Source organism: Bos grunniens, chromosome 19 (assembly GCF_055505025.1).
Source record: "Bos grunniens cultivar Pamir isolate PY7600 chromosome 19, Bosgru_T2T1.0, whole genome shotgun sequence".
NCBI classification, from domain to species: domain Eukaryota; kingdom Metazoa; phylum Chordata; class Mammalia; order Artiodactyla; family Bovidae; genus Bos; species Bos grunniens.
Genome location: NC_141183.1, coordinates 13,395,019 through 13,535,592, shown reverse-complemented (window position 1 = coordinate 13,535,592; position 140,574 = coordinate 13,395,019). Strand labels below are relative to the sequence as shown.

Genomic DNA, 140,574 nt, shown 5'->3' with positions numbered 1-140,574 from the left:
TATTAATTAATTTTTTAAAAAAATACTGAAGACTGTTAAAAATGTAGTACCCCAGCACAATAGAACAGGCTGTTTCCATGGGAGCCACTAGGACCATTAAGACATCTTTTCCATCCTCAGACAGAGACAGCTCTCTCTGAGTAAACCCTGAGGAGTGAGCCTGAAACCCAGACTGAAATGACCAGAATAGAGCTTCCCCTGTGGTGTGACCCATCAGTGATGCTGCCCTACACTAGAATAGGCACTTTCAGAACAAGAGACAAGCTTTCCCTCTCATCAGCCCCACTTCAAAATTCTACCTGGAAGATGTGAAGTCAGAAAATAATCCAAAGAAAAAAGCTGTTCCTTTCAAAATCAGAAACACTCTTGAGACTGGGGGCGGGGGAATGAAAGCAGGAGGACACATCAATTAGCCCACTGGGCCCAGATGCCTGAAACCCCGGGCCCCACACCAGCCTCCAGATACCCCAGGCTGCATGGTCACTGCTCAGTCTACCAACCTCCATTTGGCCACCTGGGGCTTCAGGAAGGTCAGGCCCAGCCGCTGCACGAGCTTCACCCCAAGCTTCCGGAGCAAGGTCTGGTTGCTGTCGGGGAGCCTGCAGCTGTCCAGGCACTGGAGAACGGTGGCAGCTGCGAACACAGAACATCCTGCTCAGTTTGCTGGAAAGGTTTGTGTGATCTCCCAAACCCACCAACCCCACCTGACATGCTCAACATCAAAACCAGACACTTCCCGGGCCCCTCCTCCAAGTCAGCGTGAAGGCCCACATCAACGCTGCGCCCCTTGAGCTCTGCTTCATTAAGACCTCGTCACCTCATGTCACTTAAGCACACTGGAGTCGGACCTGCTCCACCAGGCATTCAGAGGTGGGACGCAGAGGAGCCCAGGGAGCGAGGAGCACCTTGAGCAGAGAGGCTGGGTGAGCGCATGGCGCTGGAGCACACGCTAAGGGCCACGAGGACCATGCAGACAGACTTGGGTGTGAGGCTCTAAGAACAGGGAGGGATCTCCACAACCAGGGGAGCGGTGTGATCGGGTCCCCCTGCCACTAAGGCTGTTCAGGGCAATAAGGAGAGCGTCAGAGAAGGCGGAGGCGAGGAGAGCACACGAGACCATGTTTCGCGTTAAGACAAGAGCAGGGCAGTTTTCAAGCCAAGTTGTGATGGCATCTGGGTAACTCCCCAAAAGACCCAAACGTCATACAGTGACCAGCCTGGGTACAACTGATGGTAACTCAAGACAGACTCGGGGTCTGCATGTGCAAGTCTGTTGAGGACAAACGTGTGATGATGCTGAGTGTCGACTGCTCACGTTCTCAGGTGTGACCATGACATCAAGATGATGTTTCTTAAAAGAGTGAACAGATGCCAGTGGGATGACAGGGTGTCTCGGGCAGGGGGGACGGTGTGTGAGGGGGCGCATGGATGAAACAGGATGCCCATGCATCAAAAACCTGACGCTTGTGATAGAAACACGAGAGTCCACTATACCAGTGTCTCTTCCGTTGTGTATATGAAATGTCCCATGATGAAATGTCAAGATATAAACAGACTCTACTACCCAAATCTGATCCATGCATCTTCTAAGGCACAGACTAAGAAATTTCTCATTTCAGGTAGTAAGCCTTCCTGCAGCAAGAATGACTATATAGGTTTTCTTAAGTTGAAGTTTAATCTAAAATTAAGAGAATGCGACGAAAAGGGCAAATGATGTAGCCATGGTGCCAGCAAGAATGCAGCTGGGCTCCCAAGAAGCGAGCTGAAGACCTCAGGGCTAGGTCTACATTCCAAGTCCCCAGGATAGAGACCTGTCAGTCAGGAACCCAGACCTCCTCCCGTACAAGGCCTGAGGCCAAAGAGTTAGATTATTCACGCATACACACTCTCTCTTACACACACACACATACACACACAGAAGACAAAAAAAATTTGTGACAACAAAAAAATACAGCAAGTCACAAATTTTTGTGCCTATGAATAATCTTAGTGAGACACATTTGATCAGAATTTGGGCAAACTCATGTCACAAACACATCCTCACTTACAAATAAATCTTACCGTAGGGTAAACAGTCTTCACGTTTTCCATGTTTAAATATTTGTGCCTAAAAAAAAACAAACAAAAAAAAACTATTAAAATATTACAAAAACCTTTACAAATTTAAAACATAAATTATCAAAACAACTCTTTGCAATCTTTCAAAATTTTTATCCTGAACACTCGCCATGAAGTAACAAGATTTGCTATACAGGAAAGAAATTACGAGACTGAAAATCTTCCGAGTGGGCAGCATAAACCAGGGACGCAGCCTGAGGCGGGCTCACTGACGCACGCCCGTGTTGGAGTAAGCGCGCCGGCCTGTACGGAGAGGAAAGAACGGCACCAGGTTTCCAGGACCGGCGTGTAACTGAAGGTACCAAAGGATAAGAACCACAGGTTGAATTATCCCACACAAAGGTAAGGCTCCCACAAACTCATCCGCAATCCGAGTCAACAAAGGAGAAAGGGCCCCTCCTGCACCGCACACACGTGGGGCCAGCAGGCCGTCAAAACATCAAACCCTGAAGTCCTCAACCTGAAATTTTACCCTCTGCTTTCAAGTCTGCAAAGTCAGTGTTAGTCACTCAGTCGTGTCCTACTCTCTGCGGCCCCACGGACTGTAGCCCGCCAAGCTCCTCTGTCCATGGAATTCTCCAGGCAAGAACATTGGAATGGGTTGCCATTTCCCTTCTCCAGGGGATCATCCCAAGCCAGGGATCAAACCCAGGTCTCCTGCATTGCAGACGGATTCTTTACCGTCTCAGCCACCAGGGAAGCAAGTCTGCAAGACTTGTGGTAATTCACACAGGTACCCAAGCCCTTAAACGAAGAGCTCTAAAGCTGAGCACCTTTAAGAAAACAGCTAAGGAACTTGTCCTCCTTCAGGAATAGCATTTAACTGGCACAGAAGACCACTGCTTAGACCATCTGAAGGTACATGGGCCTGACTTCCCTGGACCCTGTCCCCCAACACCAGGTCCTGCCAGCCAATGAGCTACACTGAGTTGAGATGAAGAGGGTGAACACCATCCCAGACACTTAGTCAGTGGCGTTTCATGTGGAGACTAACCACCCGGGAGCCCTGGACGCGCCAAGGCAGGCACACAGAACAGGCCACAGGGGCTCAGACCCACAGGCCCAAGACATCCCAGTACTCAAAGCACCAAGCAACCTCCCAGCCAGCAGCCCACAGCTCCACCACCATGTCCCAGCACGTGGGACAACACCCTGGCCGCGCCAGCCCTGCTCTGCACCTCTGCTGCGAAGCCCCTCGGCAGAAGTCACGCTCTGCTCTGCACTTTCTGCCCTTCTCTCCCCATCAATGCAACCCCAAAACCATGAGCCAGCCATCAGACTGGGACGTTCAGGGCACTTCGCTCCTCCATGACACACACTATAAATGGAGAAGGACCCCCGGACACCCACAGGTCACATCTGAAATATACCCATTTCAGGACTGGTAAACCACTCTCCAAACACCTGAAATCTCTGCCTTTACAATCTGGATTTATGACAAGGGGGAAAGTCACCCAGATCCCCGAGCTTCTTCCTGGTGAACTTTGGAAGCAGTCAGGGAGGTGGCTCCGTGGAAAGGAAGGAGGAAACCATCCGGCAGCCGGATGAGTCTCAACAGGATGGGAAGCCCCCAGGCGAGCCGCCCACGGCCCCGGGCATAGCACTCCTCACCCTGCTCCAGCAGCAGCGGCCACAAGAGCCACCCTCTCAGTGCTGGCCGTCAGCCTCCCGCCCAGACTGCCAGGACAGGCCCAGTGGACTGGCTCAGAAGGACAGAGGCCCAGGCTGGTGGCTGTGGAGCTGATCTGGGACCAGGAGTAAGGAGAGGGCAGGCCGCGCCTCACAGCCACTGCCAGCCCTCACCTGCCTCGCATCCCTCCAGCTCTACCCTGGCCTCCCCAGCGACCCAGACAGTTCAGACCCCAACAATAAAGCTTACAGGACACACCACTGTTAGATACCGCTAACTTTAAAAAACTAAACGTCAGGGTTCATAACAATAACCTGGCCATGGTGGTCTCAGCTCTGAAGTGCCTCATACAAACCAAGACAGAGTACCTGGCCAAGGATGCGGCCTCACTGAGGGTCCGGTTTCTCCTCCAAGCAGAGCAGGGCTGGGGGGAAGGGGTGCGGGGTGCTCAGGGCTGGCCCAGCCCAGGTCATGGCGCCAGCGCACCACAGTCACACACCACCTCCCCTCTGTCCTCGGAGCACAAGGCCATCCACACGGCCACTGCCGTTGCACACAAAGAACCGGAGCCTCTAGGATACAGCCGACAACACAACAAGCACAAAGTTATGAAACCACTCAGGTCTCAATTGACTTTCAAAGTGATAGCAATTATACACTTCAAAACACAAATAAATGTCTTGGTATAAGAATAACTGCCGACACAAATCTTGCCGAAATTTTCTAAACCCATGAAGCACACCCTAGCGCGCCAACAGCTCTAGGAAGTGACGTAGAAAATACCACCAGGAAGACTGATGGTCTCAACTTCTGAAGCACCAGAACCACTGACGGCTCTGAACCCTGCCCCCGCAAGCTCTGCGCTGAGCCCAGGTGGCAAGAGCAGAGACCCCGCCACACAGGGCGGCGTGGCGGGCAGACACAGCCAGGTTAGCAGGCACGAATGCGTGCTGGGCACCACTGAACTCAAAGTACCCATGCTCTGTTCTCTTCCAGGGGATCCTACCATCAGAAGTACTACCACGTGGGCATGAAAAAGGACAAATCTGAGCCAGTTCTAGTGAGGTAGATGAACCTGTTAAAGTGAAGGAATTCAGAAAAACAAATCTCCTGTATTAATGCATTTATGTGGAATCTAGAAAAATGGTACTGAAGAACCTATTTGCAGGGAAGGGATGAAGACAGACATATAGACAACAGACCAGTGGACACAGTGGGGGAAGGCGAGTGCAGGACAGAATGGGGAAAGTAGCATCAACATGCATATCTACATACATGAGAAGGGCACGGCAGCCCACTCCAGCGTTCTTGCCTGGAGAATCCCACGGACAGAGGAGCCTGGTGGGCTACAGTCCATAGGATCACAAAGAGTTGGACGTGACTGAAGCAATTTAGTAGGCATGCATGCTACATATACATGTGGAGATACACACACACACACACACACACACACATATATCAACATATATACTGATACATATAAAACAGATAGCTGGTGAGAACACAGGGATCCCAGTCTGGCACTCTGTGATGACCTAGACAGGTTGGATGGAGAGAGGGGAGGGAGGTGATATATGTATTAATTATGGCTAATTTGCATTGCGCTAGGCAAAGAATCCAGTTCGATTCCTGGGTCAGGAAAATCCGCTGGAGAAGGGATAGGCTACCCACTCCAGTATTCTTGGGCTTTAGTTGTGGCTCAGCTGGTAAAGAATCCGCCTGCATACCGGGAGACCTGGGTTCGATCCCTGAGTTGGGAAGAGTTGGGAAGAGCCCCTGGATTCGGGAAAGGCTACCCACTCCAGTATTCTGGCCTGGAGAATTCCAGGACTGTATAGCTCATGGGGTTGCAAAGAGTCAGACATGACTGAGCAACTTTCACTTTCAGCAGAAATCAACACAATACTGAAAAGCAATTTTCCTCCAGTTAAAAAATAAGTTACAAAAAAAGAATTATTACTATGTGGGTAAAAACACTTTTGTTTTAAAAATTAGTCCTCAAAAACAGCGTGCTGATTATGTGGAACACCCACTGAAGTATTTAGAGGCAGTGGAGTGATTTAAAACAGTTCAACAACACAAGCGTGTGTGGTTGTGTATTTTAATATACACACACAGGTGCACACCAACACATAAAACACACATATATAAAGTCAGGAATTCAAGGACTTCACAAGAGTCCACAGAAACCAAAAGGATAACAAAGGAATTTTATAAACTTTATGACAACAAGTAAGACAACTCAAAGGAAAGCGACAAACTACGAGATTCCAAATTAGCAGAAATGACTTAAGAAACAGAAAATCTGAATGGACCTGGATCATGTAACAAAACAAACAAAAAAACTAATTAGTACTGCAGAATCTTTCCAGAAAGAAAACCCCAGGCCCACATGGCTTCATAACAAATTCTAGCAAACGTGTCATGTGTAACACGCGTGGAGAATCCTCAGCACATTAGGGGGTAGAGAACGAGGAGTCCCCTTTGAAAACTTCATTTTTATTCTATACTTGGTGACTAGATCAGCAGTTTAGGGGCTGTGTGTCTGTCCCGTAAGCTTCACTGTTGGGGTGTGAGCTGTCTGGGTCCTGTGCGAGGGCCTGGCCTGGCTTCCAGGGGAGGCCATGGTAGAGCTGGAGGGATGCGAGGCAGGTGAGGGACAGCAATGGGCTGTGCGGTGCGGCCTGCCCTCTCCTTACTCCTGGCCCCAGACCAGCTCCACGGCCGCCACCAGGCGGACTCTGTACACACGAAGGGAAGGGTCACAGGAGTTACGGATTCTCCTGTGAATGGACTCAGAAGGGCAAAAGGGGTGAACAGGAACAAGAATCACAGAGGGCCAGGGCTTTGGTTTTGTTGGTTGGTTTGCTTTTCCACAGGAAACGGGGCCGTCTTCACTGGCCTTCCCTCCCGAAAACACAGTCCAACCCAGCGTGCGCAGAGGATGGTGACCCTCAGCAAAGGGAGGAAGTGGCCCACAGAAACAGTCTGGTCTTTAGATGCTCAGGAGGAGCCATCAGCCAAGCCACTACATGGGGAGGGTACCCCACTTCTCATGGATGCGTAAGACACGGGCCAACTGAAGATCCCTGAGGCAATCACCCCACACAGAGACAAGGCCACAGAGCATGCACATCTGAGGCGGGATGACTGTTCCTGCTCTTCTAGAAACCAGCACACACAAGGTGCAAACAGACGCGTTTCTCAGTAATCGCTCTCAACCACCACACCTTCCAGTCACCACCCACCCAAGCCGGCTCTTCTGCCTGCTGTGCAACCAGCTTCCCTCCCCGGGGCATGTTCTCTAGCCGTAAATCACAGGCTGTCAGCTGCTGGAAGCAAGTCTGCCTGGCTGCCGAGCAGGAGATGCTGGTCTGAGGCCCCTGGAGGCACCACCGAGTCAAGGCCAAGAAAAGCAGCTCCACCCCAGGCTCCGGGAGAAAGGGGCCCACACCACAGGGCTCAGGGGTGCCACGAGTACCCGAGAACTGTCCTGCGAGCTGAGGAGCCCTGCGGGACACCTGGCTGCACGACGGCCCATTCCCCGTCCCCCAGGGAGACGTGACACCGCCAGCAGACGGCACAGGGCCAGGAAGGGCAGCCTCCCCTGTTCTGTGCTCCTGAGGCCCGTCTCCGGGCCGAGGAGGGCACCGGGCCCCGGTACCACTGTTCCTGATGTGCGCACACAAAGGGGACAACACGTGATCGGAAAGGACCGTTGGCACCAACACTTCAGTTCCAGGCCGGATGCCACTCAGAGCTTAACCCACGGTCCTTGTGGGAGCCACAGAGCCCAAGCAGGGCCAAACCTTCCAGGGAAGGCAACAAAGGCTAATTGCTGAGCACCCTTCAAGTAAACCCAAAGGCGCTGTACAGAGGGATTCTCTTAACTCACTCTCCAGGCCCCCTCCCACCAGGTCAGAGAAGAAACCTCACCACCACCCCTCTTCCACCACCCTCCACTCATCCACCCTCACACACACACACACACACACACCTGGAGGCTTGCAAAAATAAAAGTGGGGGGAACATGAAAGATGCCGTCATCTCCCTAAGAAATCAAAGTAAGCTGAAACTGGATGAGGGAGCACTAACAAATACAGAGGAGAACTGACCTGAAGGCCATGCCCAGCAGGCTACGCTGAGGAACAGGCCTGAGGGAGGGGAGCAGGCAAGCCAGCCCGCCCAGAGGCACCTCCAGCCTCAAGCAGCAGCGAGACTTCTGCTCCCTTGAGAGTGTGCCTGCTCTACGTCCTCAGGGCTATATACATTAAAGGGAAAAGAAAAAAACTTCCTTAACTATGGAAAAATTCTAATTGCTGAAGTTAAGTTTTCAATGGTTGGGAAAAACAGCTGACTATTATTGGCTAAAACCCAGAATGAAAAACTACAATTCTGATAAAACACATTTATTAATACATCTAGTAAACTTAAAAGGATTTTAAGTACATAAATATGTAAATAATAGTTAACAGTTATAAAGAAATGTTTAAACGATCAAAACAATCACGTCTAGCTTTATCTTCCCACTGTGAGTTCAATCTTTCCCTAACCTAACAGTGAAATCCCAACCATAAACACACACCTTCACAGGCAGGCAGATGGAGCCCCGGCCCAGCCCCTGACCGCGCCTTCCAGGGTCCCACCTAGAAGAGGAGGCCGCACAAGAGCTCAGAGGACACCGGACGACCATGCCCTCCTGTCTTCAGATGTCAACCTGCTTGTGATGATGCATTCTACCACCTTATTAGCCGCCAAGCTTTCTCAACCGCTCCAAACAGAACATGGAGAGGTCAGGATCCTAACAGCAAGCTGCATTTAGAGGTTCCCATTTAAATGACCCCTCCCCAAACCCGAGCACTTGGGCTGCCTCTGGCCTCACCACCCGGAGGGGCCATTTTTCCAGGCAGAGGCAGACGACTGGGAAGCCACTCAGGTGGCTCTCACCTGGCCCGGCCACCCTGACAAAGCCTGGACAGACACCACAAACCATGAGCAGCCACACAAAGGCACAGGCACAGGCAGGCTTTCCACCACCCCTAATACATGAATTTCAAACACCATGAAGCTAAAAAAGCTCAAAGCTCTGCTCTTAAAAGGATCAGAATCAATCTGAAGAGCAGTAAAGAGGCTGCTGCACCTCGACCTCCATACTGGGAAGGTAGACCCCGAGGATGGCAAAGACCAGAGGGACAGTCTTGGAGGCAGAGCCAGACCAGCGGACTTCCGATCCCTCCCAAACGGGCCTCACTAGGACCACTGACTTTACTGCTGAAGATTCTTCAGATGAAAACAGACTCTCAATTGACTGACGAGTATCAAAAATACTGACTGCGCAAACTATTTGCCTAACACATGGCATACAAAGGATACAAACACACGATCCCTATCCCAGAAACTGAGAAACAGTCAACACAGGGCTTGCACAGCTCCCAGAGCAGAGGTCAGAGGAGGGGGCTGTGCTCCCCAGAGAACAGTCCCAAGCAGAGCTGGCTAGGACGCAGGAAGGGGCAGGGGCCGAACTCTGGAGCCAAGCCCAGCAGGAAGACAGGACTACGTGCAGAAGTGAGACAAGAAGAGGGAGACACAAAGAGAAAGGGGAGAAGAGCCTCGCCTGGGACCAGATGGGCAGAGCTAAGCCTACTGAACCAAAGGGCTTTGACAGGGCAGGCCACGTGGGAGCAGAAACGAGCACGGGACGCAGAACACCCAGAGGCAGCGCGCCTGCCCGAGGGACCCTCAAGACAGGGCGGGCCACTGAGTGGAGGGCAGGCAGCAGCGGGCAGACACCCGCGCTCGAGGCGAGGACCTGGGTGGAGGATGGGGGGAGGCGGGGGGGCAGCGGCAAGCGTGGCCTGCCGAGCACTGGACCAGTAAAGGAGGGCTGGGCCGGGGAGACACCTCGCACCACGTCCCTGCCGTGGGGCTCAGCACTGGACTTGGCCTGGGAGGGCACAGACAGCGCCGGCCGGCACCCTCCTCTGCTGCGGGGCCGCACTCAGAACTAGGGTGGGAGGAGGGCAGAGCCACAGCACGACAGACACCGCCTTGAGCTGTGGAGCCTGAAGCACCAGAGGTGAGCAGAGCCAAAGCTCTGGGAGCGAGGACAGAAACCAGGGACGAAGGTCAGGGAGACTCAGGCACACACAGAGCACGCTGGAGGGCAGGGCAGCGTGGCCAGGCAGCCGGGTGGGTGGGGGCTTCGAGATGGGCACCGCCACCTGGGCGGAGGGACAACGGCAGTCTGCATCTGTCTCCCACAGGGCACAGCGCTCTGTGTCTGTCTCTCATCCAAGGGTCGGGGGGGCGCAGCAATGGCCGAGTTCCTTCCCCTGCAAGCGTGGGCCCAAGCTGGGCCGCCGGCGAGGGCACACCTGTCCTGCCGGACACGTCACCCCATCACACAGCAGGTGTACAAACCAGGCCGCCAGGGAACGGAGGCCAGCCTCACACCGTGCGTGTTCTAACAAGACCCGTGCTCTGGGCCGCCCGCCGCGCACAGAACAATGAGTCACGTGAGACGAAAGCGGACTCGGAGTTGGCTGCTCCACATCTCAGACACACGAGGAAACTGAAGGTGCCTTATTTCTGCTGAATCTGACAACAGCACACGAACTTTTCATAAATGTGCACACCCTGAAAATGGCCACATTCAAAGGGTTCTTACCCCATGTTCCTCCACCCAGAACCTTGCTCCAGGCAAGTGCTGTGACTGAAAAACCCCAGCAGGTTCGTCTGTCCTCTGACCAAACACCTTAAATGAAACCACTGGGTGCTATTTCCAAAGAACCCTGAACAGACAGGCACCACGTCCGCGTGACAAAGGTTCTGGGTGAGCCCGCACCTTCTCTTCACTTCCCTGGTTTCTCGTGTCGTCTGTGACTGTTTCACCCTTTAACAAGGTGTACCTCTGACAGTGACAGAACGGACAGAAGCAGCCTCACTGTGAAGGGGGGACACACCCCAGACTTTGGCAAAGAGGACAGCGCACCCCTGTCCAGTGCCAGGGTAGGGGTCACGGAGCGGCAGGGCGGGGCGCACAGAGAGCCACCGGTCGGTCTGTGAACCTCCAACCTGCAGGGCCAGAGCAAGGACGGCACAGCTGCCAGTGTGAGCAGAGCGCACCAAGTCCAAATGGCCACCAGCCTCCATTTTTAATACTATGTTTCCTTTCCTTGAATTTCCTAGATTTCCACTAATCCTAATGCTTAAGGAGGGCCTAAATCAAAGGCTGTTTCAAAGAGCTAGAATTAAGGGGCCTTCCAATGACATGAAGCCGCCAGACACGTCTCCCTCCCACAAGAGTTAAAAAAAAAAAAAAAAATCACCGCTGCAAGAGAAATATGCTTCAAGGGAAATAAAAATCAAGGCCCAGTTTCGACGGTACTTGTTACGAGTCCACCTGTTTCGCCTAACCCACACTAATGAGCAGGTGGATAGAGTGCAGCCAAGTGCATCAGAGGCGGCAGATGGAATCCTGCGGCGCAGCACACCTGCAGGATTCGTCATGCACAGCGGACGCCGAGCCTCCCCGTTCAGGTCTGACGAGCTCATGGCGAAACCGCTCCTGCCCGGAGAGCTCAGCACCAACACTGCTTCCTCCTGTCCGGGCGGGCGGCGGCAGCAGCCGCAATTAGACCAGATTTCTCCTTCAAAAGAAAGGAAAGGAAAGAAGGCACATGACTCCAGAGAGACCCTAGGGCTTTTTTTTTTTCTCCAGAGGAACCACCGGGCTTCTGAGGCTGCAGAAGAGATGGGCCTGCCCCCGGGAGCACGGCAGGGTCACCTCCCCTGGCAGGACTGTCGAAGCAGGCAATACCCTCGCCGAGGGCACATCTCCCCAGAGAGCACCAGGGCGTGGCTGCCAACGCACCTCGGCCTGCAGGGCTTCCTCCTCTGGGCCAAAACAGGGGCGGGGACGTGGGGTTCAACTTTGCTAAGGCTTTGAGAAAATCACTTTACTCTTCAGGAGGAAGACACAACAGGCCTTCACTCCTCCTGAGTGTAAAACGGGGAGGCCTCCCGGTATAAAGCCCTTCCCCACTTGAGGCCAGTGAGGGCCGGCAGGAGGGCGGCAGCAGGCTCGCCAACACCTGTGCCCCACGTAGGAAGGAGCAGCAGAACTTGGGAACAACCCAGAAACAAGCAGTGAGAGGATCAAAACTGTTCAAAAAAAAAATAAAGGACCTCTGGGCCCAGCCACAGCAGAAACTGGGAAGTGACCCCACGACCCTCTCAAGCCAAGAGGCCCCAGCATCCCGAGGACTTGAGTTGGAGGAGGCCACAGGACCGCTCGCTAGTGGCCTGAGCCAAAAGCCCACCGCCACCAATTCTGGGCGAGGGCCACAGAGGCCCTGCCAGCTGCAGGCCCCGGGGGTGGTCACCACTGGCTTCAGCCCCCCAGTGGAGGCGCCCACAGCCCAGGTGCCCTGATATGAGTGCAACAATGGCCTCAGGAGGGGTGGCTTCCAGGCCAGGGAGCACTGCCAGGAGACCCCAGGAGCCTGTCAAGGACGCAGATTCCAGACTGGGCAGAAGAGGTCTAAAGCAGGACAAAAGTGAGTGAGTCAGGAAGCGGCACCCATGTCCGGACGGGCCTACCCTGAAGGCCCAAGTGGACTGGCAGGCTCAGCGGCGTTCGTCAGACCCTTGTTTCTCTATGACCTAAGACTTCTCGATGTGACTCACGCCAAAAAACTAAGAATCCACTTACACTCAAACCTTCAAATAAACCATCTCAGCCCTATTCACCCCATTCTTCACCAGGACTCGATGCCCTGCACACGCCCACCCAGGAACCCTGCAGCGAAAGCCTGGTGACCAGGACCACTCCCTCCCCTCTACTCCATGCTCAGCACCGTTCTTGGCCAGCCTCCCCCAGCACCGACCCCCAACAAAGCAATAAAGTCCTCCTGAAGCACCTCCCCACACACGCGGCTGGAATGAGAGTTGCCTGCAGCCACAGGCTGATACCCATGTTTTGTCAGTATGACAGGTGGGTATGCCATAAAAAGTTTCTAGAAGACCTCAGAAACACAGGAAGTATATTTAAATTGTTACACTTAAAAAAAAAATCTACTGCTACTATTGTAGCAAGGAAGTTGAAAATATATGCTCAAACAAAATCTGACACACACATTTTCAGATCAGCCTTATTCAGAGTATCTCAGAATTCTGAGTAACTACAAGGGAGTATTAAGAAGGAAGGAAGCACGGACAGGCTGCGACACAGAAGTCCTGTGGGAACACGACACCAAAGAAGCCAGATTCAAAAGGCCACACCGTACACGACTCCGCTTGTGTGAAACGTCCTCGAAAAGCAAATCCAGAGAGACGGAAAGTAGATCACTAGCTGCCAGGAACTGGGGGTGCCCGGGGCCACAGAGGAGGAGGTGCTGCTCATGTGTGGGGGGTTTCCTTTTGGGGTGATCAGAGTATTCTGGAACTAGACAATGGTGACAGTTGTTATCTTGTGCATGTACAAAATAACCACTGAACTTTAAAAGGTGTATTATGCAAACTGTATCTCAACTTATTAAAAACCTCTGTAATAACACATCACGTTTATTTACAGAATAAAAGGCCACAAGGAGAAACAGACATCACCTCAACAGACCACAGGAACTCAGGACAGGTTTTGTTTTTCAAGGTTTTTGGTTTTGTTTTTTTTTTAATGTCTTAGATAGTCTCATCATTTAAATGACAGTCCTTCCTGAAGATACTGTGAATGAAAAGACACAGATGAGAGAACATTCTAGGAGTGGAGGAGGCAGGGCCGAGTGCTGTCCTCTGCTTCTCCCACCTCCTGTCCCTCCGCCCCGGGCCATCACACCATCAGCCCCGCTTTCCCCAGGCCCTCTCGCCTCCTACACCCCGTCAGAACCTGCCACTGCCAAAGAGAGAAGATGGGACGACACCCAAGAAGATGACATCACACTGAGTCACGGCCCAAATGCCCCCATTTAAACACAGCCCGAAACACCCTGCTCTCCTCTAAGCGGGCCCTGGGCCCGCCAGCTTCAGAGACAAGGACAAAGTTGCCCACTGCAAGGACCACAGGGTCCAGGGAAGGGAGCCATGACCCCAGAGCTTCAGGTGCGGCAGCCTCCCCTCCCCCGAAGAATTTAAACTAACCTTTCCTCCCCGTCTACACTAGAAAAAGTACCACCAGACAAGCAAAGGCAGCCAGGAAAGGGTGCGGGTCCGGTCTGCACTTGGTGCAAACACCCAGAGCATCTAAACAAGAACAAATTCCAGATCACCTGCCTTGTTTCCTTTATGCTGGTTCTAACCATTTTCCTCTGTAACTTGTCTAAGCAGCAGGAAGCCCGAGGAGGACACTCCCCTGCCCGCCCACTGGCTCTGGCTCTGCTCTGCGGGCACCAGTGCCCCCTGGTGGCGACGCACAGCATCACCAGTCCATCCCCTTCACCTGGGCAGAAAGTCGATCGCCAACAGCACAGGGCCAGCCCTGGGTCACAGGGCCCAATGCAAAGCAGCAGAGGAGAGAAACCGAGTTGATCATCTTGTCGGGATTCAACGTCTCCTGTGTTCCAGCCACTTCACAATGAAACCAAGGTATTAAATAGGGCTTGTCCCTGCCTTTCCCACAACCCCACAGACTGACTGCTGAAGCCCCACTGGGGCAGTGTTCATTTTACCAGGGCCTGCAGCGTCCCGTCCATGGCAATGACCCCCTCGATGGTCTGGAAGGAGGAGCGGGCCAAAGTGCACAGGCTCCAGTCCAGGAAACTCGCCATCTTCTTCTGCTTGACGTCAGGCCGCGTAACAAACCTGCCAGAAGGGAACAGACAGGTAATGACAACTCAAACCTGGCCCCAGCTGACAAGAGCCCACCCTTTCCTGGCCTACCACCGCTCTCCAATGAAGACCCTGGCCCTCGGGTGGCGATTCCCACCACCACCTCTCGGGAGTCTCACACAGTCCCTCTCCTCCCAGCTCCCACCTCCTGAGCCCTCGCTCACCCCGAGGCCCCATGGACCACAGGCCCACCTTCACCCAAGCCCAGCAACGCCCACTCCTTGGCCCACTCAGGACCCCTTCCCCATGGGGCTCCGCGCTGCCACCTGCGATCTCCGCTCCGCACCTCCCTCAGGACGCATTCCCCGTCCTCTCTGCCTGCTGCACAGCCCCATGCAGAGCGCCGGCCGTGTCCACGGCCCCACCGTTCCCATCGCAGGTGCGTGCTCAGCGCTGCCCTCCCCACGTGCTGGCACTTGCCCACCCTCTTGCATGCTGGTCTGGGCCGGCAGCCACCCTCGGGCTCCCACACTGAAGCTTGGGCCCCCTTCGCTCCTCTCCAACCAGCGCACACGCCCTTCCCCCAGCTCTAAGACTGAGGCTGAGCCCCCGTCCTCCAGGGGAACCTGCAGTCTGGGGGCAGAAACACAGGAAGCAGGCAAACAAGAAGGAAAGAGCTGAGGGGAGGACAGGAGGCCCAGGGACAGCATCAGGGAGGTGACCTGTGAGGACTGCTCGCTCTGCCAGGGGCTAAGTGCCTGGGCACCAATACCACGGAAACACGCAAGGTCACACTCGCCCCAGGAGCAGCATTTGGCAAGCCCAGCACCGTCCTTTGCACCCTGCAGGAGCCTCTCATCCTGACTAGAAGCCCCCCAGCCGCACCCCATAAGCCCCTCTTCTCTCAGCCACCACCACCCAGCGCTAGAATTCTATTGCAGCCACGTGGAAGGTCTCTCGGTCAAAAAAAACAAAGCTGCCATTACTGTCTTCCGCCACCCCCAACAGGGAGCACACCCAGAGACAAGGTCACCAAGGAGTTACCAAACTTCAGGATGCTGGTTACCAAGGAAAATTTACATGCCACACCCTCAAGACATCTTGTTTCAGTGGGTCTGGGAAGAAGGGCCAAAAATTTCACAAAATCTGCACTTCGGGGGATCACCTAAAATGGATAATTGGTGATATATACCCATCTCAATGTCCTTGCTGCTGCTGCTGCTAAGTCACCTCAGTCGTGTCCGACTCTGTGTGACCCCATAGATGGCAGCCCACCAGGCTGCCCCGTCCCTGGGATTCTCCAGGCAAGAACACTGGAGTGGGTTGCCATGTCCTTCTCCAATGCAGGAAAGTGAAAAGTGAAAGTGAAGTCACTCAGTCGTGTCCGACTCTTAGCGGCCCCATGGACTGCAGCCTACCAGGCTCCTCCGTCCATGGGATTTTCCAGGCAAGAGTACTGGAGTGGGGTGCCATTGCCTTCTCTGCTCAATGTCCTTGGCCCTGTTTAAAGCCCTTTGATGAGGGGGAGGGTGCGGATAGGATGAGGGCCACACATAGCGATCTGATCCTCAGCCTGACTTCTGATCAGCCCATAGGCTGAAGACAACAGCCAGCCGCCAAGCACCACACTACGTGGGCAGGCGCAGAATCTGCAGTGAGGCAGCCCTCGGGACAGGCAAGGGGACAGGCACAGAGTGGCCCACAGGGCCGACAGGCAGCCTGGCTGGAACCCGAAGCCCTACTGAGAGACACAAGTCACAGCGCCGGCCACTAGGGGTCACACTCCCTGCTTCCTCCCCCCGCTGGCCTGCGGAGTCGGCAGGAGCCCGATGCTCTGCGTGCATCCTGCAGTGGCTGACTTCCGTTCCCAGGCGAAATCATACAAGGCGAGTTGCCAAATCACAGTAGAACACCCAGGGCTCCTTTGAAAGACTTAAGCAGGATTTTTTTCTTCTTACTAAAAATGTAACAGCAGCAGAGGTCCTGAAGTACAGATAAGCAAAAATGGAAAACATCTACACCACAGATGTAACGCCCAGAAGAAGACCCTTCTGCACACACTGAAAGATCTCTGAATCCTATGCTTCCTTACTTTTTAGGAAAACTTACATCACAAATTACGTCCACTGTCAATGTGGAGCCCAGAAAACACATGAGGGTGTTCAGAGACCCCCCCTTTTCCTTCTCTCAGAAAGGTAAGCGCCAGAGAGTGAGCAGCAAAACCTTCTAACAGGACCAGACCTACCAGGTGGGACGGACACACCGCTCATTGGTGCTGTTACCACACGGCACCTGGCCTGAGAGTGAAACAGCACAGGCGAAGTGATGAACCCTATTTTGTGTATTTTAAATTAATTGTGTATTTTTGTGTATTTTTAAATTAATAAAGGAAAAGTGAAATGTTTGTAAAATGGTGAATTTAGTTACAAGAGGGGGAAAACATCTGTTATATAACCTATGACAAAAGAAATTCCAAATGGATTACTAATTCTATATGAAACAATAAAAAGGTAGAAAAATATCAGTCAGTCCAGTTGCTCAGTCATGTCCGACTCTCTGTGACCCCAAGGACTGCAGCACACCAGGCTTCCCTGTCCATCACCAACTCCCTGAGCTTGCTCAAACTCATGTCCATCGAGTCAGTGATGCCTCCAACCATCTCATCCTGTCGTCGCCTTCTCCTGCCTTCAACCTTACCCAGCATCAGGGTCTTTTCAAATGAGTCAGTTCTTCGCATCAGGTGGCCAAAATATTGGAACTTCACCATCAGTCCTTCCAGTGAATATTCAGGACTGATCTCCTTTACCATTGACCGGTTTGATCTCCTTGCAGTCCAAGGGACTCTCAAGAGTCTTCTCCAATACCACAGTTCAAAAGCATCAATTCTTTGGCACTCAGCTTCCTTTATGGTCCAACTCTCACATCCATACATGATTACTGGAAGAGAAAACCATAGCTTTGACTAGACGGACCTCTGTCGGTAAAGTAACGTCTCTACTTTTAACATGCTGTCTAGGTTAGTCATAGCTTTTCTTCCAAGAAGCAAGCATCTTTTAATTTCATGGCTGCAGTCTGCAGTGATTTTGGAGCCCAAGAAAATAAAGTCTCTCACTGTTTCCCCATCAGATGCCATGATCTTAGTTCTCTGAATGCTGAGTTTTAAGCCAGCTTTTTCACTCTCCTCTTTCACTTTCATCAAGAGGCTCTTTAGTTCCTCTTCGCTTTCTGCCATAAGGGTGGTGTCATATGCATATTGATTATTGCAGGTTATTGATATTTCTCCTGGCAATCTTGATTTCAGCTTGAGCTTCATCCAGCCTGGCATTGCTCATGATGTACTCTGTATATAAGTTAAATAAGGAGCGTGACAATATACAGCCTTGACATACTCCTTTCTCAATCTGGAACCAGTCTGTTGCTCCATGTCCGGTTCTGTCGCTTCTTGACCCGCACACAGGTTTCTCAGGAGGCAGGTCAGATGATCTGGTATTCCCATCTCTTCTAAGAATTTTCTACAGTTTGTTGTGATCCACACAGCCAAAGGCTTTAGTGTAGTCAATGAAACAGAAGTAGATGTTTTTCCGGAATACTCTTGATTTTTCTATGATCTAACGGATGTTGGTAATTTGATCTCCAGTTCCTCTGCCTTTTCTAAGTCCAGCTTGAACATCCGGAAGTTCTCGGTACACATACTGTTGAAGCCTGGCTTGGAGAATTTTGAGCCTTACTTTGCTAGCGTGTGAGATGAGTGCAATTGTGCAGTAATTTCAGCATTCTTTGGCACTGCCTTTGGGACTGGAATGAAAACTGCCCTTTTCCAGTCCTGTGGCCACTGCTGAGTTTTCCAAATTTGCTGGCATGTTGAGTGCAGCACTTTCACAGCATCATCTTTTAGGATTTGAAATAGCTCAGCCAGGATTCCATCACCTCTGCTACCTTTGTTCGTAGTGATGCTTCCTAAGGTCCACCTGACTTCGCATTCCAGGATATCTGGCTCTAGGTGAGTGATCACACCGTTGTGGTTATCTGGGTCATAAAGATCATTTCTGTATAGTTCTTCTGTGTATTCTTGCCACCTCTTCTTAGTATCTTTTGTTTCTGTTAGGTCCATACCATTTCTGTCCTTTATTGTGCCTATCTTTGCAATGAAATGCTCCCTTGGTATCTCTAATTTTCTTAAAGAGATCTCTAGTCTTTCCCATTCTATTGTTTTCCTCTATTTCTTTGCACTGATCACTGAGGAAGGCTTTCTTATCTCTCCTTGCTATTCTTTGGAACTCTGCATTCAGATGGACATATCTTTCCTTTTCTCCTTTGCCTTTCACTTTGGAATGCAGAGTTCCAAAGAATAGCAAGGGGAAATAAGAAAAATATGATTCTTTGTAAATTCTCTTATGACAGTAAACCTTTAAGCATAAAAGTAAAAAATAAATAAAGGAAAATAGCTACCACGTTGACATTAGAATTAAAAACTTCAGTCCAAAGAAGTAAAAGGCTACCATCCAGGCTTCCCAGGGGGCTCAGTGGTAAAGAATCTGCCTGCCAGTGCAGGAGTAGGTTCAATCCTTGGCACAGCCAAGACCCGACATGCCATGGAGCAGCTCAGCCTGTGCACCAGAACTACTGAGCCTGTGCTACAGAGCCCGGGGCCGCGACTGCTGAGCCCGGGTGCTGCAGCTACTGAGGCCCGAGCACCCAGAGCCTGTGCGCCACACGCTCTAGGGTAGGGTCACTGCAACAAGAAGCCCGCACGTGGCAACTAGAGAGCAGTCCCCGCTCACGACAGCTAGAGAAAGCCCACGCAGCAACACAGACCCAGCACAACCCTAAATAAACAATTAAAAAAAAAAGGTTATCAACCACCTGGAGAAAATATCACACCCTCCTTGAGCTAACATCCTTCACTGAGAAAGTGCACACTAGCAGAGAAAAAGCACCAAGAAACCCACAGATATTAGAAATCAGATTACAACACAGGACATAAGATGTTTGAAATAAGATTAATGTGTTGAAACTCACCAGCGATCAGTGAAATACAATCTAAACATTAGTAATAAATAAAACAATGCACAATCCAACTGGGAGAACAGGGTTGTGCTGAAGGCTGCCTGTGGTGCCAGAGATTTTGAAAACTTGCTCCCAAGAGTCACTGGTGTACAGATTCAACAATGTCCTTGTGTCCTGTGACTCAGAAGGCCACCTCTAGGGGACTATCCTAAAAAAAAAATCCCAAATATCAAAATAGGTTTACACCGAAAGCTAGTCATTACATCACTACTGATAAGAGGAAAACGTGAGGTCTTCCTGGTTAGGAAAACTCTAACCAGCTGGTTAGAGTTAAAAACAGTGGAATATAAAGGAGCCATTTAATCAGTGGTAATGTGAAATTAAGTGAAAAAACAAATGTTAATTCAAAGAGATTGTGCTACGCAAATTCCATACAGTGACAGCACAGAAAAACAAAACAAAACAAAAAAATACAACACATTATTGTGTATTATTATTATAAATGGGTGGGGTTTTCCCAATTTTCTATGTTCCAACTTTTCCACATGGAGCATACATTGATTTCACAGTTAGATAAAAGCATCTGCTTTTTAAAACTAATATAATCAGGAAGAATAAAGGCATATTTTTCCATTGATGCATTTCTATACAATCAGGAAGAATAAAGGCCTGTTTTTCCATTGACAAGTTTCTGTAAAGTAACACTCATATCCAAATGTCTTGGCATCAAAGTAACAAAGTTACAGAACTTGCAGGTTCTGGTTAATGAAGGGAAACAGATGCAGCTGCAGATGAACTGCACATGGTAAGGGGAAGCCTTCAAAGCTGATAGGGCAGACAGGCAGCTCCCTCATGAAACACCAGAGAACAGATGCCAGTGGGTCAAAGGCCACATGTGACCACTCTGCATACCCAGGGTCTCACTGTAACAGCTCACCAAAAAAACAGGCGAGTCAGAACCCACCTGTGAGGCATGTTACCTAGAGCAGCTCTAGACCTGAGGTCATCTGCCCTTTCCACAGCTAAAGGAAACTGGGTGACCTACAGCCTAGCTAAATCAGCCGGAGCTCTTTTAACGCGCTAGATAAAAACCTGGCCTCAACCTCTCGAACGCCAGCTTGTCCGACCACTAGATGGCGCAGGAGCAGCCAGTCAGCAGCGCATAGCCCACCAGGGGTCTCTGGCTACGGCCTTTCTGGAGGACACCTGCCACCGAGGGAAGAAGGGTTTAGGGTCTCAGCCCCCTCGCCCCACCGTGCAGTACTCCACCAGGTCAAGCTCAGCAGAATGCTACCAAATCAGTACTGCTGATAATAAAGACATTATGCTTCATTTAACAAATTTAGCAAACATTTGGGAAAAAGGAGACTTTCAACTTGATCAACCTTTCCAGTAGCTGCATTTAAAACCCCTAGAATGTTCATTCCTCTTCTAGGAATTCATCCCTAAGAATCAATCAGAAATCAAACAATCTCACAGAAAACGAGGTCAGACTTATGGCTACCAGAGAAAGGGGTCAGGGAGGGAACTGGAGAACAGCAGTCAAAAAGGTAAGAATTTCCAGCTATAAGGTGAATAAGTACTAGAGATGTAACACGAAACATGATAAATATAATTAACACTGATATATATCATATATGAAAGTTGTTGAGAGTAAAACCTGGGGGGGGGGGGCGCGGAGCGATAACAGGGGTAGAGAAAAAAAGGAGTTATTATGAGATTATATGAAATTATGTGTGTGAAACTTCTGAAAACTGGGAAGCACTACAGAATATGACAAATCTTTCATTCAATTAAAAAAAAGAGTAAATCCAAAGTCATCACAAGGAAAGAGTCATCACAGGAAAAAAAATTTTTTTCTGAATCTTTTATTTTGTATCTATATGAGATGATACCTGTTCACTAAGCCTACTCCGATAATCATTTTATGATCAGCTTCAGCAATACATGAACCGTGAACTTCCAGATGTTCAAGCTGGTTTTAGAAAAGGCAGAGGAATCAAAGATCAAATTGCCAACATCCGCTGGATCATCAAAAAAGCAAGAGAGTTCCAGAAAAACATCTATTTCTGCTTTATTGACTATGCCAAAGCCTCTGACTGTGTGGATCACAATAAACTGTGGAAAATTCTGAAAGAAATGGGAATACCAGACCACCGGACCTGCCTCTTGAGAAACCTATACGCAGGTCAGGCAGCAACAGTTAGAACTGGACATGGAACAACAGACTGGTTCCAAATAGGAAAAGGAGTACATCAAGGCTGTATATTGTCACCCTGTTTATTTAACTTATATGCAGAGTACATCATGAGAAACGTTGGGCTGGAAGAAGCACAAGCTGGAATCAAGATTGCCGGGAGAAATATCAATAACCTCAGATATGCAGATGACACCACCCTTATGGCAGAAAGTGAAGAGGAACTCAAAAGCCTCTTGATGAAAGTGAAAGAGGAGAGTGAAAAAGTTGGCTTAAAGCTCAATATTCAGAAAACTATGATCATGGCATCTGGTCCCATCACTTCATGGGAAATAGATGGGGAAACAGTGTCAGACTTTATTTTTTTGGGCTCCAAAATCACTGCAGATGGTGACTGCAGCCATGAAATTAAAAGACGCTTACTTCTTGGAAGGCAAGTTATGACCAACCTAGATAGCATATTGAAAAGCAGAGACATTACTTTGCCAACAAAGGTCCGTCTAGTCAAGGCTATAGTTTTTCCCGTGGTCATGTATGGATGTGAGAGTTGGACTGTGAAGAAAGCTGAGTGCAGAATTGATGCTTTTGAACTATGGTGTTGGAGAAGACTCTTGAGAGTCCCATGGACTGCAAGGAGATCCAACCAGTCCATTCTAAAGGAGATCAGTCCTGGGTGTTCTTTGGAAGGAATGATGCTAAAGCTGAAACTCCAGTACTTTGGCCACCTCATGTGAAGAGCTGACTCACTGGAAAAGACTCTGATGCTGGGAGGGATTGGGGACAGGAGGAGAAGGGGACAACAGAGAATGAGATGGCTGGATGGTATCATCGACTTGATGGACGTGAGTTTGAGTGAACTCTGGGAGTTGGTGATGGACAGGGAGGCCTGGCGTGCTGCAGTTCATGGGGTCGCAGAGTCAGACGTGACTGAGCGACTGAACTGAACTGATAAGTCAAATCTCCATGCTGTAAGCCTTAAACTTGTACAGTGCCATACGTCAATTATATCTCAACAAACCTGGAAGGAGAAAATAGAGCCAATCAAACGAGTACGAAGTTTAATGTTGAGTGTCTGAGGCTGTGCTAATTTTACTAACCAAAGGTCTACTCGTGCCGTGGGGCTGGAGAAAGAATACACCACACCTTCATCGCGTCTGGAAGACTGACCAAAGGTCTAGGCCGGCCTGCCGTGTGCAGCCACGTGCCAGGGACCAACACGCCCACCGGCAGCGGAGAACAGAGGACCCGGCGGTTACACCTCTGGGCATGACAGTACATGTGAGTCTTACTTTGCACTTTTTTTTATCTTCCAAAACACACATGATTACTTTCACAGTTAGAAAGAAACCCATGCTTTTTCATTCCTTGTCAAAACCATGAGAAAGCTCTGTCGGTGACTTTCTCCTCACCCAGGGGAGGTATATCAGACATGTTCAGCTGCTTCCTTCTTCACTCCTAAAATCAGCCTCCTGAATTCAGGCTCTGCCCAATGGCTTAGCAAGTACTTCCACAAATACTTCCTTCAATGTCCCTGCTGTTGCTGCTGAGTCGCTTCAGTCGTGTCTGACTCTGTGCGACCCCACAGATGGCAGCCCACTAGGCTCCCCTGTCCCTGGGATTCTCCAGGCAAGAACACTGGAGTGGGTTGCCATTTGAATGCCCCATAAATCAAGCACATCTCTTCCCACCTTGCACAAGATCACGGCTACACACCTAAGACAAGGTGACCCTGAAGTGTTGCCACAATCAAGACACCCAAAAGCTCTTACAGCCAGTTTTCAACTTTCATAAACATGGAGGAGGGATAAAAGTTAAATTTTTTAAATCATTTACAGTCTACACATACTTTAAATCACATCATACAAAAGAGTTATAAAAACTGCTTTCTTCCATTCTCATATTCCATGAAACAAGTTACTCAGTTTTCATACCCATCTTTGGCACCATTTTTTTTCTTGAGACTTCAGGCCCTGCTGCCTGGGTCGTCTTACTCAGCTCATCAGAAAAATCAATCTTTGCCTGCTTCAGGCACAGACTGTTTTTAGTTAACATGCCATGTTTGGGGATTTTTATCATTGTGATTGCACAATGATGCAATCACAGCCCATGATCTCCACAAACCACAGTGTAGTCTGCTCTCTAAGTGACTTCCAAAAGCTCTTTTAACTGACACCCCGCTAGAGGAGAGATATGGCCCCACAAAACTGCTACACCTGTTCAAAATCTGCACTCCCTTGATGGGCCCACGAGCCACTAACCTGGCATCAGGTAACCCTGAGTCCCTGACCAGCACTGAAGGTGGTCACATCAGGTTCAGGGTTCCTTTACCAGTGCTGGGTTCCCTCAGGGAATGCAGCAAAGTCCTCAGGACAGCAAAGATTCCCCAGGCCTCGCAACCGAGTGTCCTCTCTGATGACAACAGAGACACAGGTAACAGACGGCAAATCGTCTCAGAAAGCACTTACTTGGACACGAGGACAGCAGCTGCGTCTCGGGCCTTGTCGCTGACGACCAGGTAAGACTACAGGGAAGGGTAAAAGGACAGGCATAGTTACACACATAATATAAACAACAGGGACCCGCTCGGCCATCTGGTTCCTCACTCAGCAGATCCACTGCTCAGGGTGCAGGCTCAGCGGCAGAGGCCAGACACTCTGAAGCTGCATGAAGCACTCATGAACGTGAGCTCAGGGCTGCAGCTGCCACACATGTGCTCACCCTCAGGGAAGGGCCCAATCCCCACGCAGCGTGTGGCCACACTCCTTGAAATGTACATCTGCAAAAGTGACTGAAAAATGAAGCATGTGTGTTGCCACCCAGAGTGTGCACGGAACAGGCCTGGGCCCGCCAGCTCCATGGCATTCAAAACAGCCGGGAAGCCCTGCTCAAACACAGGAAGGCTGCAGTTCACTGCAGTGACTCCGACACCTCTCAGAGGTTTCCAATTCTCAACTGCTTCCCAAACAATATACTTAGAAGATCTTCCTTCTGAAGGACAACTCTCTAGAAACCGGGCCTCTCCTTGGGCAATCCCACTTAGGAGACAAGCACCCAGAGGGTAACCAAACTCAGCTAGAAACAAACCACCCATCTAGAAAAGACTATTAGTATTTTAGAAATAAGGATACAGTGGTGCACCTTTTCCCTTAACGACCGTGAGGGAGATGTCTACTTACTGACATGAGACATTCAGACCAAACTGCTCCAGGGAAAAGCAGGTCCCAGAGCAGAAGGACACCGCGGCCCTGTACACGCGGGCCACAGGAAGCAGTGTGAAGAATAGGCTGGGAGCCAAACCCCTGGGTTCAAATTTGGATCCACCATGTGTGAGAAAGAGAGCTGGCAAAGGCATTTATTTTTTATACATGTTGCCCCCTCAGTAAAATGAGGATGAACAACAGCGAACTGTCTCATTAAGCAAGATGAAAGAGTTAATGTATGAATAGCCTCTTAGAAGAACGTCTGGTGCAGAGCAGGCACCCAGAGCAGCTTAGTTTAAGTGTGGCAGGCGTCCTGCCCACCAGCGCCCACGCCCTGTGTAATCCCTCCCATGTGGGTTGGACACAATGACTTGCTTCTAACCAAGACAATTTGGCAGGAGGTAGGATGTCACTTCCATGATGACGTCACACGAACGTGTGACCTCTGCCTTGCTACAGACCCTGCCCCTTGCTGGTTTTCACAGAGTAAGCCACCACTGTTGTGGGGGGGGTGGTGGGCGGCTGCATGGCAAACAGCCAGCAAAGCACTGAAGCCCTCAGCCAACACCCTCAAGGTCTGACTCCTGCCAACAACCATGAGAGCTTGGAAGCAGACCTGTCCTAGGTGAGCTCAGCCCGCAGCCTGGGGAGACCCTGAAAGAGAGAGCCCAGCGAAGCCATGGCCAGATTTCCTGATTCACAGAAACTATAAGATGATGAACATGTGCTAAGTCATTCAAGTTCAGGGTAATATTTTCCACAGCAGAATATACAAAAACCTGTATCTACACACATAAGGCATGCATCAGGAGAACCTTGAAGAAAAAAAATAAAGTGTTATCGCTCAACACTAATAGTTGAGAGATTTCACTTTAATATTTTTCCTGCTTTTCTTTCTGATTTTCCTATGATGATCATGCATTATTTACATAGTGCTAAAAATTAAAAAGTTAGATTTTAAATGGACCTTTCTCTTATCACTGCCCCCTTTTATGCTATCATCAGAGTATTTGTATTATCTACAGAGAAATGAGATTTGCTGAAATAATACATCCTGATCCCTGTAAGAATTATCAGTTTCATGTTAAGTTATGAAATGGAATTCCACCTCACTGAAAAAGGGTAACAACAGCTGAAGAAATACCCAAACATCACAAGTGTACCTAATTAAGTCCCAGCGGCAGGATGGCACGAGAAAGGACACCGGTCAGCAGCTCACTACTGCAGGACCACACTCACCTCCGCTACCTGGAGGATACGGTCCATGGTGGATGCTCGCTCTTGCCCAGGCTGAGAGAGGTTTCCGTCGAGGCGGGAAAAATCAAACGGGATCAGGCAGGTCACAGAGAGCCATAGCAGCAGCATGTAGCGGGTCTCCCAGGTCTACGGGGCCGGGACAAAGCAACATGATTCCTGTGTGGAGGGCATCCACACAGTCCCACGGCCCCTCCCGCTCAGCGCCCACCCAGGACTCCAAACACACAATGCTCTGCCGCACGACCTCTGGCACGCAGCCTGGCTGCTACCTTGGCAGGCAAGAGAAACAGCAAAACGAACAAATAAAAATCATTAACATGTCAGTGTAACGGCTTCTTATCCCTGGCACCCTTCAGCATGCAATCAGCATTTCAAGAAAAATGGAAAACAGAGTCATAGATAAAAAAAACCAGAAGACTTAAGAGTAAAGAAACAAATTTTCAACTTCTTGTCACAGAGGAGTCAACAAAACAAGATTCCGCTTTGGCCCCAGACTCCCTATCAGAGGCATGAGAAACGGAGGAGAGCAGGCCACATACACGGCAAGACAATTTCCTGAGTTTGAAGTTAAAATCCATGTGCCCTTCTGAATGAATCCTGCGCCCGAGCGCACTCCGCAGCACACACAACTGCAAGGCTGGCCATTGGCAGCCATCTGGGAGCCTGAACTGTGGGAACATTCCCACTGCCTCCTAACTGATGACGGTCACTCTGTGCTCAGACCGCTGGCACACACCATGTGGCTTATGCTGAACACCTGCTCACCTTCCGTGTTTTCGTATGTGCCTGGCAGAGTTCCCACATGACCAGCCTCCTAGAAATCGTGGGTGCTGGCCCCTGTGATCTTCCTGTTGGGACACCTCATGTGTTCTCACAGCTTGGTGCTGTGGGAAATCGCAAGTGCCTTGGGTGACCCAGTGTAGAGAAGACTCTGGAAGCTCACGACTGATTTCCTCTGGACTTCACCCCATATGCCTTCTCCCTCTGCTGATTTTGTTGGAGTTAAGTCATAGCCATGAGGATAACTAGATGTCAATTCTTGTAGTGGTCCTAGGGAATCACTAAACTTGGAGTGGTCTTGGGGAGCCCCAACATAGTTCTATTTTAAGTAAAAAAAATTTTGGATAATAATATAGTTATCATCACACCGTATTCAGGTATAGTTTTCTTTATAAAGGGAATTTTGAAAAGAAAATAATTTAAAGCAACATACGTAAAAAGAGAAAATCAAAGGAACAAATGAAAAAGAGGGAATGAACAAAATAACACAAGATAAAATCGAAGGAAACAGGAAAGGAACCTGCCAGTGTAGAAGCAGGCAAACCAAGGAAACAGCGAGGACTAGGGGGAGGAAAGGGACACTTACTTCATGGTCTTTAGGATTCTGGTTTGTAAACATGTCTAAAACAGGCTGCACATCAGCCACTTCATGTGGAAATAAACGAAGAAATGTTTTATATCCTCGAACCTATCAAATAAAAAGATACTGAATCATACAACCAGAAAATACAAAAAGTAGCAAGATTACTTCTCTATTATCAAAAATCACCAACTATGCCACCCAATGATCAAAGAAAATTACATATTACAGTGATACAACTTAGTAAGACTAAACAATAAGAAAGCCACCTTTACTTCTTGAATCATTTCAGAAATGTGTTCTGTTCCAGTTTGACCAACCAATCTTGGCTCATCAGAAATACAGATATATTACAAACTAACAAGTTTTGCATCTACCTTGATTATGAGGAATAAGTCCTCAAGAACCCAAAAGGTCCCAAATTCATTAAGGCTTCCACGAAACATGGTGCTACACTTTCAGGAGACCCTGCACTCAACCAACCGAGGGCAAGGAGTGTGCACGCAGGCCTCTCTCCACCACACGGCAGGCCCCACAGAGGCAAAACCCCAGCCGGGAGGGCCGAGTCTCTCCCATGGTGCGTCTACAGGCCAGCACACACATCATCTGGGAGCCTGCAAGAATGCAGAGTATCAGGCCTCATCCCAGACCTACTTAACTCAAAATCTGCATCCCATGAGATCCCCAGAAAGCCATCTGCACATTCATGTCTGAGAAGCATTTCTGCTTCCAAGTTTGTTCGTCTTCTCCTCATAGGAATCTTTTCTCAGTTACTGACACATACTTACATGTATGTATGTGTACATATATCTTCTCCCTCCCTTTCTGGTTAGCTGATGCCTGATCAATTCAAGTGCAAGATGATGAAAACAATGCTGAAAAATGCTGTTGCAGCCAAAGGACCCCCTGGGTCGCTAACAACTGATCCCCAGCACATGGTAAAAAGAGAAATGATGAAACCCACAACTTTTGCGTGAGAACCATCTTTCCTGATAACATTTTGGAAGGTACCTCTGGACCAAGTTTATCAAGAAAGTGTTTGGTCAGCTACAACGTGCCATCTAAATATTACCTTGGAGATGATGTAAAGAAATTTAAAAGCCAGATGTACAAGGTCTGCTGGAGATGTCTTATTTTGCACAAATTCCAACAACAAGTTCAACATCCATTCTAGGGAAAAACAAACGTAAAACATTTGCTATTAAATTAAACATCAACGTGACATTAAAACAAAATGCCCAAAGAAAAAAGAGCTATTTAGAAATATCAGAATAGTTTAATATTAGTAAATCTCTATAATCCAAGTATCAACAGAGCAAAAGAAAAGGTTTCATCTTCAGTTTCTAAAAGGAGATTAGAGTTAATATAACATTGACTCCTGCTTTTAAAATGTAGGAAAAATATTATTTATTATTCAGTTCAGTCACTCAGTCGTGTCCGACTCTTTGCAACCCCATGAATCGCAGCACGCCAGGCCTCCCTGTCCCTCACCAATTCCCAGAGTTCACTCAGACTCACGTCCGTCGAGTCGGTGATGCCATCCAGCCATCTCATCCTCTGTCGTCCCCTTTTCCTCCTGCCCCCAATCCCTCCCAGCATCAGAGTCTTTTCCAATGAGTCAACTCTTCACGTGAGATGGCCAAAGTACTGGAGTTTCAGCTTTAGCATCTTTCTTCCAAAGAACACCCAGGACCGATCTCCTTTAGAATGAACTGGTTGAATCTCCTTGCAGTCCATGGGACTCTCAAGAGTCTTCTCCAACACCACAGTTCAAAACCATCAATTCTTCGGCACTCAGCTTTCTTCACAGTCCAACTCTCACATCCATACATGACCACTGGAAAAACCATAGCCTTGACTAGACAGACCTTTGTTGGCAAAGTAATGTCTCTGCTTTTCAATATGCTATCTAGGTTGGTCATAACTTTTCTTCCAAGGAGTAAGCGTCTTTTAATTTCATGGCTGCAGTCACCATCTGCAGTGATTTTGGAGCCCAAAAAAATAAAGTCTGACACTGTTTCCCCATCTATTTCCCATGAAGTGATGGGACCAGATGCCATGATCTTCGTTTTCTGAATGTTGAGCTTTAAGCCAACTTTTTCACTCTCCTCTTTCACTTTCATCAAGAGGCTTTTGAGTTCCTCTTCACTTTCTGCCATAAGGGTGGTGTCATCTGCATGTCTGAGGTTATTGATATTTCTCCCGGCAATCTTGATTCCAGCTTGTGCTTCTTCTAGCCCAGCATTTCTCATGATGTACTCTGCATATAAGCTAAATAAGCAGTGTGACAATATACAGCCTTGACGTACTCCTTTTCCTATTTGGAACCAGTCTGTTGTTCCATGTCCAGTTCTAACTGTTGCTTCCTGACCTGCATATAGGTTTCTCAAGAGGCAGGTCCGGTGGTCTGGTATTCCCATCTCTTTCAGAATACTGTCTCAAATCAATATCTAATACCATGCTTTACAGAGGACACGTCTACAACTACTATGTTTATAACAATCTGGTTCTAAACAACAAATAAGACAGACAAAAAGGATTAAAAGGATTTCCACTTCCAGTTATAAAGGAATAACTGATATGGAACTACCTTTCCACCAACAATTAGACAACCCAACAACTGTACTGGGTCGGCCAAAAAGTTCCTTTGGTTTTCAAGTCAAAATAAAAGACATATTTTCATTTTCACCAAGGATTTTATTGAATAACATATTCACCATTTTGTTCCACTACATTTTGCCATGTTTCAGGCAACTTCATAATTTCATCTTCCCAAAACTCTTTTATCTTTTTGAGCAAAGAACTGTTCCAGGTGCCTTTTACAGCCTTCCAGGGAATCTGAAATCTTTTCCATCAGGAGAATTCTGTAAAGACCTTTGAAATAGACAGAAATCCAAAGGTGCAATGTTGAGGCTTCCCTGGTGGCTCAGCAGTAAAGAATCTGACTGCCAATGCAGGAAACATAGGTTCGATCTCTGATCCAGGAAGATCCCACAATGCATGGAGTAGCTAAGCCCGTACACCACAACTACTGAGCCTGTGCTCTTGAGCGAGATCCGCAACTACTGAAACCCGTGTGCCCTAGAGCCCAAGCCCCACGAGAGAAGCCACTGAAATGAGAAGCCCACAGGCCGCAACTAAAGAAAAGCCTGCGCAGCAACAAAGACCCAGCACAAGTCAAAAATAAATTTTTTTTCCAAAAAAAAGGTGCAGTGTCTCTTGAATATGGCGGATGCATTAGAACATCCCAGCCAAGCTATAACGGTTTTTGCCAGATCATCAAAGAAACATGCAACCTTGTGTTATCCTGATGGAAGATTATGTGTTTTCTGCTAATTCCAGATGCTTTTCATCCAATGCTGCTTTCAGTAGGTCTAACTGGGAGCAGTACTTGTTAGAATTAATTGTCTGGTTTTCCAGAAGCAGCTCATTAAGAGAGGACTCCTTCCAATCCCACCATAAATACAGCATCACCTCCTTTGGTGTCGTTCATTCAGTTCACTTGCCCCATAATCTCTTTTGTTCCACATTACTGTGCAGTATCCACTTCATTGCCCATCACAATTTGTTTTTATTTTTTTTTTTTTTACACATATAGTCATCTTTATTAAAGTTCACGATTACATTAGAAGTTGATGGATTACTTTAAGACATGCTGATTCTCATGGGCACCTACTTTCCACTTTTAAGAGTGATAGATAAAGAGGTCAATATCTTAGTGTCATTACATCAAGTTTTCACCAGATAGGAAACCTGAAAAGGTCTTTTGAGCCTTTCAGGTCACTATACTCTAAGACCTGCCCATATGGTCTTTGGCATTTCTTATACATTTCAGAACACTAGAACTCATGGGTTTTAAGGTGCAGTTCCAAGGGGTTAAATATCGTACCTATACACTTCCAAATCTCCCAGGCTTATCTTCAATGAATGTATTACTCATTTTACTTGGTGTTTCAGAATGTAAAGAATCTACCTGCAATGCAGTAGGATCTAGGTTCAATCCCTGGGTCAGGAAGATCCCCATGGAGAAAGGAATGGGTTCCACTCCAGTAGTTTTGCCTGGAGTTAATTTTTACTTTACTAATTTCCCTGTCAAAGAAAGACTCCAAAGCATTGCTAACTGCGAAGTTGGTGAGGCTCCTCTTCTCTCCTCAAATCCAGTTGTATTGGAATCACAAACAAAACGCTCAAATCCAGTTGTATTTGGAATCCCAAACAAAATGCTGCAAAAGAGGGAAAACCTTAACCCAACTGCACAGCAAAACAGGTTAAAACAATTAAAAAAAATTCACTTCGGAGCAACCCAGATCCAGACAGATTGCTCTTCAGAGCTGTTTTCTGCATGGTTTTTCTCCTCAGTCATTGTCCACAGGACTCTGAGAAGACGTAGGAATATGCAGGCGCAGACTCAAGGCCCAGCTTCATCTCCAACGTTGTGGAAAGGGACTGTACATTACCGGGCAGAACCCTATGCTCCCGTACGCCACCTGGACAGAGCCCGGGGAGAGTGACCTCCCGGGGTATCCACGTTGGTCACAATTTGTTTTTAAAAACAGAACCCTTTCATTATGTTTCAGTAGAGCATCACATGCACAAATATGGTCAAGAAAAAAATTTTTCGCAACTTATGCGGGACCCAAACAAAGCAATAACATAACCAAGCTGGTGCAAATGATTTTTTTTTTAACATTGTAGATTATTTAATGATATAAGAAAATAAGTGCAAATGATTTTCAACACTTGATTTGGGTTATTTTGAGTACGTAGGCTATCTCCTGCATGGTATAACGTTGACTATTCTCAATTAATGTCTCAATTTGATTGCTATCAACTTCAACTGGTCTACCTAACCATGGAGCACTGTCCAGTAAGAGATCTCCAGCATGGGACTTTGCAAACCATTTCTGACAGATCAGTCACAGTCCCTTCTCCATACACTGCCCAAACCTTTTATTTCCACCGTGTACCTTTCTTGAAATAATAAAGCATAGTATGCCAAAAATGTTGTTTTTCTTCCATCTTCATTATTTAAATGGCTATATAAATACTCACCAATTTTGATAAAAATTTTTTTAATGGATGCTGGTAAGACAGCTGTCACAATATAATCTAACAAAACTGTTTCAAATGAAGTTAAAGACAACCAAGCACTACTAGAGCCCACTTAGGAAAAAACCAAATGAACTTTTTGGCCAACTCAGTATTTTCAGGTACTAGGACGACAGCGACTTGTAACCAACCAACTGGACTCTATAGCTGCCCAAGCTGTCCACTAGAAAATAATTTTTAGAATCCACTGCAGAGAAGGGGGACTCAAGCAGAGCAGCTGCTTTAGCTGAAATTTGCAGGGCAACATGCCAGAAGAAGCTAAGCAGAAAACGAGCTCTGTAAGTCTGAAAGGTCCCCTCAAACCTTTGGCTGAATCTTCACATGCACAGTGGTTAGAGTTCACTAGGCTGGGTAAGAACTGCCAGGAAGCTCTAAGGCAGAGTTCCCATAGCCCATACAGGGCTGACACTCAAACTCCATCGGGCCAGAGTGCAGAGTCCTTGTTGAACACCCAGAGCCACCAGCAGACATTGCAGAAAATTCTTTACTTAGACGCTTACTCCTTGGAAGGAAAGTTATGACCAACCTAGATAGCATATTCAAAAGCAGAGACATTACTTTGCCAACAAAGGTCCGTCTAGTCAAGGCTATGGTTTTTCCAGTGGTCATGTATGGATGTGAGAGTTGGACTGTGAAGAAAGCTGAGCACCAAAGAATTGATGCTTTTGAACTGTGGTGTTGGAGAAGACTCTTGAGAGTCCCTTGGACTGCAAGGAGATCCAACCAGTCCATCCTAAAGGAGATCAGTCCTGGGTGTTCTTTGGAGGCAATGATGCTGAAACTGAAACTCCAGTACTTTGGCCATCTCACGTGAAGAGTTGATTCACTGGAAAAGACTGATGCTGGGAGGGATTGGGGGTAGGAGGAGAAGGGGACGACAGAGGATGAGATGGCTGGATGGCATCACCGACTTGATGAACGTGAGTCTGAGTGAACCCCGGGAGTTGGTGAGGGACAGGGAGGCCTGGCGTGCTGCAATTCATGGGGTCACACAGAGTCGGACACGACTGAGCAACTGAACTGAACTGAAGACTGAACTGCACTGAAGACTAAATTAGAGAAAAATTAGGGAAAAAGCTATATCTGCCTTAACAAAGCTTAAAAAGGATTGAAAGGATATACATGATACACAACTAAACTGTCTGCCAAAATTCATTCTTTAAAGATAAAAACCTTAAAGCCACCCAACATAAAAATCACAATGTCAATCATCCACTCAAAAGTTACTAGACATCCAATAAAAAAGGACAAAATAATGCCATTTGCTGAAATATGGATGGACCTAGAGATTGTCATACTGAGTGAAGTCAGAGAAACAGAAATATATGATATCCCTTATATGCAGAATCTAAAAAGAAATGATACAAATGAAATTATTTACAAAATAGAAACAGACTCGCAAACTTAGAAAAGGAACTTATTGTTACCAGGGAGGAAAGGGTAGGGGCAAGGGATAGTTAGGGAGCTTGAGATATCCACATGTACACACTGCCATACTTAAGATGGATAACCAGGACTTTCCTGGTGGCCCAGTGGTTAAGAATCTGCCTTGCAAAGCAGGGGACGCGGGTTAAGACCTAAGGGGCTACAACTAAGACCTGACAAATAAATGGATAATCAAAAGGACCTACTGTACAACACAGGGAACTCTGTTCAATGTTATGTGGCAGCCTGGATGGGAGGGGAGACTGGGGGAGAATGGAGACACTACATAAATGGCTGCCTCGCGCTGCTGCACACCTGGAACTATCGCGACGTTGTTAACGGGCCACACCCCCAGAGTTTCCAAAATGACAACCTTCCACAGGTATTACGAGGTTACTGTGATGATTAAACTGAAGCATTAAAAACCATTTAGAACAAGGTAAATACATTAAGACTAAATGAGTATGAATGGGCAATTCACAAAGGGGAAAAATATTGTGCAATGGTAATAATATATGTTAAAAAAAAAAAATTTGTCCTCACTAGAAAACAACAAAATGCAAAATAAAAGCACATGATGCCTTTAACCCCTTTAATAGGTTAACTTTATGCTGGTAAAGATTTCAAATATTCAAATCTCATCTTGGCAGTGATATATATACTGTTAATGAAAACGTACGGTGAATTTGAAGTTAAGTATCGAAAGCCTGAACTGACTGATCAAACCAGTTAATGCTAAAGGAAATCAACCCTGAATAGTCATTAGAAGGACTGATGTTGAAGCTCCAATACTTTGGCCACCTGGTGTGAAGAGCTGACTCACTGGAAAAGACCCTGATCCTGGGAAAGACTGAAGGCAGGAAAAGGGGGCAAAGGGGATGAGATGGTTCGATGGCATCACCGACTCAATGGACATGAGTCTGAGCCAACTCCAGGAGACAGTGAAGGACAGGGAAGCCTGGTGTGCTTCAGTCCACCGGGGTCACGAAGAGCCGGACGGGACTGAACAACAACAAATCAGAAGCACAGCACTTCCACTTCCTGAAACTCTAAATTGTGCAGAGGTGTGTGGATGTCTAGGCTACTTGGAAGAGTACAAAACTGGACAAAACAGGAGTCCACACACATCTGCTTCCTCTTTCTAAGAGCCAGTAAAATAAAGGGACAGCTGCACAAAATGGAAAGTCCTGATCAACGGCAAGAATGGGGAGAGAGCAGATGTAAAGACTTCTGGGAAAAAGCCAGCTCCAAATTAAACAGGCAGAGGAGCCCACTTTATAGATGCCCAAATGCAGAACCAAGGAGAGCCTAAAGTCAGGAGGTACGGTGCAGCCCCAGGTGGGGAAGGGTCTGCAATCACTGTAGCCCCAGACTCACCAAGTCTTGGGACCAAGCTCCGAGCCAACCCTTAGGAAAATGAAGGGCTCTCCGGAGGAGACAGGAGTGCCCCAGATAAAGCCCTTCATTCTGGCATCTGGAACATCCTCAATGTGATAGAGAATTCTCAACCAGCTCAATGGCTCTAAGAGAAAATCTGTCCATCAACTCATCATACTGCCCCACAAGGAGCTGCCTATAAGAATCCTGTTCAGGAAAAACCCAGATGAAAATGCTCCAACTTACAAAACAGAAGCAGAGAAGCCGTTGTCTGCATCCATTTGGTCTGAACCAGCAAGACGAAGGGCTTCCCTGGTGGCTCAGAGGTTAAAGTGTCTGCCTGCAATGCGGGAGACCTGGGTTTGATCCCTGAGTAGGGAAGATCCCTTGAAGACGAAAAGATCAAATTACAAGGAAAAGCTGACCCCAGAGGAAAAAGGAGAACCTGGGGACCAGTAGATAGAAGCCAGGACTTGGCTCAGAGAGACTCAGACAGCACGGCCCTCACCATGAACAGAGGCTGGGAAAGCCGACGACTCTAGAGCTCCCCTGAGCAATGTCCCCTCCAAACTCCAGTAAATCAACAAAGAGAAATAAATCCACAAGGAAGAGAAGGAACAGCAGCCAAGATACTTCAGCATGATGCCCAGGCTGTAACTGAGCCACTCAGGGAAAGCACAGCAGCAGCTCCTGTGCCACAGCTTGAGGCCAGAGCCCTGAGGCGCCAGGGACAGCCCAGGACAGAATGGAGGCAGGGCTGAAAACAGGAGGAGTGGTCCAAGGTCTCCAGACCACAACCCTGTGCCAATCCAGGCAGAAAACTAAAGGCTTACTCAAGAGTGGAGAATACTATAGCCACTGGCCACATCTGGGTTTTGTTTTGTTTTGTTTTGTTTTTAACTTAAATCAATTTTAAAATTCAAAGAAGAAAACAAAAAATAAGATGAAATAAGATAAAATTCAGTTCCTCAGACATACGAGCCATATTTCAAGTGCTTAACAGCCACATGTATCTAGTGGTGATCTTACCACACAGACAGCATGAGTCTAGAACATTCCATCATCACACAAAGCTCTCCTGGACAGAGGTATCCCAAAGACAGTAGGCTAAAGGGCTTAGAGCTGGAAGCCAGCCTCGGTGCCTGACTCAAAAGGGAATTCTGGGTTAGGAAGCCCACTACAGGACCCTCCCCATGGGCCCATGGGACTCCCCTCCCCATGGGGGGCCGAGGGACACAGCAGCCAGGCATGTGCTCCCCAGGGAGGAAAACCTGACCAGTAAGACAACTGTGAAATACACCCAACCAAGGACAAGCACTCTTAGAAAGTAAAAATGACTGTAAAAATAATTCAAGAACATCTTCTATGTGCAAAAACAAAGATCTGAAAGTAGAACTATAAAGGAAAAAGCTTAGGGACCCACAGGATCACTCCTGGAAATTCAATACCCAGTTCACAGGCACACCAGAAGGCAGAGCAGAGAAGCGATCAAAAACACACCAGAAGCAAAGCCCCCTGTACCAAAAGATGCAAGTCTTTAGTGTAAAATTGTCCAGCTAATGCCTAACATAAGAAGAGAATGGAACTGTGGACACAGAGGGGGAAGGGGAGGGTGGGACGAATTTAGACAGGAGCACTGATACATATATGCTACCATGCGTAAAACAGACAGCTAGTGGCATGCTGCTGTATAACACAGGGAACCCAGCCCGGCACTCTGTGATGACCTAGAGAGGTGGGATGGGGGAGGCAAGGTGAGACGGAGGCTCAAGAGGAAAGCGATAATTCATGTTGGTGTACAGCAGAAACTAATACAGCTTTATAAAGCAATTATCCTCCAATTTTTAAAAAAATTTAATAAAAACACTTAAGAAAAAAAAAAAAAGGCCAAGAGTGAGTCACACCCTCCTAAAATATCAAGCTCCAGAAACTTTCCAAGGCAAAAAGGCTCCTGAGAAAGAAACTCAGACAGGGACTTGGCATAACTAGACGAGAGACAATGGACCCATGCCCTCCATCCCCACCCAGCCAAACAGGCATGAAACGCATTTATTCTGCCCAAGACAGCGGAGAGTTCAGAATGCTTACCTTCCACAAAACCTGCTGGTTACTTACAAAAGAAAAATCAACACACACAGCACCAGCCCACTTTTTAAAAAGCACCTGTGTGCACACTGAGGCTAACTGTTGGTGCCTCTCTGGTGACCTGAGATCTCCACAGCCCAGCGGGCAGGCAGCACTGATGATGCCACGTCACAGGTGAGGAAACTCAGGCATAGAGCAGCTCAGCAGCAGAGCTGGGATATAAATCCAGGCGGTCCAGCCCCAGGGCTGGTGACCCTAACCACCACCCCGTGTTTCCCTCAACGTAAGTTACTATCACTACCTTCCTCCTTCCCAAGTTCACTTCCAGGAGGAGGTGTTACTACTGTCGGCCCCACTAACAAGAACAACCTGGGCAGTTTATCCTGATAGTCTCAGCTGGTGCACGTGCACACACGCACACACACATATTCCAAGGCCTTTGTGATTATCTGTAAATGATCAAAACCTCAGCTTCTGTTCTTACCTAGGTGTGGGTCCAACAGGTGAGGCTGCTCCTGATATTTGTCCATTATTACTAAAAAGAAAAACGTGAGACTTAACATGAGCCCTGGAAACCCTCGAGTTGTCCCATGCGGACTTCCCAGGCAGCCCCCAAGAGCACAGGCCAGCTGGAGTGAGCCCCCCAGCCACCCGCCTCCTCAGGGCCACACTACCCCGGCCTCTGCTCTCTGTTTGCTCAATGCACCTTCCTCTCAGGTCCTCACTTCTTCCTTCCTTCACTGCCTGCTGAGAGCCAAGCTGAGTTCTCCCCTTCATTAGGACTCATACTTTCCATGTTCCCTCTGCCACACACATCAAGCCATGTGCCCTCCTAGCCCGCTCATACTCTGGCTTTCTTAATCCCAAACACTCTGGTTTCTACTCCTACCAGCAGCTAGAACCGTTCCTATCAGTTTCCACGCCCACCTGGCCTATGGCAGTTCTCATGAGCCACACACCTCCACATCTGACCACTCCCCATGAATGGGAAAGCCAGCTTTCACTGCTCCCTGGATTTTCACCTCACTCTCAGGACAGTTCTGTGCCTGAGGTATTTTCAGTGCTAACCCAAGCAGCCAGTCAGAGAAAAGGGCACAATCAAGCAACTAGCCCAAGTGGCAGAGTGGGATTTGAACCCAGGGAGGAGTTGCTCAAGTGAGTGGCACAAGTCCACCAAGGCAAAATCATGTAGAAATTTCTATAGCTACAAAGGTCCCCAAGGACGGTTTTACTGAATCACAAAACCCTAGTTATCTAACCACGGGATCTTAAGGAATCGTTTGTAAGTTATCCATTACAGACAACGGCAAGGGTCTGTCTAAACCTGGAGAACCTAGTCTGACTAAGCATCTTGCACTGCCCGGAGCAGCGCTACTGCACTGGGCTGCACGCACGGTCTTGGCAGAGCCACGGGGGCTGAGGAGAAGGCTCTGGGTGGGGGCCCCCGCCCGTTCCTGCATGTTGGGCCTCTCCTGCTCCCACTGCCGCGTTCACACAGCTGTCTCGGAGGAACTGCGCTTTGCGGTGGTCCCAGGACAGGGTGGGGACAAGGACTGGGAAATGACCCACCCAGGGGAGCTCCACCATCCCTACTCGTGACGGTGGAGGCCCACTGCCCTCCATCTCTTAGGCACGCCCGTGTCTGGGGCCGCAGGAAAGGAGACTTGCACACCCTGCACGCTGTTCCCCGCCTCTGGCCCGTGCGCACCCCGAAATCGCTCCAGGGCGCCCTCCCGGGCCGAGCGGTCAGCGAGCACCGCCGGCAGGTGGCCGAGCAGCTCCCGCGTCTCCGCGCTCTCGCCGAATGACTCGAGGGCGGCCCCGCAGGCCAGAGCCGCGTCCTCCCCCGCATCCTCCACCGGGTCCTCCGCAGGGTCCTCAGCGGCGCCCGCGGCCGGCTCCTCGCTCAGGGCCATCTTCCGCAGCCGGACTACGCCCGCGCGCGAGGTAAGGGCCGTGGGACTAGGGTGGTGGGACGCTGGGCACGGGATGCTCAAGAAGCCTGAAGCTGAGAAGGCGGCAATAACGCCAGCCCCGCCCCCACGAACTCCGACCTTGCACGCCAGCCCCCGCTACGGAACGCGCCGGCCACCAAAAGAGTGCGAGCGGAGGCCGTGCCGAGCCCGGGTGGGGCAGGGCCCAGGGGACAGGGGCGGGGCGGAGGCGGAGCACAAGACTCCAGCCCGGCCGCGCCTCCTTCCCCGCGCACGCGCGCTGAGTTTCCCCGTGACCGCCGACAGGTGTCGGGAATCTTTCTACCAGACAAAGCAGCCCACAGGTGCGCAGGCTGCAGTGGGAGATAAGAAGGGTTGACTGGGCGCTCGTAACGCCCCGAAATAATTGGTGATGTGGACGGCTTGGTCTTCAGAGACCCACACTTGGGTGGCCGCGGGGCCCGGCAGCCCCGCCCCTCCACGGTGACACCCCGCTCACCCTGGACACCCCGTGCACCTACCAGGGCACACCCGCTACCCAAGACTCCCGCCCGCCCCCCTCTTGTCGAGCAAAACTACCAACTGCAAAATGGAGCACGGGAGAGGGGCAGTGGCTCCAGTACTTGAGGGGTAAGGGGGCTTTCTCCCACCCGCCCACCTCAGTAAGGGTGGACTTGAACACAGCCCCAGAGCCACTGCTCAAGAGTTGGGCCCATTTCATGGTCCCCAATTCTACCTAAGCCAGAAACAGGAGCCCTGAGTCCACGGCGGGGACTGTGACACCAACTTCTGCCTAACCAAACCCCAGATCTGTGTGAATTTCTGTACAATTGTCATGAAAGTTTCCAAACTCCATGTTCCCCCTAGATTGGACTAGGTGATGAGCCTGGCAGAGAACTTGCGGGTGGTCTGGGCCCCCAGTAAACTAACCCAGCTGCGTGGAGGACAGAGACGCAGGTGAAACTAAGACACACACAGTTCCGTCCCTGACACCCCCACGGGCTTTATTTGTTCCTGAAACTGCCTTGGTGCGGCTGCCCTGGTCCCTTGGCAAGCAGCTGGGCAGGGGACACAGGCGGGCTGCTATTTGAGAAGCTTCCTCATGGTGCCCAGGGATGGGCTCCTGTACTGCCTACCGAAGTGGTTCCAGTGATTCAGGTAGTTAAAAAGCTGATAGAGCAGCAGCCGCCTGTCGAATCCTGGAGCCTTGGGGACCTTCTGGTGGTAGGCAGTGAAGAAGGGCCTGGGAAACCCCCCGAACATCAAGGCAATCGCCAGTTCAAACTCAGAATGGCCGTAGAAGGAGGCTGGGTCATAAATAATGGGCCCGCTGTCATCCTCTGCCACATTTCCCGACCATAGATCCCCGTGAAGAAGGGCAGGGACAATCTCCAGGCCACAAAACAAATCCGGAATCTTCACCTAAGAAAATAATTATGGTACATAGAGTTATCACAGGCCTGGGAGCCACAGTCTCCTCATCCAATACTTGGAAATAAGGTAAAGAGGACCTTGTGTTTACTCAGGGTCCAACTACCACTGCCTACTAAGCCCACAGATAAATATCCTCTGACTCCAGGGGAATGTAATTTTGTCTTGGTATTTACTGCTAATTTAGGTCTAAAAGCTCTACAACATTAGTGATTGTCATACAGTAGAGAACCTCGGAGGTTATAGTTTTACCGTTGTGTAGAATATGAATCTGAGTGAAGTTTTTTGTATGTAACTTAGCAAACTTTCTCTGCTGTTCTTTTATTTCATAGCACATATATATCTGTACCTCTTTTGTAGCCTGATTATTTCAGTAAGGAGTTCAATAAAATTTCTTTTATGCGTGCTCATGAGGGACTGATTTTCGAGTTCTGTTTTTAACATCTTGAGAGTTCTGTTTTGAAGCCAGTCACTCTGGGGCACCTGCTGTTCACACCTGCTCTAAAAGGTAAGTCATTTGTGCCTTGGTGGAAAGAACAGCATAAGAGTGGGCAAGAAAGTAGCAGTAAATGCCACCAATCACAAGTCAAACACCTACATTTCACACGAGCAAAGTTTGAGGTTAATATCTGATGACCCAGGAAGTGAGAGGTGCTCTCAGGGGCCACCCCCTTCTCAGTTTCCCCATCGAACCAATAGTCAGGACACTTATGTGTCCATGATTTGCCCAGCCCTGCTCCAGGCTCAGTGGTCCCCTCTCTGGCTCTGTTCTAGCAGAGGGGCCACACAAATGTGTTGGTAAGGCTCGTAAGAGGACAGCCCTTCTCCCAGAGGATAATTGCTGTGCCCACCTGTAGCTGTGACCAGAGTTCCCGTGCCTCTCGGTCAGCATAATCCTTCTCAATGAGGTCCAGCTGTGCTTGGAGCCGGTGCCGGGTGAAGAAGGTTGGCCAGTCATCCTGCCACTCGTTCACCTGAGTGACAAGGGAAAGGGAGGGGCTGGTGCTGCAGCTGGTGGTCATAGGACAGAGTTATGCACGGAAACGGCCTAAACCCTAGAGCAAATGCTAAAAGAGCACAACACATGTTATCATTGGCCAACAAGGGAGCCAAGATGAAAGCATTAAAAAATACTTAGTTAATTCAGAAGAGCATAAAGAGTAAAGGGGGAACAAAGAACAGATAAGACAAATTGAAAAAAAAAGAATGACAAGACGACAGATCCAAACTCAACCATATCAATAAGTACGTTAAACATGAATGGTCTGTAGACCCCAGTTAAATGACAGATCAACAGGTTGAAAAAATAAAGCAAGACCCAATTATAAGCTGTGAATAAGATACACACTTTATACATAAAAACGGAAACAGGTTAAAAGGATAGAAAAGATAAATTGTGCTAAAAGAAAGCTGGAGTGGCTATATTAATATCAAAGTAGATTTCAGAGCAAAGACACCGACTATAAAGTCATTTCACAATGGAAAGAGAGTCAACTAATGAGGAAGATATAATAAGCCTAAATATTTATGTCCCTAATATATAGCAAATCAGCACCTGAATAGATGCTCCACATCCTTAGTCATTAGAGAAAATAGAACTTCACTGAGATAGCACTTCACATTCACTAGGATGGCTACAATTATAGAAAAAGGAAAATACAAACTGTGTGAGGGTGCAGAGGGCCTGGAACTTTCTACACTAGTGGTGCGAATGCAAAATGATATAACCACTTTGGAATATATTTCGACAGTTTCTTAAAAAGTTAAATATCGGGCTTCTCTGGTGGCTCAGTGGTTAAAAAATAAATCCGCCGGCCAGTGCAGGAGACGTGGGTTTGATCCCTGATCCAGGAAGATCCCACATGGTGCAGAACAACTAAGCCCGTGGGCCAGCACACTGCAACCAGAGTAGCGCCTACAGCAATGAAGACCCAGCACAGCTCAAAATAAGAGAGAAATGTTTTTAAAAAGCAAAATATGAACCTACATATGACCTAGTCATTGGCTCCTAGGTATTAACCCAAAATAAATGGAAGCAAAAAGTGCATAGCAGCTTTATTTGTAAAAGCAAAACTTGGAAACAACTCAGATATCCATCAACCAGTGAACGGATAAACAGACTGTAGTTTATTGTACAAGGAATGGATTTTTGACATGTGTAACAACATGGATGAATACTGAAATGACTGCTGAGTAAAAGAAGCCAGACGAAAAGGAGCACACACCATATGATTTCATTTACATTAAATTACGCAAAATGCAAACCTGTCTATGGTGACAGAAAACAGATCGGTGGCTGCCGGGGCAGGGAAGGGCAGGAGGAAGACATTAAAAAAGGGCAGGAGGACACTTTTGGGGTGAACTTTTTGACACACTGACCTGACTGTGGTTAGTGGTTCACAGGTGTGTACACGTGTCAAAACTTACCAATCTGTACACTTTAAATAAGCGCAGTTTATTTTATGTCAACTATATACCTTAATAGAGTCGGGTTTTTTTTAAGATGCAAAGCTTATTTTATACAAAGGGTTACTTAATGAAATTCCTTAAGGGAAGAACTTTCCAGACAACATGCACCCCCGGTCAGCATCCTGTGCTGAGGGCTGTGGTTGCTGAACCCCTGGGTTCATCCCCTTGGTGCTAGGTGTACCTCAAGAGAAAACGGGAGTTCCCCTCCCCAAATGGCCTAAGGCATATGGGATGGCATGCCCTCCTGCCCCATCTCCTGCCTAGGCCCATGGTGTCCCAGCCTTGGTCTTCCTCCTAGATGACCAGGTCATAAAAGACACAGACTGTGTTTGGAGCTGGACACCGGCATGGCTAGCCCTCCACCTAGAAAGAGGGGCCATGATCCCCTCACCCACAGAAAGACATGAACTTCCCCTGAGCTACCAAAGGCAGGGCTACCTGGGTTCATGGCTGGTGGGAGGACCCAGGCTTCACCTGGACAGAGGACCAGCATGTGTGGTGGTCAGGGTCTGTGCTCTGAAGTCAGACAGGGCCACACTCGGGCCCCTCTGCTTACCAGCTGCACAACTAGACCCCGCCTGGCTTCTCTGCACACATCGTTTTCCCCATCTATAAAATGAGTCAGTGAAAACCTGCCTCCTGAGGTTGCTATGGAAACTAGGGAGCTGAGTTGGACATGGCAGCAAACAAACCGTGTCAGTACTCTGACCAAGCCAGTGGTCCCAAGGGGGCTCAGCTCAGGGTACCATCATTCAGGGTTGCCCCATCGATGGCTGAAGCCCCTTAGGGCCCACTCGGTTGTCCCAAGGAGCAGGAAGCTTCCTGAAACTTCAGGCTGGACCATCCAGGCTGTGTCCATTGGACGCCATGTTCTGTACCATCTTGTCACAGCACAAGGAGGTGGACCAGGGGTCCTCCCAGGTCTCCCACCCCTTCCTAGCCAGGCTAAAGCTAAACCAAGTTGGTTCATTGATCCTAGACTCCAATGGGGGTGCTCAGAGGCTGCCTGTGTCCCTAACAGGCCAGCTCCATCCTCACCAGCTTCACACATTGGGGTTCTATGTACAAGTTCATTCCTCAGTTCTTGAAAAATCAATGTGTGAGGTCAACCGAGCCTTTGTAGACTTGCATTCTTAAACTCGACATCTGAAGCAAGACAACAAGCCACATTTGGACACACTGGCCTGGAACCACTATTGTGCTGGTCACTAGCTCCATGTAACCCCCAGGGGAGCTGGCCTCAGCAGAGATTCATAGGGTCTTAGTAATCCTGGTAAACCATGGGGTACAGTTCTAGGTACCCCAGATCTGAGGGCTGGCCCTTGACTCAGACCCCAAAATCTGCCTCCAGCTTCATAAGGATTTTGCTCCTAGTGACTCTGCCCGGGAGAACAGCCCTCTGTTTACACTGTTCTTACCACATGCCCTCCTGTGACATGGCCTTTGCACCTGCTGTTTCCCCTACTTGGAATGCTCTTCCACCTGCCCCACAGCTCCTTGCCTCCTCTGAGCTCAGTGCAATGAACCTCAACATCAACTCTTCCAGCTCACACACTGCTTTCAGGAATCAGGTAGTCAGACTTCCTGGTGCCCAGGGGACTGGAACTCTGTTATACACAAGGGGTGGAATGAGCAGCACTGGAGCGCCAGGAGCTAAGTAGGCACGCCCTTGCCAGGCACTCACCTGCGGGATGAAGCCGCAGCAGGTCACTGTGTGGAAGCCGAACTTGGCCACATACCGGGGCCCAGCACCCTCAGCCCTCTGGCCTGTTAACAGAAAGAGCTGCTCATCTTTCTCTTAATGTCAGACCTCAGCCGAGCATCAGGACCACACTGCTAGGATATGGGTGGCTGAGGATGTACTCCAGGAACATCGTGGGGGCACACAGCCTGCCACATCATCCCAGATCCCTGAGCCCCACAACAATCCAGCCTTGGGACCCAAGCCTGCCCAGTTTCCAGGGATATGATATCATGGTCACCCAAGTGTGTGGCCCATGGTGACCCATGGTGTCCAAAGTCACCATGGGATGACGTGGTAGCAATTGGTCCACACAAGACCAGCCAGAACATGCCTGTCTCTAGCACATTGGACAACAGGACTGCGTATAAAGGAGTCATGAGCCAACTCTACTAACTTATCATCAAAACTCTTTTTTAACAATCTCATTTTTCACTCTGCAGTCTGAGCAGGTGGCATGAAACCCAACCCATTACTAAAATGTCCCCCCAAGCACCTACCCAGGGTAGACATACCCAGGTCAAGGGTTCACAACAGCATTCTGAACATACCCACTCTGTTCTCCTCCTCCCTCAGCTTCTCCCCGAGCTTCTGGTTGTAAAGGTGCAAATCTGCCATCTGGTCTCCAAGTTTTGATGCCTGACTGAGGATAGAAGAAAATGTAGCCAACTGAAATAAGAAACAACAACCAGGGAACATGTTCCCTTTTGAGAAATGTTTTAAATACCTTAAAAACAACTCTCTGTTCTTTAAAAAGTGAAAAATGAACTGCAGCAGGCAATGATCTTCTCCAAAAGATCAAAATAGTGTAAAATCACCCAAGAAGGGAATACCAGGAATTAAGGATCAAATACTAAAAAAGTTAAGGAAAAAAAAAAGCTCCAATTTTTGTAAAAACAAATGTAAATCACAAAAAAGAAAACGACAGTCACACATCATAGCTGTGACTGCTCCCTGCCGCTGGGATGTCATGTGCCTTTAGTCTTCTTTTCACGAGTTTGCCTCTTCCGCCATTTTCTAAACAATAAACATACATAACTTTGGAGCTCCCCAGATGGCGCTAGTGGTAAAGAACCCGCCTGCCACTGCAGGAGACATTAAGAGACTCAGGTTCCATCCCTGGGTGGGGAAGATCCCCTGGAGGAGGGCATGGCAACCCACTCCAGTATTGCCTGGAGAATCCCATGGACAGAGGAGCCTGGCAGGCTATATAGTCCATAGGGTCGCACAGAGTCAGACATGACTGAAGCGACTTAGCATGGCATAACTTTAATAATTAGATTTCAGATAATTACTAGATCGGACCTCACTGCCCATACTGAACAGGCACTGGTGTTCACTAAACACAGAGTAACAGATGGTTCAACGTGCTTATTTGGTGCAGCTTTGTGAAGCCAAACTGGCCTCAGACTGGCCCTGCATGGAAAGCAAGAGCTCCTGTCTCCATGAGGGAGGCAGGTGTGGCTCTCAGCCCTGCCTCTGCTCCAGCACTGAGTGATGTGGGCAGCTCAGCAAGAGGCTGTTCCCTCCGCCTCTCCTGTCTCCCTCTCTCTGTCCCTCTGTCCCCTCCCTCTGTCTCTCTCTCTCAAATACACACACACACACTACACACACGCACACTCTCTCTCACCTCCTCAGGCCCCTCATCTTCAGATGCTCCATCACAAAGGCAGCCCCACCTCCAGGCAGGTCAATCACCTTGATGGGCCGAGGCACCCGCACCAGGCCAGTGCTCCGAAGAGCCTCCAGGCTCGCCATCTCCCCCTCAAACATCTGCCGGGCCTGCGTCCAGAACATGGCTGTGAGCTCCGAAGCCAACAGTGGCTCTGCAGCCCGGCTGAAGCCAGGAATCACAAGTGCCCAGGACCTCCGGATGACGAAAACTGACTGGAGAGCAAGGCATTAGCCCCGCAGAGAGCGGGATGCAGGTGGCCCCCTTCGGATAGAAAGGAGCTACAAAGACGAGGTTGCACAGGGAGCTTGGGGTGGACAGGATGCTGATGTCTGCAGCAAGCGCCTGCCCTGAGAGGTGAGGAAGCACAGGCCATGGTAGGGGGGCGGGGTGCTGGGGGTGCTGGGAGCACCATGGAGATACCGTGGGGCCTGCTGGGGTACTGGGAATATCATGGGAATACTGTGAGGTGCTGGGAGGCCATGGAGTGTCGTGGTAGACCATGGGGGTGCTGGGGTGCCACAGGGTGCCATGGGGTACTGGTGGGCAACTTGGAGCGCAGGTTAGTGGAGGATCCAGGGTAGGGCCTGGGTCCCCTTCCAGGTTACCTGCCCCCACAATATCTGGGGCACTTACAGTAAATGAGGGGCAGCAGGGGGCAGCATGGCAATGTGACTGGGGCACACACTTGGGGCACGGGAAGCCAGGGGCTGGGGGGGTCAGCTGGGCCTAGACTTGGGTCCAGGGCCAGTCCCCAGAGGCAAGCACCCGGCAGGGCCTGGGGGCTTGGAAGGAGCCATCCACCCCAGCCAGGAAGAAGACAGTCATGCCCCAGGGAAGCAGAACAGCCCCTACCGGGACCCAGGGGTCTTCCTACTTCTAAAACATTTTGCACAAATATCCCAATTTTAAATTACGTGAACTCTCACTTCAGGTACAGTACTCGTGGGTTTGAAATGTGTTTGTTATATGATTTGTGACTATCTCTGGCTACAGAATTAACCCTTAGGAACAAGTCCAAAACATCTATGTCCACATAAGAAAAGAATTCCATCTTTTAATTCAAGTACCTGAGGGGAGAACCTGCAAGACGTCCTAACTGCCAACCTGCACCTAGAATCATGGAGTGGGGTGTCCAGCGACCCTTAGTCATGCTCCAGGGTGAGCTCCTAAACATAGAGGGGCAGCAAACACCTGGGCTTCAGCTTGCCTACATGCTAAGGGCTTCACCTGTCCCCTGTTCTCGTGTATTGACTGAGCACCTACTGTGTGCCAGCACCGAAGCTTTCAAGGGTGAATAGTGGTATCCCAGTCTGGAAGAGCTTTCAGGAGCCAGCTGTGAAGGTTCTAGGGCCAGTGTGAACCTGGAACCCAATAACACTTCCCGGTAGGTGGCACTGAGTTATTTGGGTTCTGAAACCAGCGCCAATGGAGCAGGGAACAGACAACACCAACCCACTGGCCATCCTGGACCGTGCTGCAGAGAGACTAGAGGCATCACCCTGGGATTTCCTCCCCTCCACAGCCCGCCCCTCCACCCACTGCTGCATCTCAAAGGGGCTTGGCCCTCGGGCCTCCCTGGAGTCCCCCACCAGAGTCAAGGGAACGCCATCCTTGGCATCCTCGGCACTTTCTGTGGGTGCACACACAGAAAGTCAGCCATACTGACTTTCTCCACCTGTGAATACATCTATGGAAATATACATGGAAAGTATATGTAACAGCAATATTTCAGGCTGGCGATGGAAATCAGGTCCAAACACAAGCAAGGCCTGTGAGTAGAAGAGCAGGGACCTGGCCCTTAAGGTCGGGCAAGGGTCCCTCCTGCCTCTTTCCATCTGCCCAGGAGGACCCAGCCGCTAAGGGGAATGCAGACTAGAGCTGGGTCCCAGGGGAGGGGCAGAAGCAGCTCAGGACCCCAAGCCTCACCTCCATGTTTGATGGGTAGGGAAATTAAAACAGACACCGAAAACGCCTGTGCATCCAGGCAAAAGGGAGTAAATTAACCCCGCAGCAGAGAGAACCGTGGAATCCTGCAGAAAACGCTTGAGCCCTCCTCCCGCAGCTGGTGCTAGCCCTGCAAGTCCGCAAGCTGACCCCGCGGCTATGACGCCAGGGTTGGCCCAGAACCAGACCACAGCGCCCCCTACCCCTGCGCCCCGGGCCCCCTCGCCCCACTCCTCCCCTCTCCCACTTCCCCCAGCCCTCCCCTCCCCGCAGCCCCTTCTGCTTCCAGCTCCGGAGGCGGACTCAGGCCGTGAGGGAGGAGTGGGGTGGGATGGGATGGGTGAGGGGCACGCACCAGAGTCCTGTGGTTAATCTTGACAAACACGGGGCCGGCATCTGTGTCGTAGGCGCGCCCCTCGCTGATGCCGCCGACCCCGGGGCTCCCGAAGGCGCGCAGGGTCGCGGTGCGCAGCTCGGCGCGCAGCAGCTGCTCCATAGAGGCGGGGGGCAGAATGGGGCCGGGGACCGCGCAGAAAGCGGGCCCGAGCTCAAGCTCACCGCTGACGCTGCCGAGGCAGCTGTCCGCCGCGGGGGAGGCTCACGCTCTGCGCGGCCTACCGGCTCCCAGCGGCTCCCAGCGCCCCGATGTCCTGCCTCCGGGTCCGCCTCCAGCGGGGAGGGGTGGGGTGTGAGGGCGGGGTGCTGTCAGGCCGGGCAAGCGTTCCTTGTCTCGCACCGGAGGGCCAAGCGCGGTGGTCCTAGCCCTGGGGGAGAAGGGCGGGGTTCTCTGATGGGGGACAGACTTGGGGGCGGTGCCCTCCCGTGTGTCCACAGTTCTTGAGCCTGGACCTGCTGGGGATTTGCCCAGGGCTCTGTAGGGCCTGACCTCCCCGCACTGAGGTTCCCTGAACCCTGCCGGGGCCTTGGCCCAGGCTCCTCCCACCCAGCCATACGCAGGACAGTCCAGGGGAGATTGCGGTCCCTGGGATGCAGGTCCCAGGCCTAGCTCGGTCTCACAGGCTCTGTAGAAGGCTGGGGGTCTCCACCATGTCATGCCAGGCCCCAGGCATGCCTGGTGACACCAGTTGCTGGCACTGGGCTTTCTCATTAGGGCACCTGGTGCCCATCAGAGATAGAGTGTGCCCTTGTGGTTCTGATACCCCACCAGAACCACGGGCAACTGACCCCACCCTGAGTGGGACTCCTGATTACAGAAGCCAGCTGCCCTGGGAAGGGAGCTTCAAAACACACATGCGCCCTATGCACATGTCTTTGCACACAGGCATGCATAAACGCATACACATGCCCTTGCACACACAGGCCCAAGAGCAGGTGGGCAGGAGATTGTGTGGCATCTGCAGGAAGGGCCTGACTTCCCCCTTGACAGTCCCCTTCCTCCCAGCTCTTCCTCTCATCCTGGTTAAGTCCAATCTCCTATCGCATCTTGAGAAGGAATCTGACAGCAGAGCTGAGCTCTGGCACTTCTGCAGATGTCTTTATTCTTGATGAGCAGTCCTGCTGGGTAAGGAACTCCGGGCTGTTCTTGCATCACTGAGATGGCTCTGCAACCTCACTTTCCAGCTCTTATGCCATTGAGAAGCTGGAAGCCATTTTGATTCTTATTCTCTGTGTGGACATTGTTCTGTCTCTCTGGAGGTCCTTCCGTCCTCTATCACCAGTACCTGACAATTCCTCAGGGAGGTGGCCAGGGTGAGTCTCCTCTGGGCAGGGCAGGTGAGCCCTTTCAGGATGGAAACTTAGGTCCTACACCCCTATGAGGTTGCCTTCAGCTTCTTCTGTTCTCTTTATGATTTCCATTGTTTTCTCTGTTCTTTTGGAATTCCAAATCTTTGGTCTAAACCCAGTCCCAAGGTTGCTGGGGTCAAGTGCCTGTGAGCTCTGCCCTCCAACACCCTCTTGCCCCCTTTTGGGGGAGACGCTGGACTTGACTGAGCCCCATTCTGGGCCGTGGCCACAGTTTGCCCAAGCAGGGTCTGAACATGCCAGGTGGCAGCCAGGCAGGGGCAAACCATCTTACTGGTCCCCAACCCAGGCACTGGGGCTACCCCCCAGGCCTCCCAGCTCCCATCTGAGCAGCCTGGGTCTGAAAGCAGACCCCTCAGCACAAAGACAGGTGTTTAGGAAACCACTCTGACACTGCAAACCAGCCCACCCTCCTTCCACACCTTTGGTTTATGGTCGGAAACTCAAATGGGAGATGTGACTCAGGCACATCCAAGCAGCCCCTGACTCACTTCAGCCAGTCTCCTTGTGCTACTGGTTCCCCGAAAACCAGAATGATGGCTGCAAAGGTGCAGAAGGCACCTCTCAGCCCCAGGTGTAGCCCAAACTTAAGGAGCTGCTGCAAGAGTCCTCAGGAAAGGTGTCTGGGGTGTGGATCATGGTGGTGGGCCGGGCCAAGATACTGGGGTCCCTAGGCAGAGGAGCGACTGTCCTGCTCATCCAGACCCTTACCATGAATACCAAGTCCAACGGCACTGAGGAGAACGGAGCCCACAACCGAATGTGTCCTGCCACTCCACGTGGGGGAAGGCTCGGGGCGGGGGGGTGTAATGCTATTTAGAAAAGCAGCACCAAGGAGGCAGCTGACAGCACCGGCCCTTGGGTGCTGTCATTCTGAACAGTCCATTCTGAAATCAGGCAGCTGGGACAGGGGTTGGGGTCCTGAGGCCTGGCTGCCAGCAGGGCCGGTGGACGCCGTCCAGGTATCGAGGCTAGACCACTATCCTGGCCTCCAATGAAGTGTTCTGGGTTCATGCCCCTCACCCAGACTCTGGGAAAGGGAGGGGAATTCTGATGTCACTTCAGAATTCAGAGATGGCTGTGATGAGGCGGCTGTTCCATGCCCTCCACAGTTCCCTACCACTCTGATCCCTGATCACTGTGTCTGAACAACTCTCAGTATATCCACATATTTCTGCCTAAGAGGAAACCCCAGCCAGGAGACTAGTTCTCACAAAAGGGACTTTTGGAAGCAATTTCCCTGGAAGACCAGGAATTCCCTGGCAGCCCAGTGGTTAGGACTCTGTGCTTCCCCTGACGGGGGCAGCTTCGATCCCTGTTCAGGGAACTAAAATACCACAAAGAGCATGGCGTGGCTTAAAAAAAATGTTTACTAGGAGACCATGAGGAGGAGGACAGAGCAAATTGCCCACTCACCCCACCCTGGGAGACAGGCTAGACAGGCTGAGCAGTGCTTACAGGCAAGGTACCCACCAAGGAGTTAATCTCCAATAACCCCTTGGGTATTGCTACCTGGGCCCACTGTATTTTTTTTAATATTTATTTATATATTTAATTTGACTGTACCAGGTCTTAGTTGCAGCATGGGGGTACCTTTGATCTTCACTGCAGTATTTGGGATCTAGTTCCCTGGCCAGCGATTCAACCCAGGTCCCCTGCTTTGGGAACACAGAGTCTTTGCCACTGGATCACCAAGGAAGTCCCTTTACTTTTTAATTTTTTTATATTATTTTTATATTCTACTGAAATATAGTTAATAGATGTTAATTTCTGCTGTACAGCAAAGTGATTCAGTTATACATTTATATATTTGTTTCATATTCTTTTCCATCATGGTTTATTATGGGATATTAAGATAGTTTCCTGTGCTATACAATAGGACCTTGTTGTTTACTTACTTTACAGATAGTTGCTTGAATCTGCTAATTCCAAACTCTTATCTCCTCCTATCCTTTTTCCTCTTTGGTAACCATAAATTTGTTTATGTCTGTTTCACAAGTAAGTTAATTTGTCCTATTTTCAATTTCACATGTAAGTGATATCACACAGTATTTTGTCTTTGTCTGATTTACTTAAGTATGATAATCTCTAGGTCCATCCATCCTGTTGCAAGGTCATTAGTTCATTCTTTTTCATGGCTGAGTAGTACTCCATTGTATACAGGTACCACATCTTTATTCATTCATCTGTTGATTGACATTTAGATTGCTTCCAGGTCTTGGCTATTGTAAAGAGTGCTACTACAAATATTGGGGTACATGTATCTTTTCAAATTAGTTTTCACCTTTTCCAGGTTTTTGCCCAGGCATGGGACTGCTAGATCACATGGTAATTCTATTTTTAGTTTTTTAAGAAACCTCCATACAGGTCTCCACAGTGACTGCACCAATTTACATTCCTACCAACAGTGTAGGAGGGTTCCTTTTTCTCCACATTCTCTTTAGCATTTGTTATTTGTAGACTTAATGATGGCCATTCTGTCTGGTGTGAGAAGGTACCTCACTGTTGTTTTGATTTGCATTTCTCTAACAATTAGCCAATAGCGAGCATCTTTTCATGTGCCTGTTGGCCATCTGTATGTCTTCTTTGGAGATATGTCTACTTGGGTCTTCTGCTGAACCCATTTTAGAAATGAAGGAGTCAAAGTTCAGGTAAAACTTAAGAGTCCCCTCTCACACTGGTCTCCTGGCCCCCAGCGCAGCTTGGTTTCCATTACACCAGAAGTGGAGGGTCTCCAGGCTTCTAAGACTGTCCACCAGGACGGTTCCTAACTCCTCCAATAGGACGTCATAGACATATAGTCCTGTGTGATGCAGGTTAAGCGTTTGCTAGATTCACGTCTGTTTGGAGCAAAGTGGCACTTTCTTCTGGCAGTTGGGTGCACTGTTCTCTGGAACAAACTGAACTTCTTTCTAAATGAGCATTTTCCTCCCTGATTTTGGCTGTAATACCCCAGATTCCCTCTGAATCCCAGACAGAATACATCCCATGTGAAAGTGAAAGTCACTCAGTCATGTCTGACTCTTTGCAACCGCATGGACTATACAGTCCATGAAATTCTCCAGGCCAGAATACTGGGGTGGGTAGCCTTTCCCTTCTCCAGGGGATTTTCCCAACCCAGGGATCGAACCCAGGTCTCCCACATTGCAGGCTCATTCTTTACCAGTTGAGCCACAAGGAAAGCCCAATACATCCCATAACATCATCCTATAACAGAATCCCAATTATTTACAAGTGTCTTTTTGACACCCTGAAGACGTGAGGCTCAGGACAGCAGTAGACAGGGCCCTCCATGGCCACCAACTTATCTGAGCTGGGGCTTTGCACAGCAAGACAGGACCTGTCAGAATCCCAGCTTTTTACAGTAGGGATACCCACCCAGGTCAGACTCTCTTCTACAAACATTCTCTCTCTGTTGTCTCAGCTCATACTCTGAGCAATAACTGAGAATGAGCCCAAGAATGATCTCAAAACCCAAGCCCTGAAGACACACACTTCACTCCCAAGAGACTTCCAGCCTTTGCCTCGAGTCTGTTCTGGAAGCCACCAGTTATATGATTTTATGATGTTTCAGAAGCAGAAAGTTAGAACTGAAGGAGGGGAAGGTGAAAGGATATGGGGACAAAGGGAAGTGGTAAATGAGACAAAGGGAAAAGTTGTAGGTGAAACCTTAATGATGGTGATGACATGCCATAAACTGGGGAGGGGGTCTCTCAGCACCCCACACCCAAGATGCTGTCAAGGGCATAAACTGGGCACACGGCTAGCTAAGGCCCCTTAACATAAACAAATGACCTGAAACATTTTTAGGCACACAGGGGGATGGTATGGACAATGAAGACTGATCATGAAGGCGGTAAAGGTCACTGGCATCCTCTGTTTAAGGTAGAAAAGCCCGTATTTCAGGTCCACTTTCATCAAAAGGATACAAAGTAAGTAACTTTGGGTAGAAAGCTAAACTTCTGTTATCTGAAGACTTCCTTCTGGAAAGCTGATGCCCTGATAGCAGCAGATAACCAGATGTTTTGATGTAATATTCCTATTTCAGTAAGAAGTAAGTGCCACTGTCCCAGAGCCAGCTCCTGCATGGGCACCTGGGGAAGCTCCTACCTCCCTTGGCCTCCTGAGGTGCTCGACCACCCCAAAGGGCACAGGCCTCTCCTCTTGTCTCAGTGACCAAGGAATCCAGGAGCTCCAGAGCTAGCCCCTGAGGGTCTAGTCATATTTCCCCCTTCCTTAAGGGGTCAGCAGGCCGCCCTGCAGGGACGCCAGCCACACACCTGCCCCTTGAACTCGTGCCTCTCAAAACCTCCCTCGCACCTCTCAAAACCTCCCCCACCCCAATCCATTTGAGCCACCCTTTCCTCAGATGCACAGAGGAGCCTTCAAGGAACAGAACACTCCACAAACAGTAACTCTGGAGAGGCCAGTGGCCTTTGGCCTGAGGTCTATATAATTTTGGCAACCCTTTATATAGGAATATTTACATACTTATGAATACAAAATGAGATGCCAAAATAGTTATTTTAGAATAAACTACCACAGCAAAGTGCAGTCTAAAAAGCTGACAGAAGGGACTTCCCTGGTGGTCCTGTGGTTAACACTCTACGCTTGCACTGCACGGGGACACAGGTCTGATCCCTGGTGAGAGAACCAAGATCCTGCATGCTGCACAGCAAAAAAAACCGCTGACAGATACTGGCACCATCACAAAAGCTGGGAAACACCACAGTATTGTCACCTGAGTGCCTGCCACAGCTCTGGGATATGCCCCAACATCCTGTCTTGACCACGCTGACTGGCTGCCCCTCTAAGATGCGGCACCCCAGCAAAGCTCTGGCCTTGGCTCTCATCCCTGGTCATATTGGGCTGACATGGCGGGGGAGCCACTGTGGGGCAGAAGCACCTGCTCCCTGCGGCACAGCCCCAAGATGACTCTCCTGGAAGGGGTCCACCATCCTCCTTGTCAGGGGGCCCGTGTCCTGTCCCTTCCCCAGGCTGCCTCCCCATCTTAGAACCTGGAGGGTGGAGTGTGGCCTGCAGGAAAGTCCACTGGAGCAGAAGGAATGCCTCCCTGTCACTAGTGACTCCCACAATGCCAGTTGGGGCTTCCACCCACTGGATGGTTTATGTGAAACAAGGGACATGAAATGGAACCCCTTCCTTTAAGATCCTCTAACTAAACAAACACACATCCACCAGTGTCTGCCTGCTAACCCTTCTGCTTCTCCCCAGTAGACCACAGAGAAGGAGGAGCACTGGGTTGCAGCTCCCAAAAGGTCTCCATCACAGAATGTTCTCTCTGAGGAAGACTCAAGTCTGGCTACTGCCAGAACCAAAACCATCTGGGAAACGACGTCTGTATAATGACAGGTGTGAACACAGCAGCACACATGCCATCACGATAAACCTGGTGGTGGGGGGGTAAACCTCCCACGGAGACAGTCATCAGGTTCCTCAAGGTCAGAGTGAAAGTCACTCAATTGTGTCCAACTCTTTGCAACTTCATGGTCTGTAGCCCACCAGGCTTCTCTGTCCATGGAATTCTCCAGGCCAAGAATAAGAATACTGGTAGCCACTCCCTTCTCCAGGGATCTTCCCAACCTAGGGATTGAACCTGGGTCTCCTGCAATGCAAGCAGATCCTATACCATCTGAGCCACCAGGGAAGCCACATCAAGGTCATAGTAAAGGTGCTAAAATTCTGGCAAACAATAGTCTAGGAATTACTACGTTTGAAACTTTTGACAACTACAAGCTCTTATAAGTCACAGTCTGGACAACTAGCACTCAAGTGAGAGGGACACATGGGGACTGCAGGGTGGTGGGAACTCACTGATGGACTCCCAGGCACAGCCCCACCCCCCCATCCACCTGGTGGGATTTCTCAGCTCAGGGCCGGGGCCCCAGGAGGAGAAAAGGAGCCAGGGATGCCTGCTGAGGGGTGGGAGGGGACAGGTTTCTCCCGAACATGCCTCCTGGCCCAGGCTGGGCCTGATCTGGGGCACCCGATCTTGCTTGGAAGTTTCACTGCAGGTGCCCTACTGGGCCAACCTCAGCCCCCGAGCACAGTGAGGAATGTCCTCCGACCAAAACACATTCTTCCCGTGTCATCTTCGGTCAATCAGACACCCTTTGTGCATGGAGAAATTTTATTTATGTATTTTCTCATGCCACTGCGCCAATACAGTGAAGAAACATCAATAAATGACACTAATTTTAAAAAGAGTAACAATTAAAATGATTTTTTAAAAGAGGTAACTGGGACTTCCCTGGTGGTCCAGTGGTTAAGAATCCTCCTTCCAATGCAGGGGAGGCAGGTTCGACCCCTGGTTGGGGAACCAAGACCCCACTTGCCAAGGGGCCACTGAGCCAGCATACACAATGAAAAGATCCTGAGTGCTGCAGCTGAGACTCAACGCAGCCAAAAAAAAGAAGTCACAATCCTCTCCCAAAAACCAAACTCTGAAGCCATTAGTTCCACTTCTGAATTCCACTGAGGAGCCCTGACCCAGAAACAAAAAACAGACGAGGGGCAAACATGGATATATCCCCTTGGACCTTCGTCATGAGAAACTGTCCCCTCTAACACCAGTGTCCTCCAAGGCCCAAGCCAGAACTAGTAGGCGCCACCCATCGGCTTCTTCCTTGAAATGAAATTTGAGAGTTACTTTCAACCTCCCTTTGCTGCTGCTAAGTCGCTTCAGTCGTGTCTGACTCTGTGCGACCACAGAGACAGCAGCCCACCAGGCTCCGCCGTCCCTGGGATTCTCCAGGAAAGAATACTGGAGTGGGTTGCCATTTCCTTCTCCAATGCAGGAAAGTGAAAAGTGAAAGTGAAGTCGCTCAGTCGTGTCCGACTCTTTTAGACCCCATGGACTGCAGCCCACCAGGCTCCTCCGTCAATGGGATTTGCCAGGCAAGAGTACTGGAGTGGGGTGCCATCGCCTTCTCCGCAACCTCCCTTTACCATTAAGCAAATCTCATAAGGTGACAACAACAGCAGTTAAACTGGTAGCAGCAAGTCCTCAGGCTACACCTGCCCTTATCTGGAAGCTCTGAGCTATTCTCTTACTGAGCAAAGCCAAGAAAAAAAAGTGTTTTTTTAAGAAACAACAGTTGTACTTATTGTCACATTACGAGAGTTTCCTGGCAAACAGCACCAATACACAGGAGAGAACGTAAATGAGGAAAATACAGTCTCACACATCACTGAAGCCATTTGAAGTTTATTCAAGTTTTTACGCAAAAGGATTTGTTAGCATCAGTGGCATTCGTGAACATTTCTCACCACTTCAAGACTGAAGGAGGGAAACCACCGCCGTAGTACCGGTTTCTACAGTGCCGATGAACGACAGCTCACAAGCTGTAGAAATGAGCAGTCCAGCGGCGGCACAGAGGAAAGGGGGTGTATTTGGTTTGGAACTGGTCATCAGGAGGTGCTCCCAGGACAATGCCTTCATGTCACAATCAAGTCTGACCCACCAAGAAGCATTACCCTGGATACCAGTCACTCCTGCAGAGATGGGGAGCTGGAGGGAAGATGCCCTTGGTGGCAGCGCCTGGCACTCTGGCCACCTCCCTTCTCTACCTTTGGGGCAGCTGCAGGTTATATGCAGCCCACCCTCCACTGGTCCCTTGGTTCACACCAATTTCTAGTGCAGCTGCATCCAGCTATGAAGTCTAACTTTAGGGTGAGAAAAGCTTTCTCCTGAGACGTCACATACTTTATATACGAGGCTGGGAAAATTGGTCTGAAGCTATTCCAGGGCAGGAGAGCCTGGCCACAGGGGTCCGGTTAGGATCGAGGGACCAGGACTCCGGCCTCCCCCCGCGCTCAGGTGACGAGATCCCTCATGATGCTGAGGGAGGACCCTCTGTACCCGGATCCAAAGTGATTCCAGTGGTTTAAGTAGTGGAAGAGCTGATACAGCTTCAGGCGCTTCTCAAAGCCTGGAGCCTTGGGGATTTTGCTGTGGTAGGCGGAGTAGAAGGCGCTACTGAAGCCCCCAAACATGCCAGCTATCGCCAGCTCATACTCCGAGTGGCCATAGAAGGAAGCAGGGTCAAAGATGATGGGCCCAGAGGAATCCTCCGCTACGTTTCCTCCCCAGAGGTCTCCGTGGAGCAGGGCTGGGATGATGTCCAGATCATGGAACAGGTCGGGGATCTTTAACTGCCAGGGTAAATGCAGCCTCAGCAAAGTGATCAATGCGTGTGGGAGGGACACATGGGCTTTTTTGAGTGTGGCTCCCGGTGCCTGGTTGGTACACAGACACACCCACCTCCTGTCCTGACCCACACCAAGGTGGCTGCGTTGGCCACAGCACCTGCAGGACATGATGGGCACAGGTTGGGGTTGGGAGGGAGGGCGCGGGGAGATGGACACTCACCTGCAGAGCAGCCCAGAGCTCACGGGCCTCCCTGTCACCAGACCTCTGCTCTACCAGGTCCATCTGGGGCTGAATGCGCTGCCGGGCATAGAAAGTGACCCAGTCCTGCTGCCAGTCGTTCACCTGTGTGGGTGACAGCAGAGCTCAGGGGAAGGTGCCAGAGCCAGGGTTGGGATGGCTGACCCCCAGAGACGCCATTACAGGGACAGGTGTGAAGCAGGGGAGCTGACCCGGCAGCCTGGGGTCTGGAGGACATGCAGGGACAGCAGGCACCTGGACAACCTCCCACAACACCTCAAGATCTGAACCAAGTGGACAGTGCCCTGTAGGTTACTCAGTGCGGCCCTCCCAGGGAGCTGCTTGCTTCTCCTCGGGGGGCATGGCCACCATCCTACCCACTTGCCCCAAGTGTGGCTCCCTGGGCTGAAACCCCCAGGGCAGCCAACCTCAAAATCATAAAACGCAAACTTACAGTTCCTTTCCATTGCACTACCTTTAGGAGTCTCCAATTTAAAATCAAACACTGTTTAACTTTCTATTTTCAGCCCCCTTGGTATCCAGCATCCTGTTAGTCCTTCCTGGCTCCTTTGACCTGACCTAGCATGTGAGGTGGAGAAGGCAATGGCACCCCACTCCAGTACTCTTGCCTGGCAAATCCCATGGACGGAGGGGCCTGGTGGGCTGCAGTCCATGGGGTCGCTAAGAGTCGGACACGACTGAGCGACTTCACTTTCACTTTTCACTTTCATGCATTGAAGAAGGAAATGGCAACCCACTCCAGTACTCTTGCCTGGAGAATCCCAGGGACAGGGGAGCCTGGTGGGCTGCTGTCTATGGGGTCGCACAGAGTCAGACATGACTGAAGCGACTTAGCAGCAGCAGCAGCAGCAGCAGCAACATGTGAGGTGGACACTCTCCATGTCGACCTCTTTCATTAGCAAAGAAAAAAAAAAGGAGCAAAGACCGTTTACCAAATTTCACCAAAAATGAGGTTGTTTCTAAATGGTTGACGCGACTAGGAAATACGGGCAAAGCGCTGGTGTCACTCACCTGGGGGAGGTACCCGCAGCACGTCACCACGTCAAACCCGAACTGGGCTACAAAGGGCCGTGCCACCAGCTCATCTCTTCTTCCTTGCGAGCAAAAGGAAACCAGAGAGATGACAATCCCCCTGCTCCCCTGGGGCCTGCTCTGGAAGTCCAGAGAAGCTCTGAGGCCTGACCTCAGCGTGCCCTTCTCCACTCCGGGTCCTCTTCCAGAGACAGACAAGGGTCCTGGCCTCCATGCACTATCAGGGCCCAGAACAGAGCTTGCCCCATCAGAGTCAACGATCCAGGACATCCACTGCTTCCCAGGAGAGGCATCAGAGGAGCGACAACAACCCTGTGTCCCAACAAGGAGGGAATCCACCCCATGACCCAACAGCAAAGAATGGCTTCCAGTGGCCACTTTAGCATCTGTCACTTATGGGAGATAAGCCGCTGTGCTTGTAAAAGGTCATCCTCTGCAGCTTCCCAAACTCAAAGCAAATCCTGAAGGCCTGAACTACATGTGGGTGGAGGTGACGAGGCTGTCTTTTCTAATTTATTTTTTGGCCACATGCCATGAGGGATCTTAGTTCCATTCAGGGATCGAATCTGTGCCCCTTGTAGTGGGAGAGTCTTAACCGCTGGATCTTCAGGGAATTCCCCTAGGACAGTACATTCTTGGTCATCTGTTCCTGCTGTGTCTGCTACTTTGCCTGGCGGAGAAACCATCTGGGCTACACATGAATTATCCAATGTCAAAGGATGAAAATCCTGGAAGACACCCTCAGTGCCACCACCACACTAGGCTCTCTAAAAAGGTCAGTCGTGAGGGCTCTCATTCTGAGCCTCATGTGTGACTGTTCCTAGAAGAAAAGGCATGGTATGGTAAGCCAGAGAAACTTGTATAGGCTTTCTTCTGGAGAGTGAGAGATCAAAGGAACTATAATATGATGGAGTTTCGAGTTCCAGAGATATTTCCTGTCTTTCAAATGCATTTTTGAAACAACACACTAGTTGTATTCACTGTTTACTGCACACCAAATATGCAGCCTTGGGTTTACACTCCTTTCCTGTGGCAGCAACACAGGTCTGCCCACACACAGCAGCAGCACAACTCTGCCCACACACCCATACTGGCCAGATGTCTTCCTCTGTCTGGTGGGGGGCTGTCCCCTCGGGCCCACAGCCGTACCTACTATGCCAGCCTCCTTCTGGAGAGTCTCTCCAAGCCTCTTGTTGTCTAGGTGTAGATCTGCCAGCTGGGTGCCAAGCTTTGCAGCATGACTGTGAAACCAAAAGGCAGGCACTAAACATGTGGCACAAATGGGGACCCACCTCTAACTGAAAGATCTCAAGCGACATGAAGCAGGTGAGGCAGTGAGAAGAGAGTCTCTTCTGGTGAAGCAAGGGGGAACAGAGGACCTCACAGGAGCATCCTCAAAAAAGGATCTCATCAGTCCTCTGTCAGCATCTCAGCACAGGATTCCTCTCCTGTTTGCCTTTGGCCCTCAGAGTACATGATGCTCATTCTGCAGGACCCAGGGATGTGTGGGGGTCACGGGTTTCTTCTATCACATCCTGCAGAACTGTAGCCCCAACTGCAAGCTTCCCACTCAGAGGAAGGACAAAGCCACCCAGGGATGAAGCTGCCAGGACGCACCTGCTCAGATGCCGCATGTCCAAATGCTCCATCACCAGCATGCTGCCACCTCCTGGGGCGTCAAGGACCTTGATGGGTTTGGGCACCTTCACTGTGCCTGTCCTTAGGATGGCAGTTAAACTTGCCACCTCGCCTTCAAACATCCTTCTGGCCTGCCAGAGAAATAACAAGGGAGGGGAGGAGGAGGGAGAGCAAGGTTCTGTGTGGACATGTTTTCTCCAGCACCACAACCAAGGCTCTCTGCAGACTCAACAGAAAGGACAGCTTTTTCGCCTTTCAGTACAGCAGATTATACCTTCTGAAGCTGCGTAGGAATTAAAGGGATTGTGCTTGCCAGTTTTGTGTATGTTTATGTTGTCGTTGGGCTTCCCAGGTGGCACAGTAGTAAAGAACGCATCTGCCAACGCAGGAGACAGATTTGATTCCTGGGTCATGAAGACCTCCGGGAGAAGGGTGTGGCAACCCATTCTAGCATTCTTGCCTGGAGAATCCCATGGACAGAGGAGCCTAGCGGGCTATGGTTGCAAAAGGGTTGGACACGACTGAGCACGTATGCCATCACTGATCCCCGTCTCTCCAGAGGGAGGAACCTACGCCTGGTGCGCAACTGGACTGTGCATGGGTCCTCCTCGCACAGGACCTCAACCATAATCCTGTCCCACTCGGCCCTCAGGCACAGGTGGCCCTCAACTGTATGTGCCACCAAGCTGGGGACACTTCTCACCTGAATGGACCATCAAATCCTATGGCATCTCCTAGCACCGGACACTACTTCATCACCATCGCCTTTCCCATTTCTAGTTCAAAAGTCCTTGCTCCTGCTTTTGGAAGGCAAATCTCACCCTGGAACACACTCCAAGCTGTCACCCCACTTCCTGAGTGACAGCCCCACAGGGTCTGGCTCTGCCCACTCCCCTGCACCCTCATCTGAGCCCCTACCCAGGCTCCACCCCCACACTTCTAGGCCGGCACACACATTTTGCTCCTGGATTACAGCCTCAGTTCCTCAGAGATCCCCAGCCGCCTCCAGCCTGTAGACCTCCAGATGCCATGTCACCTCTGCGTGGAACACCCCTCCCCATTCTTTTTGCTAAGTCAGCCCCTTCCTTGTCATGCTTCACATTTCAACTTAATAAAAATTTTTATTTCTCAGAGAAATCTTCCCTAACTTACCAGGTTAGGTAATTCCTCCTCTTTAAAGTATTTTTTTTTTTTTAGAGTAAAATTTCTACAGACATATAAGAAGAAAACTGCAAACTCAAAAGCATCCAACTCTAATTCTCCCAAAATCAGCACATCCACATGACAGCCGCCTGGCACTCCTTTCCGCCCAGACACTGCCGCCCCACCAGTGCATCTATCCATCTGTTTTGTTATCTACACAGAGGCAGACAGTCAGGCCTCTTCATTTCACACTGCATTTGTAATGCTGTTGCATCAAGAGAGTTTATTATCCTTGTTCTGTAGAGCAAAGGTTCTAAAATGTGTTCGTCCAATGAAGGACGCTGGGCTTCCAGTTTGGGTTCACTACAAACAGTGACCCAGGATATTCTTCTACTTCTATCCCTCATAGTTACTAATTCTGTGACCTTGGTTTCCTCATCTGTAAAATGGAGTTATTAACGGTACCAATTTCATAGGTTTGCTGCTGTAATTAACTGAGTTAGCAGCTAATAGTTAACACAGTCCATTCTAAACACTTTACAGATTATTAGTACACCACCTTGGGGAGCTAAGGTTGGTGAGAAGTAAGATAAGAACTGTGTCTTAAGGAGAATTTTCATAGCATTCTCTGAAGATGAAGGAACACACCTGGGCCCAGGATGTACTTTGTACTAAAGCACTGCTGTGCAGCATAAAGTAAGGAATCGAATTTTAAAAAATTTTTATTTAAAAAAAAAATGCAGGGAGAGGTGAAGAAGGGTCTGTGAACCCAGCTAGAGCCGAGGCTCCCTCACAGAAGTGTCTACTACCACACAGTCCTAAGTGTCTAACCCTAAAACCACTCCTCCAGAGTGGGACCAGGGCAAAGTAAGCATCAGTTGGGGTGCAGAGTTACAAAAGGTCCAGGACTTAGGAGAGGAACATGAGAGAAAACCAAATATACAAGCATGCAAAGGACAGATAAGCATAATGAGGAGGAAAAACTTAGACCAGGTCATTCGAGCAGAGAGTGAGAAGGAAAACAGAAGAGCAGCTGTGTAGTCTTCTCTTAGAAGAGTCCAGAAGACATTTCACCTCCTAAAATACAAAGCATAAAGAGAGTCCTATTTTCCACACAATCAGCAAATGTTTCTGCTATAGCCGGTACATCTGCATAACTCACACAAGTATCTATCCAAGCAAACTAGAAAGAGACCTGTTTGAAACTATCTACCAAAGGATTAGAAAGAACTTACGTGAAGACTAGCAAAAATAAAATAGACCCTGATGACAAAATAAAAAACAACAACTTGAAGAAATAGTAGCAGAAAGACAACGTTTAAAAAGCACTGCTGAGTGGTTCCATTTTAATTGCTGGAAACCATTTGCTTCCCTGTAATCCATACCAAGTTTTGAATTATTACAAATGCTAATGACAGTGAAAATACAGACATGAAAAGGACGGAGCCACATAATAGAAAAAGAACTCTGAGAAGGCCTGTGATAGAAAGGAAGGAAGGACGCCTCCACTACATTAGTACTGCTAGGGGGAAACCAATGGAAAAGAGCAACTTCAAGGACCGTTATTTGCCAAATTCCTATAGAAGGGATGTACAGGATGATATGGAGCTGATCTCTGTAGAACAAAGAGTTGAAAGCTGGTCTTGAGAGAACAGCATCTATCCAGAAAGAGATCATCCCACACTATGCAGGGTGGGATTCTCTGAAGGGCTAAGGGTGTGCAACACACAGGTCCCGGTACTGGGGTCAGTGCCTTCAGCCCTATTTGAAACAAGGTATTGCCAGTCCTGCTCCCTGCCTACTAGAGCCATCCGGGACCTCCCAGCTAACATTACAGGCACGACCCACCCAAAGTGTGCAAAGAAGGGACATCCCAGAATAAGTAAACTTCAGCAGGGAGGCTCACCTATTTTATACATGAACACTTGAGAAAACGTTCGGATATAAACAGAATGGAGGGGTGGCCCTAGGGATTGAATGTGGCCCCGGAAAATTCACAGGTTGAAACCTAACCCCCAATGTAATGGTGTTAGGAGGCGGTGCCTTGGGAAGTGACCAGGCCACAGGGGTGGAGCCCTCATGGGAAGATTAGAGCCCCTGTAAGAGATCCCAGAGAGCTCTCCTGGGCCCTCTGCCACATGGGGTCACGGGGAGAAGTGGCCTTCACACCAGGATAGGAGGCCTCACCACGTTCTTGGACGTCCAGCCTCCAAGACCAGACCCCGAAAAGTACATGTTCGGGTTTAAAGCGGCCCAGAGTGCGGGAGTGTTACACTAGCCCTGAGGACGAAAGCCTCATTACTGCCAATACTCAGAAAGGGTTTTGATCTCTGCAAGTTCAAATAAACCCCAAGACAAGGGGTTTCTGTTACCTGTCCTTATTCAAAACTCGCCAAACAATGGACTTTCAAGGCAGCGGCCACCTAGGTCGCGCAGGAAAACCATCCACAGCGTCCCAGTAGTGGCAGAGGCTCGCGCCGGACCGGCCTGGACACGCACCGACCTCCCGAGGGTTCGAGGGGCCGCAGAGCTGAGCCGCGGAGGCCCAAAAAGTCCAAGCCGGCCCGACGATGACATGGGTGACCGAGCGCCTCCTCAGCCAACGGCCCAGGCTTGGACACGGACCCCAACTCCAGACCGGCCTCCACCCGCGAGCCCGGACGAGGGCCTAGGAACACGGACCCTCGGCCCGGCCCCGCCCCCCAACCCGCACCCGCGGCGACCCTGACCTCCGGCTTGGAGTTCACTTTTACAAACACTCGCCCCTTGTCCGTGTCGTAACTCTGGCCCTGGCTAATGCATCCGCCACCCGAGTGACCCGTGGCCTTGACGGAATCGCAGCCCAGCTCCCGCTTCAGTAGCTCCTCCATGTTCCCCGCGCCGGGGCCGCCGACCCGCCTCAGGCCGCACGCAGGCGCCGCGACGCCACGGCGGCGCGCGGGGATTGGTTGAGGGGCGGGACCGGCCGGAGCGCGCGGGGATGGAGGGGCGGGGCGACCTGAGGTCTGGGCGGGGCCGTGTAGTGCTCCCGCAGCCCCGAGACCCTGGTGACTCTCCCTGCCAGGGGCCTCGCCGAGACCTTTCCCCTGACCTGACCTGTGACCTGCCCGTGACACTGCGTCCTGCTCCGGCCCCTCATCACCTCACCGGCTCCAGGTCTGAGCATCACCCCTCCCAGAGACTTTCTCGACCTGGACGCTTCTGTAACACCCTACAGAATGCTGTCGTTTGTTTGTTTGCAGGGCTTCCCAGGTGGCGCTAGGGGTAAAGAAGCCCCCCCACCCCCACCCCGCGCCCCCTGCCAATGCAGGAGACCTAAGAGACAGGAGTTCGATCCCTGGGTCTGGAAGATCCCTTGGAAAAGGGCACAGCAACCCACTCCAGTATTCTTGCCTGGAGAATCCCATGGACAGAGGAGCCTAGCGGGTTACAGTCCATGGGGTCACAAAGGGTGGGACGTGACTGAAGCGACATAGCTCCCACACATCCAATTATCTCCAGTCTCCCAACTAGCTTTTAATGATTTGAGGTTTGAGGGCTGAATTAAGTCTTTATTCCGTCGACTGAAAAAAACAAACAAACAAACACAGCCTAAAAGTTGAGAATTATGTTTTATTGGAGATATTACTGAGGACTTAAGCTGGGAAGCTAGCCTCTCAGGTGGTTATGAGGGACTATTCAGAAGAGGGAAGGAAAGGGCAAGGATGTATAGAAGTTTTTGCAAAAAAAACAAACAACCCCTACCAAAAAAAAAAGAAGTAGTCAAACATGGAAAGACTACTGCTAATTAAAGTAAACCAGACATCTCAAGTAAATGCTGCTGCTGCTGCTGCTAAGTCGCTTCAGTCGTGTCCGACTCTGTGAGACCCCAGAGAGGGCAGCCCACCAGGTTCCCCTCTCCCTGGGATTCTCCAGGCGAGAACACTGGAGTGGGTTGCTATTTCCTTCTCCAGTGCATGAAAGTGAAAAGTGAAAGTGAAGTTGCTCAGTCGTATCCGACTCCTAGTGACCCCAAGGACTGCAGCCCACCAGGCTCCTCTGTCGATGGGATTTTCCAGGCAAGAGTACTGAAGTGGGGTGCCATCGCCATGAATCTGGTGCTATTCTGTGTATGTGTGTGTGCTTAGTGGCTCAGTCATGTCTGACTCTTTTCGACCTTTTGGACTGGAGCCTGTCAGACTCCTCTGTCCATGGGATTTTTCAGGCAAGAAATACTGGAGTTGGTTTCCATTCCCCTCTCCAGGGAATCTTTCTGACCCAGGGATAGAACCTGTGCATTGCAGGCAGATTCTTGACCTGCTGAGCCATCAGGGTAGTCCTTTTCTATATATAGGAAAATGCAACAGTCTGAGCTTAGTGAAACCATTCCTTTGATACATACACCCTAACTATCTAGGGCCAGTATTCCATGTTCTCCATCCTGAATCTGCTCAGGTACACAGGTGTGGGGAGTGGGGTGGCTTTAGTGGCTAAGGGCTTGACGGCCTCAACATCTTTTGCTTACTGGTATGGCAGGTGGCATTCTTTGTCTACAGATCCATGTGTCAATCAGCAGTCTCCAGAGAAATCGAATCAACAGGGTGTGTGTGTGTATATAGAGAGGTTTATTTTAAGGAATGGCTGTGAGGGTTAATAAAGAGAAACCTGTTTAAAATGGAGTGGGAAGGCCAAGGGAAAGCTCTCACACAGTCCGCCCAGACCCAGCCTGAAGGTAAAGATGAGTCAGCAAGTGCCATTGCCTTGGGGCCACTCAGGGTCAAGAACAGGAAAAACTGTCAATTACAGACCCCAACAAGAAGAATCATCAACAGGCAAGAATCCTCAATTAACGCACCTCATCAGGAAAGGTGTTCTTTTTATCTCCTGCTGCTGCTGCTGAGTCGCTTCAGTCGTGTCCGACTCTGTGAGACCCCAGAGACGGCAGCCCACTAGGCTCCTCCATCCCTGGGATTCTCCAGGCAAGAACACTGGAGTGGGTTGCCATTTCCTTCTCCAATGCATGAACGTGAAAAGTGAAAGTGAAGTTGCTCAGTTGTGTCCGACTCTTCTCGACCCCGTGGACTGCAGCCCACCAGACTCCTCCGTCCATGGGATTTTCTAGGCAAGAGTACTGGAGTGGGGTGCCATCGCCTTCTCCTTGTATCTCCTACAAGAAATTAATTACCCAGTCTACTCAGCCAATGAAAACCAGTGATTACTCTCAACTCTCACTTTCTTCAGTAATGAAGTCGATCAGTCGTGTCTGACTCTTTCTGACTCCATGGACTGTAGCCTGCCAGGCTCCTTCGTCCATGGAATTTTCCAGGTAGGATATTGGAGTGGGTTGACTTTTGTTCAAAACAACCCCTCCAGCTTCCTCCTTTCTGTCTGTAAAATAACATTCCTCTCCTTTGTTTGTTGGCTTTGTCTGCAGCTTTTTCTTTTTTCTTTTTCAAATTGCAATGCTTTGCTGTTCCCGAATAAACCCATTTTGCTCCTATACCAACAAGATGTTTTCTTTTTTCGGTTAACAGGGCTCATACAACTGGGGAGGCAGCACTAATGTAGTAGTGTTAGTTGCTCCGTCCTGTTCTACTCTGCGACCCCACTGACTCCAGGCTCTTCTGTCCATGGGATTCTCCAGGCAAGAATACTGGAGTGGGTAACCATTCCCTCCTCCAGAGGATCTCCCTGACCCAGGGATCAAACCTGCATCTCCTGCACTGCAGGCAGATTCTTTACCATCTGAGCTACAGGGAAGTCCTTAATTGTGGAGAGACAAGATCAAAATCTGCAGAGTAGACTAGCAGGCTGGAGGCCGAGGGCAGAGTCCTGTTGGCAGAATTCCTTCTCCCTCATGAGAGGTCAGTGTTCTCAGCAGGCCTTCAGCTGAGTGGATGTGGTCCACCCACCCTGGAGTGGGTAACTGGCGTCACTCAAAGTCCACTGGTTTAAATGTTAATCTCATCTAAAAAACACCCTCACAGAAGCATCCAGAATAATGTTTGACATCAAATATCTGAGCACTGTGCCCCAGCCGAACTGACACATAAAACTGACCATCACATTCCCCATTGTTTCCCAGTGCTTACTTAGCATGGCGCACCAATGCCAGTCATGTTGTGGGCATTCACTGAGAATGTGCTAAAACAATAGAAGAATGAATAATAATTGAGGTTCTGAAGTTTGAAGAATTAAGGAAAAAGCAGATAGTTCAGCCCAACATTCCTGCTAAAAATAACTAGACATGCTGACTCAGACAGCTTCAGTACGTATACAAAGCACTGGAGAGATGACAAGATAGCAAGGAACATTCGCCCCTAATCTCTCTTCATACATACACTGGGGAGCTCTACCCTGAACCCGGGCTGCTGGCACCCTGACATCCAGCCTCCAGAACTATTCAAAAATACATTTCTGGACTTCTCTGGTGGTACAGTGGTTAAAAATCCACCTGCCAATGCAGGGGACACAGGTTCAATCCCTGGCCCGGAAAGATTTCACATGCTGCAGGCAACTAAAGCCAGGCACCTGAACTACTGAGCCTGTGCCCCACAGCCTGTGAGTCACAGCTACTGAGCCCAGAGTCACAAGTACTGAGTTTGCATGCTGCAACCACTGAAGCCCGAGTGCCTCGAGCCTGTGCTCTGAAATGAGAGAAATTTCCACAATGAGAAGCCTGTGCACCGCAACAAAGAGTCGTCCCCATTTACCGAAACTAGGGGAAGCCCACTCGCAGCAACGAAGACCAGGTGCAACCAAAAATAAAATAAATTAATTTTTAAAATGTAAGTAAATAATTTTTAAAAATGCGTTTCTGTTAAGTGCCCAATCTCAGATTCTATGAAGAACCCAAGGAAGTAAAATTTATGTTTAAAGGCAAAACAAGAAAACTGAGGCATAACATACTTCCTGCCCATATTGGGTCCTCTGTAATGTACATATGTATTATATGAATACATTAACTGTGCATGCTCAGTCGTGTCAACTCTTTGCAACCCCATGGACTGTAGCCTGCCAGGTTCCTCTGTTCATGGGATTTCCCAGGCAAAAATACTGGAGTGGGTTACAGTGCCCTCCTCCAGGGGATCTTTCCAACTCAGGGAGCGAACCCATGTCTCCTGCAGCTCCTGCATTGGCAGGCGGATACTGTGCCTCTGCGCCACCTGAGAAGCCCATACCAGACCTCCTCAAAGCTAGCCTGACTGTAAATATCATTTTTTTTTCTACTTCTGATGCCAGTAATGTAGCTCTTTGGAAGATTAATTTTTTCCTTCCTTAATTCTGTAAGGGATCATGGGTCTAATCTGTTGAATCTGTTCATTAGGCTTTAAATTTTTAATATTATGTTTTTATCTCTAAAAGCTCTTTTTGGTTTGTCAACAGCAACAAAAGATTAATCAACAGTCAATTTAAAGAGGAAATAGAGAATTCTAATTGCGCCGACCTGAGGACTATAATCTGAGTCCTGTTAGAAGTTGAAGGTGTAGTCCACATACACAAGCCCTAGCACTTGCCTGTACATGCAGATCTGGACTATATATATTTGGTGAAGTTTATGTCTCCTACACTTCTGGCAGATTCTTTACCATCTGAGCCATCAGAGAAGTCCCTGATAACACCATAGTCTTTCACAAAAGTCAGGACAGTGGTTGGAAGAGATGGTGTTGGTACCCCACGCACGCGCCTTCGACATTCACTGACATTCACCAGCCCAGGGATTCCAGGATCCGGCTCCTGGGACTGTGCAAGAGTTTTCTCTACCCCTGGTGCTGGCCCAGTCGGGTGCCCCCAGGAGCAGATATCTCTGAGGCTGCCCCACTGCTTAAGTTCCCCAGAGGGATGCATTCCAGTCAACTTAACATTCTTTTCTGGCCTCCTGCTTTCCCACTCCCACGAAGGCTTCCCAGGGTCACCCTCATGTAAGCTATTTGCACTTGTACCTTATCTGTTCCTGAGGGAGCCCACCTCTGAGACAGTGGTTGCAGTCATGCAGGAGGGAGGGTGTTGTACTGGGGAGGTTTGTGCGAAGTCTCTGGCACACCAGCCGTGCTGTATTTCTTGACCTGTGGCTGATTTACAATTCAAATATTTATAATTATTTATTAAGTGGTACACATGTGTTTTCATGCACTTTTACATATATATATATATAGTATTTCACAATTGAAATAATATTTATTTGTATTTAGTTATCAATATTTGGGGCTTCCCAGGTGGCACCAGTGATAAAGAACCCACCTGCCTATGCAGGAGACATAAAGAGGCGGAACAGGTTTGATCCCCGGGTCAGGAAGATCCCCTGGAGGAGGGCATGCAATCCACTCCAGTATTCTTGATTGGAGAATCCCTTGGACAGAGGAGTCTGGTAGGCTACAGCCCATAAGGTTTCGAAGAGTCAGACAAAACTGAAGCGACTTAGCACGCCCACAGGCATTACGATTTGACTGCGCTGAGTCTTAGTTACAGCATGCAAACACTTAGTTCCGGCATTCAAACTTTTAGTTGCAACATGTGGGATCTAGTTCTCTGACCAAGGATTAAACTCCGGCCCCCAGCACTGGGAGCTCAGGATCTTAGCCGCTGGACCACCAGGGAAGTCCTGTATTTCACAATTTAAAAAAGCAAAAATGAGCAGATGAAAATCTACAAACGGTAGCAGGTGAACTGCCACTTCAGAGGATAGTAAGGAGCATTTCAAAAATTTTGTAAAGGTTATGGAGTACCTGAATCACATCTGCCCAAGGTAGCACAGCAGCGTGCAGCGTCAAGGCCTGTTACAACCTGTCTTTATCTGTGGTCTAAGTCACTTTAACTTCATGCCATGAACAGGAAAGTTTTCATCAGAATTATGCCACCACTAATTGAGATTTTGCTGAGAAATTACTTTCAAGAGTGAGTTTTATCAAGTCTATTTAATTTCTGACTTCATTGAAATGGTTTATTTTTATAAACCATTTTATTTTTCAATTTTCATTTGGATGAAATTACTGTCATCACATCAATCAAACCCTTCAGTCCATTTTTTTTTTTTTTTTTTGGTCCATATAAGATTTTGCTGACTATGCACCTAATGTTACAAAGGTTCTCCCACCCAGGGCCATTGTATCTACTGAGTCTAATTTTCCTGAATCAAATATAAAGATGTAAATTCACTGTGTGCTTTTTAAGCCTATGTTATTTAAAAAACTCGTGTTGATATTTGAAGCAGAAATATTAATTACATATTAGATATAAGACTAATCATTTGTATGCGCTTACTCATCCATGAGAAAATGTCCCATGATTGCTCTGTGGTGGAAGATGGGACCATGGCCTTGCTAATCCAACCCTTCCATACATTTCCAGATACTCTTGCCTTTGAGTCAAACATCCTGCTTTGTGACATCCTGCCCTTGCAGTTTCTTGGTGTTCCTTCTCTCCAGCTTCTCCCTCTTCTCATCTCAGCACAGTCCCAACTGAAAGAGCAGAGTCGGTGTGACTCCTTCAAATGGCACTCTCTTCTCTGTGTCCTGAGGCTGTCCTCCAGAGGAGGGCTCCAGCCTCCCCTTCTTGGGACCCCGTCTGCTCCTCTGTCTGAGACCTGCCTTGTGCTTGTGTACATGGGCACGTGTGTACCCCAATCCAACTGTCCCGTCTCAATGGCAAGCCCCAACCTCACTCCTCCCATCCCAGGCACCTGCTGCGGAGCCAGGGGCAGCTGGCACTGGTGTGGCAGAGGTGGCTGGCATGGTGGGGGTGACTGGTGGCAACATATTTCTACCTCACCTCTCCCTGAGATGCCTGTGATGCACTGACACAGGATGAGTTGGGTGAGCTGCTGCTGTATCAAAAGTTAAAACCACAGTGGACCACAGTGTGCAGGAGCATGAAGGGTATCCAGTGGAGGCTCCATCAACACTCCACAGGGACTCGGCCGATGACACACCTAGGTGCTGGCTGTGTACCAGTCGCTTGCCCCAAACACTTGCCAAGTGTGAGGATCATAGACTTCTCACAAATAGGGAAGGGGAATTCCCTGGTGGTCCAGCAGTTAAAACTCTGCACTTTCTCTGCTGAGGGCCTGGGTTCAGTCCCTGGTGGAGGAACTAAGATCCCACAAGCCAACTGGCAAGGCCAAAAAAAAAAGAGAAAAAGAAGAAGCAGGGAAACTGAAGCCCACTAAGTAAGTGATCGTTCACCCAAGTTCACACAGCTGGGAAAATGGAGTCAGCATTTCACCGCAGGCAAGTCTTTGACTCCTTCCGACCTCAACGTCCACAAACCCACTCCCCAGAAGGGTCTCTGAATTGGAGACAATATGGGGACCAGACACCACTGATCCTTCTGCACCACCCACTTGCCAAGAGAGTGATCAGTCCTCAGGGGGGCTTCAATGGTCTGCATTAGCAGGAGCCCTCCCTGTCCTCCAGCTTGCACTTTCCCTGCAGGGGCCTGCCGTCCACCTCAAGGCTTCCACAGCCTGCGGGGCCTTGGTGCAGGAACTGGGGGTCCTCTCCTCTGAGGGCATCCTGCTTTGTCTGTCTCAGCACAATCCTAACTGAAAGAGCAGAGTCGGGGAGAGCGCCCTTGGATGACTCCTTCCCAGCCAGGGAATGAGCATGTCCCTGCTCTCACACCCACACCCCCCTCCTTCCTGGTGTCCAGCTCCCTTCCTGCAGCCCCCATGTGCCCTTGTCGGCCTCCACACAGAAGTCTCCACCAGATAGCCACAGAGACCTTCACTCTGGGGCTCAGCCGCGGACCTGGGGGCAGGGGCAGGCAGGACAGGGACGGGGGCTGTTGTCTAGGGAAGGTGGACGCCAGGACGTCCAGAACGCCACGACGACTTCCCCTCCTCCCCAGGCAGGGCTTACTTGCAACTGGAGAAGCTGTATTGCTCCAGCTGGCATAACTTCAGAATTACTGTAAAGGACAAACTGGCTTATATTTCAAGAGCTTCCACCCTGACCCCCAATTTCTTTTTTTTATAATGTTTTTTTTTTTTTTGGTTGCAGTGTGTCTTCCTTGCTTCGTACCAGCTTTCTCTAGTTGCGGCGAGCAGGGGTTACTCTTCACTGTGATGCTCAGACTTCTCATTTCAGTGACTTCTCTTGCTGCAGAGCACAGGCTCTAGGCACAGTAGTTACAGCACGTGGGCTCGGTAGTTGAGGTGTGCAGCTCTAGCGCACGTGGACTTCAGTAATTGCAGCACACAGACTCAGCAGTTGCAGGCCCTAGGACACCTGGGCTTCAGCAGTTGTGGCATGAGGGCTCAGAAGCTGCCGTGCATAGGCTTAGCTGCTCCGCAGCGCGTGGAATCTTTCCGGACCAGGGACCAAACTTGTGTCCCCTGCACTGGCAGGCTGATTCTTATCCACTGCACCACCAGGGAAGTGCCCCAATTTACTTCTTATCTGAATCTTCTCTCCTTGACAATGGAGGAGGGGTTTCCACGTCCTCCAGACACCAAGTCGAAGTGTAGGAGCTGGGGGCAGCTCTGGGCCAGAGAGCCAGGACTGGCTGCCTGGGAGGGGGCAGAGGGGAGCCAGGTGTCCCCTCCATGCCTCCACCAGGTAGGCCTGACGTTAACAGTCCTAAGAATGATGACGACGGGCCACTGTCTTGTGGAAGACGAGAGGGGCAGTGCAGAAGAAGCCTGGCTCAGAGGTGGCCAGAAAGGGACACAAGCCTTGGGGGGCTGGAGCACAGATGGCCCTGGATGTCCGGCAGGCGGTGGAAGGGCCAGTCGCGCAGGACAGGGGCGAGGCTGGAGTCTGGGAGGAGCTCTGAGTGGACGGGATAGGACATCAACGAGTGGGCGGAGTATGGCAGTGGGCGGGGCTTCGAACACGCCGTGGACTGACGATCTGACATGAAACCTATATAACACGGATTTTGTCTCTACAGCTCTGGTGCTTTCTGGGGGCATCCGTGAGGTTACAGTTTTGTCTAAAATAGGTTTTCTTTCCATGGCGTAAGAACAACTGGCACCATGGCTGCGAATTCTTGGTGAGTCATCACCAAATATACACCCAGTGTGAATCTGTGCTCAGCTGTTAGTTTCTATTTACTTCTCGACAGCAGGAGAAAGAAATAAGAAGAGTTAATTGGTGTGTGCAAGTGCCTGGCTTTGGGGAAAATATGGTTAGTCCTTTTTTAGTTCCTCGGTCTATTTTTATTTGAGCATCAGAGAAAGAAATTTGAGAAATGCTTTTCCATAGTCAAATGGCATAAGGTGGCATAAAAAGATTCCTTGCGTTATCACCTGACAATGGCAGACATGCCTTCTCTCCTCTGCCCTCCTGCTTCTAGGCCAGAGGCCACTGCACAGTGCCACACAGATGCAGTGCAACTTCATGATGATTTCAGTGCTTCAGAAATTATACCATTGTCTGGCAGTTCCTCAAGCACGCATGATAGTTTCTACATGGCCCAGCAATTCCACTCCTATGTATACACCTAAAAGAAATACAAACGCATTTTCCTGGAAAAGGAAATGGCAACCCATTCCAGTATTCTTGCCTAGGAAGTCCCATGGACAGAGGACCCTGGTGGGCTACAGTACATGAGTTCTGTAAGAGTTGGAGACAACTTAACAACAACAACAACAACGGAGAGACATAAAGAAAATTCTTGGACTGCAAGGAGATCCAACCAGTCCATTCTAAAGGAGATCAGCCCTGGGTGTTCTTTGGAAGGAATGATGCTAAAGCTGAAACTCCAGTACTTTGGCCACCTCATGCGAAGAGTTGACTCATTGGAAAAGACTCTGATGCTGGGAGGGATTGAGGGCAGGAGGAAAAGGGGACAACAGAAGATGAGATGGCTGGATGGCATCACCGACTCGATGAACGTGAGTTTGAGTGAACTCTGGGAGATGGTGATGAACAGAGAGGCCTGGCGTGCTGCAATTCATGGGGTCGCAAAGAGTCGGACACGACTGAGCGACTGAACTGAACTGAGGGGGAAGGGGAATAGAGCCTGAATGATTAATGGATAGGGAGTTCTCTTTCAGGATGATGAAAATGTTTCGGAACTAGGAAGAAGTGCTGGTTGCATAACATTGTCAATGTAGTAAACAGTCACTGAATTGTATACTTTGAAATGGTTAATTTTATATTTTGTGAATTTTTACATCAATAAAAATATATTTGTAAAGGAAAAAACCATACATCTGCACAGAAGTTTGTACAGAAATGTTCATAGAGGCATTATTTACAACAGCCAGAAGGTGGAAGCAACCCAAATATCCATTAGCTGAGGAATGGATGAACAAAATGTGGTCTATCTATACAATGGAATATTATTCAGCTTTAAAGAGGAAGGAAATTCTAACACATGCTACAACATTTATGAACATCGAAGACACCCTAAGTGAAATAATTTAGTCACAAAAGGATAACAGATAAATACTGTATGCTTCCATATGCAATCCCTAGAGTGGTCAAATTCATAGAGGCAGAAAATAGATTGGTGAGTGCCTGGGCCTGGGAAGAACAGAATGGGGAGATATTGCTTAATGATGACAGAGCTTCTGTTTTACAAGATGACAAAATTCTGGAAATGGATGGTGGTGTTGGTTGCATAACAATGTCAATGTGCTTAATGCCACTGAATTCTAACACTGAAAAATGGGTGAGATGGTATAATAAATTGCATGTTATGTATAATTTAGCACCCTTAAAAAAGGAAAACAGGACAAAACCAGGTCTCTGCTGCCACACTGATCAGCTCCAGCCATGGGAAGACCTAGGCAAGACCTCGGGCCTTGAAGGTTTCTCTGAGCCCGTTTCCCTGGTGTCAGCAGGAATGACACCCCCACTTCTCAAGGTTGCCGTGAGATTAATGTGGGCCAATCACAGACACTCTGAGACACCTTTACTGTCCAGCGGCCACAGGCCTGGACACTGGATTTTTTTAACTCTTTATCAGATTTGTTACAATATTGCTTTTGTTTTACGGTTTTGGTTTTTTGGCCCCAAGGCATGCAAGATCTTAGTTCTTCCACCAGAGATGGATCCCATGACCTCAGCAGTGAGAACAATGAGTCCTAATCACTAGACCAGGGAATTCTCAAGATCTTTAAAAATGTTTAACTTTTCTTGCAACTATTTAATCATCTTGAGTAGCCTAAAAAGGCAAGTTTACTTGTAAAACCAGACATGTCCTACCAAACACTTCTGAAGTTTAGGATCCGCCATCTGCTGAGTTTTTGAAACAATCTCTTTGTCTCTGACATCTCTAAATATATTTTCCTAAATGCCTTTGTGTGACGTGCGGAGATTTTAATGCAAAAATTGGACATGGCTTGTTGAAACCTTAGGAAGCACAAACGTGTGGGAGCTTTCACTTAAAAGCACAAGGTTGAGGGTGAAGTTTCGCACAAAAGAAGCTGCTTGTTTTCTTCCCCTGGCATTCTGAATCAAATAGATTTTCTCTGAAAAGAAATGTTCTTCAGGCTCTGGGGTTGAGAAGGGATATTTTCTGCGACTCAAGAGGGGAAGAAGTGGTGGGTTTGGCACAGGATGAAAATGTTCTCTTTCAGTAAACTGCATACTTTTTTCCTGGAGAAAAGCACTTTGGGGGCCTTTCTGCAGAGCATTGGGCTGGCCCACCTCTTGTAGGATCTAGGCTACAGTGTGTCCATGTTGCCTCCCCACCCCGACCCCCTGCCCTCCCACCCCTTCCCCACACCCCACTCCCTGGTGCCCAGAACAGGAGCAGGAGGATGGGTCTTCTCACTGCAGCCAAGGGTGCATGCTAATTCCCAGCTCCAGTTCCTTTGGATTCAGTGCTCAGAGTAACACAGGGGAGATGAGGGCGTGGGTGGGGTGGGGGGGGTGCAGGCTGCAGGTTGCTTCTGCATTCACTGCCCTGGGTCCTAGGTCTGCCTTTCCCATCTCTGCTCTGGATCTCATGACCCTGACGACCCAGAGCAGTCGGGGTGTAGGGACCACTTCTTTCAGGGTCTAATTGGCGTGAGACCAACTCCAGCCTTTCTGTAGCCAAGGCGCACACTCCTGCCCCCAGCATCCTTGCCTGGCTCAGGGAGCTTCTCACTGAGAAGATGGCATGTGAGCAAGAACTGTGCAGAGGGGCCATGGGAGAGCCCAGCATGGCCTTAAGTCCAAGTCCTCATGCAGCCCCTAGTGTTTGTGAGACGTGGAGTGGCTCCTTGGAGAGGGACACAAGGCTCTGTCCCTACACACAGTCCACGACACAGTGACGGGTGCCACAGATGGGACCCCAGGAAAGGGTGAGAGCGTCCCCTGACCTGGGCTTGGGGATCCAGCTTCTGAAAGGGCCCACCGTCCTGCTCCTATGGATGGGGAGACAGGGAAGATGCTGTTTTCAACTCACTCACTGAGCACTTTGGGCCTCACGTGGTGTCAGGAAGCTGCCCACTCCCCTATGTATAAACACGTTTTCAAATCCCCAACTTACGCAGTCGGTGGGAGAAGGAATGCCAAAACAGGAACATTCAGTTAGATACAAAGCTGATTAATGCCCTACAGGATGGTGAAAACTTAGCTGCCAGGCAGGAAAATAAGACTCTCTCGCTTTTCAGTGTCGTGCCAAGTCAGTGAGTCAAAGTTGACAGTGAGTCAAAGTTCATTCCCAGGAGAATCGGTGACTCTTGAGCAGTTCTCTGGAAATTGCTTGGCCTTTTCCCTGTACTGTGGATAGTTGGTGCTGTTTGTGGAGATGACGGACATGCAAACGGATGTTTTAATTAGACAGGATGAGCCCCAGTGCAGGTCAGGAGGGTGGAGGGAGGGTTCCTGGGAGGAGGTGTCACTGTGGACACTGATCTAGTGGGAAGGAGCAAGTGTGCATGAAGCAAAGGGCTGAAGTGGCATCAAGTGCTCCAGAAATACACTGGTGTCCCCAGCAAACCGTCGGAGACGCGCAGAACACAGAGCTGAGCCTATGGGCAGCCCCCTGAGCACTGTGGCCATAGCAGGCCAGGGAGCGCAGCTCTTCAGGGAGGGAAGATGTCAGATGTGTGGGTGGCACCATCAACCTTGAAGTGAAACTGCAGTGGGGGTGGAGGTGCGAGGGGATCAGGTGAGGGCCAGATTAAGGTCAGGTCAGGCCTGGGTGAAGATCAGGGAGGGATCAGACAAGGGTCAGGGGCAGACAATTGTTTCATGAGGGTCAGGTGATGCAGTTAAGCAAAATATGAGGGTGCATGGATGGGCAGGGTGGACCCTCACTTGCCCTGGAAGAAGATAAAGAACAATGATGCTCTGCCCCAAAGAAAAATGCTAGAACTAGATACTGGGCATGTTACTGAGGCTTATTTTAACTTCCAGCAACAGAACATCTATCTGGAGATGGCTAGGGCCATGGAACTATTCCAGTCACATGACAGGAAGTCCACAGCTGGTGGACCAGAGAAGAGGCTTCACGATGCCCTCATGGTCACTAGCTTCAGCTGGAAGTTGGCTCCCTGGTGTCCCTTTTTTTGAAGCCCGCAGCAGACACCCATCATGTTCCTTCACTAAAGTCACATGCTAGGCCACACCTCCACTGGTTAGAGCCAGGGGACAGACAGGCTCCGATCAGCAGTTTTCAAGTGTGGTCCATGGGCTCTTTCATGGTCATATAGGATTAGGGCCTACCTTGATGACCTCATCTTAACTTGATTATATCTCCAAAGACCCTATTTCCAAATAAGGTCACATTCACAGGTACCAGGGATAGGACTTCAATAGATCTTTTGGGGATAACCCTCATCATATAGTATATGGCAAACACGTGTCTCCAGTTTTCCACTATAGTATTACAGTCACGGCTGAGCAATATAGCTTTTAGCACTGATAAACAAGGCATGTTATCTAGAAACACAGAAAGAAGCTTGAAGCAGTTCATAAAATTGGGATGGCATGTCATGATGCCATCCTGGCCCTACTATGCCACCAGTGGGTCTTCAACATCTTGTGGTCACAGTATTAGTTCTATCTCCACTTGAAAGAGATCAAGTATTTGAAGGTTTTTTTTTTTTTTTTTTTCCTGATTTTTGGAGAAGGAAGACTCTGGCCTTTAAAAACTGGTTTTCTTAAGAACAGTTGGAGGCCTGATGCTATCTTAACAAAAATCAGCTGTAGGGGTTTTGTGGGGTTTTTTTACATTTTATTTTATTTTGATTGAAGTATAGTTGATTTACAATATTGCTTAATCTCTAACTGCAGTTTTATTTCAATGAATCCTTTAGAATTTCTGGAGCCCTGACCAGGGTGGTATGTTGTAGAAAAGCATAAATGAGTCAAGGATCCAGTAAAGGACCAGTTGGCCCTCCAGCCTCCTTGACCAACAGCGCAGTGGCCTCCCCACAACCTCCTAAGTGTGTCTTTACCACTTGATCTTCTAATTACCTCTTATCAATGGAGAAGCATCTGTAAATGATCCTGTCTGCCTTTCTGTTTTACTTACATTGTTCCCAGTCAGTGTCTGTGCTAGCAGGAGCCGGGGGCTTTACTTTAGCCTGACCTCTGGAGCAGTTCCAGGATGTCAGGAGATGTTCAGGGAGCCAATTTCAGCCTGGCCACAGGAAGGAATTTTCCAATGGTCAGAGGTAGATGGGACTGGAATCCTGGCCTTGAGTTGTCAGATGGGCAAGTGGCATACAGATTCCTCTATTTCTGCCTGGACTTTGGTTGAAATTTGCCGGGGTTGAGGGGGCAGAAGTCAGTGTCTAGCCATGGAATCATCCCCCAGGAGGCCTGGTTGGAGGGGGGGGGCTCTAGTGGCAGGAACCCTTCTCCTTTTGTGAAATAAACACCTCTGGTGGAGACATTCCAGGCACTGTTGGGTGGGCCTTATTTTATCCTAGAGCAGAAATATGGAAATCTATATGTGGATATAAGCCTTTTCTTAGGTGGTTACTTTTATTTGGGAAGTCCAGCAGAAGGAGGGATCCTGCTTAACTAGATAATTGTGAAGTGGCTCTCAGCCGACAGGGACCGTGGAGCTGAGAGTTGGAGACGGGAAGAAATTCTCCTGAGTTTTTTGGCTTGGTTTTTGCAAGAATAGGAGTGGGGACAGAATTCCACCTCCCGCATATTTTTCCAATGTCCACTTTCCATCTTTCAATCTTACTGTATTTTCTTTTTTATTAAAGTGGCTTCGCCAATACATAAACCAACCAATCAATCAATAAGCAGTAAGTTGTAAACTAGTGTTCCAAAGGAAACCTGTTTTTAGGTCCAAAGAAGTTCAAATGACAACAATAAAAATTTAAACAATTGGTTTTTAAATTCTCTCTCTCCTCTGCCCCCTCTCCCAAAGTGGGGGCTACAGCAGTTCCCTGCACACGCGCAGAGGCGCAGAGGGGTTTTTCCAACATTGGATGGAAGGATGGAGCAGGAGAGGCTGAGGCCGCCGGCCTCCCAGCCGCTGGAGTTCTTCAGCGAGCCTCAGGATGAAGCCCCAGGGTGGCGTCTCCAGAGATTGAGCGCCATCACGCCGGCACGCGCCGCTTAGCGCTGTCTGGATTCCGCGAGTAAAGGAACGCGCACCTCGTCAGACACCCAGCGCAGAAGACAGGCCCCCACCCGGCGCCCACTGCTCCCTAGATGCGGAAAGGAGCCCAGGAACTGGAGGGTCCTCACCTGGTCCTCTCTCCCAGCTGCACAGACACTTGCACGGACTCACACACCAGCACCTGAAGACGTACCCAGGCATAGGTGCGCAGACGCATGCACACACGCGCGCAGAGGCACGCGGATGCGCACAAACACGTGAACAGGCACTCACAAGCACGCGCACCCAGCACTCTGCGTGGTGCGGTGGAAGGACCTCTGGGAGCGACCGAGAGCCCGAGCTTGCCTGGGGCACGGGCCCTTGACATCAGGCCACTTCCCACGCGTCTGCGACCGGAACCGGCCCTTGCGACGACCCCACCCGGCCCAGTGAGGACTCTGGGTGGGTGCGAGGCGAGCCTTGGCACCCAGCCCAAGAGCCCACGCTGGAGTGTGATCACCCAGCCTCGCCCCCTGATCGCCCCGCCACGCCACGCCCCGCCCCGCCCCGCCCCGCCTCCCGCCCCAACCTTGGCCCCGCCCCGCCCCGCCCCGCCCCGCCCCGCCTCCCGTCTACCATTGGCAGCAGAGACCGTAGGTTCCCGGGAGGGGCGGATGGGAACGGCCTAGAGGAGGAGACGAAAACGAGATGGATGGGCAGCCAGCCAATGAGAGTGTACAGCCGCCCTAGCAACTGCGGTCGGCCAATGGCTGGGCGGAGCCCGAGTGCGCGCTGTCAGGCTGCTGGGACCGCGGGGCTCGCAGTGCTCCAGGGACCTCTGGACCCGCGCGGCGCTGGACTGCCAGGCCACCGCCTCTGCGCTGTCCCGTGGGCTGGGCATGGGCGCGGGCGCTGGCGCGGCACGATGAGCACCGGGGGCAGCCCGGTCCGCGCCTACGACTTTCTGCTCAAATTCCTGCTGGTGGGCGACAGCGACGTGGGCAAAGGCGAGATCCTGGCGAGCCTGCAGGACGGTGCGGCCGAGTCCCCGTATGGCCACCCCGCGGGTGAGCGCCGGGCCGGGATGGAGTCGGGGTGGAGCGCGCGGGGGCTGGGGAGGAGAGGGGCGCAGACCCGAGAGCTAGGCGGGGGCGGGGTGCAGGGGAGGAGAGGAGAGAAGAGGGGGTGGAGAGCGCGGGGGCTGCGAAGAGGGGTAGCTGGCCCGGCGAGGGTCGCCAAAGAGCCGAGCAAAAGAGGCCGGGGAGGTACGGGGTCCCGAAGGGGAGCGTTCCGCGGGCGGAGGGAATAGGGAGATGAGGGAGGGGAGCTGGGGCCGCGGAGCCTGGGAGGGAAAGCGAGGCCCCCGAGGCGAGGGGAGGAGGGGTGGAGCGCGCCGGGACTGTGAAAGAGAAGGGAACGCGGGACCTGGAAGGGGAGCACCGGGCTTAGGGCCGTCGAGTCTCTGCCTGAATCCCGCCCGCACGACGCGGGCAGCCCCGGCTGCACACCCCAAACCCTGGACATGGGGGACCCAGGGGACTAGTGGGAGTGAGGCTGGGACGCGCGCACTCTGAGCGTGAGGCGGGAGCGAGCGGCTGAATGGGGCGCTGGGGTCCTCCCGACCTGGGGGTGACTGCCAGACGGAGGAGAGCGTACGACCACACAGTCCGGGTTTGGGGAGGAAGGTTGGCGGGGCTGCTCCTGGGTGTCCTGCCGGGAGGTCGCACTTGGCACACGACGAGTCTGGAAAGGACGCCTGCGGATGCGATGCCGGCGCGAGGGGCTGGGAGCGTGGGATCCGAGCACAGCGCGGGCAGGCTCACAGGTGGTGGCTCTGCGCGTGGGTCGGATGGAAAGGGAGGGAGAGAAAGCACAGAGGACACATCTCGAGGCTTTAGGGTTCCCTGTATGTGGAGGTGCTCCTCCTCCTGGTGGACAGGCCTGAAAGGGCAAGGACCTAGGGAGCATGGTCTGGGGTGCAAGAAGGGAAGGACCGACAGAGAATGAGGGCCCCAGGGTGAGGGGAGACCAGAGCACCCGATGGCAGCCTACAGAGGGTCCAAGAAGTTTCTGGTCTGAGAGCAGCAGCCCCTGAAAGAGGGTGGACATTAGGAGGAAAAGAAGGGCCGCAGGGAGGAAAGCGGGCGGAACTTGGGCCAAGAGGCGGGAGGACCAGGTGTTCCCGCAGTGCCCGGGTCTTTACCCACCAAAGGCTGCTTGGCTGGTGCAGGCTGAGTGGCTGTGGAAGGAGAGCTGTGGATGTTCACCGTTGAGCTAACATCTCAGGGGCAGGAGCCACATTTCCAATACAGAGGCTGCTGCTTGCTGTCTGGTTCCTGGGTAGCTGAGGAAGGCAGCCTAGGGAATGGAATCTTAATGTTCAAGCCAGCCTGGGGGTGCTTCTTGTCCTGGTCAGCCAGGGTAGGACTGAGAAGACAATGGGCAGCACACTGAGTTGGGGAAGGTTTGAGATGGGGGCATGAGCTGATGGTGAAAACCTGGATCCATTCTCACACTGCAGTGCATGTAACAGTCACCCCCTGGTTCTAAGAAAAGGCAGATTCTGATTCTAGAACAGACTGTCCAAGATGATGTCATCAGCTACATGTAGTTCTTTACACTTAAAGCATGTTAGAGGGAAATACAACTAAAAGTGTGCGTGCTCAGTCACTTCTGTCGCATCCAGTTCTTTGCAACCCTATGGATGATAGCCTCCACCCATGGGATTCTCCAGGCAAGAATACTGGAGTGGGTTGCCGTGCTCTGCTCCAGGGGATCTTCCCAACCCAGAGATGGAACCCAGGTCTCCTGCATTGCAGGTGGATTCTTTACCACTGAGCCACTGGGGAAGCCCTAAAAGTGTGCATTAGCCACATTTGTAGTGCTGGACAGCCACTTGTGAGGCAGCAGACGTGCTGGACAGCGCAGTGCTGGGTTTAAGCTCTATGAGAGTGGGGAGCTGTGACTGTTTCCTCCTCAGCTGGGTCCTCTTGGTGTGCGGCTCAGTGAATGGATGGGCCGGAGGTGAAGTAACAAAACATTCAGCAAATACAGTGCTGTGTATGTTTGGGGGAATAGGCTGTGGGATGTTTCCTGTTCTGTAGTAGATGAACAACGTGGGGGCAAAAAGGAACGTGGACCAGCGTTTGCAGGAAGGTCCTTCTGGCTGGTGTGAATGGGGGCTTGGTGCTTCTGCTGTTACTTTCATTCTATGTGCTGAACCGAGACTTCTAACAACTAGATAGGGATTTCTCCTGAAGTTTTTTCCTTGACACAGAGGGAGGATTTAGGCTAAAAAGACATGTTCCACAAAAGGTCTTGTCAGCTTGGCTTGAGACACTGCAGAAAAGAACTGATATGATAGATGCGCCCTCTGTGGGTTTTTGATTTACTAAAAGATTCTTCTTGGATTAAGAAAAGAGACTATGGGGCTTCCCTGGTGGCTCAGTGGTATAGAATCTGCCTGCCAATGCAGGAGACACGGGTTCAATCCCTGATCTGGGAAGATCCCACATGATGAGGAGCAACTAATCCTGTGTGCCACAACTATTGAGCCTGTGCTCTAGAGCCCAGAAGCTGCAACTCTTGGGCCCAGGTGCTGCAGTTTCTGAAACCTGCATGCCCTAGAGTCCACACTGTGCAATAAGGGAAGCCACCAGAGTGAGAAGCCCGCACACCAAAACTAGAGAGTAGCCCCCACTTGCCACAACTAGAGAAAACCCACATAACACCAAAGATCCAGCATAGCCAAAAATAAATAGAACTATTCAAAACTGAAAAGAGATTATGAAAAATTGGCAGAAATTGGAATCATCATGATTATTATTTTAAAAACACATTTCACTCTGAAACAGTGTGGGTGCTTCTGGCAGAAAAGGCAAGGGCCTTTCAGCCTCACAACCCATCTCCCTCCACCCCTATCCCTGAGTTCAGAGCCTGTTTGTATGTTCAGGTGCCCAGGTTCCAAATACCCAATTCTGCATAGTAGCTACAGTGCCCACAATTGCTCAGTGTTAATTCAGTATTTCAGAGTACTCTGTGCTCACTGGTAATCTTTTATTTTGCTATCTCTCTGATTGCTAATTTCATTTCAGTCATTTTTTCAGGAAGGGCTCATGAGTGTTTCCTAAGCATTTTCATGTCACTGTCCTTTGCCTCTATCTTTGAACACTGTCTTGGCTGGGTGTAATAGTCTCAACTGCTGTTTTCTTTCCCTCAACCTTTATAAGCGCTGCTCCATCCTCTGCCATTGGATGTGGGGAAGCCTGAAGACAGCTGATTTTTTTTTCCCATACTGGTGATTTGCATTTTCTTCATGAATTTCTGACGGGTTCCTTCTTTTTGCTTCATTTCATGAGCTTAACCAGACCATGTCTCAGAGCTGAAAGCTTCATTTTGAATTCCTGGCACACTGAGTACTCTTTCAATTTGCAGATTTTTTTTTCTCAATTTTAGGGAAATTTATTTTATGTTCTCAAAACATCTTCTGGTGCATTTATTGGTGTTTCTACTTCAGTGACACCAGTTGTATTGGTTTCCTGTGGCTGCTGGGCTGATTGCCACAAATGTAGTGGCTTGAAATAACACAAATTCTCTTACAGTTCTGAGGGGTGGTAGTCAACCCAATCTCATCCGCTAAAGTCAAGATCAGCAGGCCTGCATTCCTTTCTGGAGGTCCTAGTGGCCAGTCTGTTTTCCTGCCTTTTCTGCATTCTAGAACCTGCCTTTGTCTCTTGGCCTGTAGGTCCTCCCCCACCTTCAGGGCCAGCAGTGGGAGCTGGGCGGGGGCCGGGGGTGGGGGCGTCTTTCTCGAATCTCATCATTCTGAGCTGGACTCTGCCTCCTGCTTCCTTTTTAAGAACGCTTGTGATCACACTGGGCTTCCCAGGTGGTGCTAAAGAACCCACCTGCCGATACAGGAGATGTAAGACATATGGGTTCAGTCCCTGGGTTGGGAAGGTCCCCTGGAGGAGGGCACGGCAACCCACCCTAGTATCCTTGCCTGGAGAATCCCATGGACAGAGGAGCCTGCGGGGCTACAATGTGTAGGGTCGCAAAGAGTCGGACATGACTGAAGAGACTTAGCACGCACGCATGTAATCACACTGGGGCCACTAGATGATCCAGAATAATCTCTGTATCTTAAGATCACCTCACTAGCAAAACTTAATTCCCCTTTGCCATGTAACCTAACATATCCACAAATTCTGTGAATTAGGACATGGACCTCTTTGATGGGCCATTATTCTGCCTGTTAGTAGCTCAGTTGTGTCCAACTCTTTATAACCCCATGGACTGTAGCCTGCCAGGCTCCACTGTCCATGGAATTCTTCAGGCAAGAATACCGGAGTAGCTTAGTTTCCCAACCAAGGATCAAACTCATGCCCTCAGCAGTGAAAGCATAGAGTCCTAAGCACAGGACCAGCAGAGAATTCTCTAATTTTTCCTTACTTTTAAAATTTTCCTCTTTTTCAATTTTTAAAAACTTCTTTACAAGTTCATTTAAAAAACTCTCCTTTGAACTATTTTACCAACTTCGTGGTTTTATTAGATTGTTCCATTGCATGAAGTAACTGGGATGAATTTCCGTCTGCTCCTGGGCTCACATTTCCTTACAAGTTGAGTTGTTTTCCATTCCTTTTTAAACTTTTATTGAAGTATGACACATACATATAGGAAAATGTACCTATTATCACTGCATAGCTCAGTGAATTTTCACAAAGCTAACAAGCCCATGCAACCAGCACCCTGGAAGCCCAACACCAACAGGTTCCTGGGCCCCCAACCCTTCCGCCAGCCACAACACCCCAAAATATGACCGCTGCCCGGGCTTCTGACATTGCGGGTCATTACTTTTTCATTCATTCTGTGTAAAAATTAGAGCTGTACTGTGACTGCTTCTCTTGCTCTCATTGTATAAGACTCTCCTGGGTCATATATGGTTGTGGATGGTTTATGATATCCCTGGTGTGAATGCACCGTGATCTATCTATCTACCCATCCTGCTGGGGTTGGCATTTCTGTGGTTTCCAGTTTCTGGTTGTTGTGATTAGTCCTGCTGTGAATGTGTCCACTGTGAGTCTTTGGAACACCAAAGACCTATTTCTGTCAGAATATACCTGGGACGGCTGAGTATTGTGGCACGCATATGTTTAACTTAAGAAGATACACTGAAAATATTTTCAATTTAGACTCTTGCTGCCAAGTTTGGGAGTTCTGTTTGCCCACATCCGTACCAACACTTGGTTCTTGTTCTTTTGCATTCTAGCCCTTCTGGAAAGTAGAGTGTAGCTTGAATTTGTACCTCTCTAATGACTGATGAGATTGAACACTTTTGTCCATTTTCCATTAGGCTGAATTTACTGGGCAGTGCGGGTGTTTGAAAAAATACATTCTGGCTGTGAGTTTCTTGTCAGAAATACGTATCGTGAGTTATCTACTCATGTGTTGATGTGTTGCCTTTAATCCCTTTAATAGTATTTCTAAGTACGGAAACCCTTCATTGTTACATAATCCAAATGATGGGTATTCATGGGGGGGACTCTGGGTGCTGAACAAGTCTCTGTCTGTCCCAGGCTGGGGGTGTCCTCTGAGGCTCCACTGTCTTTTCTCTGACATTGGTGGATGCTGTCCCACTGGACTGAGGAACGGTGTGGGGTGGAGGTCAAGACACATTCTTTTCCAGTTGGATACCCAGTAGAGACCCCCTTCCCCTCACACTGCTCTGTCACTTGTCACAGCCAGGGCACCAAACACCCCCCACCTGCAGGCTTTCTGCTTTGCAGGCGGGTCTGCTCCATGCTTGCAGGCGGGTCTGCTGTGTATCCCTGTGTCTGTCTCATACCGGGGCAGCTCCACCTGCATGTAGTCTGTGCTCTGACACAGTCTGGTGAGGCCTGGCTTCTCCACCAAGGACCTTCTGTTTGCCTCCTAGCCTACAGTTGGAGGGCGGGGGCCTCAGGTTCCTGACCCTGTCCTGCAACCCGAGTTCTGGGAGGAGCAGGAGGGTGCATGTGAGCTGTGGAGACCTCTCACTGGGTGGCCCATTGCCCAAGGAGCTGTCCTTCCTTCCCATGGCTGACATGCACACTCAGGGTCCTACCGGGCCCTTACTGGCCCTGGAGCCTCACTTCTGTCCAGTGGGTTGGTGCTCAGTCCTACCTCTTCACCCCTTGGAAGTCCTGCTCTGGGCAGAAATGGAAAGAAGGCCTCAACAGCTGGTATCCAGAAGGTGGCGAATCAAGGCTGTAGCTGGGCTCTGTCTTCTGCTCATCTTGGGTCCCCCCTGGGCTCAGGCTGGGGTGTTCCTGATGCCAGGTTCATACCCTTTCCTTCCCTGATTGCTGAGTTTCTACATTTTGTTCATTTCCTGAGTGATGGGAGTGGATCAAACTGACATCAAAAGCTACAATCTCTTGCCTTCCAGTTTTTTTCCTTCCCAACAGGAGACTCACTGTTTCTCTGACTACTTTCTTTTGACTCTTTCTCCAGCTTCCTTTTCCCAGCAGGAAGCTCCCATCTTTCTTTCTCCATTTCATCTTTGCCAAGAGCTAAAAATAACACTTCCCACTTATTGAGAGTGTAGAAGAACCATGGCGTGAAATAGGTTATTTGTCCTTTCTCTTTGCCTTTGACAGTCTTTCTGCCAGGAGATGCCCACTCTCTCCTGCTACCTTCTAGATGCTGCAGACAGCTTACAGGGACTCTGCCCGTCTCCCTAGGCAACCACTTTAGGATTCAAAACACGATTTATAAAGTCATCACTTTCCAGTTTGAACTGAGAATTGAGTCGTGTTTTATCCTCCTTCTTCATGGTCAAACTCCTTCATCTCCCTCAGTACCACTTGTGAGCACTCAGTAAACTTAATGCATTGGGTTTTTAAAATTATGTCATAAATACTTCCACGTATTTGAAAACAATAAAATTGTATTTGTATGAGATTTTCTTGTTAAAAGTCCTTGAGTAAGTCCTACCTCTCCTGTGTCTTTGTGGGATCTTCTCCCTGAAGTGGAGACAGCCCCTTTAGTCTGACCTCTAACCCCTGCAAGCCCCCAGTCCAGGGTGAACCTGACTTTAGGTAATGGGCAGGGAAGGGCTCAGAACTAGCCAGTCCAGGTTGTAAGAGACTCAGCTACCAGAGCGGGAGGCCCAGCCACCCCTCCCTGTGTCCTTTGCCACTGTCATGGGACGCCTGGTGGCTGCCAGGTGAGAGCAGCCAGGTAATCACAGCCTCCAGGTCCTGCCCGGGTCCTGCCAGCCACACCTGCTTACTCATGGCTGGCCCAGGAGCTCAGGGTCCACGTGGCGACTGTTAGGGGTGAAGAGAAGTAGCAAGTTGTATGGAAATGGCTGGCATGTTACCGAGTACTTGCAGGCTGTGGTGGGCTCACTTCACCTTAAGAGATTGCTTTGAACTTCTGTTTCACACTTTCCAGGCTTCTTTAGCTTAACTGGGGGCAAAAAGTGAATTGTATATAAATAAAAACAGAAGAGCTGCAACGCCCGGGGGGCTTGGACCTAAAAATATCAGTTATGTAGATTTTGTCAGATCCACAAAGAAGACAATTTAAAGGGGCTATGATGTAAGACAGCAGTTTCTGTGACATCTTCAGGGTTTACCTTCTTCAGAAGTGAGCTTGCCTCCTTGCAGGCCTCAACCAAATTCCCCACTCAACCTGGGTCACCCTCCCCCCTCCTCCTCTCTAGGAGCAGGGTGCCGGTCCACCCACCCATTTGCAGGGGCTCCAGGGGCTCCTAAAGCGCGTCTGACTGCAGCACACTGGCTTAAGATGCTACCAGCATTTCATCAGTTTGCTAATACAGATGACTTGTCTCTTTGGGTGGGTTGTTTTTTTTTTTTAAAGTTTAATTTTGGCTGCACTGGGTCTTCCTTGCCTCATAAGAGCTATACTAATTCCTTTCGTTTTCCATATAAAATTTAGCTTTGTCAATCTACCCCCCCAAAACATCCAACCAGGATTTTTGATTGAATCTATGAATCCATTTGGGGAGAGCTGCCAACTTAACTATACTGGGTCTATCAATCCGGTCCATGAACACGTTATTTCTCTCCACTTATTTATGCCACCTTCTCAGTCAGCTGGCTTTCATCGTATTCCGTGCCTCAACACCTTGTCTCTTGGATTCACTGACGGGTTGTGTGGCGAGCAGAGGGAGCTTAGACTCAGTAACATGACAACTGAGCCCTGCTGGTGGCCTGAGTCCAGGTCTAAGCAGTGCCCACATTAAGGGGTGACCTCAAGATGTGGCAGGGGCAGCCTTGCAGTTTGAAGGGCCTGGGACCCTCTGATGTGTCAGGGCTCTGGAAAGAAGGGGTAGTCATTGGGCCGTATTGAGTGATAGGGGAAACTCTGGATGACCCCTAATTTCATTCATGGTAGGTGATGTACTGGGTCCCATCAGTATCTGGTCTGTGGAGCTTGTCCTTGCTGCGGGATTTCACAAGGCCTGAATGCAGTAGCTTAGCACATAGATTGTTAGGGGAAAAGGTGGGCATGACAGTGGTCCTGTTCCTGCCAGGGAAGGCATGGGAGAGTTTAGCCCCCTAATGGGGAGCCCCCAAATGGGCAGCTCTTAGCTGGGGCAGCTAAGAGCTGGGAGCTGTGTGGATGAGCTGGGGTAGCCAGGCCATGAGGAGGCTGGAGACACTCGGGTCAAACTACTTTGCTATTTTTTTTTTGTCTTTTTGTCCACACTATGTGTAGGATCTTAGTTCCCTGACCAAGGATTGAACCCTCACCCTCTGAACTGGAAGTTTGGAGTCTTAACCACTGGAGTGCCAGGGAAGTCCCCACTTTGCTATCTCAAAGAGAAAAACCAGGAAGGAGAAATGTGCAAGGAACACATTTTCCTCCCTGGTGATTCAGACGGTAAAGAATCCGCCTGAAATGCGGGAGACCTGGGTTCAATCCCAGGGTTGGGAAGATCCCCTGGAGGAGGGCATGGCAACCCACTCCAGTATTCTTGCCTGGAGAAGCCCCATGGACAAAAGGAGCCTGGCGGGCTACAGTCCATGGGGTCACAAAGAGTCGGACACAACTGAGTGACTGAGCACAGACTCTGAAAAAGAGCGGGACTGGTGTGGACTTCGGTAGCTGCTCTCTGTGGGATTCTCATGTGATAAACACACTTCAGATCCCCATTTAAAAATGACACTTTTAGAACTACCTGGAAACGTGAGGTAGCACCACAGGGGCAGGCTCTGAGCCGTGGGTGAAGCTTGGGTCTGTGACTCTGCCCTGGGGTCTCGGTGCTTCTCCCATCCTGAGCCCCCTCAGTCCTGTAAGGCACCCCAACATTTCCCAACAAAGTGCCCTTCTAATCTGAAAAGCCAGGCAGGGTACATCTCGGGATAGGACATACGTATTTAAGGTGAAATTCACATAATATAAAAGTAGCCATGTTAAAGGACTTTTCCTGGTGGCTTAGCAGTAAAGAATCTGCCTGCCCTGGAGAAGGAAATGGCATCCCGCTCCAGTATTCTTGCCTGGAGAATCCCATGGACAGAGGAGCCTGGTGGGCTACAGCCCACGGGGTCACAAGAGTTGGACATGACTGAGCGACTAACACTTTCACTGCTGCTGTTGCTGCTGCTAAATCGCGTCAGTCCTGTCCGACTCTGTGCGACCCCATAGACCGGTAACTAATAAGAACCTGCTGTATCACACAGGAAACTCTACTCAATACTCTGTAATGACCGATATGGGAGAAGAACCTGAAAAATAGTGGATATATGTATATGTATACCTGATTCATCTTTCTGCACACCTGAAACTAACGCAACATTGTAAATCAACTATATCCAATAAAAAGTTGTTTAAAAAAAGAAGAAAAAAAAGAAAGAATCCTCCTGCAATGCAGGAGCCGCAGGAGACACGGGTTCCATCCCTAGGTCAAGAAGATCCTCTGGAGGAGGGCATGACAACCCACTCCAGTATTCTTGCCTGGAGAATCCCATGGACAGAGGAGCCTGGTGGGCTACAGGCTACAGGGTCACAAAGAGTTGGACACAACTGAAGTGACTTAGCATGCACACATGCAACCGTGTTAAAGTGAATCATTCAGTGGCATTTGAGACATTCACAACCCTGTAACTTTCTAATTTTAGAACATTTTCCTCGCCCCTGCAAGTAGAAACCTGGACCCTCCCACACCCCTGGCAGCCAGCACTCTGCTTTCAGATATTTTAATTCAACATAAGGCATGTTCTCAAAAGTCAGGTTCTCATGATGAATACGTTCATCAATGATACTTAGCCAGTATTTACATGGGTCCTCTAAGTCATAGAGATAGAATTCAGCAGGTGCAGGAGAAGCTGAAATAGATTATTTACACATCCGGTGGCCTCAAAGTGTAAGGAGTGGCTTGGCAGTTGACATTTGCTTTTTCTTTTAGGCTAAAATTATCTCTCTTCTTGTTCTGTTGTTCTGATTCACTCAGTGAACATTCCGACAGGCTTTGTTCAAGGACTTTTGTGTATTTTTATTTTATTTTGATGGACAGAGCTCTTGGTGAATGGGCTGAGTGCACTGAATGTGTGTTATACCTTCTGAGCCTAACATGGACACTACTGCTGTCAAAACTATGAACCAAAAAGCAAGAGAGTCAGAGAAGAGGAAGTGCAATAAATAGGCACAGAGTGAACACATAAACAGAGGAACATTAAAAAAAAAAAAAAAAACGGTTCAATAAATAAGTGTATGAAAAAAGAGACCCTTCTTACAATCAGGCTTTGAACCTGGCATGGATAGGTGTGACTTGGGGGCTTCTCTGAGGTGGGCACATCCTTGACGGAGGGTTTATCTTCTGGGGCCCAGAGGCCTGGGCAAGAATGGAGCTTGTGCTGATCTGAGGCCATGGCTGGTGGCAGGTCTCAGACATGAGCCATCCGGGAAACTGAAGCACAAGAAGAGGGAGGGAGAAAGATATGTATTCTAACACATATATACGGAATCCAGAAAACTGGTACTGAAGAATTTATTTACAGGGCAACAATGGAGAAACAGACATAGAGAATAGACGTATGGACATGGGGAGAGGGGAGGAGAGGGTGAGATGTATGGAGAGAGTAACATGGGAACTTACATCACCAAATGTAAAATAGGTAGCCAATGGGAATTTGCTGTATGGCTCAGGAAACTCAAACAGGGGCTCTGTATCAAGCTAGAGGGGTGGGATGGGGAGGGAGATGGGAGGGAGGTTCGAAAGGGAGAGGATATTTGTATACCTATGGCTGATTCATGTTGAGATTTGACAGAAAACAGCAAGATTCTGTAAAGGAACTATCCTTCCATAAAAAATAAATTAAATTTAAAAAAAAAAGAAGGAGGAAATTGCTGGTCATCAGGAATGGGATTTTCCCAGGTGCCACAGAGCTTCTCCCTGCAGGATCTTCACAGTCCTACATGGGAAACCTGTGGGGTCCCCGGTGGGCCAGCCCATCTCTGCTCCCACTTTCCACCCTACAGATCAAAGGGGAGGCATGTTTTCTCAAGCTTTATTTCCCATCCCCCCAACCCTCACCCACAACCTCCCCGGTTCTTCCCCGTCCCAAATTCTCAGCTACAGGGATAAACGAGGTGCCTACCATGGGAGTGAAGCACTCAGCTGCACAGATGGGTCTGTGCAGGAAGAAGGATGGGTCTCAGCACTAAAGGACATTAATACTGATGGAGACTACCTGGGTCTCCAAAGCACACATGACTGGGGGAGGGTGCCTGAGGGTCCCAGGCATCAGGGTTGGTGTGCCGAGCGCAGGTGAGCCGGCAGGGACTGGCCGTGATAAGAACTACCACCAGAGTCATCGTTCAGTTTGGGTCCCAAATATTAATAGTTAGATCATTATCGCTGATAATGATTTAAATAAATTTAAAATTTATTTATTTTTATTTATTTGGCTGCACCATGTCTTAGTTGCGACATGTGGGATCTAGTTCCGCAACCAGAGATGGGCCCCCTGCTCTGGGAGCATGGAGTCTTAGCCACTGGACCGCCAGTGAAGTCCCTAGATTTTCTTTCAAATACATGTTTGGTGTTCAGTCGCTAAGTCATGTCTGACTCTTTGTGACCCCACAAACCATAGCCCTCCAGGCTCCTCTGTCCATGGATTTTCCAGGCAAGAAAACTGGAGTGGGTTGCCATTTCCTACTCCAGAGTATTTTCCTGACCCAGGGATTGAACCTGTGTCTCTTGGGTCTCTTGCATTGGTAGGCAAATTCTCTACCACTAGCACCACCTGGAAAGGCCAAATACATTTTTACTATTAGCGAAACTCTGGGATGTAGAGGGCATTATGCTCTGCTTTGGGAAGATGTTAAAAGGTACTTCTGTACCTTTTCCAAGATTTGTGTGTTAAGTTTCCTCTGCCTCTCTCTCCAGTCACTGCTTCATGGGTTTTCTGTCAGAGCATTTTCTGGTGCAAAAAAAGAATCCTTTCAAAGAAGCTTAAGCAAAGAGGAGTTGTGTGGCCTCATGTAACTGACAGGCTGAGGGGTGCACCTAGTTTCAGGCTAGATCCCAAGGCTGAGCCATTCTGGACTCTCCACTATTCCTTCTCCTCAAAGCTGCTCTCTGCACATGCCCCATCCCTGCTTCTTCTGTGTTAGGTTAATTTCCACCTGGGGAGGAAGCTGGCCCCGGGCAACTCCAAACTATATGACTGTTGCAAGCTATGATGCCAATGTGGAGAAAACAGTGAAGACGCTCTCTCTCCTACCTGCTTGGCCAGTCACTCTCCAGGGTCATCAGCTCACTGGTTTTTATATCATGTCCACCGCTGAGAGTTGTTATCTGCAGGAGGGCTGGTCCAGTAGGAGCTTTGCAGCTGTGACCAGAGGCAAAATGTCAAAAGCGAGAAATCCAAAAAAACGACAAAGATCTTGGAAATTGCAAATGTGATGGCAGAAATAAAATTTCCAAAGAAAGCCAACGTCTTATTAATAAGACCCCAGAGGAGGAAAACATGTCAAGAAAGTTTTCCCAGGGACTTCTTTGGTAGTCCAGTGGTTAAGAATTCACCTTCTAATGCAAGGTGAATTGATCTAATGTTTGATCCCTAGTCTGGGACTAAGATCTCATGTACTGTGGGGAAGCTAGGCCTTTGTACCACACCTAGAGAGCCTGGGAGCCGCAGCTAAGGCACAGTGCAGCCAAATAACTAAATACGGGAAAAAAAAGTTTCCCCGAATTGAAAGATTTGCATCTCCAGATTGAAAGAGCTGTTGAGTGGTCAGCAAAACAAAGAAGACTAAAGATGCCCCATACTAAGGTTTGAAACTGCAAAACACCAGCACCAAGGAGAAGATCCCCTCATACCCTGCCAGAGGAAAGGTCAGATTGCGTTTCTGAAGGAAAATTATTTCTTACCTCAGCGGTGGGCCTATCTAAACTCAATGAAGAGTGAGGACAGCCTAGACACTTATTTATGCTGTGTCTAGGGCAGTCACTCTTCATTGAGTTTAGATGGGCCCACATCTAGAGATTTAGATGACTAGGGAGATCATAGGGAGGAGTTAGTGATAAATGCAGGGAAAACTAAGCGAGTAAACCAAAAGGCAATCTTTAACTCCAGAAGAAACAAACAAACAAACAAAAAATGGGGACTTCCCTGGAAATCCAGCTAAGAATCTGTCTTGCAATGTAGGGGACACAGGTTGGATCCCTGGCTGGGGAACTAAGATCCCACATGTCACATGGTGGACCCAGAACAAAAACAAATCATACATGAAGGACAAATAAACACAGTATACCACATGGTTCCATTCTGGACAGTGTTCACTTGGTCACATTGATGTAAAATTGAGTATTGATTTAGCTAAAACAGCAACATAACTAGTCTCTGTCCGTGTGTGCATGTATAAACGAGAGAGAGAGTGTGTGTTAGAGATAGAGGCGGGGGTACGTCAGCGAAAGAGAACTATATTTTCACCTTCTGTAATGGAAAATTGATTAATGCCTAAAACTGAAAAGTCAGGAAGTAGGAATATAAGGACGTTGTTTAGAAGTTTGGAGAGACACAGCAAAAGAAGGGACTAGTGAAGACTGGAATGGGGAGTGAATGGGATTCCCTGGCAGTCTAGTAGTTAGGACTTGGTGCTTTCACTGCCATGGGCCCATGGTTCAATCCCTGGTCAGGGAACTAAGATCCTACAAGCTGTGTAGTGAATCTAAATAAAGAAAGAAAATGGAGAGTGGAACACAGGTGTGGTACATTTTCCATACCAAGCCCTAGAGAATGAGGTGACCCCTGAAGCCATGTGCGTCCACAACTCATGAAAACAAAAACCAAATACAGTTTTAAAAACTCATTTTAATAGTATGCTTAAGAAGACCATCAGGAACAAATTCTTTCACATTTATGAAAACTTTTTTTTTATTGTGGACCTAAAATATCGGTACGCTAGGAGACTTTCTAAATCAAAGGAGCCAGCCCAGCTCATGCGGTAGATTAACTTCCTTTAGAATAAAAGTGAAACAGCCCTCTAGCCTGTGAGCAGCAAGCATCCTCTCTCATTGTCTGGAAACAGATGTGCCAAAGCCCATGTTATCTCCAGATGCAAAAATAGATACCCAAGTCTACTTATGTGTTGCTTCAGGCAGACAGTGCAAAACCTTTAAGCATTCCAAGGGAAAAACTAAATATTTGTGTGTGTGTGTATGCAAAAAAAGCATTAGTCCCTCAGTCGTATCCAACTCTTTGTGACCCCAAGGATTGTAATCTCTGTCCATGGGATTCTCCAGGCAAGAATACTGCAGTGGGTAGCCCTTCCCTTCTCCAGGAAATCTTCCTGACCCAGGAATCGAACCCAGGTCTCTCGCATTGCGGGCAGGTTCTTTACCGTCTGAGAAACCTCAAAGTTAACTTTTATGTATGATGGTGGTGGTTTAGTTGCTAAGTCATGTCTGACTTTTGTGACCCCATGGACTGTAGCCTACCAGACTCCTCTGTCCATGGGATTCCCATGGACAGAATACTGGAGTGGGTTGCCATTTCCTCCTCCAGGGGATCTTCTCCACCAGGGATCAAACCCATGTCTCCTGTATTGAAAGTGGAGCCTTTACCACTGAACCATAAATATATATTTCTATATTCTCTATATATAAATATGTATCAGTTCACACTCAGTCATGTCCAACTCTTTGCGACCCGATGGACTCCAGCACACCAGGCCTCCCTGTCCATCACCAACTCCTGGAGTTTACTCAAATTCATATTCATTGAGCCCCCATCCAATCATCACATCCTTTGTTGTCCCCTTCTCCTCCTGCCTTCTATCTTTCCCAACATTAGGGTCTTTTCACGTGAGTCAGTTCTTTGCATCAGGTAGCCAAAGTATTGGAGTTTCAGCTTCAACATCAGTCCTTCCAATAAACACTCAGGACTGATCTCCTTTAGGATGGACTGGTTGGATCTCCTTGCAATCCAAGGGACTCTCAAGAATCTTCTCCAACACCACAGTTCAAAAGCATCAATTCTTCAGCACTCAGGTTTCTTTACAGTCCAACTCTCACATTCACACATACTACTGGAAAAACCATAGCCTTGGCTAGACAGACATTTGTTGGTAAAGTAATGAATGTCTCTGCTTTTTAATATGCTGTCTAGGTTGGTCACAACTTCCAAGGAGTAAATGTCTTTTAATTTCATGGCTGCAATCACCATCTGCAGTGATTTTGGAGCCCCCCAAAATAAAGTCTCTCAATATTTCCACTATTTCCCCATCTACTTGGCATGAAGTGATGGGACCAGATGCCATGATCTTCGTTTTCTGAATGTTGAGCTTTAAGCCAACTTTTTCACTCTCCTCTTTCACTTTCATCAAGAGGCTCTTTAGTTCTTCTTCCCTTTCTGCCATAAAGGGGGTGTCATCTGCATATCTGAGGTTACTGATATTTCTCCCGGCAATCTTGATTCCAGCTTGTGCTTCATCCAGCCCAGCATTTCTCATGATGTACTCTGCATATAAGTTAAATAAGCAGGGTGACAGTATACAGACTTGACTTACTCCTTGTCCTATTTGGAACCAGTCTGTTGTTCCATGTTCAGTTCTAACTGCTGCTTCCTGACCTGCATACAGATTTCTCAAGAGGCCGGTCAGGGGGTCTGGTATTCCCATCTCTTTCAGAATTTTCCACAGTTTATTATGATCCACACAGTCAAAGGCTTTGGCATAGTCAATAAAGTAGAAATAGATGTTTTCCTGAAACTCTCTTCCTTTTTCGATGATCCAGTGGATGTTGGCAATTTGATCTCTGGTTCTTCTGCCTTTTCTAAAACCAGCCTGAACGCTGGAATTTCACAGTTCACGTATTATTAAAGCCTGGCTTGGAGAATTTTGAGCATTACTTTGCCACCATGTGAGATGAGTGCAATTGTGCGGTAGTTTGAGCATTCTTTGGCATTGCCTTTCTTTGGGATTGGAATGAAAACTGACCTTTTCCAGTCCTGTGGCCACTGCTGAGTTTTCCAAATTTTCTGGCATATTGAGTGCAGCACTTTCACAGCATCATTTTTCAGGATGTGAAATAGCTCAACTGGAATTCTATCACCTCCACTAGCTTTGTTCGTAATGATGCTTTCTAAGGCCCAGTTGACTTCACACTCCAGGATGCCTGGCTCTAGGTCAGTGATCACACCATCGTGATTATCTGGGTCGTGAAGATCTTTTTGGTACAGTTCTTCTGTGTATTCTTGCCACCTCTTCTTAATATCTTCAGCTTCTGTTAGGTCCATACCATTTCTGTCCTTTATTGTGCCCATCTTTGCATGAAATGCTCCCTTGGTATCTCTAATTTATGTATAGCTTATATAAAAATATATAATTATAATTGTATTTATTATGTATATATATATGCATTCATACCTATTTATTATGCACATATACACTCTATTTAGTAAATGTGTATATATTCTATTTATTTATTGTGTATGTGTGTGGGTGTCTCATGCTACATATGCCCCAGTGCTGACTATTGCAAAAGGAAGGACATAAGCATTTGAAGGGATTTAAAGGACTGTAAAGAGGTCCTTGGTAGTCACTACAAGATGTAATTTCAGGACTTCCCAGGTGGTCCAGTGTTTAAGAATTCTCCCGCCAATGCAAGGAACACAGGTTTGATCCCTAGTCTGGGAACTAAGCCTACACACCACAAATACTGAGACTTTGAACTCTAGAGCCTGTGCTCTGCAACAAGAGAAGCCACCACAATAAGCCCACTTGCCACAACTAGAGAAAGCCCAAGTGTAGCAGTGAAGAGTCAGTGCAGCCAAAAATAAATAAAATTAAATAAATAAAAATTTATTTTAAAAAGATGCAATTGCCCAGATCCAAAACTACTGACCTAAACACTGTCTGGAATCTATACTCTGTCCTAAACACTTGGATGATGTGTCCTCAGAATGTGAGGCTGAATATTCTGCCATCCCCACCAGACACGTGGCATTGCCCTTAACCTGCTTTAAGATAGGAGACAAGCCTTTTTTTGGTTGTGTCGGGTCTTCATTGCAGCCGGCGGGATCTTAATCGTGGGCTTGGGCTCAGTAGTCAGGACGCATGGGTTTAGTTGCTCGGCAACATGTAGGATCTATCCTGACCAGGAGTAGAACTCGAATCCCCTCCATTGCAATCTGGATTCTTAAGCACTAGACGTCCAGGGAAGTCCCTCCTAGGGGCTTCTGCATACAGATTAAAACAGGTACAATAGTTTAAGATGAGTCTTTTGAAATTTTGACAATTAGGAGCCTTTCCAATTCAAATGATCCAAGAAACTAGCCCCACAAATATTTTCTGTTGCTAATCCAATTTTAAGGCTTCCCAGGTAGCACTAGTGATAAAGAACCTGCCTTTATGCAAGAGACATAGAGATGCAGGTTTGATCCCTGGGTCGGGAAGATCCTCTAGAGGAGGGCATGGCAACCCACTCCAGTATTCTTGCCTGGAGAATCCCATGGTGGAGGAGCCTGGTAGGCTTCGGTCCATAGGGTTGCAGAGTCAGATATGACTGAAGCGACTTAGTACTCATGCATGCAATCCAACTTTAGAAAAAAGAGAAGCTCTTATCACTCTAGTTCCCAGGAGACCCTGCAGGCAGAGGTCCTGGAGACTGACTGACATAGTAAGAAATTATCCTCTGCTGGCTTCCTCTGAGTGTTCACACAAAAATCGGTTTTGGAATGCCAAAAAAAGAATCCCAACTTGGTCATTTCAGGGCAGGATTTCCTTTAATTCCCAATTAAGTAAGCACTTGCAAGCATCAGTTCTATATAAACCCAGCTTGTGTCCCCATCGGTGGCTGTCCATCCATGAGCTGTCTGGCCTCTGAAGCAGTTTCCCGTTATTGATTTGGTTGCTCAGAGATGAGATACGATCTGAACAACTTTCTGAGGACAGTGTGGTTGATGAGCTTTGTGCTGCTTCTGAGTCTAGCTCTCCAAGGAGTTACTCCCAGGATCGGCTCGACTTCTTTACTTTTCTTAGTTTCACCCTCTGACAGTCTAAAACCACCATGGGTGCTTGGAGTACTCGGTGATCAGCTTTTATCTCGTGTGTCCCCAGAACAGTGTTTACTTAATCCTCGTAATGGGATCTGGGATCTGCTGCAGCACTGCTGCAGGTCTGGAGGCTCGATCCTCGGACATCTCCGTTAGGTTCTCAGTCACCTGAGGACACCTTGTGGCGGGCAGGAGCTGGTGTCCCTTGTTCTTGGGGCTGAGCAGGCTGTCCTGTGTCACTGGCAAACTGTTTGGTCAGACCATGTATCGACTTTTTTTTTTTTTCTTCTTAATTGAAGCCAAATTTAACAAAACTCCAGCTGCCTATGTTTCTTTGGGCTTCCTGCCTAGACCTCCCTGGGACTCTACCAAGGAAATTCACCAGTGCCCCTTAAGACTCCAAGTCAAGTAAAGAAAACCTTAAATAAAAGTTGTAGGATCATCACTTAAACAGTGAGATCCGGATATCAGGAGAGCTCACCAGAACACCTGAGGAGTACTGAGGAGCCTGCGGGACTCAGAAGGCTGATACCGAGCGCCCATTCAGGGTAGACCCCCGGTGTCCTCTGGTGGGTGTCTCTGATATCCTGCCACTACACCATGAAAAATTAACCAATTAGTCTAAGAAAGAAAATGAAGGGTTTCCCTGGTGGCTCAGATGGTAACAAATCTGCCTGCAATGCAGGAGGCCCAGGTTCAACCCCTGGGTTGGGAAAATCCCCTGGGCTAGGAGATGTCAACCAACTTCATTATTCTTGTCTGGAGAATTCCACGAACAGAGAAGCCATGGGGTTGCAAAGAGTCGGATGTGACTGAGAAACTAACGTTTTTCAAGAAAGTAATGCAAAATTTTATTTGCACCAACCTGTGGATTATAACCTGGGAGACTGTCTTTCGGAAAGCTCTGAGGACTGCTCTGCCTGTCACAGGTCAAAGCACAGTTATAAATGTTTTTGAGACAAAGGGATATACATCAAAAGGCACGTTGACGGTTTACACAATCTAGGTCTGCTCATCCAAAGCAAATCTGGGTCATCATGATCCCTCACAACATTACGAAAGACGGTTATCTCCTGAGGAGTTATCAAGTGCTGACCAGGCCATCCTGATGGTTTACAAAATTAAGAAGGAATGTTCTCTCCTGTGGGCTTCCCCGGTGGCTCAGCAGTAAAGAATCCACCTGCAATGCAGGAGATGCAGGTTGGATCCCTCGGTCGGGACGATTCCCTGGAGGAGGGCATGGCAACCCACTCCAGTACTCTGGCCTGGAGAATCCCATGGACAGAGGAGCCTGGTGGGCTACACTCCATGGGGTCACAAGGAGTCGGACACAACTGAAGCAACTTAGCAGGCATGCACGTTGTCTCCTATGGAGGTGTGGTCAACGCAGATGTCCAATACATAAAGCGGAGGAGGGAGGCAGTCCATATGGGCAGAAAAACTATTTATGTCTAAGTTTTTCTTGTCTCGCCATAGAACAGGAACTTTATTTCATCACCCTTGTGCACATCGGTACATGTTTCATCTTTGCATAGTTGAGAAAATACTTCATAACTAATTTCATTTTCTACACACTTTTACCTTACATTCGCAGTGGGATAACTTGGAGGAAAGGAGCTCCACGTTCTAGCCCTGAGTCCAGCAGAGACAAGGGTGTGTGGCTGGGCTGCCCACAGTCTCTCAGCAAACCTGGGGCCAGCAGGCCATGTGTAGAGCCAGCTGCAGAATTGTTCTGGGGGCTCCTGCTGCCCACCGCTCAGGTAGTGGCAGGGGCCTGGGCACTGAGCTGGAGGCAATGGTGGTAAGGGAGGAGAGGAGGTTGGAGACCCTGCTTCAGATAGAAGGTAGGTGAGGCTGGTGGGCCAGGGTCCAAGTAGGGCCCAGTTCAGCTGCCCCGTGAGTGCTGGATCCCACCAGTGAGAAGTCCTTTCTTCCCCAGCATGAGATTATCTCTCTGATCTGCACATTTTACCTGAACAAGACTTTGTGGAAGTGCTTAGCACTTAAGCTGCCTCGACCCTCTTTCACAGGAATCGACTACAAGACCACCACCATCCTGCTGGACGGCCGGAGGGTGAAGCTGCAGCTCTGGTGAGTCAGGGGTCCCTCCTGACCCCTGAACATGGGGTGGGGGGAGCTGTCCTGGCCCTTGGGGACTCTGGTGGCACCCGAGGGAAGATCCACTGCTTCAGCCCCAGCCTGACCCAATAGGTCCCTTGGGAGCTGAGATCTGCATGGGCCTCGGAGTCAGTCCAGAGCATGTGGCCTTCTTCTGTCTTGCTAGTGCCGAGGGGCCATACACTGTGACCAAGCTCAACAGGGCGGAGGGTGGACAGCTCTGAATTGGGTCTCTTTCTTGGTCCCTACTCCAGCAGCCTTGGTTCTGATGCTCTGGTGTGATGCTCCTGACCCTCCAGCTCCAGGGGTGGGTGACGAGGGTTTTCCTGCTGTGACTGATCCCTGGTTGCCCCCACGCCATGTGGCTTTCCTGACCACCATCACTAGCTCCTGTGTCATCCCCTCTCTCGGGCCACCTGCATGGTTCCATTCTCCCGCCTGACCACGCCAGACCTCTCAAGGCCATAAGTGTCTCCAGAGGGCCCAGAGCCCCTTCTCCCACCCCCACCCACCCCTAACCAAGAGCAGTAAGCTCCCAAGGCTGACCCAGGAAGCCTCTCTCCATGATGTCCGCTCGATGCCCCTGTCCCTGCTGACTCTCAAATCTCTTTTCCCTTCCTTCCTCCCCAGAGACCTCCTGAGGGCTCCCCTCTCAATCCAAACTTGTCCTGGACTCAGAAGGCTATTGTAACAGCTGCTCCTGTTTCCTTGGCATCTGAAATGGAGCCCCTGTGCCTGGTTGGGGTGGTCGGTCCATCTCAGTAAATGCCCTGAGACGGGGTGGAGTCTGTCCCAAAGTGCTCTTCTTTTTTATCCTGATGAATGCATCCCAGGATCACTTCCTCATATTGAGGAATATAGGGATGTATCCACAGGGCTGGCTTCATGAGATCTTTTCTTACCAGATCTTAGTTCCCCAACCAGGGATTGAACCAGCACCCTTGGCAGTGAAATCGAGGAGTGCTAAGCACTGGATGTCAGGGAATTCCCATGATGTTTTTGAGCTAATTGGAAGTGGAGTGACCCCACCAAATCCTTTGGCCTATTTCTCCCTCAGTGTAGACTCACATTCCAAAGATAGCTTTATCTCCAAATTATACAACTTGTAAAAAACCTAAATTAGATTTATTGAAATGTCAGAATTATTATGTGGAAACCCATTACTCTGGAGAAGGGAAATGGCAACCCACTCCAGTATTCTTGCCTGGGAAATCCCATGGACAGCAAAGCCTAGTGGGCTATAGTCCATGAGGTCGCAAAGAGTCGGACACGACTGAGTGGCTAACACATCACACTTCAACCCATTACTACTTTCTCTAGTTGACTTTTCAAATAATTAGAAAAGAGAAAGCACCCAGAAGGACATCTCAAGGTCCGGATTTCTCCAGGGAAAATGTGCCCAACATTTCGTTGGGGGCTTGGACTTTCCTTTGGCATGGCCACTGACTGACAATGATACAATGTTCTGGCTCCCAAGTTCAAAAACCTTGTTGTCAGGAAGCAGTGATTTCTTCTTACAGGCCTCCAACATCTTTTCCAGGGACACGTCGGGTCAGGGAAGATTTTGTACCATATTCCGCTCTTACTCTCGGGGCGCACAGGTAACATCCCCTGAACTGGGAGGTCAAACTGACTTTAATAATGACTTTCGGAATGCTCTTTAATGGATACTTGGAGGACAAAGCAATTAGCTCACATATAAACTGATGCCAGAGTCTAAAGTTGTGCTGTGGACTGTTTGGTGACTCCCAAGCCTTCAGCATCGGGGGCGGGGTGGGGTGGGGTGGGGTGGTGGTTGCATGTTGCATTTGTATATACGTGTGCAGGAGTGGTGTGCGTTCACATGCATTTATGCATGTACATAGATAAACATGCAGGCATGTGGGTTGTGTGTGCACCACATTCACATGAGTGTGTGTCTGCACTGTGTGGGAACTCTGTCCAGGTGGGTGGGCTCTGCAGTGCCCCCACGTTCCATGTCCCTGGACCAGCTCGTGAATGTGGGGAACTGAGTTCCACTACCCAACACACCTTCACATTTGTGGGTTTCTCCATGAGCTTATGAAATTATCACTGGAAATGATCATATAGCTGCTACATTTGGCACATAAATTTTAAAAAATGTGTTTTGCGTTAAAATAAGTAGAATGACTGTTTAGCTCGTTGTGAGTGTGTGCCTGAGTGGCCTGCGTGCTGGCCAGTCTGTCCACAAGTGACCGTTGCCTCCCCAGGGTGTGATCCTGGTGTACGACATCGCAAACCGCTGGTCCTTTGATGGCATCGACCGGTGGATTAAGGAGATCAATGAGGTACAACAGGGGCAGGGCGCCCTCCTTGTGGGCGCACGGCGGGGATGGGCAGGGGGGCCAGGGCACAAGGCTCCAGCCACAGCGGGGAGGACATGTCACCTCCTAGCACAGGATGAGGCCCTGCACACAGTCAGGTGGGTTGACCAGTGGTGACTAGGCTGCTACCTGCTGGCACCCTGACCGGCCCAGCTGCCAACGGGGACATCCAGTGGTCAGTCCCACCCACCGTTGTGAGTGTCCTGGGGTGGCTGTAACAGCTCACCACAGACTGTGTGGCTGAACACAAAGGAAACTCATTCTGAGTTCTGGGTTCAGAGTCCAAAATCAAGGTGTTGGCTCCCTCTGCTTGAGAGGAGGATCCTTCCTGCCTCCTGCAGCTTCTGGTGTTGCTGACAGTCCCTGGTCTCTGATCTGTGGACGCCTCACTCCATCTCTGCTCTGCCGTCACGTGTCTCCTTCCCTGTGCGTCCTCTCCCCTTCTTATAAGGACACAGTAACGGGATGTCGGGTCCACCCCAAGACCTCATCTTAACTAATTCCATCTGCAAAGTCCCTATTTTCAAAAAAGGACATATTCTGAAGTTCCAGGTGGATATCACCCCAGGGCACCTGTCATTACAACAACAAAGCTTGCGCCTGACCCACTTTCCTTGCCTCTTTGTCTCCCTTTAGCACGCCCCAGGGGTCCCTAAGATCCTGGTGGGGAACCGCCTGCACCTGGCCTTCAAGCGGCAGGTCCCCACGGAGCAGGCCCAGGCCTACGCGGAGCGCCTGGGTGTGACGTTTTTCGAGGTCAGCCCGCTGTGCAATTTCAACATCACTGAGTCCTTTATGGAGCTGGCCAGGATCGTGCTGCTGCGGCACGGGATGGACCGGCTCTGGAGGCCGAGCAAGGGTAAGTGCTCCTCCAGGCTGCCCGGAAGCCCCTCCAGCGCTCAGCCTCACAGGACCTGGCCCCAGGTCGCTGTCTCCATTCTCATAAATCAGAGCTTCTGCCCCATGGCACTAGAGCCAGTTGGGATGGAGTGTCCTCTGGTGGGGGCGTCCCCTATGCTGTGGGTGAGCTGCATCCTTGGTCTCCCTGCCCCCATTTGTGAAAAGCACAAATGTCTCCAGACTTTGCCAAATGCCCTAGGGAGTCAAAATCGCCTCCAGTTGAGAAGTACTGTTCTGAAAGTTGTTAGGACCTTGATTCTAAAAGGAACCAAAACCCTGGGTTGTGTTTCTTCTGTCTGATCCTCCAGGGGTTGAGGAGTGCCCTGACCGCACCAAGGGTGAGACGCAGTCTCTGCTTCCAGAAGGCCCCTTGGGAGCCCTGCTCTATCTGAGCAGGGACTCTGACTCATAAAACAAACTATGTAGGTGAAATATAAGTGAGAGCATTTGCTTTTCTGGTGTGTTCTCCGGTATGTCTTTATAAAGCTGATAACACATTATTTTGGGTCAGCTACTCAGTTGGGAAGCACGTTTCCTGAAGCCCTTGGCCTCAAGCCCCAAAAGCTGGTTGCACAGGAGACCTCATTGGCCATTGCCGGGCAGGACTCATCTCTCAGACCCAGTGCAAGGGAGGATGGTGGTCTCAAGTTTGAAGGCAAAGTGGGTTTAAAGAGACGAAAGCAGGACCACCCATTTCTAATTGCCACCTGTAGGCACAGGGTGGGAGACTGGGCCTTGATGTCTTGCCCCAGAGTCCCAGAGCGGAGGGTGGACAGGTGTCCTGCTGCCCCGGTGCCGGCCCCACGCCAGGACAACGCAAGTGAACCGGGTTTTCTTTCCTTTCCCAAGTACTGAGCTTGCAGGACCTGTGCTGCCGGGCAGTGGTGTCCTGCACGCCTGCGCACCTGCTGGACAGGCTGCCGCTGCCCACGGCCCTCAGGAGCCACCTCAAGTCCTTCTCGATGGTCACCGGCCTGAGCGCCAGGATGGCGCACGGCCGTCCCTGCTCCCTCGCCTCCAGCTCCAGCCACAAGAGGACCAGCCTCCGAAAAGCCAAGGGCACCCACCTCCCCCAAAGCCCCCCCAGACGCTGCTCTAGGAACAACTGCAAAGTCTCTTGAGGAGGGTGCAAGGCAGAGGAGGGGCACAGACGGGAGGGGGAGGCCGCTCTGGATCTAGACGCCCGCCAGTGTCGTGGTGACCATGTGGCCCCGAGCAATGAAACCGAGGCTGGTACCCCGCTTACCAGATACTTCTGCATGGATGGGCATGGGGCTCTTATTTCAGACATGTGTTTATAAAGGGAAGAACTCTTGATAACATGGAATTTTGAATGTAACGTATCATGATTGCAGTGCAACTTTTTTCTTAAAATAACTACTTTTTATAAGAATGGTGATATGTTTGTGATGAGTATAAATTCTAGGGACTACAAAAAGTGGAAATGGAGAGAGAAATTAAGAGTTTTCGATGCTATGAGGGGTCTTTTTATAAACCTCCTTTTTAATGTCAAAGCACTAATTTATAAAACGCCATAGATAAGTTAGAGATTACGCACAGCCAATTTGTCCAGCTTGTGTATGAAACGGATCTGATCAAGTTTTTGCTACGTTATTTACTACATTTTAGGATAAGTGATTTATATGCATATTTTCTGTAAATCTACATTTTTTTGTACAAATGTTTTACGAGTTATGACACTAAAGGGAAGAAAATGCCAAAGATATTTCTAGTTACAGCAAGCACACCGCAGCATGGTCACACCACGTCCAGACTGGCAAGAGAATGTCACTCGGAGCCATTTTCAGCCAAGAGTGAAGCGAACACTGTTGTTTAAGAATCGACGTTTCTTGACAATAAAAAGTATACTCATTTCTTGGTAGACTCGTGGGCTGCTTCTTCCTGGTTTTGTGTACTTCCATCACCCTTGATCCCGTTTGCTTTATTGCCTATTTCAGTTACCACACCCTAACCCTAACCACAGTCAGTGCTAGTACCTGGCATTGGCAACAGGGCTGTGTCCCTGACCTGAACCACGGAGTGAAAGGATGCCTTTTCCTGAAAAGAACGCAGAGGCAGACAGTGGGGCCCAAAGGGGAAGCTGTCCAGCCTGTGTCTATACAGGAAGAGTGGGAGGTGCTCTGGCTCCAATGCATGGGGCATCACTGCCCAGCATGAGTGACGTCAAGATTGGAGCTGACTCTGCCAACACTCCTGGCAGGGCCTCCTTCCTGGTTCTATGGTTTGACTCTCTGTGGCAGATGGAAGATGCAACAATGGATTAAAAAAATAACTTTCAGAGAAGAGAAAATACCCAGATGTCCTTGGTTTCTGTTGGTGATTTATAGTTTTTGTTTGCTTTTGAGGCTGTACCACCTGGCATGTGGGATCTTGGTTCCCCAACCAAGGATTGAACCCACACCCCCAGCAGTGGAAGTATGGAGTCTTAACCACTGGACACCCAGGGAAGTCCCTGATTTATAGGTTTTTAGAAATTGAAAGAAAGTGACACCTTCAGAGATGGTGGAGGTGTGGCCCAGAGGGGAGGAATGAGCTTAGCTGCTGCTGGTCACCCAGCCCCCTGGGCATGAAGGGGACAAATGTCCACAGGGGAGCAGGTGAGGGCATAGCAGGTAAGCCTGGAGGGGACGGTCCCTCTGCAAGGGGCTTTGGGCCTGGGAGGGCTGTCACATCCTTCTCTCCGTTGGGCAGTGGCTGGAGAAAGGAGAGTGAAGGGCTGACCTGCTGACCCTGAAGCCAGACAGCTGAGGTGGGGTGTCACTTCCCTGACTGCGACCAGCAGAAATGAGGAGGAGTCCATCCTGAACACAAGCCCCTCTCCCCACCCTTGAAGGGTACACAGATATACAAGGGGTAGGTTCCCAAGGTGGAGGGGAGGAGGCTGGGGAGAGAGGCCTGGTCTCAAGGCTAAACCAGGCCCCTTCTGTCCCTTTTCATTGTTTAATTGAAGGACCCCTGGGGCCACCATAAGCTGGAAGAGGCAGAAGAGAGCCCTGCCCACCCCTGGATTCAGACTCTGGTCTCCAGAACTGTGAGAGGCAGATTTCTGTTGTTTTAAGCCCCCCAGTTTGTGGCAATCTGTTATAGCAGCTCCAGGGCTCACACAAGAAAATAAGTTATGCTTCATAGTAGAAAGTGCTATCAAAGTGGCATTCCTGTGAAATAAACCCTAATACAGTGGCGCTAGTGGTAAAGAACCTGCCTATGAATGCAGGAGACCTCGGTTTGATCCCTGGGTTGGGAAGATTTCCTGGAGGAGGGCATGGCAACCCACTCCAGTATTCTTGCTTAAAGAATCCCAATAGACAGAGGAGCCAGGTGGGTACAGTCCATAGGATCACAAAGAGTCGGAGATGACTGAAGGGACAGCTTCACTTGTGAAATGACAGCATGGCTCATGCGGTATAGAATGTATGAAGTACAAGTATGCATGTTTTGGTGGTGAGCACCCCGAAATCATAACTGAAATGTAAACTGAGCCCTGGAGAAACTGTTCTCAAACTTTACCATTTTCTCCTGTGGCTTCTCCCCTGGCCAAATCCACCCCCTAGTAGAAACAAGAACACCAAATTGTGTCCCAGCTGTTTGTAATTGTCTTTTCAAGCATCTAGATTCAAAATGTATTATGTACAATTATGTCTTCAATTGCCCTGTGAAAATTACTGCAATGCAGAATAATTTCCTAGACACGGAGTTTACAACTTTGATGAGAGATGATCCAGGCAAATATTGAATCTGCAAAAAATGTCAATTACGGGCTTGATAATATTTGTTTTGCCAAAGAGAAGGAGATAGAGATGCTTCCCTTTGCGGGAGAAGTGTGTCATCAAAGTAAATGTGGATTTGAAAAGCAAGCATGAAGCTGCATGTATTGGGGAACTGGAGGGAGGTAGCCGAGCTGTCATGGGGGGCAGGGGATATGCCCTAACACACCAGGAGGGTGGAACCCCATGTTCACTCCCTGCTCCCAATGTGCTCTCGGACCTCTCTTCCCGCGGGGCCCCAACTTCCACTGGGGGTGTCGTCAGCGTGCTCTTGGACCTCTCTTCCCATGGGGCCCCAACCTCCACCAGGGGTGTCGTCAATATGCTGACCTAGTGGTTGAAGCTGACAAAGCCTCAGAACAGGGCGGTTGTTATTGCAGATGCTCCTGCTGGCAGCAGGCAGATGGGTTGATGGTAGTAATGGGAGCCATCTCTCATATAGGCAGTGGGTGCCCAATAGGGATCCCTGCCCTGGGGAGGGTCGGGCTGGCCCTGCCCCTCCTCACCTCTGACCCTCGATCCCCAGCCTTTGCTCTCCAACCAGCCTAAACTCAACAGTCGGGGTCTGGCTCCATCTGTTCCAGCTTTGATGGATTATTTAGGTCGGTGCCCTCCTTCTTCGGATCTCTGAAATCTCACATATTGCTCTTCTCAAATAAGGCTGATTTCTGCCCATCAAGTTTTGGCTTTAAATCCTACTGTCCCTTCCCTACCTCAGTCTAGAAATCAAGTGTGGACTATTGCTTCTTTCACTCTACTTTCCCATGAGAACAGTGGAACCAGCCGAGGCACAGAGGCCTCTGAGTCACTGCGGAGAGGAAGACAGAGACAACGAGGAAGTTCCATAGTCCACTTTGGTCCGAAGGTAGTTGCTTCAACCTTTACCCTTCCTAGGCAAGGCAGCCCAGAGGTGCTGTCACTGCTGTCAATCAGAGATCATCAGGAACTCAGCTGACTCATCACAGTGAGAGAAAACACCTGTCTGCCCTGGCAGAAGCTGACTTCCTACTTCTACTGGAGAACAGTGCCTTGTGTAGCTCAAAGCCAGCCAGCATTGTCTCCTGGTTTCTTGATTCCTCGCCCCCACCCCAATTTTATCTTTGTTCCTTGGTCCACTTCAGAAATCAGGGGTAAGGATGGTAGCTTTTTGAAGGTTCTCTAGATTGTTTTCGGAGAAGGCAATGGCAACCCACTCCAGCACTCTTGCCTGGAAAATCCCATGGACGGAGGAGCCTGGTGGGCTGCAGTCCATGGGGTCGCGAAGAGTTGGACACGACTGAGCGACTTCCCTTTCACTTTTCACTTTCCTGCATTGGAGAAGGAAATGGCAACCCACTCCAGTGTTCTTGCCTGGAGAATCCCAGGGACGGTGAAGCCTGGTGGGCTGCTGTCTATGGGGTTGCACAGAGTTGGACAGGACTGAAGCAACTTAGCAGCAGCAGCAGCAGCTAGATTGTTTTACTAGTGAAACACTGTATCATATGAAACAACTTTATTTCCAAAGCCCTCTGCTTATTGTAATAGTTTCCTACTGCTCTTGTATTCTGAGTTTCCTGTGGCTGCTGTAACAAATTTACCAATAGTAGAAACATATTCTTCCACAGTTTTGGAGGCCACAAGTCTGAAATGGGTACCACTGGGCTGATGTGAAGGTGTGGGCAGGGCTGTGACCTCTCTGAAGGCTCTAGAAGGATCTTTCCTGCCTCTTCCAGCTTCTGTGACCTCGGGTATACCTTGGCTTGTGGCTGCATCATTCTGACCTCTGTGTCCGTCTTCACATGGCCTTCTTCCTAAGTGAATCAAACCTCTCTCTGCTTTCCTCTTCTAAGGACACATGTGATGGCTCTCAGCGCATATCCAGATAACCCAGGGTTATCTCCCCATCTCAGGTCCTTAATGGGGGAAGCTGATGGGCTGCCATCTATGGGGTCGCACAGAGTCAGACACGACTGAAGTGACTTAGCAGCAGCAGCCAAGATTCTTTTTCCAAAACAAGGTAATATTTGCAGGTTCCAGGGATGAGGACCTGATATCTTTGAGGGCCAGTCTTCAGCCTGCTACATGATGTACTGAATCACTGGCTGTGGTGATTTACAATATATATTTATTCTCTCACAGTTCTAGAGGTCAGAAGCCCTTAGTCTTAAGGAGCTAAGATCAAGGTGTGGGCATGGCTGGTTTCTCCTTCTGGAGGCTCCAGGAAATAATCAGTTCCAGGCCTCTTCCAGCTTCTAGAAGCTGCCATTGTTCCCTGGCTCATAGCCACACCACTCTAATCTCTGCCTCCAGGGTTCCAGGGTCACATTGACACCCTGTCTTCCTCTTACCAAGGGATGGCATTTAGAGCCCAATCCTCTCCCCATCTCAAATTCAGTAATCCCACCTGCAAAGTTGCTTCAGCCATACAAGGGGACACATTTACAACCTTGGGGTGGGGGGGTCTTTCAGCTGACCACACAGGCCCCTCCCCTCTTGCAGACGACAACCCTGCTCCAGGAGAAACCACCATCTCCAGTTCTGATGGTTCAGCAGGTAAAGAATCCACCCGCAATGCAGAAGAGATGGGAGATGCAGATTTGATCCCTGAGTAGGGAAGATCCCCTGAAGGAGGGCATGGCAACCCTCTCCAGTATTCTTGCCTGGGAAATCCCATGGATGGAGAAGCCTGGAGGCTACAGTCTATGGGGTCGCAGAGTCAGACTGAGCGACTAAGCACAACAGCACAGCCAGTTCTGTGCTGTTTTACTTGTCTGCATCCAGGTCGGTATGCATCCCTGAACAGCGGGTTCCTGAGTCTGCCTGCTTTGAGCTTTGTGCAGAGTGAACTGCACGTGGGTCTGCTTTTCAGTAACTTGCTTTCTTTGCTCAACATGTTGATAACTTACAGTGAATGATGTCGGATTTGTGATCTCGGAAGATTTAGCTTCGGGACCAGTGACCAGGCTTGATCACTCAAGAGCTTTTGTGTAGCAGAGTTTTATTAAAGGGACAGAGAAAGCTTCTGCCCGGGGGCTCTGCATGCTGCAGCTGCCCCCAGGCACCCCCCCTCCCCCTCCCCCTCCCCGCCACTGCCCGTGCCCCGGAGCCGAGCTCAGGAGCTAACCCGAGCCAACCGCCCAGAGCTAGCGTGGGGTCAGGGAGGCGGCGGCGCAGGGAGGGGCCAGACGCGCACGTGACCCGCGAGGGACGCGTTGGCGGCCCCGGCCTCCAGACCGGACTGGGGAGTGGCGGCCCAGGGCCCCGCCTCTACTTTCAGAGTCACCCTGGGGCTGCAGGTGAGGGCCCGGGCGGCGCGGACGACGGGGGCCCAGTGAGGCGCCAAGGGAACGTAAGGGTCAAGTATGACGGTTAGGAGCTACTGAAGCGCCTCAACCTGGAGGAGTGGATTCTGGAGCAGCTCACTCGCCTCTACGACTGCCAGGAAGAGATCCCGGAGCTGGAAATCGATGTGGATGAACTCCTGGACATGGAGAGCGATGATACCTGGGCTGCCAGGGTCAAGGAGCTGCTGGTTGACTGTTACAAACCCACTGAGCCTGCTGGACAAGATCCGGGGCATGCAGAAGCTGAGCACACCCCAGAAGAAGGGTCGTAGACCCAGCTGAACGGTGGCTCCACAGGACAGTCTCTGCCCGCGCCCCCCTCCCCGCCCCGACCTCGTAGCAACAGCAATACCAGGGGGCCCTGAGGCCAGGCCTGGTGCCACGAGCAGGGTTCCCCGTGCCCCTGGCCCAGGGGCCTCTTCCTTGCCCCCTCAGTTTCCCATTTTTGGGGTTTTTTTATTATTAAACTGATGGGACTTTTTGTGTTTTTATATTGACTGTGGCGTGGGCCCTTTAATAAAGCTAGGATACGCCTCTGGCGCAAAAAAAAAAAAAAAAAAAGAGCTTCTGACAGAGACATCAGAAGGGGGCCAGAGAGTCTTGCTGCTGCTGCTGCTAAAGTCGCTTCAGTCGTGTCCAACCCTGTGCGACCCCATAGACGGCAGCCCACCATGCTCTGCCCTCCCTGGGATTCTCAAGGCAAGAACACTGGAGTAGATTGCCATTTCCTTCTCCAATCCTGGTCTTATCAAGGCCTTATATACTTTAACCAGACCCACTCCAACAACATACATCTTAAATTAGCAAGATGAGAACTAACAATAGAAAGGTCTTACCAGACCCACTCCCACAACATACTTCTTAAGATAACAAGATTAGTCAGAAGGTTCTTGTTAAGGAGAAACATGTCCTCGAGCAAGATACTTTGTTATATTGACTAATACAAAGCAGTTTAGAAAAAAAACAAAAAGGCTGTCCTTTTCTCCTCCTTGAGACCCCTGGACCCCTTCCTCCTCTGGGACTCCAGACTTATCAACCTGCCTAGGAATTGACTCTCTTGATTAGATGTTCATCCACGTGGACATAAGGGGCTCTGGTGCTTGCTTCTTGCCTCTCTGGTGTTGCCTATCTGTTCATTAATGGGTAGATGGAGTGCTTGCTTCTTGCCTCTCTGGTGTTGCCTATCTGTCCATTAATGGGTAGATGGAGTGCTTGCTTCTTGCCTCTCTGGTGTTGCCTATCTGTCCATTAATGGGTAGATGGAGTGCTTGCTTCTTGCCTCTCTGGTGTTGCCTATCTGTCCATTAATGGGTAGATGGAGTGCTTGCTTCTTGCCTCTCTGGTGTTGCCTATCTGTCCATTAATGGGTAGATGGAGTGCTTGCTTCTTGCCTCTCTGGTGTTGCCTATCTGTCCATTAATGGGTAGATGGAGTGCTTGCTTCTTGCCTCTCTGGTGTTGCCTATCTGTCCATTAATGGGTAGATGGAGTGCTTGCTTCTTGCCTCTCTGGTGTTGCCTATCTGTCCATTAATGGGTAGATGGAGTGCTTGCTTCTTGCCTCTCTGGTGTTGCCTATCTGTCCATTAATGGGTAGATGGAGTGCTTGCTTCTTGCCTCTCTGGTGTTGCCTATCTGTCCATTAATGGGTAGATGGAGTGCTTGCTTCTTGCCTCTCTGGTGTTGCCTATCTGTCCATTAATGGGTAGATGGAGTGCTTGCTTCTTGCCTCTCTGGTGTTGCCTATCTGTCCATTAATGGGTAGATGGAGTGCTTGCTTCTTGCCTCTCTGGTGTTGCCTATCTGTCCATTAATGGGTAGATGGAGTGCTTGCTTCTTGCCTCTCTGGTGTTGCCTATCTGTCCATTAATGGGTAGACGGAGTGCTTGCTTCTTGCCTCTCTGGTGTTGCCTATCTGTCCATTAATGGGTAGACGGAGTGCTTGCTTCTTGCCTCTCTGGTGTTGCCTATCTGTCCATTAATGGGTAGATGGAGTGCTTGCTTCTTGCCTCTCTGGTGTTGCCTATCTGTCCATTAATGGGTAGATGGAGTGCTTGCTTCTTGCCTCTCTGGTGTTGCCTATCTGTCCATTAATGGGTAGACGGAGTGCAAGTCTTCCACTGATGGCTGAACTCCCTGGCCTTGCTCAGTATGTTTTATCTTTAAAAGAAACTCTTTAATAACCCCTCAGAAGACAGACAACTCACTGGATGCCCAGCCCCCAGTGGAGACATACTTGGTCACAGGGACACAGACAGCATTCCAAAAGCATTCTGAGAAATGTTTCTTCCTGGGGCCTACGCTGTTAAAACGTTAGAGGGTGTTTTTCCTCTTAACAAATAGAAAGCTGGGTTTTAATACAGAACAGATTGGTGCCTGTTGGGGGGGGGGGGGCTTTGTGTCCTGGGGAGCCCTGTGACTCTGTAGGAGGTTCTGCGTGTCCTGAAGGGGGCTTTGTGCCTTGGGGGTTCTGTGTCAGCTGTGTGTCTGTGGGTAGCTGTGGGTCCTGGGTTGGGGGGCAGTCTGTGTCCCTGTGGCGAGGTTCTCTCTATGGGGAGGTGGAGGGTGGGGGTGGGAGAGTCTAGACATTCGTTTACACTTGACTCTTGAACAACACAGGGGTTAGGGACACCCGCCTTTCACACAGCAAAGAAATCTGCGTCTAATTTATAGTCTTCCCTCTTATCCATGGTATCTACGGTTCTGCAGCTGCGGATCTAACCAACCAGGGTCGTGTAGGTAGGCCCGAGGCGTATACTCTTGAAAAGAAATCTGCGTGTTAAGTGGCCCCGCGTTGTTCAAGGGTCATTTGTACTTCCATTTCTTCACTTCCACCCATTTTGCTCTTTTCGCGAACATTTTACCAGCACACCTGTTAAAAACTCCACAAAGCATTGTTATTTATACTGAGATACTTATCCTTTTATCAATTAAAAATAAGAAAATCTCTTTTACCTTAATTTACATGATTTCTGGGGGGGCGGGCTTGAGTTAGTGTGAGAGTCTGGGTCCTGCCTGCTCCTGAGGTTTGAGGAGCACGGCTGGGGTACCCAGTCAGGTGGTTCCCACCCTTAGCACCGCGCTCGAGATGCGACCCCGCCTCTCAGGTCAGGCCCCGCCCCCAAGCCGAGTCGACCCGCCCTCTTCGGACGCGGCCCCGCCGCCCCGGAGACGTGACGCTCTCGGCGTTCCCCCCCGCCCCGGCAGGCCGTGGTTGGATTGCTCCGCGCTCCGCGGTTCCCTGGCTGCGCGCGCAGGCTGTGGGCCTTTCGCTTCCGGCCGCGGCAGCGTCGGCGCTGGCCAGACGGATCCCAGCGGTCGACCTCCCGGAGCGGCATGCGGCGCTGAGGCGCGGTGGATCCCGCGGCACCATGAACCTTCTGCCCTGCAACCCGCACGGCAACGGGCTGCTCTACGCCGGCTTCAACCAGGACCATGGTGAGGAGAGCCCGTCAGTGGCTCCGGCCCCCGCCTGCCGCCGTTTCCCCTCCGAGCGGGGTCCCGCCCTCAGCCCTGCGGCGGCGTCCTCACCGGGTTCAGGCCTCATCCCCTGCCCCTGGCGTTCCTCTCTCCTGCCCCTGAAGCCGTCCTCCTCTCCCAGGCCGCCCCTCTCCCCCCGGCCCAGTCCGCCTCCCCCCCGCCCTGACCCCCCCCCCCCCCCCATCCAGGTCGGACAGTGATGGGATTTTCTGGGGCGGCGTCGGTTCTTTCTTGCGGGTTTAGGGTCCCCAGCGGCCGGGACGGGGTCGCATCGAGGTGAGAATGCCCCTGCAGGCCCAGGACCTCGTCCGCGAAGGTCCTCACCTTTTCTGCTGATTGTCGTAGAATATGCCTCCGAACTCACACTGTTTTTCTTTTGTTGGGTGGCAACCGGACTCTTCAGCCCGGCTTTTCGTGAGATGGCCTTTTTCGCCTTTCTGAAATCCTGCGTGATGCGGGACTGCGCCCCGCTCTAGCCCAGGGAGGGGCATCGCGTCTGTTCTGAGGGTTCGCTTTGGAAGCCCGTTTGAAGAGGATCCAGAAGCAGGAACTGCAGGATCCGTGTCTGTGGAGCCAGTTTGGGGTAGAGTTACGTAGGCCGGGCGGGGGTCGCCCAGCTGTGTCAGCGCGTGGGCGCGTGGTGTGCTGGCTCCAAGGTTCTGACTGTAGGGCCCCGGGAGAGTGAAGTGTGTTCTGGGAACAGAGGCGAGGCCGGGATTTCCTACAGGGAGGAGCCTTGAAGGGCGGGAAGAGTTCTTGGAGGAATGGAGTTGGACGAGGGGAAAAATGTGGGATGCGGGCGGCTGGGCTGGGGACCGCAAGGGTTGTGGGGTCTGCTTTGGGGGCCAGAAGTTGGGCACCGGGCAGTGTGTGACTGAACACTTTGGGTTTTGATTTCCAGAGGAGGGCCAGTAGGTTTCTTAAAAGGTTCTGATAGTTGAAAACTCTAAGGAGTTAACCGTGGTGTAGCAACTTCTTAAGAAATGTGCTTTCAATGGAAAGAAGTGACTGATTGATATTAAGGGCAAGGAGAGGCAGTCCTAAAAAACAAACACGGAAACACAAAGCTTACTGACTCTGTGGCCTTTAAATCCAAGGTCTGTACCCACACGACTGAGCGACTAAGCACACACATTGGTCTTAGGGCCAATGAGGAATCCTTGTAGTAGACTTCGGTATAATAATTGAGGCTCACAATAAAGCTAGTTATTTTAGAAACCAGTGAAGTTTATAATTTTTTATAAAGGTTTCATCAAAGATTATTTAGAAAATACAGCTCTGGCTTTTAAATGGATATATTTCAGTTGTCTGAAAAATACACTCTCACTTTTGTAAAACCACCTCATTTGGTTGTAATAGTTAAAAGGAAAACTTACAGTGTTGCTGAAAAAAAAATGCATTTATACTTAACCTTCTGCTTACCCTTAGCTTAATTCCCTATAATTAAAATGTATTCCAGGTTATTGAGTTACATTTTGTTTTTATGTTGACTTTTCATTTTTACTCAGCATTTTTAGCACTCTCATTGAAACTTCAGCTTTAGAAACCTTTGCTCATAACTTTAAATTGTTCAAGCTTTTGACTTATCTTCTCCCAAAGATAAGTTAAGTTGTATTACAGTTTCGAGATTCTGAAGTGTTGAGCTGTGTGCCTTTCTATAATCTGGCTGGTGTTTTTCTTTCTCTTCCCGTGGGAAACAGAAGGTTTGAGTGGACACACTTCTGTAGACTAGCTTTAAGATAGCAAGGACGGGAAGGTTCATGCCAACTGTTGTGTGATAACCAACTAAAATCAGTTAATTTACTTCTCCCACCCTGCGAAATAGCAAAGATAATGCCTAGCCTTCTTAGAGAGTGGTTTCTAGTCTTGTGTTTGTAGGACCTTTTTTCTAGCTTTTTACTGAAGTGCATTACTCTTACAGAAAAGTGCATGTATCCTAAGTATTCAGCTTGGTGAATTTTCCAAACTGAACACACCTTCCGCAGCGCCCAGGTTAAGAAACCAAATATCTTGGCACCCTCTGCTCCTTCAGGCCGCTCGCCCAGTCTAACTTCAGCGACACGGATTAGTTTTGCCTGTCTCTGTACTATATTTTGTTTCTGGCTTTTTTATTCAGCATCGTGTTTGCAAGAGCTTTTTTCCCATGCTGTTGAGTGTAATTGTAGGTCGTCCTCACTGGTGCAGTATTTCTTCGTGTGACTACATCACAGGTGGTTGGTCCAGTCAACCTTTGGTAGGCCTTTGGGTAGGTTCCCGGTTTGGGGCCATTTTGAGCGTACGGGTGCTGCTGTGACCATTCTGTTACCTGTCCTTTAGTGAATGTGTGTTGTCATTTTTACACGGCTTGTATGCCTAGGAGTGGAATTGAGTGCAGTCCTGCAGACAGTTTTCTGCAGTGGTTGTCCTGGATTGCCCTCCATTCCCATGCCTCGGCACACCCGTTTTGGCCATTTTGGTGGATGTTTAGTAGATCTCATTGTGATGTATGTGTGAGACTGTATTTGCATTTCCCTGATTCTGTAGGTTTAGTAAGCATTTGGATATTCTCTTGTGAAATGTCCAAATCTTTTGCTAATTTTTCTATTGGGTTGTCTGCCTTTTTCTTATGGATTTATAGGATTGTGTATTTTATACAAGTCTTGTCAGAAATATGTGTGTTCTGGTGAAGACAAGTAAGATCAGTGCAGGCTTAAAATTTGTGGAAGGTGTAATAGTTGAGAAACAAAAGGAAAACTTTTGACTTTTGTATTTCCATATTTTCCAGAAAGCCAAGCTCTGATTCTTCTGTCCAGATTACATAATTCCAGTAACACAAAGAGGGAGTTACAACCCAGAATAAGAGATAATAAGTAACATTGCACTTTCCAGTCAGTGTCAGACTCCAGGCCCAGGTAAAGTTCATTTCAGAGCCTGAGAGTTAATTACAGAACAGATTCCAACTCCTGGGAAAGCTATTATGGTCCATGTAGTTTTATGCCTAACTTGGACAAAAAAAAAACAGAAGCGTGCTTTTCATATTGGGGGGATGGAGTGGTTGATAGAATAGAATAATGTCATCCCAATGCTGGAACAGGGATCAAAACCAGAAGAGACTCTGAGGGTGGCTTTGGCTTTCAGGTCAGTGATGTGTTGTGGTGAGGGTCCAGCCACTGCAGCTTGTCTTGGGAAAGGAAATGAAAGGTTTGGTGTTTCTCTTTCTGGTCACAAGCTTCACATGAGCCAGCAGTCGAACTTGGTGGTGTTGATGGAGATTAATGTGGTCTTGATCACACTTAGGCAAGTGAAGTCCAGATCACAGGGTCATCTTAAAACTTGAGTGCTTCCTTCACTTCCTCACAGCATCTTCAGTTGGACCATTAACAGTCTGGTGTGTGCCTTGGGGATGGTGACTGAGATGGATTTAGGGAGTTAGGATTAGTTCCCGGTGGGAGTGAGGTCATGGAGACCTCAAGCTGCCTTCTAGAAGACCCTCCGTACTAGCCCTTCCACCCCTTCTCCAACTGGATGTGTCCCTGCTTACTGAGGTGGCCTGCTTTGTGGCTGTCCTTGCGGACTCTCTTGTTTGTCGTTGTCTCTCTAGGGCTTGGTGCCTGATACAGCCCTGGAGAGGTGTGTTGGGAACAGGGAGGCCAGTGGTGGGCATCAGAGGCTGGAGTTGAGGGACATGTGGGGTGGCAGAGTGGCTGGTTCGGTAGCTGCTGAGCCCCTCTTGTGGGAGTTAAGTGTTGGAGCAGAGCGCCTGGTCCATGGGATGCCAGAAGGGCCCTGAGGGGGCAAGTGGAGTAATGTGCAAGCCCTTTGATAACAGTCCATGAGGAGAGTCATCATGACACATGCAGACCACGTCCGTGTGGCCTGAGCATCCACAAGAGTTCCTCAGAGAGGCCACTGTCTCTGGACCCCTTGCATGTGCTGCTCCAGGCCTGGGGTCTTCAGCTGAGACCCCAGTGAGGTGATTAATTTGTCTCTCTTACACTTTAGGATGCTTTGCGTGTGGGATGGAAAATGGATTCCGAGTCTATAACACCGATCCACTGAAGGAAAAAGAGAAACAAGGTAAGAGTAACACATTCTTGGTTTCTGCCTGTTCCCAGTCCTCAGTGTCTAGGTGCTGTCCTTCAGATTGGAGAGGAGTGGGTTGTGAGAAGTTGTTCATGGGCCTGTCAGCAGCTCTTTTCTTCCTTGTGTTGAGCTTCTACGAGCGCTGGGCTCTGCGGACTGGGTGTAGTAATGATTCCATGGGTCCTGGTGACCCTGGTGAATCCAGCACCTGCTGGCCCTGCTGAGAACCAGGTGTGGCTGTGCCGGCCTCGCCATGCTTCGTGTCCAACATGAAGCTGTGGGGAGCTGAAGTGAGAGGCTTGGATACGACAGGTAGGGCTAACTCTTAAAATAACTCTTTCTTCGAAAATACTATTGTGGCGATAAATTATAGTGGCTTTTGTTTTCTTATTTCAGTGTCTTTTTTTTTTTTTAATTTCAGTGTCTTAAATTACGTTTTCATGGAATACAAGTTTTCACAAGCTGAAATTAGAAATTCTTTTCGTAAAGTAAAATAATGGTGGTCCTTTGCCCATTTGGCAGGAAAGATGTGTAATTTAACGGGTAGACGTTTCCCATTTGCTTCTTTCCTGTGTATTTTTCTTAAGCTTTTAGTGACTCCTAGTCCTTACCTGCCAACAGATGAACAAATCTCAGATAAATCATAAACAGTGAGAAACCTCCTTTTTCTTCCTGCAGTTGTGGTTTTGGTTTTTATTCAGTGTGCAAGTTCTATTTTCTGATGCAAGAACCATTTCTCATCTGTAAGAGGAAGTCCCTGCATTCTTATGCTCCCCTGTCAGCCCCCTTCCGTTTTGACAACTAACAGTCTACATCAGGGATTTTCAGATTTTTTTTTTTCAGCAGTGAAACCTCTTTGTCAAGTAAAATCTTCTGTAAAACAGCAAGTGATACTTTATTTCTAAATAAAGTAGTTTGTAAGCTGAAGTCTGTTCAGTTCAGTTGCTCAGTCGTGTCCGACTGCAGCACTCCAGGCTTCCATGTCCATTACGGATTCCGGAACCTACTCAAACTCATGTCCATTGAGTTGGGATGCTGAAGTCTGTAATTTCTATTTATTAGAGAAAGCCCAGGGCAGCCAGGTGGTAACAGGCTCGGATCTGGGCCCACACTGTTTAGATTCGGTCTTGCCCTTCGCCGTATCAGGCTGCCGTGTGACCTGGGGCAGGAGAAACCTTGGGCAGGTTACTCACCTTCTCTTGGCCTCAGTTTCTTTTTGTGTAAAAATGAAAATGTTAACTGCCGACCTCCTAAATTTATTGTGAAGATGGATGAATTAGGATGAGGGAGACACACGGGCTAGTGGCAGCACACACACCGAAAGTGCTTTGTAAGCTTATTCGCTCCTCATTGGTGGCAACAGTGTTACCTTTAAAGAGTGAGTCTTTGGAATTAATGAGGGTTACCCATGATAGTGGGAGTCTCCTCTCAGTCTTTTATGCTTCTGACTTCTATTTAATTTGTTTTGATTGCATTGTAGATTAAGACAGTTCTGTTTTATACAGAAAAATAGTTCTAAAGTATTTTGAAACAGCTTGCCTTGCAAATTTCCAGATGCTTTTTACCTAAATTGACCTAGAAACTTAGGAACTAGACTTGAGTGTCAAAGTTGAATCATTAGCGGCATATTAAAAGTTGCTTTCTAAGTAATGAAATGTTTACAGTGGATCTAGGATTTCTTATAACAGTCAGTGAAAACAAGAAGTATCTCAACCTCCAGGAAGGCTTGCTATTGTCATGTTGCAGTGCTGTGTCTGATCCCCGTCCCTGCTCAGCGGCACTGTATCTGGCTCAGACTGTCTCTGAGCTTCACTTGTGGTGAATTTTGCACTTGCCAGGGATCCAGCAGGGCTGTGTGGTGCTTATTGATGGCGTGTTTAAGGACTCCACCTACATGCGCTTGCAGGCTGGTCCACTGCTTTATTTCTGGCAGCGAACTCAAAACAGGCAGACGACTTGACCTTGTTCCTATTTTATCGCTGAGATTTGCTTTCCTGTGTGAGAAGGGAAGTGTGCCTGCATTGGAGGGTCATTCCCAGATCTGGGCTTTCAGCCTTGTCTCCGCTGTGACCATGGCTCTGCATAGGGGGACTGCACGACAGGCTGTGATCCGCAGGCATCTTGCAGTCACACCCACTGCTGGATGGAGCTGGCAGTGCCAGGAAGCCGTCTTGGGCATCCTGGGCCCCCAGTGGAGGCAGCGTTCTCCTCCAAGGTGTTGGAGGTCCTGTGTCCCATGCACAGAGCCGAGTGGCTCGCTCAAGGGAGGAGTGGGAGCCCTGGGAGCACAGCCTGTGTGGCGTTCTCTCTAGGGTGCTGCAGGGCCAGGGTGTAGGACTGATTCACACTATGTATATCACACACACATCCAAGCACATCCTGACAAGAAGGTTCAAGTCATAATTTGAACAAAGATGTGTCAGGAGTAATACAGTTGGATAAAATTATGTCTAAGTGGTTATAAAAATAAAAGGAGCACTAAAAGGTTAACTCCAGTCTTCATTTAGAAACACAGCCCTCCCACATTCCAAAGGTGCCTAGAACTTCTGTAGCCCACGCTCGATGAACTTGCAAGGTGCTCAAGCCCCTTGTCTTCGGTGCTGCCTGACTCTTCTTCCACACCGCCAGTGCTCACACGCGTAACGTGGGCAGCCGTGTGTGGGGAGCAGAGGGCACACGGAGGCCTAGACGGGATGACTCGTGACAGATGGGACAGCAGGTGAGACACTTGTTTCTGAGCCCACTAAGCGCTGCACTGGGGGTGGAGGATGCAGCGATGAATAATGTGGGCAAGGTCCTTGGTGAGACCACCCAGTGACTGGAAATAACAGGTGGCCTGTCTGCATAGGGTCCACGATGCAGCACCTGCCTGACCTGACAGTCTCTCAGGGTCTTACCCAGGGCCCGTCATCCTCCAGTTTGAGAGCAGGTCGTGTGGGCTCCATGCCCTGTGTGGTCAGTCAGTCCAGCGTGTGGTAGGTGAGGGAACAAGAAAGAAGTGGGAAGCATGTGAGAGGGAGGGGCTGAGCTGATGTGGGTGTAGGGGAATGGGGTTATGTCCAAGCTAGCGATGGCTCTGGGGAGGGTGTGGAAAGGCACATTCCTAGCCTTGATGGTACAAGTTTAAATTGGTAGAACCTTTTTTGTAGAAAAATTTGACAAACAGTTCATCTTCTATATTTGCACACACACACACATGCTCTGATCCAACAATCACACTTAAAGGATTTTATCTGAAGGAAAAAACTGGGAAAAAGACAGTAGATGGTCCATGCTGTGGTACATGCTGACATGAAGGCACAGCTGTGATGCATCATGAGAGCGAAGAAGTTGGAAACTAGTGTGATGGTGCCATTGGTTTGAGTTCAGAAGTACACACGTGATCTCGTTTACAGCTGTTCCTACTTTATGCTTTTCTGTGTTGTTTCATTTTTATAGTGATAATATATGATTTGTAGAATGAGAAATAATTAGGCTATTTCTATTAAAACGCCTGGGAAATAGGAAAGAAGAAGCTGAGGGTTGCGGGGCAGATGCCGTGGGAAGAGGCTGGGGGCTAATGTCGTGCTGGAGGGCTGACTTCTGCCCCTTCAAACAAGAGCCTCTCAGTGGAGGGGAGGTTAAGCCAACACTCAGGACGTCCCTCTCCCCCATTTTCTTTCAGTTTCTGTGTGTGTGTGTTTATTTTGGCTAAGCTGCTTGTGGGATCTTAGTTCCCAGCCAGGGATTGAACCCAAGCCCTTGGCAGTTGAGAGCTCAGAGTCCTAACCACTGGACCACCAGGGAATCCCTCCAGTTTATCACTTTGAGGCAGATTCTATTGGAAGAGTGGGACATGTCAGCTATTGATTAGCGCCTGAAGCTTTCATCGATCAAAGTTTCCTGGGAGCCTGTCTTGTGTTCTCTGCCTCTCCATAGTTTTAGTCTGCTGTATAGCTGGCCACCGGGCCTGGCCGCTTTTAGAGACGTGGGCGCGTCTCTCTGCTTTTTCCACCAATTGGCGACCCCTGTGGATCTTTCAGGACTAGCTCTTGGGGCCTGGGGTTCGGGGGCTCTAGTGGCAAACCTTGGGCTTCCTTTCAGGAGACCCCCTCCTCTCCAACTACTTGGGGGCTGTGGCCCTTGGTTTGGGGGAGCTAAAATCCTCTGATTCTCGGGGAGTTTGGAGTCTCGTTTTTGATTGCTTCTGCTCTTCCCAGGAAAGCTTGTTTTTCTTTCCCTGCCTCATTGGTTGATGCTGAAAAATCTGCCCTTCTGTCTTTCCAAAGTTAAATCCCAGAGGCCACAACTGTTTCCAGTGGTTAATACTGCTTCTCTGTCTTAATTCTTAACCCTTAACATCTTTGTAATCTTGACATTGATTTAAAAAAAAAAAGCATCAAAATGTTAGCCATAAATTAGGCATCCAGGTAATACAAAGTAATTCTGATTTCATGTAACACTGTTTTTTTTTGTTGCTGTTGTTAGAAAGAGGCTTAGAGAAAAATCACAACCTATATCATTTAAATTAAAATTAAAAAAAAAAAAAAAACACCCTTTGAAACAGAATGTAATTTCCTTTTAACAGAAATTTTTGTGTGATTTCTTTGTGTGAAGTACTTCAGTTTTTGTTTTTTTCCCTGATTGGTTCACTGTGCCCAGGTCACATTTCCGAGGCTGTTGTGCCTCCTGGCATTTCTTTATTCTCCTGTTAGCTTGGTCACATCTGCTAGTGACTCACTGCTTTCGGAACTTGAGAAGACTTGAAACTGACAAATCCAGCAGTAATGAGTTTGAAGTCTCAGTGCTCACGTAGTGTTGTTGATATTAGTCTGAAACATTCTCCCTTGGTTGGATAGTATTTTTAAAATGTATTAGTTACTTCTTGGCATAATTTACAGGTTTCTCCTGATATATTTGATTCTAGAACTTACTGAACCTGCGCTGAGGAAATAGTTGCACTCCTAACAGACCCCCAGAACTCTTCATCTTGCAAAACTCTGTCCCCATTAGATACTGACTAACCCCGCCCCCCGCCCCCCCCAGCCACCACCATCCTGGTTCCTATCTTTATGAATTTGTCTACTCTAGGGACCTCATATAAGTAGACTCATGCAGTATTTGTCCTTTTGTGACTGGCTTATTTCATTTAACATAATATTATGTAAACATAGAGGCCGCTTCTACCTCTTGGCTATTGTGAATAATGCTTCTGTAAACAGGCATGTGAAAATATTTCTTTGCACCCTCGATTTCAGTTCTTTTGAATATACGCCACCAAGGGGTGCTGCTGGAGCATGTGGTGGTCTGGGGGACCACCATACAGTCTGCTGGAGCACCTGCACCATCCTTGCCAACACTTGTTATTTTCTGTTTTGTTTTGATGGTGGCCTAATTAGTGATTGTGGCGACACACGAGTGATATCATATGATATGTGTCTTTGTCTTTGACTGACTTCCCTTGGTATGATCATCTCTGGGTTCATCCATGTTGCTGCAAAAGGTTTGTTCTTTTTGTGGCTGATGATATTCCATTGTGTGTATCTGTCCTATCTTCTTTATCCATTTGTGTGTTGGTGAACAGTCAGGTTGCTTCCGTGTCTTGGCTGTCGTAAATAGTGCTGCTGTGAACACTGGGGTGCATGTATCTTTTCAGATTAGAATTGCTCTGGTTATATGCCCAGGAGTGGAACTGCAGGTTAGTATGGTGACTCTATTTTTAGTTTTTAAAGGAACCTTCATACTGTTCTCCATAGTGGCTATACCAGTTGGCATTCCCACTCACAGTGTAGGAGAGTTCCCTTTTCTCCACACCCTCTCTGGCATTTCAAAAAATAATCCTTATTTGGTCTTAGTTGCGGCACCCAGGGTCTTGCATATTGGCACAGGCTGTTTGTTGCAGCATGCAGGCTTCTGAAGTTGTGGGGCTTACTTGCTCCACAGCATATGGGATTTTAGTTGCCCATCAGGGCTCAAACCCACGTCCTCTGCATTGGGAGGTGGGTTCTTAACCACTGGACCACCAGGGAAGTCCCTCCAGCATTTAATATTTGTGGACTCTCTGATGATGGCCGTTCTGACTGGTGTGAGGTGGTGCCTCAGTGTAGTTACTGCTTTGCATTTCTCTAATAACTAGCCATATCAAGCATCTTTTCACGTGCTTGTTGGCCGTTAGTTTGTCTTCTTTGGAGAAATATGTCTTTAAGTCTTCCGTGCATCTTTTGTTTTGGTTGTTTGTTTTTGTTATTATTGAGTTTTATGAGTTGTTTATATGTTTTGGAAATTAATCCCTTCTTGGTAGCATTGTTTGCAAATGTTTTCTTCCAGAATGTAAGCTGTCTTTTTGTTTTGTTTATGGTTTCCTTTGCTGTACAGGAGCTTTTAAATTTAATTAGGTCCCATTTGTTTAGTTTTGTTTGTATTTCCATTACTTCAGGCTGCTAAGTCACTTCAGTCGTGTCCGTCTCTGTGCGACCCCATAGACGGCAGCCCACCAGGCTCCCCCGCCCCTGGGATTCTCCAGGCAAGAACACTGGAGTGGGTTGCCATTTCCTTCTCCAATGCATGAAAGTGAAAAGTGAAAGTGAAGTTGCTCAGTCGTGTCCAACTCTTAGCAACCGCATGGACTGCAGCCTACCAGGCTCCTCTGTCCATGGGATTTTCCAGGCAAGAGTACTGGAGTGGGGTGCCATTGCCTTCTCCAATTACTTCAGGAGATGGATCCAAAAAAGTATGGTTGTGATTTGCATCAGAAAGTGTTCTGCCTATGTTTTCCTCTAGGAGTTTTATAGTATCTGGTCTTACATGTAGGTGTTTGTTTTTTCTTTTGGTTTGGTTTTTTGCTGCACAGCAAGTGGGGTCTTAGTTCCCCAACAAGGGACTGAGCCCACACCCCCTGCAATGGAAGTGTAGAGTCTTAACCACTGGACCACCAGGGAAGTCCTACATTTAGATTTTTAATCCATTTTGAGTTTATTTTTGTATATGGTTTTAGAGAGTGTTCTGATTTCCTCCTTTTACTTGTTGTTCAGTCATTTAGTTGTATGCAACTCTTTGTAACCCCGTGGACTGTAGCCCACCAGGCTCCTCTGTCCATGTGATTTTCCATGCAGAAATACTGGAGTGAGTTGCCAATTCCTTTTCCAGGAGATCTTCCTGACCCAGGGATTGAACCCGAGTCCCCTGCGTTGGCAGGTGGCTTCTTCACTGCTGAGCCACCAGGGAAGCCCCTCTTCTATGTAGTGGTCCAGTTTTCCCAGCACTGTTTATTGAAGAGACTGTCTTTTCTCCATTGTATTTTCTTCCCCCTTTGTCATCTGCCTGCCAGTGCAGGAGATGTAGGAGACCTGGGTTCGATCCGTGGGTCTGGACGATACCCTGAAGTAGGAAATGGCAACCCACTCCAGTATTCTTGCCTAGAAAACTCCATGAGGTTGCAAAGAGTCGAATACAACTGAGCAGCTGAGCACACTGCACAGTCTCCCCAAACCTGGTGAGGGCCAGGGAACCAGGTGATGTCCCTGGTGGCGGAGGCATGCCCTGGCCTTTGGGGTGGAGGATTCCTGGGCTGTCATGGGTCTGAGGCCACACACCAGCAGGGAGCAGTTTAAGGACTGAAGCACTGTAGTCCTTTGAGTTTGGGCTGTGGCCACATCCTGTTACAGCCAGAATTACTTGAGGTGGCTTGTGTGTCACAGGACAGTAAATTGTTTATAAGGAGAGCTGTGTTCCTTGTGGATAGTATTAAATACAGAGTCCTTTCTAGGGTTTCTACTAGGCCTTGAATTTGAAACTTCTCAAGTGAGCTGATGGACTTTGGGTCCATCTTGTGTGGCTCTGACTAGACAGGTAGGAGTCAATTCTTAGTTTAACTTCTGATTTTCAAAGGTTTGGGTTCCTTGCTTGCCCTCTGCTGTACCCTCACTGTGCCAGGAGCCTGTGGTCAGGACAGACCAGAGTGGGGGCTTAGGGGCCAGGGTTGGGGTGCCCAGTTGTGGCGTGAACCGCTCGGAGAACAGTGTGTTCCTCTGACTCCCCACACTCCTCGTGGGGGTTCTGTTGCTCCCCTGAGTATCGGGCTTCCTTCTGTCATGGAGCACAGCTGAAAATCTGCTGACACACTCCCCTTAACATAATTTGTGAACATTTGTGAACATTTTGGACTTCTCGGGGAAGAAGTATTTAAAAGTGGTGAAAAGGAATTCCAGCTTTTGCATCAGACCATTTGAAAATGATGCTTTCTCAGATCTTACATACTTTGCTGCACTTTAAATTATTAATTCAGATATTTCATACATTTTGCTATATTGGCTTCTTAGGTGCTCAGTGTTTATACATGAAAATACAGTTCTTGATGCTGAGAGGTTTGAAGCTCATTATTTTCCTAGCTGGTCACTATTTTCGTTTCTGATCATAGATACAGATTGCTGATTAAAAATCAAATGCTAACTGTAAAATATACATACTGACTTCTTTTTATCATTTCAGAATTTCTAGAAGGAGGAGTTGGTCATATTGAAATGTTGTTTCGCTGCAACTATTTAGCTTTAGTTGGTGGTGGGAAAAAGCCAAAATACCCTCCGAACAAAGGTAGGTAAAATAATCCTGCATTTAATAATGCGTCTCACATGTAGTCCTGTCTTGAACTTTTTAGAGTATCTTTGTGTCTGGCCACACTAGATCTCCCCTGGTGGCCCTGTGACTCCTGAAGGGACAGAAGCATCCAGAAAGAGAGTGCTCTCTGCTGTTCGCATGAGAAGAAACACGTGACCAGAGTCACTCTTCCCCGTGGCCACAGAGCACATGCTTTTCACTTGGGTGGACTGGATGGGGGCCTCCACCCCCATTTTGTCCTGGGTGTTCTGCGGTGGGTGGTCTGTGCTGTGAATTCCGTTGAAACCCAGGTGTGGGGAAGCGACTTCTGCAGAGAGCCATGGACTCATGGAAACGCGTAGAACAGAGAACAGCTGGGCTCTGGGTTGAAGAATGTTTTTCCTGGTGTGCATGTGTGAGCCTTTGTTCAAAGAGACAGCAGTGTAAAGGGTGTGGCTCTTTGAAAGTAAGGGAGAAACAGGAACTTTACAAGTTCAGCTGAATATCATGTGTCTGTAAATGTAGGTATCATTTGGGGCACAAGGAAGAAACCCAGTGAAGGAGAGTAGAGCAGGGGAAGAAGGTGGGGACAGACCCCAGGGCTTCAGGTGCCAGGTGAGGGTGTGGTTGGGAAAGCAACGCCAGTAGTTCTCAGGAACAGTCTCAGGAAGCAGTGAAGTATAAGGCTCAGCAGACGCGGCGGTTGGAAAAGAAAGGGGAGCCGTGTTCACAGAAGAGGCAAGAGAGGGAAGTGAGTGCGGGCATCAGGCAGATGTGAGAGACGGGAGGAGGCCTGGGTGGCCACTGTAGCCCTAGAGGGCTGTTGAGTTGGAGCCCGCTGGTGACAGGCTCCACCATGTCAGGGGCCGTGGAGACCAGTCTCTCTTAAAGCTTGGTGGCAGAGGAAAGGAGTATAGCAAGGGAGGTCTCCCTACAGAGAATAAAGATGGGGGTGAGCTGGAGATCTGCCTGAGACCATGAAGTAAAGAAAGAGGGCGGGCACAGGAATGCACAGAGTTCTGTGTGGCCCCAGGCAGGGTTGGGCCTGACTGGCAGTTTCTCAGTAGAGCCTGGCGGGTTGTACGGATGTGATGTGGGAAACGGAACCCACTCTCAGGTTGAGGGTTTCCCTGATAACACGGGCCGAAGGGCAGGAAGCCTGGCTGCTGTCCAGGTCATTGCCAGCGTGGCGTGGATGGGCAGGACTGTGGCTGTGAGTCCTGGAAGAGGCCCCCCCAGAAGTGACAGTCCTGCAGCTGTGCTGGGGCCAAGGGCAGGTCTTGCAGTGGAACAGGAATTACCTGACCTGGGCTCTGTGGGAATAGGCACAGATCCTGCTGTTGGATCAGCCTTTGTCATATGAAGAATTTCATCGATCATTGGTGCGGAGTCAGGAGCCTGGCCCCACCTGTGGCACTGTTGGGGGAGGAGGGGGTCACTGCTCCCCACTCCCAAGGAAGCAGTGGATTGGATAATCTGGGGTCTCTCAAACCTGTAGCATCTTATTGTCAATAAAAAAAAATTCTGAAGTAAGAGAGTCTCAGGAATTTCACAGACTTAAAAGAAAGCAATTTTCTAACTGCACATTTTTCGTAAAATGTAAGCTTTTTGTAGTGTGCTAAAGGTGATTTTTAAGAAAAGAGCTTGGTCTTTATTAAACTTTTTTTTGGTAATGTCAAAGTTACTTCTAAATATTTTCTTAATTGCCAGTTAAGATACACGGTGTTACAGTGTAAAGAATCTAGCTTCTTTGGTTTGTGAGAACAGAATAAAACAGGACTGGAGGAGACTGGTTGTCACGGTGACCAACAGGGTCCAGACAGGGTGCTGCTCAGGTAGCAGAGAGGCCCTTTCCTTTTTAGAAGGGAGTCCAGAATTTTGAAATACTGTTTTTGCTATTAACAACTATATTATTAAAAGACAGAATCCCACCCAGTACATTTTAAATTTCCAGTTCCCGGCAGCAAAGCAGCTCGCAGCCTTCAGAGGCCACAGGGAGTTGGCATTAACTGGTGTCCTTGGATTTTCTCACTACCCAGGTCTCTCTTGTGAGTGAAAATTCATGCTGCTGCCTCTGGGGCTTCATCATGCTGTTCCCAAACATTTCTGCAAATGGGGTTCACCTGTTTTTCTGACACCCTTGACATCCTTGTGTCTGGACTGTGTCTAGTTTGAGCCAGTTCGTGTTGAGTTACAGACTTTCTGGTGTTAGGCTGCAGGGCCAGAGGAAGTTCATTGAGTCACCTTTTGTGTTCAAGAGTAGTGTCCTTTGCCTAGAAAAGTTGTGAGCATTTGGTTTTGGAAAGATGTTACTTTCAATAAGGAGCCGTCTACTCACATGTTGGTGCACTTTAAGGAGGAGCTGACAGGAGAAGTTTATCACAGATGGTGTTTCAAGGAGCAAGAAACACTGCTTCATTTTTTACTGGTTATGAATTATAACTAACCTCTTCAATAGTAAATACGTTCTATGTTAATAATTTTGGCAGTTCTGGTAGGCTGGTATTCAGTTCTTTCTTGATTTGAAACTTAGATGACACTTACCCATTCTAAGAAAACTGACCCCTGAATCCCACGGTCTGGACTGTTGTTGGTCACGTGTTGAGACCTTGAGGGGAACATTCTTTTCCTTCCATTCTCAGTCAGCTGTGACCTGACTGTGGAGGGAGCTTATTTCCCTCACCCCACGTGCCTCATACCCAGCTTTTCAAGTGGAGGAGAGAAGAGGTCTGGACACACACTCCAGGGTTGTCTGTAGGTTGTCTCAGCCCTTGGGACTTAAACTGCTGATCCATCCTGATGGAAGCTTGTGGTGTGAGCAGAAGGCATTCTCTAGCTTGAAGCAGAGCGAGAACTCGGGGCCGAAGAACCCTGGCCCAGGTTTTTATGTGTCTGATTGCCTTTCTTTTCTTGATCCAGGCTTATCTCCAGCACTTGGTACATGTGGTAGGGCTTGCTTTTCGGCTCAGTCTAATGGGACCCAGGAGAGAGAGGTGGAAAGAAGTTTGCCTGGAAGTTGGGCGAGGGTTGTTAGGGAAGAGGTTCGAGTGAGTGTGTGCAGAGAGGCAGAGGCTGGGCACCTGCATGAGCAGGCGTGCAGGAGAGTAAGGTGGGGGGGCGGGAGTGAGCGGGTGAGCAAGAGGCGTGGCTTGAGGCCTGGGGGCGGGGCCTGGGAGAGCTTTCTATCTAGGAGTTTATTTTGTAAGCTGGTCTATAATTTTTATTTATTAGAGAAAGACGTGTGGCCGGTGGTGGAAGACTCTGGGCCCACAGTTTAGATCCAGCCCTCCTCTGCCCTTTGCCAGGTTGCTCTGTGACCTTGGGCAGGTTGCCTTCTCTTGGCCTCAGTTTCTTCGTGTGTACAGATGCGGAGGGTAACTGCCCTCACCCCCACAGGTGTTCCTGATGCGAAGACTCCCTCAGGAGGGCCTCTGCAAGCCAGCCCCTGGCCTGTTCGTTGTCGTGTTCATAAATTCTTTCGTGTTTCAGTGATGATCTGGGATGACCTGAAGAAGAAAACTGTGATTGAAATAGAATTTTCTACCGAAGTCAAGGCTGCCAAATTACGGCGAGATAGGTAGGTTTGGTGTCTCATTTTTCAAGATAGAATAGTCACCTTCTCTGAAGATGGCTGAAATCATTTTATATTGAAGGAAGAGACGTGTTCCGGAAAATAATGTATAAAAAATAAGGCTGTAGTTTTTGACTCAAGAACATAGGACAGTGAGTTTCATTTGCCTCCTGGGATCATTTAGAGGTGAGCAGTCAGTGGGTGCACCTCCTTGGACCCGGCCCTGGGCTGGCCCTGCCCTCCAGCTCTCAGGCCTTCAGGGGAACCGTCCTCCCTGTTGGGTGCAGACTGAGGACACAAGTTTTGACCCCTGAATTGCCTCTCTCTTAGCCCACGCTTGTCCACATCATGCCTCATAAATGTTTCAGTTTGAAGGTAAAGGAAAACTCAGGAACTGCTCACAGAGAGTGTCATTGAATCTCACCTGTTGAAAGTAGCCGGTCTCTCCCAGACATTGTCGCTTGTGTTTAGTAGAACACAGGAATTTTTCCTAGTATATTGATTGCAGTGGAGCAAAGCTTCAATTTGTATTGTGGCGTGGGGTGTGAATGGAGTCTGTCATCCTGCACTTGTAGGTAGACTTGATTCTTCCAGAAATGTCAACATTTAGGGCTTGTAATAATGCAAATCCTGGAGCCAAATCAAGGATCTGCTTTCTCACATTTCTGAATTGTCAAGACATGTCTAAAAGTGTGTTAAGATAGAATTTCTGGCTTTGTATCCTACTTGTTTCTTGCTCTATAGATAGAATGGTTGATGAGAATGTCCCACACCAGCACCCCACCTTGGGCTGTACCTGCCTCTTCCTGGGTGGGAGCCTCCTTGCCCTCGGGCTCCCTGCGGACCTGCTCTGCACACCTCGCTGCCCTGCTCCGGGGTCAGGAATGGGAATGATCCTCTTGTATGTGGTTGTTGGAGTGTTTCTGTTTCCAAATAACAAGAACAAAAGCCACAAAATGTTTGAGTTTCACTTTGTGGGAGAGAACATTCTGATGGTGTTTTCTTCTTTCCAGAATTGTGGTTGTTTTGGACTCTATGATCAAAGTGTTTACATTCACACATAATCCCCATCAGTTGCACGTCTTTGAAACCTGCTATAACCCTAAAGGTAAGAATCCAGAGGAGGACCGATGGTGGAAATGGGCTTCTTGAGTCCAGACCAAGTGGGATGCAGACCCGTGCTGGGCGCCTCTCCTCCAGGTGGTCTTGGAGTGACGTCACCCTCGTGGTGGGTCCTGGAGCATGTGGGGTGCTGGGGAAAGGTCTAAGAGGTGCAAGCTCCCCCCACTCCGCTGTGAACTTGCCCTGGGTCACAGCCCAGCCTCCTCACTATGGAACTGAGACCGCGCCTCTTACCAGAACTTCTGGGTCTCTCTCGGGACTTTTCACAGTGACTGTCAGCCATTCAGGAGCTCCGTGGTGAGCCTGGAATCCATGGTTTCATTAAGTTCTGAGGCCTTTCCTTCTTGTTTTCTTCTTTGCATGTGGCTTTGTTACTCATTGTATCATCTTTACTTTGCTTTGAAACTTTTTGGATTTTTCTTCTAGCTTTATTGAGGTATACTTTACATAAAACTCACCCATTTTAAGTGCATCGTGTGATAAACTTCAGTCACTGTAAACAGTCGTGCAGCTGCCACCACAGTAAGAGCGGAACAGCCCCATCACCCCAGAGGCTTCCCAGGCTGCACGCTTCCCCACCTGACCTTCAGGTTTTGCCTTTTCAGATGTCTTTGCTGTCTTTCTCTTAGCTTACTATGTTTTAGATTCCTTCCTTTGTGTGTGTGTGTGTGTTGTTTTCATTTGTATTGCTGAGTAACATACTATCATATGGGTATACCACAGCTGTAGATCCACACCAGATTTTTTGGCTGTTAGGAACAGAAGCTGCTGTGTATGTTTACGTGTAGGTCTTTGTGTGGATATTTTTTTTTTTCATTTCTCTTACATATATACTGAGGAGTACAATTGCTGGGTCATACTATAATTATTCTTTAGATTCCACATTGTGTTAACGTACAGTATTTGTCTTTCTCTGACTTAGCAAAAGACCCTCCATGTCATCCATGCTGTTGCAGATGGCAGGATTTTATTCTTTTTTTTTTTTTATGGCTGCATTGTATTCCATCAGGTGTATATCCACTCTCTGTGTTTGATTGGAGCATCTAGTCCATGTTGGAGAAGGAACTGGCACCCCACTCCAGTACTCTTGCCTGGAAAATCCCATGGGAGGAGGAGCCTGGTAGGCTACAGTCCATGGGGTCACAAAGAGTCGGACACGACTGAGCGACTTCACTTTCAGTCCATGTACATTGAAAGTAATTATTGATAGGTGTGTACTTATTGCCACAAATTGTTTTAGGTTGTTTGGGTAGGTCTTTTTATTCCTTTCTTCTTTTGTTTTCTTCTTTAGTGTTCCGTTTGGATTCCTTTGTCTTCTTTGTGTGTGTATCTATTATAGATTATTGGTTTGTAGTTACTATGAGGTTTAATATAGCAATCAGTATGTATGTGTGTGATTGTTTTAAATGGCTGACCTCTTAATTTCAGATGCATTTTAACGGCCCTACAGTTTCTTCCCTCTCCCCACGATTTCTGGCTTTGGCATTGTTTTCGTCTGTGTGTGTCCTTCGCCCCTTGCAGACGTAGACGGTCTTACTGCCTTTGTCTTCTGGCCTTCCCACTGGCGTGTGTGGCTGGTTTCACTGCTGCTCTGTATTTGCCTTAGCCAGCGAGCTTTCCCTGTAACAGCTTTCATGTTTCTACTTGTGACCTTTGCTTTTTTGCTTAGAGAAGTGCCTTTACCATTTGTTTAAAACTATTTTTTCTGCATTGGATTACTTTGATACCTTTTTTTTTTTTTAAAGTAAGTGTAAGATTTTTCTGGACTCTATTCTGCTCCAGTGGTCTGTGTTTCTGTCCGTATGCCAATATCAGGCCACCTTGATTTCTGGAACTTGAAGATAATTCTTGAAATTAGGTAGAGTAAGTCCTCTGATCTTGTTCCTGTTGTGTAAGAATTGAAGGAGCTGTTCTAAGACTGTTCACTTTCCTTGTAACTTGGTGACAGCTTGCCTGTTTCTTCAGAAAAGCCTGCAGAGTACTGATTGCACTTACTCTGTTGATGGAGGGAGGCAGGCTCCAGCCTGAGGTCATAGGGCAGCTCTCCCGCTGCCAGGCCTTTGGGTGTGTTACAGTGTTTTCCATCTATCGTTAAATTTATTGTCGAGTTTTGGGATTTTTTTATGTATTTGTTAACAGATTCATTTTTAGATTTTACAATTTTGCATTCTCCCAAAAGACAGACATTTGATAAAGTTTATTTAATAATAAGTTCAGCAAATGTTTGCAATTATGAAGCCATCTCGAGGGAGCAAACTCTGCTTGGCTCCCTGCTGCCCTTTACTGGGGGAGGATTTTGTGACTAAATCTTACTTTTTTGGTGAGACCTGGAAGCCTGAGAGTAGGTGTGGTTGTTTAAAAGCAGAAACATTGGGACAGTCCTGAGTCCTTGACAAGTTTCTTGTCCCTCTTTAGGCCTCTGTGTCCTGTGCCCCAACAGTAACAACTCGCTCCTGGCCTTCCCGGGCACGCACACAGGCCACGTGCAGCTTGTGGACCTGGCCAGCACCGAGAAGCCGCCAGTGGACATTCCCGCCCACGAGGGCGTCCTGAGCTGCATTGCTCTCAACCTGCAGGGAACAAGAATTGCGACCGCATCTGAGAAAGTAAGTGGGTGTCCCTGTCCCACTGGAGGTCATGCCTCTAGACTGACCTCGCCTGCTATAGGGTGCGGGCTCCTGGCAAACTAGCCCTTCCCTGAAGATCTCAACTCCCTGAGGTTCTTTGCTCAGAAAGCAAGTCATAGCTGACACAGAGGGTCCAAAGTCATTTTGTTCAGTCGTGCTCCGTCTGTTTGGCAGCGGAATTAGTGTTTCTCTTTCTGACTGGCTGTGGGAGCTAGAATTAAGATGCCATTTCCCTGGGTGGTGAGTGAACTGACAGCTCTCGGGGCATCAGACAGCCTAGGGCATCTGCCAGGGGAGCATGTGCACAGGACTTCGAGAGGGCCACATGTGGGCTTGGGCCCTGGGCTCCCTGACCCTCTCTCAGCCCCTGCCGGCTGCTGTCAGACTAAAGAGACTTCGGTTCGTTCTCAGTGACAACGGGGAAAGTTGAGTTTTAGGTTATGTGGGCGAGTTTGGGAAAGACTCTGATGGGCTAATGGGTTTGTGAATAAAAATCATTTCAAAAAAAACTAAAAAGTTGTGAATCTTTGATAATGAAACACTTCACTGTTTTTCAAAGGGGACCCTTATACGAATATTTGATACTTCATCAGGGCATTTAATCCAGGAACTACGAAGAGGATCTCAAGCAGCTAATATTTATTGGTAAGAAAGCATGTTGTTTCACCTTAGAGAAGGGGCCCTGTGTGATCTGGCGGGAGAGGCAGGACCACCCACCTGAGGCTGGCAGGCTGCTGTACTGGAAGGAGCTGGGTTTTTAGTTCACTTTATTATTACTGATTTAACTCTATCATGGGAATACACAGAGAAGTAGAATATTACAGTTACCATGGACCTGTCATCATGCATTTGTCAGAATTTGCCTGTTTGATTTCATCTCTCCACTGTCCCTCCAGTTTATTTTTTTGGTAGCGTCTTCAGGCAGACACTGGAGGCCTTGTTAGCCCGTCCCTAGTCACTTCACCTCCAGTGAGGCTGACCTGGTCTCTCTGTGGTGGTTGTTACCACGTCTCACGGTGTCTGTAGCTCTGAGGGGGCTGCACCCCTGCTTGGGCAGGACCTCAGTCCTTGTGTCTGTGGCTTTTGCAGGTGTGGAGCTGCACTTGGGCTTAAGTGATACAAACGTAGCCAGTATCTGCATGTCGTGTCCGTGGGGCCATCATGCAACCCACTCTCCCAACTATCTGCTCTGGGGCCCAGCCAGCCAGTCCGAGTGACGTCCCCCACCTTGGGGGCCAGATCATTGGAGGGGAGTTTTTCTTTCCTGGGCAGTTTGTTGCGGTGGCCTCAGGGCCCCTGGGGTGGCAAGGTGGTCTGCTGTTGGCACCTGAGGAGGGGCTGTGCCCTGGTTTCGACTCTGGTAAAATGACTGTCTGTCCTGACCACGGGGGTGTTGGAGCGGGGGAGCTGAGGTCAGGGCTCGCTCCTGTGTCCACACAAGACAGAGACCCAAGCCTCATCTGCTTCCTCTGCAGCATTAACTTCAATCAGGATGCTTCCCTCATCTGTGTGTCCAGTGACCACGGCACGGTGCACATTTTTGCAGCTGAAGATCCAAAAAGGAATAAACAATCAAGGTAGGTTTCCCAGTTAGAAGGATGAAGCGTTGGCTGAGTGCTCGCCCACTGGGTCTGAGTCACAGGCCGGATGCTTCTCACTGGTCATTCATTTGATTTTCTAAAAACCAGTGCAGATTACTTGATGCTAAGACTGGCATCACAACTCGCCCTGCCGTTAGCTCCTTAGGAAATCTGATGAGGTTCCAGGCACCTTCTGGGGAGGTAGAGCTTGGTCCTGGACTGCACAGTCCTCCTCGTGTTTGCTGTTCAGTCGATTTGGTGGCAGCAGGACCCTGTGCCCCTTCTGGTGGTGATGGTTTCTGGGTTTCCAATAGAGCCATTCGTAACAGCTTAGTTATTTTGTGTGAAAAATAAAAATTAAAAGCAAAAATAGAATTTAAATCATTAAGGCTAAGCCGACAGTAAGGAGAGCTGTATCTCTAACTCTGTCATGTGACCATCACTTCCTTTCTTTGCTTCTTTGTCCTCACAGTTTGGCATCAGCCAGTTTCCTTCCAAAATACTTCAGTTCCAAGTGGAGTTTCTCCAAGTTTCAGGTCCCCTCAGGCTCTCCATGCATTTGTGCCTTTGGAACAGAGCCAAACGCTGTCATTGGTAAGTGGTCCTTCCTGGGGAGAGTGGCCCAGGTGTGATCAGCGCCACACCGGCCTCACTGGTGTTCCTTCTTCTCTCCTGGGGGTCCTGTGCGTCCCTCTCGGGGCTCACGCAGCTGCCTGCCTTCTGGGGGTTCCTGGGAAGTTGATAGGGCAGATCATTTGGTCTTGGAACCAATGACCTAAGAGGGTTCTCCTGTTGCTGCACTCGCTGAGTAGGTACAGCTCAAGCCCCCAGAACAGTGGGTTCTCGGTCGAGCGTGCCCCTACCACGCGCAGATCCCTGAGGGCGGCTCAGCCTCCACTCAGGCTGCGCGGCGAGCTCAGTGCGCACTGCTTGCTTTTCACCCTGAGTGACGCGGTCTCCTCTGCCCAGCGATCTGTGCGGACGGCAGCTACTACAAGTTCCTGTTCAACCCCAAGGGAGAGTGCGTCCGGGACGTGTATGCGCAGTTCCTGGAGATGACCGATGACAAGCTTTGACCCTCCACCGGGAGCACCGCGGCCCCTGGGCGCCCAGCGGCCCCTTGAGCTGGGCCTGGTGACGATGGGCTGGAGGGACGGCCCGGGACCTTGCGCAAAGCCACTTGTGGCTGTTTTCCGAAGCCAGGCCTCCTGAGTCCAGTGTTAAAGGAAGAATCAGCAGGGCACGGGGACACTCCCGCCTGACTGCCGGCTTCACCTTTCGCTTCAGTGGTTCTGCCGCATCCGCCACCTGCAGCCAGGGCTCCAGACAAACTGGGGGCACGTTGAGAAAAGGAGGGACAACGTGAAATTCGTTTGTGGCGCCAGATTCCATCCTTTTTGCTGAGTCTGTGATGGAGAGGTGAACACACGTGCAATCTTGGTTCTTTCTCACCAGATATAAGTGGGATTATCACACCGGCAGCCTTAGGAGGAGGAGGGAGGAAGCAGTTCTCCCGCCTAAACTGAAGAAAGTTTAGAGTTCACAGGCTTGGTGTCTCCCTCAAGAGTCACATATCACATGTCCCCCTCTTGTTGGAGCCATTGGAATTGAGGCAGCGCCAGGCACGCCCCGTGAGCTGCACCTGTGGCCTCCTGGCGACACTCTGGGTCAAAGGGAGTTCCCCTTTACTCGTAGGGAACAGAGTAACGCGTAGACTTTAAAACTGAGTCATAGAAGAACGCAGCGCTTAGCTCGGAGGATACGAAGGGAAACCGGCGTCTCAACACAGCAGCGCCCGGTCCCGTGGGCCGCGGCCGGCCACTTCACTTCCCCTCTCACCGTCTTCTCTCCCCGTTTTTAAGAATAGCTGCACACTAACATTCTGGGAATGAGAGGCACATACTTTTTTTAACATTTGGTAACTAAAATAGGTTATGGGCTCTATATTGTTAGTACTACTTGAGGTATATATTTAATTTTCTTAAATTCCCTTTAAACTTAATTTTATGTTGATTTCAGGTTGCAAACATTAAAATCTGCAGCTGCAAGTTCTCAGTTCTGCCGGTTCTTTTACTGTCGTGTAATCAACTAACTTTGTCTGTGGATTTCAGTGTAAAGTATGCATGTTACTTTTATGTGTATTTCATCATGAAATTTAATTTTGCACACTTATTTGTAACATTTCTTTTAAATAAACGTGGCTAATTTTGTTGTATTCTGTACCCATCAAGGGAAGAGAATTGTATGTTATAAAACCACAGCCCCAGTTCTGTTGGACTGCAGGCTGCAGGAACGGCCCAGTGTGCTTCGTGGCCTGAACTGTCCACGGCTGCGGGGGGCCGGGGCCCGGTGGCAGCGCAGCTTTGGGAGCAGAGAGGAAGAGAGTGGTGTTGCCTAGCAGTGTCCGTCGTCTCTGGTCAGGAGGCT

At 49.2% G+C, this 140,574-nt stretch overlaps 5 protein-coding genes, 1 long non-coding RNA gene, 1 other non-coding gene and 1 pseudogene across 28 annotated transcripts in view; 3 read left to right on the top strand and 5 right to left on the bottom strand.

The window, feature by feature from the left end:
- The window catches only part of TBCD (tubulin folding cofactor D), a 148,834-nt gene extending 109,260 nt beyond the window's left edge, over positions 1–39,574 (bottom strand). For 2 of the 4 annotated variants that reach the window (XM_086356808.1, XM_086356807.1), the window contains exons 1-9: positions 39,235–39,574; positions 38,011–38,061; positions 28,603–28,700; positions 27,537–27,638; positions 26,153–26,296; positions 24,179–24,234; positions 14,410–14,542; positions 2,062–2,107; positions 501–633 (exon numbers count right to left, since the gene is read on the bottom strand). In XM_086356808.1, coding sequence (XP_086212934.1) covers positions 501–633; positions 2,062–2,107; positions 14,410–14,542; positions 24,179–24,234; positions 26,153–26,296; positions 27,537–27,638; positions 28,603–28,700; positions 38,011–38,061; positions 39,235–39,442 — 971 coding nt within the window. In that variant the 5' untranslated portion in view covers positions 39,443–39,574. Of the gene's footprint in view, positions 1–500; positions 634–2,061; positions 2,108–14,409; positions 14,543–24,178; positions 24,235–26,152; positions 26,297–27,536; positions 27,639–28,602; positions 28,701–37,529; positions 37,643–38,010; positions 38,062–39,095; positions 39,186–39,234 lie in introns of those variants that run through there. The other 2 variants (XM_086356809.1, XM_086356810.1) reach the window with 2 other exon arrangements.
- Positions 31,860–32,063, bottom strand: LOC147351316 (small nucleolar RNA SNORA73 family). The gene has a single exon (XR_015148465.1). It is a non-coding gene; the product is annotated as a small nucleolar RNA SNORA73 family (small nucleolar RNA).
- An 864-nt stretch (positions 39,575–40,438) lies between the features above and the next one.
- Positions 40,439–49,329, bottom strand: FN3K (fructosamine 3 kinase). Of its 3 annotated transcripts, none has more exons than XR_015147400.1 (6): positions 49,076–49,329; positions 46,732–46,883; positions 45,653–45,744; positions 45,045–45,127; positions 41,743–41,958; positions 40,439–40,882 (listed from the first exon to the last, which is right to left on the bottom strand). XR_015147400.1 is itself a non-coding variant. In XM_086356841.1 (6 exons), exons 1-6 carry the CDS (start codon positions 49,214–49,216, stop codon positions 40,544–40,546), a joined length of 930 nt encoding a protein of 309 aa, XP_086212967.1. In that variant the 5' UTR covers positions 49,217–49,329; the 3' UTR covers positions 40,439–40,543. The 3 variants fall into 3 exon arrangements, 2 of the variants coding, with proteins under 2 accessions (XP_086212967.1, XP_086212968.1); XM_086356841.1 differs by having other exon boundaries at positions 41,743–41,865; XM_086356842.1 differs by having other exon boundaries at positions 41,743–41,865; positions 45,653–45,740.
- An 8,367-nt stretch (positions 49,330–57,696) lies between these two features.
- Positions 57,697–65,629, bottom strand: FN3KRP (fructosamine 3 kinase related protein). Of its 4 annotated transcripts, none has more exons than XM_086356836.1 (6): positions 65,458–65,629; positions 61,565–61,716; positions 61,097–61,188; positions 59,927–60,009; positions 58,877–58,999; positions 57,697–58,659 (listed from the first exon to the last, which is right to left on the bottom strand). In XM_086356836.1, the coding sequence occupies exons 1-6, from the start codon at positions 65,596–65,598 to the stop codon at positions 58,321–58,323; spliced, it is 930 nt and encodes a 309-aa protein (XP_086212962.1). In that variant the 5' UTR covers positions 65,599–65,629; the 3' UTR covers positions 57,697–58,320. The 4 variants fall into 4 exon arrangements, with proteins under 4 accessions (XP_086212962.1, XP_086212963.1, XP_086212964.1 ...); XM_086356837.1 differs by having other exon boundaries at positions 57,697–58,015; XM_086356838.1 differs by having other exon boundaries at positions 61,565–61,711.
- Positions 65,630–80,924: 15,295 nt separating this feature from the next.
- On the bottom strand, positions 80,925–81,957 carry LOC147351312 (uncharacterized). The gene is made up of 2 exons (XR_015147393.1): positions 81,304–81,957; positions 80,925–81,181 (listed from the first exon to the last, which is right to left on the bottom strand). It is a non-coding gene; the product is annotated as an uncharacterized LOC147351312 (long non-coding RNA).
- Positions 81,958–81,976: 19 nt separating this feature from the next.
- RAB40B (RAB40B, member RAS oncogene family) lies at positions 81,977–107,910 on the top strand. Its single transcript, XM_086356804.1, has 6 exons — positions 81,977–82,221; positions 102,696–102,756; positions 104,324–104,384; positions 105,015–105,092; positions 105,765–105,987; positions 106,878–107,910. Exons 1-6 carry the CDS (start codon positions 82,080–82,082, stop codon positions 107,147–107,149), a joined length of 837 nt encoding a protein of 278 aa, XP_086212930.1. The 5' UTR covers positions 81,977–82,079; the 3' UTR covers positions 107,150–107,910.
- Positions 107,911–112,797: 4,887 nt separating this feature from the next.
- LOC147351310 (protein phosphatase 1 regulatory subunit 14B pseudogene) lies at positions 112,798–113,617 on the top strand (annotated as a pseudogene).
- Positions 113,618–116,405: 2,788 nt separating this feature from the next.
- WDR45B (WD repeat domain 45B) lies at positions 116,406–140,362 on the top strand. Of its 14 annotated transcripts, none has more exons than XR_015147385.1 (10): positions 116,406–116,572; positions 120,596–120,670; positions 129,143–129,244; positions 132,737–132,824; positions 133,832–133,926; positions 136,356–136,546; positions 137,161–137,212; positions 138,043–138,144; positions 138,620–138,741; positions 139,117–140,362. XR_015147385.1 is itself a non-coding variant. In XM_086356800.1 (10 exons), exons 1-10 carry the CDS (start codon positions 116,506–116,508, stop codon positions 139,221–139,223), a joined length of 1,035 nt encoding a protein of 344 aa, XP_086212926.1. In that variant the 5' UTR covers positions 116,406–116,505; the 3' UTR covers positions 139,224–140,362. The 14 variants fall into 14 exon arrangements, 7 of the variants coding, with proteins under 7 accessions (XP_086212926.1, XP_086212925.1, XP_086212929.1 ...); XR_015147387.1 differs by having other exon boundaries at positions 139,095–140,362; XR_015147386.1 differs by having other exon boundaries at positions 137,657–138,144.
- The last annotated feature ends 212 nt before the right edge of the window (positions 140,363–140,574 follow it).

Excerpts from the sequence above, each read along its gene's own strand:
- FN3K (XM_086356841.1), bottom strand. The coding sequence starts at position 49,216 with ATGGAGCAGCTGCTGCGCGCCGAGCTGCGCACCGCGACCCTGCGCGCC. Across the intron at positions 45,128-45,652 it reads GGAGGAGGAGAACAGAGTGG|GCCAGAGGGCTGAGGGTGCT; the intron begins GTATGTTCAGAA and ends TTCTGTTAACAG. Across the intron at positions 40,883-41,742 it reads AACTCTGGTCACAGCTACAG|GTGAAGATTCCGGATTTGTT; the intron begins GTGGGCACAGCA and ends TTATTTTCTTAG.
- FN3KRP (XM_086356836.1), bottom strand. The coding sequence starts at position 65,598 with ATGGAGGAGCTACTGAAGCGGGAGCTGGGCTGCGATTCCGTCAAGGCC. Across the intron at positions 59,000-59,926 it reads GCTGCGGGTACCTCCCCCAG|GTGAACGACTGGCAGCAGGA; the intron begins GTGAGTGACACC and ends TCACCCACACAG. Across the intron at positions 58,660-58,876 it reads AGCTCTGGGCTGCTCTGCAG|TTAAAGATCCCCGACCTGTT; the intron begins GTGAGTGTCCAT and ends TTACCCTGGCAG.
- RAB40B (XM_086356804.1), top strand. The coding sequence starts at position 82,080 with ATGAGCACCGGGGGCAGCCCGGTCCGCGCCTACGACTTTCTGCTCAAA. Across the intron at positions 102,757-104,323 it reads AGGGTGAAGCTGCAGCTCTG|GGACACGTCGGGTCAGGGAA; the intron begins GTGAGTCAGGGG and ends CATCTTTTCCAG. Across the intron at positions 105,093-105,764 it reads GGATTAAGGAGATCAATGAG|CACGCCCCAGGGGTCCCTAA; the intron begins GTACAACAGGGG and ends GTCTCCCTTTAG.
- WDR45B (XM_086356796.1), top strand. The coding sequence starts at position 116,506 with ATGAACCTTCTGCCCTGCAACCCGCACGGCAACGGGCTGCTCTACGCC. Across the intron at positions 120,671-129,142 it reads GAAGGAAAAAGAGAAACAAG|AATTTCTAGAAGGAGGAGTT; the intron begins GTAAGAGTAACA and ends TTATCATTTCAG. Across the intron at positions 129,245-132,643 it reads AAAATACCCTCCGAACAAAG|GTGTTCCTGATGCGAAGACT; the intron begins GTAGGTAAAATA and ends TCACCCCCACAG.